Source organism: Carassius carassius, chromosome 20, assembly GCF_963082965.1.
Source record: "Carassius carassius chromosome 20, fCarCar2.1, whole genome shotgun sequence".
Classification (NCBI taxonomy): domain Eukaryota; kingdom Metazoa; phylum Chordata; class Actinopteri; order Cypriniformes; family Cyprinidae; genus Carassius; species Carassius carassius.
The window spans coordinates 11,091,590-11,235,768 of record NC_081774.1 but is presented as its reverse complement, the minus strand read 5'-3'; the positions used below and the strand labels follow the sequence as shown (position 1 = coordinate 11,235,768).

Below are 144,179 nucleotides of genomic sequence, written 5' to 3'. Positions count from 1 at the left end.
AGCAGAGTCTTTGACTTCAGTAGAGGAGATCTCCAGTTCCACTTCTGTGATCGCTTTTTTAGCCTGTGCTTTGAGACGTAAAGAGGGTTCAGAAGAAACGCCAGTCTCTGCATTAAAAATAAGGTACTCAGGTCTGGATCCTGGATATTGGCGGTACCACTGAAAGCTGGGCCCAATGTCACTGTATTTGCAAGAGATAACAGCACTTTGTCCAACTGAAACATGCTGTTCTGGTAAAAGAGATTCTATTGTATCTGCATCAGCACTCTCTGTAAAAGAAGAGAAGAGAAAATCTTTTAAAATAATTATTGTTCACCATTAAATCTTACGCAGAAGTGAGTTACTTTAACATGTTTAGTCGACTGGTACTGATGTTAATGCAACAGTGAGCATTAAAACTATTACTTACCCTTAAGCAGAGAAACTACAATGAAGACAACAGTAAACATGGTCACTGCTCAGTAGTCTGAAAGCTTGAAGTGTCAAACTCAATCTTGAGTCAGTCACATTTAGCTTGATCTGCTGTTTAACATCAGGCTTCAGAGCTCCACCCTGTGGCAACAACAAATATCTTTGTGTTACTGTACTGTATGTTATAGCTTATATTCGTACATAAATTACTTTTCTGTACTGAAAAATGTTGCTTATCAGGAATCTTTATTGTTATTTATTAGAGTAATATAGAAAGAGACAGAATAAACACTGGATTAGTGTTTAATTCTGTTCTCCATTAAAGGAGCTTCTCAGATCAGAAGAGCATCCTCCTGTGAGTCAAACTTGAAAGACTGCTATAAATGTTTAGCTTCATGATACATTGAGATCAGAAAATCAAAAAATAATTATTATGTAATTTAGACCTGGAAATAAATGAATAAATGTATGAACAAATAAATAAAAAAACGTATGTATTGAAAAATGTAAAACTACAGGTATGTTCAAAATGAAAAATAAATACATTTTTATGTCGTCTCCAGGTTTTATGAGTTCGCTGTATGTAATACTGATGTTAAGACATGTTAAGGCATATTTGTATGTCACTCTTTCTTAAATGTGAAGATAATAGTGTGCTTAGTTTAGTTTGTTGAAAGACACTGGACAAATGTTTACACTTAGTATTTTATTTAGTGTATCATCAAGTTTTCATTGTTAAGGCTTTCAAATACATGTAAATTCAGAATTATTATATGTATATAAATGGTTTTTGTACAGTGTTCTTGTGTTTCCTGTCACTGTGGGCACCAGGGCGCAATAGTACAGACCTGAATCTGTTTCTTCAGCGGAGGAGATTGTAAGATTCACTTGTTTTAGGTCTTTGGAAGCTTTTGCTGACAGACGAAGTGAAATATCAGTTTCTGAATATTCTGTGACGAGAATGAGGTGCTCTGGTCGAGATCCAGGATATTGACGATACCACTGCAGATTGTTTACATCGCCACTGTAGTCGCAGGAAAGAATCACATTTTCACCTCTGACAACATGCTTTTCAGAGGATAATGGTTGTATTGTATTTGCAAAGGAATTTCCTGTATACATATATAAAAAAACAGGTATTCGATTATTATAATTAAACAAAAGATTTTATCATTTTATCACCACAATTTTTACCCCATTATTTAATCTTTATGAAGTCTCTAAAAATCAGAACATCTTACCTATTGATGATAAAAATGATATCCAGCAAAGGAGAAACATGGTGGATGTTCTGCAGAGAAGAGGCAAAGGCAGAGTAAAGTGACTTTGAGCAGCCTCTTGCACTGTCACTGTTGTGAGAGCACCTCCCTCATTTCCTAGTCTTCTTTTTTTCTGTGTTTGTCTCTACATGACACATTTTTAAGGTATTCATTTCTTATTCATAAGAATATATTTATTATAATAGATGCAATCCCTTGTGAAAAATAAGTGCACTTAAGTATACTTCTATAAAGTTTACTTATTGCAGAAATAATATACTTTAAAATAACACACATAAGTGCAAATTAAATATGTTAATTTCGCTGCTTAAATAAATTGTTATTATTTTTGAATTTATCACATTTTAAAGTTATATTAAGTGCATTAAGTTGAACTTTTGACAAAAGTCTCCTCTATCTCATGTAAATCATATTGCGCCACCTTCTGGAAAATACAGTAATTTGCATTTGATGCATTTGAGACAGGATAAGCAAGTGTTTGAGGCATTCCTTAATTTTGACATTTGATTTCCTGTCACTGTGGGCAGCAGGACACAGTAGTAAATGGCAGTACAGTAGACACTTCAAGCTTCTACAGTAGAGGAGATCTTCAGCTCCACTTGTTTGTTGTCTTGATCAGTAGTGTAGCCAGAAAAGAGACTCGGGGTGTGCATATGAAAATCTGGTTGTGCCACATTTATTGTCAGATTACTGTGCAAAATTATGGGATAGTATTTTTGTCGCACTGCTTCCGTCCAACCATACTCCTAGTGGTAATTTGCAGGTCGTGTCAAAATGTAGTTAATTGTTAAATATAATAATTTTCTTCCAAATACGATAATTTTGAACTTCTGGTACGATACTTGGACATTTCCAATCTGGCAACACTGTCTGTTGATGTTGGGCCCGGGGAGGGAGAAACATCCTCATCAGGTGTAACGTTAGGCCGTGTGTCCGGCTGTCCATCAAGCCGAGGTTCCCTTATCGAGTCGGTCTCTCGACATTACGTATGGGGGAAATCCATTTCCTCGAAATTATGAAGTCTGATTGAATAACTCTTTTGCTTGCAAATAGCCAATGGCGCCCTCGCCCTCACCTGATTGGCTGACAGCCATCAATATAGGTAACGGTGGGCGCCAAAAACCTCAGAATCTTTTTTCTTCACTTGAGTCTGGTTTCGCCGTGGATTCACGCATACAGAGCAGAAAATTGTGGAAAATTATCCCCTCTCACGTTCCGGTGATTTCACTCTTATAATGTCTCTTTGCCGTATGTGTGGTGGGCCCATTGATTTCCCGGACGCACACGAGCAATGTGTGCTGTGCCTGGGTCGGGCTCACGCAGAGGCGGCATTCGAAGGTTCGGGATGTTGTGCCTGTGAGGAGCTTCCCATCAAGATCCTTCGTGTAAGGCTGGCCGTTACCCGCAACGGTGGCCCTGTATCTCCTGCCTCTCCCCCGTCAAGCCGCGAACCGGGAGACTGCAGAGAGCTCCGTCGACGGATTCTGTCGAGGTACTGGCGTCGCCCCAACACCCACGCCACCCTCACGTGGAAGATCCCGTCTCATACTCTGAGGCCAATTACCGCACTCCACTTGAAGAGTGGGAAATGGTCTCGTTTGGATATGACGAGGACGACGCCATGTCTAGTAATGCCTCAGACCCGGGAGCGTGGTCCGAGGCCCCGTCTGAAGCCGCCCCCACATCGCTGGATGCCGAGCTTATGGCGATCCTCACGGAGGCGGTGGCAGATATGGAATTGGAGTGGACAGCCCCCAAGGAGCTGCCGTCTAAGGGATGGATGGACGGTTCCTACCTCGGCGCGGGCCGCCAGGCTGAAGCTCCGCAGAGACCCGCGCCTTTTTTCTCTGAGGTCCACGAGGAACTCACCCGGTCATGACACTCCCCTTACTCAGCCCGAGCCCATGCACAGGGGACCCAGCTGCTGACGACGGTGGAAGGGGCGGAGAAATTGGGATACGCGCGACCGCCTCCCGTCGAGGATGCTATCGCGGCCCACCTGGCGTCTTCTCCCGGCTTCTCCCATCTGACAGGTTTGGGGCTGTCTGTGAACATTCAGAAGAGCACGCTGCAGCCGCACCAATATATCACATTCCTGGGTATGATACTGGACTCGCGCACTATGATCGCGAAGCTGTCAGAGCCGAAAATCCAGTCGATTCACAATACACTAGCCCTCTTCGTTCAAGGCAGAGCTATCCCCTTAAGAACGTTTCAGAGGCTGCTCGGTCTGATGGCGGCCGCAGCCTCCATCTGCAGACTGGGCTTGTTGCACATGAGACCACTTCAACACTGGTTACAGAGCCGAGTGAAGCTGCGGGCGTGGAGAGCAGGAACGGAACCCCTTATCATAACGCGTTCATGTCTCGAGACTCTGGCGCCTTGGTTCGGCACGACCATATTCGAGCAGGGTGCTGCTATGGGCAGAGTGGTCAGACGTGTAGTGGTCACAACGGATGCTTCACTATCAGGCTGGGGAGCCCTATGCGATGGCAGACCAGCATTCGGTACGTGGACAGGGGACCAGACGCGCTGGCATATAAACTGCTTGGAGATGGAAGCGGTTCATCTAGCGCCGCAGAGTTTCCTTCCGTTTGTGAAACACCGTCATGTTCTCATCAGAACGGACAACACGGCGGTGGTGGCGTACATCAATCGCCAGGGAGGTTTACGTTCGCGATCCCTGCAGGGATTAGCGAGACAGCTGCTGTTATGGACGGACAGAGTACTTCTGTCGATTCGAGCAGTGCACGTACCGGGCAGTTTGAATTGCGACGCCGACATGCTGTCCAGGGACGGCATTGTACACGGAGAATGGAGGCTCCATCCGCAAACGATAAATATGATCTGGAATCTGTTTGGCAAAGCGGAGATCGACCTCTTTGCGTCGCAAGAGAACGCCCACTGCCCTCTGTACTTCTCGCTGACAGCATCCCCCCTGGGGGGAGACGCGCTGTCAAACCGCTGGCCCAAGGAACGGAAGTATGGTTTTCCCCCAGTCAAGCTAATGCCGCTGGTGCTGCAAAAGATCAGGGAGGAGAGATGTGCGTTGATCCTGGTAGCACCCAAATGGCCCAACCAGCCGTGGTTCCCGGAACTGGTGAACATGTCGCGGCTTCCTCCGTGGCGGATCTCGCCGAGAAGGGACCTCTTATCCCTGGCGAGGGGCACCATATGGCACCCCAACCCAGAGCTTTAGGACCTGCATGTGTGGCAGATCAGCGTGGAGTATATCGGCGAGTGCTGCAGACAATAGCAGAGGCTAGAGCCCCTTCCACAAGGCGTTTATACACTCTGAAGTGGAAAGTATTTGCTAACTGGTGTGTTGACAAAAATGAGGACCCCAGCAGTTGCGATATCTCCATTATTCTGACCTTCCTACAGGAACGTCTGGATGCTGGCAGTACCCCATCTACAGTGAAAGTCTACGTGGCCGCTATCGCCGTTTTTCGTGACTTGCTAGACGGCCATTCAGTGGGGAGGCACTCCCTGATAACGAGTTTTCTTCGGGGAGCTAGGCGGCTTAATCCACACCGCCTTCGTCAGATGCCGGTCTGGGACCTGTCGTTAGTGCTTAGTGCGCTGTCTGACCCACCTTTTGAACCAGCCGAGTTTAGCGACCTTAAAGTGCTCTCATTTAAGACGGCACTACTGCTCGCGATAGCTTGCGGGAAACGAGTGGGAGACTTGCATGCCCTGTCAGTGAACAGCGTGTGTATGCAGTTTGGACCGGACGATTGTATGGTCAGACTTTTACCCAAACGCGGCTATTCGCCTAAAGTACTCTCAACGCCGTTCAGAGCTCAGATAGTTACAATTCAAGCATTTTGCCCCGAGGAGGACAGTAATTCAGTGTCTCAGAAGTGCGCTTTGTGCCCCGTGCATGCCCTGCGTGCTTATGTGAACAGAACTAGCCAGTTTCGAACTTCAGAGCAGCTTTTCGTCTGCTACGCGGGTGTCAAGAAGGGCAGCGTACTGTCGAAGCAGAGGTTATCACACTGGATAGTGGAGGCTGTGCGACTAGCTTATGCTTCCCGGGGAACCGCCTGCCCAATCGGAGTGCACGCCCACTCCACAAGGAGTTTGGCGTCGTCATGGGGTTGGGCGAAAGGCATGTCTATTTGTTTCGCAGCGGGCTGGTCGTCTCGGAACACGTTTGCGAGATTCTATAATTTGGACATTCCCTCGTTCGCATCACATGTGCTGTCAGTGCAGGAGGAGGGAGTTGAGCAGTCATTGGACTAGGTAATGGCACGCCTTGCCTGGCACGTGCACTAGCCATGGTTTCGACCAGGTCATATAGACAGCGTCAGTTATTTTAGTAATAGCTGCGGTTAAGGTATTCATTCACTATCTAGTGTGGCCCCTTTATTATGCCCGCATTATAAGCCGGCAGTGTATTCCCAAGCACCAACATATTGCTGCATTTTCCCCATATCACACCAGTGTTGCTTATCTGGGTGCACTGGGTTACGATCAGTGACGGACTGGCCATTGGGCAATGTGGGCAAATGCCACTGCGGCCGCCTGGTCTCATCACTTGTTGTGGCCGCATCACAAACAAATAAATAGGCTTAATAAAGCGAGGAAGCGGCCGCCTATTGGTGCAATGGCTGCAAGCGGCAGCACCACCAGCGGCTCGCTCGCCGGCGCTCATCACAACTTGTGGCGCACATATAAAAAGGCTAAATAAATAAATAAAGCGGAGATGCGGCCGCCCGCAACCGGCAGCACAACCATATAAAAAGGCTAAATAAATAAATAAAGCGGAGTGTTTGCAACAATAGGCCGTCGCAAATCAACAGACTAAGTATATGAACTGATAAAATGTAAAAATGTGTACCTTGAATCAATGCAATAGTCGCTTTGGATAAAAGCGTCTGCATGCATAATGTTAATGTAAATGTAAATATGAATAAAATAATAATAAATTAAGCGGAGCTGCAGGCGGCCACAAAAAAAAAAAACAAGGAAAAATATATGACGCCCTAGGATGAGAACGGGCTGGAATGTCTCGCGATCATTGACCTGATGAGATGATGGATAATGACAAGTGAATGATGGGTAATGACTAATGAGAACATATCAACAACACGGAGTGAAAGAAAATGGATCGAGGAATGAGAAAACGGCGAGTAGAAAAGGGTGGAGCAGAAAAAAAGAGAGAGAAGAAGCGTAAGGCTTCTTAAGTTCTTAAGTGTGAAAAGCGCCAATATTGTGGAGTTATTATTAAGATATAACCTCAAAAGATCAGTGCAGTGTTGTAGTTCGCTATGTAACAGACAGCAGCATTCAGGAGAAGCTCCTTGCAGTTGTTGAATGCAAGTCATCAACAGGGGAGGATTTTCTTAAAGTGCTCAAGGAGACGTTGGCCACTTGCAAAATTGATGTGAAGAACTGCATTGGAAACTCAACTGATGGGGCTGCAAATATGCAGGGGCAATACAGGGGGTTCTCTGCCTGGCTGTCAAAAGAAGTCCCAACCCAAATGCACGTATGGTGTTATGCCCATGTTCTAAACCTGGTTATGTCTGAAACCACAGGCGTTGTGATAACAGCAGCATCATTATTTGGGTTGATTAATGAGATTGCAGTGTTTCTTCGTGACTCATATCAGAGAATGAATGTTTGGGAAGGTGTAAGTCAGGACCCCCAACACAGAAGAATTTCCCTGATTGGGGAAACAAGATGGTCTTCAAAGGATGCTGCATTAAAGAAGATCTTTGGATCCTTTGCCCAGCCAAAGAATGCTTTGTATGTGGACTTGAAACATTGTCCAAAATTCAGGACAATTCACAGTTTAAGCCAGCTGTACGTGTAAAAGCACATGCCTTCATTGAGTCACTCCTCAAATATGAGACAGTTCCCACTGCACAGTTGTTCCTGCGTGTTTTCACACTCACATTGCCTTTGTCAGTATCTCCAAACCAATGCCATGGATCTCTTGACTGCCCATCGCATGGTGACAGAAACACACCACAAGCTTAAAGACTTTATCAGAGACTTTGACACAGTGAAAGACGCAGCAGACAATTTTGTGAAATGGGCTAATGGTGGATTCCAAAATGTGGATTCTGAGATGGAAGTGCAGGCTTCACTGCCATCAAAACGGATGAAAAAAAGAAAAACAATGCCAGGAGAGTCTAACGATGAAGAAAACACAACTGAAGACTCACTGACAGCTTACAGGATCAATGTTCACAACATCATTCTTGATACAGTCTCTGAATGTATCCACCGCCGCTTCCTGCAGCACGGGAAACTTTATGCTGACTTATCACTACTTGATCCGCTTCATTTTCCAGAAATAAATTCAAATGGACTCCCTCATAATGCACTTGAGGACATAAGTAAATGCCTCATTCCATTTGATGAAGATGCAACAGTTGAACATTTACAGTCTGAGTTGTGCAGTCTGGCCCTCCACTGGAACACTTTTAAAAAGTCCCCTTTCAGTGAGTACACAACCAGAGAGTCACAGTCTCTTACCTCTGAGGAAGAAGACAATCAGGAGGACATGGAGGAAATTGATCTAGTTCGCAAAAGATGCACAGCCTGCAGGAACTGTGCTGTGTGTTGCTACTTCCTCCTCCAGCAGCTGAAGTTTTTTTCACATGCATACCACAAAATACAGTTGGCCTACAAATTTTTGTTGACCCTGTCCTGCACACAAGTGGCATGTGAAAGAAGCTTCTCGAAACTGAAGTTCATCAAGAGTCGTCTAAGGAGCAGAATACAAGAGGAAAATTTGGAAGCCTTCATGTTGATGGCAACAGAGAAGGAGATCCTCATGAGACTGGATACAGATGATGTGATTGACAGAGTGGCAGAGAAAAGCAAATTATTCCGCAACCTGCTACTGTAATCACATGAAGGTAAAACATTTATTTTTTATGTCTTTTGTTAAGCTATTATTAGAGTGTGTTGTTTGTGTAATGTTATGTTTCTTTGTTGGTTGCAGATGACTTGAGAAGACAAATGTGGCCTCTCTGCTAAAATTGCCAGGGCCTCTTTTTGATGCCAGTCCGCCACTGGTTACGATGGAGTAAGAGCTGATTTGGCTCTGTGCCAAAAGGGGTTTCAACCAGGTCCGGTACCCGACCTAGAGCTAATGCGCTGTAAGAACTAGTGTATGCTCTTCTGTGGCTCGATGTGAGTTGGGCCGGACAGTATTTCCCACACGGCGGGGGTTTTATTGTTCCCCATACGTAATGTCGAGAGACCGACTCGATAAGGGAACGTCTCCGGTTACTCACGTAACCTTAGTTCCCTGAGAGGAGGGAACGAGACATTACGTAACCTGCCGTGTGGAAAACCTTCCAGCCTCATAACTCTCGTTCAGTCGAAGATTCTGAGGTTTTTGGCGCCCGCCGTCACCTATATTGATGGCTGTCAGCCAATCAGGTGAGGGCGAGGGCGAGGGCGCCATTGGCTATTTGCAAGCAAAAGAGTTATTCAATCAGACTTCATAATTTCGAGGAAATGGATTTCCCCCATACGTAATATCTCGCTCCCTCCTCTCAGGGAACTAAGGTTACGTGAGTAACCGGAGACGTTTTTTTGCTAAAAAAAAAATTAAGAAAGGAGCTCTGCGACATATTGCTAGCTAGCAATGTGCAATCAAAAATTATCTGTTTATATCATTGACTGCTGGGGTCACAGTCAGCTGCTGTTTGCTGATTGGTTGGCAGTCCAAATGTCGGCAGATATATTTTAACAAAAATAATTTAAAATGTAAATTACATTTTAACATTTTTAGCATTATTGCACCATATATTGGATTCTTATTTCTGTGCCCCTGAGAGTATGATTTAGAATGTTCAGTGGCATCACAGAACTGCCAGATTCAAACAGCTTTCGCGCGTTGGCTGGCACTGAGCCAGAGAGGAACGCGCTCAGCGCTTGTCATATATCACAATTAATATGCAGTGTTTTCAACCACATAATGTTTATTTTAGGTTTCATACATTTAAATATACATAATCACTAGTAAAACAATACATTGGTAGTTTGTAAAATACACACTGATGTCTATGGAAGCAGCAAAAACTAGCTAATCAAATCTAATTTGCCGACGTGTTTTATTCATATATCAGACATAGCAGAACAATAAAGTTTACTCTATTCTTCGTCCAGTTCAACAGCCACTTACTTTCATGTATTTCGGGAGAAACTGGGGAATTCAAGTGCTGTACGTTAAATCCGGCTGACACAGGACTCTGAACTGCAGCGCTCATCTCGTTATAGATCAAGATAATTTATAAAGGTTTTTAAACGAAGAATCGCAATATCAGATAGTTGACATGGTAAGCAAGTTTGTGTATATATTTTAATAAAAAATGAAAAACTAAATAAAATGAATACCGATACATCTGTTAGTGGCTGCGGTGTGTCACGTGACAATCATGACGCGTGGGGTCAGTTAAAATATTTGTAACTTACACGTGAAAGGGTTGATTTAAAAATATATATTTTTTCTAAGTAAACAACAATAGTCCAAGTTTAGTAAACATTTTTTTTGAGACTATAAAAAATAATTCTGCATCTATTTTTAGGTGTGCCAGCTGCCACTGTGGGTGGCACAGGCACACCCTGGCACACCCGTGGCTACGTCACTGGTCTTGATTAACTTCAGCCGTAAATCTGGGTGATCTGTCATCACTAATAGCTCCATGTTGGAAAATGTAAAGAAGGAACTCCGTTTTGAATCTTGGATACTGTCTGTATCATTGTAAATTCTGTATATTACCCGTATAGTCTTTGTAACTGCAGGACAGATTAACACTGTCACCAACATGTCTATTTTCATTCAGTGATAAAGGTTTTATTGTGTTTCCCTCTGTGTGCCCTAGTAATGGATAGTAAAAGCCAGTGAGTAGACAGTTAGATAGTATTTGACAGTATGTAACTGGTAAAAAGTGGTATTAAATAATTAAAAAGTAACTGGTCTAGATTGGAGAAAAATGCTACTTTATCTTACCAATACATATCCACCAAAAACTGAGGACAGTGAAAATAATCACGATAGCAGAACTTTAAAGAAGAATCTGAAAGACTTGAGTATCATTCAGACTGAATGCCTTTGAATTCTGACATCCTCCCTCAGATTAAAATGTTCCAGCATCTTGATATTAAGCTCCAACCTATGTGAAAGTTATTTAGTTTAGTTTGCTTTATATGGTGCCTTTATATTCAAAGCTGCTAACATGACATTTACCAGTCACTGCAGTGCATACTCACAGGTAAACAGTCACACACACACACACACACACACACACACATTCTGAAACATCACCCTCATGCTTCATTTTACTTATTTGTTGATTCAAGTGGAGTTAACACACTTTGATTTGTTGAAATGTTTTGAAAAATTGTTTGACATCTGATGTTGGATCTATGTCTGCTGCAAACAATGTCAGGTTTTTGTACAGTGTTGCAGTGTTTCCCGTCACTGTGGGCACCAGGGCACAGTAGTACAGAGCAGAATCTTCCATCTCCTTCTGAAAAATGCTGAGATTCATGCATTTATTACGTTCATCAGCCACAGATGAAAGTCGAAGTGTAGGTTCTGACCGGCCTTTGAGCTCAGTAACAAAGATAAGGAACTCTATTCGAGATCCTGGATATTGTCGATACCACTGCAAGGTGTTAACACGTCCACTGTAATCACAGGTGAGGGTAACGTTGTCTCCTGCTGTGATGTGCTTCTCTGGCACAAGTGGGTTTATTGTATTTGCGTCAGTATTCTCTGTGTTGAAGAAGAAACAAAGATGTTAAATTATTCCTTTGGGTTAGATATAGCCTACTGTACCTGTTGTTCACACTGAATAAATAATTGGATCAAATGTTTAAAAAAAAATGAATAACTGACCTTTGAGCAGAAAAATAACAATTAAAAACAGGAGCAACATCTTACTAATAAAATGACTGTAAGAGCCAATGCTGCACTTTTCCTTCTAAAACTAACTCTAGCAGGAGCTTACTAATGTAAATCATGAATCGAATAGCTCCACCCTCTTGCACTCTAGCTATAAAATAACTGGTTTAGACTGGAAATAAACACATCACATCAACCAAAAACTGAGGAAAGTGAAAATAATCATGACAGCAGAAATCTGAAGAAGAATCTGAAAGACTTGAGTATCATTCAGACTGGATGCCTTTGAATTCCTACATCCTCCCTCAGATTAAAATGCTTCTTCATTTTGATATTAAGCTCCGCCCATTGAAAAAAAAAATATACAATTTTCCACATATTTAATTAAGTCATTATACTTAAACCAGTTTATGTGACCTGTGATTCAAAGTCTGCCAATGTCTATGAAATATATATATATATTTTTAGCAGAAGCAAAATAATGCTACAGAACCAACTGAATATTGGAGATCTAGTTGCTAATGATTACATTTTAGTGCCTTTTTTTATTTAATTTTTGTAATTTTTTTCACTAATTTATTGAACTTTTATATTATACTTATATTTATATTATACAAAGATTCCAGGAAGCATCACAATTGATTTGAGTTATTGATCCTAAAGAGATGCTTGTGTTACTGACGACAGATGCAGTCAGAAATAATTCATACTTTAGGAAACATGTGCTTGTTAAGAATCAGTGAAAAGCTTGATCATAAACAAAAAGATTTTGTGCAGAGGAAAAGGTTTTCCAGTCACTGTGGGCTGCAGAGCACAGTAATACTGTGCAGAGTCTGATACTTTAGCAGGGCTGATTTCCAGTTCCATGAGCTTTCTGTGTTTGTCAACTTGAGCTGATAACCAGTGCGCTGATGGATCGGCTTTAACTGGATCTCCAGATTCACTCATGGAGAGAAGGAGTTCTGGTCTGGATCTTTGATACTGACGATACCACAGTAGATTATACACAGCACCAGTGTAGTTACAGTAGAGAGCAACACTGTTACCATCTGGAGCTCGTTTCTCAGAATCATGAGACGTTATTAGATCACCAAGAGAGACTCCTGAAAAAAAGACATAATAAATTCAATATTGTGATCAGATAAATGTACTTCTAACAGTTTTAAATAAAAAGATTTGGTGATTAAATGAAATAAACAAGTCTCACCTGCAAGTTCTGATAATATTACAAGTGCACAGAGCAGCATGATGGAATGAAATGATCAAATGTGCCTTTTCTTGACTGAAACACTGTGATTTAAGTCTGGAGCTCCAACCTGTGGCGAGATTTGAGTCTTGAGCTCATTGTGTGCATGAGGGTTACAGAAAAGAGATGAACGCCCTCTTCTGGATGAAAACAAACACATTTAGACCTTCATCACTCACAGAGGACTTGGACAGTATTTGTGTTTTTACCCTGTGATGATGACTTTTGCCAAGTTAGAAGGTTCTTACTGTCACAAATCAATGCATCACTCTAAAAGTGCTTCTCAATGTTTATATTTGAGCATTAGTTTATAGACAAATGTGATAAAATTAAACAGTGTAAAACATACCATTTAAGTTGCTGAGGCTTACCAAAGAGACAAATTAAAATATTTTAATATACAGTAATATAAAAAGACAAACTATAATATACTGGAATATGAATATATTCTGCATATTTATTCTAACTGAAATAAAAAATGATATTATAGTTTTTTGTATAACTGAAACAATATTGGATTATTCACTGAAGTGTTAAACAATAGAATAAAATCAGTAACACACACACACAAATGTTTTTACAGTGAAGTACACAATCATCTGACTGAAATCAGGGTTTTTGTACAGTGTTCTTGTGTTTCCTGTCAATGTGGGCCTCAGAGCGCAGTAATATACAGCAGAGTCTGACACTTCAGCAGAAGAGATTGTAAGATTCACTTGTTTCTTCTCTTTTGAGTCTTTTGCTGACAGACGAAGAGAAGGCTCAGATTCTTCTGAATTTTCATTAACAAGTATCAGGAACTCTGGTCTAGATCCCATATATTGCCGATGCCATTGAAGACTGTATGCCCGACCGCTGTAGTTACAGGACAGAGTCACATTTTCACCTCTGAAAATATGCCTTTCAGAAGACAATGGCTTTATTGTGTCAGCAAAAGAATTTCCTGTATGGACAAAATGCAACTGTTAATGAAACTATTAATTAAATGAACACTAAAGGTAAGCAACTTATATACAATCATTCAGATGAAAATATTTTTTAGTAAACAAGAATAAAACCATAAATTAAATTATTTACCCGTGAGTAATGTCAGTGGTATCCAACAAAACAGAAACATGATGGTTTCTGATGAAGAGTGATTGTAAAGCGATCAGAGCAGGATGACTAAATGAATCAGCCTTTCAAACATTCACCTTTGTGAATATGCTCCACCCTCTGGCTGAGACTTTATCTTCTCTAAAGGGTTGTCCTTTTCTTAAAATCAAAAGACCTAACATTGTTTCTTTACATTTGGAAAAGTAAGAACAGTTGCATCATTGATCTGTGGTTGATTTGAAGCTGTTGGGTCACAATGTTTGTGTAATGCAAGATGTGTTCATGTATTAAGTTTTTGTAGAGAGCAGGTGGGTTTCCTGTCACTGTGGGCCTCAGAGCGCAGTGATATACAGCAGAGTCTTTGACTTCAGTAGAGGAGATCTCCAGTTCCACTTCTGTGATCGCTTTTTTAGCCTGTGCTTTGAGACGTAAAGAGGGTTCAGAAGAAACGCCAGTCTCTGCATTAAAAATAAGGTACTCAGGTCTGGATCCTGGATATTGGCGGTACCACTGAAAGCTGGGCCCAATGCCACTGTATTTGCAAGAGATAACAGCACTTTGTCCAACTGAAACATGCTGTTCTGGTAAAAGAGATTCTATTGTATCTGCATCAGCACTCTCTGTAAAAGAAGAGAAGAGAAAATCTTTTAAAATCATTATTGTTCACCATTAAATCTTACGCAGAAGTGAGTTACTTTAACATGTTTAGTCGACTGGTACTGATGTTAATGCAACAGTGAGCATTAAATCTATTACTTACCCTTAAGCAGTGACACTACAATGAAGACAACAGTAAACATGGTCACTGCTCAGTAGTCTGAAAGCTTGAAGTGTCAAACTCAATCTTGAGTCAGTCACATTTAGCTTGATCTGCTGTTTAACATCAGGCTTCAGAGCTCCACCCTGTGGCAACAACAAATATCTTTGTGTTACTGTACTGTATGTTATAGCTTATATTCGTACATAAATTACTTTTCTGTACTGAAAATGTTGCTTATGAGGAATCTTTATTGTTATTTATTAGAGTAATAAAAAGAAAGAGACAGAATAAACACTGGATTAGTGTTTAATTCTGTTCTCCATTAAAGGAGCTTCTCAGATCAGAAGAGCATCCTCCTGTGAGTCAAACTTGAAAGACTGCTATAAATGTTTAGCTTCATGATACATTGAGGTCAGAAAATCAAAAGTCAGAAAACTTTGGAATTATTATGTAGAAAATTTTATTTATAGAATTCATAGAGCAGGAGCTGGTGATGTATTGAAGTTTATTTTTATTAATTGCATTAATGAACATAGTACAGTATATATTATAGACTAAATAATAATACATTTAAAATACATTAACAAATGTAATTTTGTAGAACACACTTAAGTTTAAATTAAAATCAATTATTTTACATGTGCTTTAGTATATTGATAAATATATAAAAATAAGTGTACTTATTTAAAATAAAATAAAATCAGAATTATGTGAAATGTATGTTTAAGTAATACATAATTAGATATTATCATAAAACAAACAAAAAATATATATTGATAAATGAGAAAAACACTCTGAAAATAAAAACAATAATCTAAATAGCAAAAATGTAACATCGTCTTCATTTAAACTGCATTTTTTGTTGATTTCACTTACAGCTTCACGTTTGCTGAATGTGTTACCAGCATTTTCGTTTTTGCTTTCCAAGTTTTTGTTTGCGCTTCACAAATTTACATTCGCCATTCTGACACAAACCTCTCGTGAGGGCGGGCTTAACAGCGGCTCGCTCTTATTGGCTCGTGAGATTTTGATCGGTGGCTCATTGAACCGGAAGTAGTGTTTTAGTGGCGCGGGCGCATGTGGGGAGCTGTAAATCTACACTGATGGTAATTAGAGGATATTAAAGAACATTAATGATAAAACACGGATATTTTCCACATCGGAAGAAGGAGAAGTATAGGTTTATTCGAGATGAGTAATCGGGAGGCTCGCGGAGCGTCGTCAACATCCTCCTCGGCAGGACAGTCGAGGCAGCCTGAGGTAAGTTTGTGTAACTAATATTATATGTAAAAACATCGAGATATACGTGTTATTCCTGTGCAGAATGCAACATTTGGGTCTTTATTTAGATAGTTCATTATGTTAAGTTATAACGTTACTTAGGCATATATTTTGTTTAGGTTTACAATGGATATGTGAAACACAACGTTTCTTAATGATCTTTCTTCAATTGGAAATCGTCTTATTTTGTATTTACGTTAATGATAACGCCATGTCGTTAATCTGGTTGAGAAAACCATTCTATCTTCATGATTGTCCACAAAAACAAATATCTAATCCTTTTTTTTAATATTGCTTATCAGGACCGAGACATGTCACTTCGCCAGGTAGGCACTGAACCAATTAATGTTCTGTGTATATAAAATACCAAAAAATGTACGTATCATTTAAAACTTTTATTTTTTAATTATTATCATAGCCAGGGTAGCTGGCATGGCTCTAAACTATTAATAAACACTTTAATCATTCTTTCTCTCTTTTCCACTTTGCACTATCATCATGAAGCTAATCTTTGTCATAGTAGTATGACATCCCTTTCCTGCTTAAAGTAAAAGTGATCAAGACTCATTTCAATGCTGTGTAAATAGGGCCTATGTTACATGAGATTGGAATGACGTGAAGTAAAGTTTAAGATTTCATTCTTGACCTATTCATGTACTTGAATATAGTTACTTTGGGATTATGTAAGATCCTTTAACAACAAATCAAACTAAATATAGTTATTTTGTGAGTTCAATGCAGTTAGCATTGTAAAACTACCTAATTGTTTCTTTTTCAGATGTTTGAGCAACTTTTTCAAGAGGGAACTGCTCCCAATGACACAGAGGAGGATGGTGTCATTTTCTTTTCTTGTCTTTCATATTCTTAAAAAAAAAAAAAACCTGGCTATGTGTTGTGTACTAGACTAACTGAGACTTGTCATGGCACTTGTATACTGTTGTTGTTCTCTTGTTGATCTGATTGCTTCTATTGTTCTCACTTGTAAGACACTTTGGAAAAAAGCGTCTGCTAAATGATTAAATGTAAATGTGTGGTGGTGCCAGAGATATACTGTACTTTATCAGACCAAAAACTCACTGGCCTGCAAGGCTTGATTAATCCTTTGACATCACCATTGAATGACCGGGCACTATATCTACAGACACTTGATGTCATCCAAAGATTGTGCTCTATTTAACATTTGACTTGTGAACGTCATACGGGTTTGAAAGATGGCAGAAGTTGGTTGACTGCTGAATTCTTTCTTTGAAACAGTCTCCCACCTGAAATCACAATGGAGGCATCTCCGACTGCTGGGCATCCCCTCTCATTGTGTTCAGATGCATCTGCGGGGTTGTTCAGGCCAATGCTTCATAACATTATGCTGCCAATTTATCTTGATATCTTGTGCCTTCTCACGGTGTCTGTCAGCCTGTGCTTCACCTATCTGAAGAGTCATGCAATGCAAGAAGTTACGAATGTTATTTATTGGCGCATGGATGATATGATTAGAAACCGCTATCTGTTGGGGTGTTTAAACATCTTTTGCCAAGGAGCCTTTTATTTTCTGTTGTATAATAATTTGCTAGAAAATCACTTTAAATTGCCATTCATTTATTTTTAACTTTTTTTTTATATATATATATATATTTAAGACATTGTAAACCATTCAAAAGCATGTAAAATCATTAACAAGTTTTGTTGAACAGTATATGAATTTACAAAAAGAAATTAAAACTATTGTGTAAAACTATTATGTTACACTGCTGTTCTCTTACGAGAGCTCTCTCGTACTGCGTCTTAGCTAAGACGCTACGGGAAAAGTCTCTTTTCACGAAATACTGAAGCAAAAAATTATCCTTAATTTTGAATTTTTGTAAAGCGCATTTGCAGCAGTACACCGCCATAGGCGAGACGGCTCGCTCGCTCATTGGTTGCTCTGCAGCAAGTGCACAGCCTATCGAGCGCAGGCTGATGCAATATCAGACCAATAAGGGCGCTTCGCGCCCTTCACGCCACTTCCCGCCGAAACGGGTGTGGCCCAACCCTATAAAAGGAGCTCGAAAAGGCTGACTCACCTGATTTTTCATCTCTTCAGCGAAGCTCACGTATCGCTGGATCACGAAGGAAGCAAGCGCCGTCTGATAGGCATCTCAGCGGGACGAGTCACTTCTGAAGCTGCTGGCCTTCGCCGCCTTCCACTGCCGTTCCTGCTGCGCGTTCCGGCGCACATATCCTTTCAATTCTGTTATATCCAACTGTTCTTTATGCGTGTGTGTGTGTTCGCCCTGCGACACACACTCGTAAAAGAGCTTGCGTCTTTTTTAAGATGCCTTCCTGCGGCTCGTCAGAGCCCCACTCAGCGAGGGAGACCGGTACGTCATCTGTGTCTCCTGCCTGGGTGAAGATCATGCTTGCCTGGGCTGCTTCATCGAAGCGCAGGTGTATGAGTTCCGCTGTGGCCGAGCTCTCACCCAAGCGCGCCGCTGTTCCAGTTCCAGGAATTGTGACTGTCTCAGCGTTTTCTGCAACGCTCAAGCCTGCACAGTTGCCCGCTTGCCTGCACACAAAAGCCGTTATCACAACAGCTTCAGCAACGCAGCTCGAGACCCCCGTTCTTGCTCTACCGGCCGTCGCCCCGCCCCGCGGGGACCGCGGGGACCGCGGCAGAGGATTACGGTGAGGCCGGGAGCCCCGAAGCCATCCTAGGAAAGCGCCGGTGTGCGAGTCGCCGCGGCCGAACTCTCACCTAAGCGCGCCGCTGTTTCAGTTCCAGGGATTGTGACTGTTTCAGCGTCTTTTGCAATGCGCAAGCCTGTACGGTTGCCCTCTTGCCTGCACACAAAAACCGTTATCACGTCTACCCAGATATTTCCCGAAAGAGGTGTAATTTCTGGTGTCCTGGCCACGGCCGATGGTGCTATAAATGTAGTGACGATGCCCGCTGCTCAGTGCCCATCTCCACATATAAGCACAGCCCTTCACACAGGGCTCGCGCCTATAAGATCGACTCAGATCGGTCACGCGCTCCACATAGTAAACGTGCCCACTCCTCAGTGCCCACAAACACTATGTCACACACGGCGCGTGGTTTCTGTAAAAACGAAACCCGTGCACCAACGCTCTGCCCAGGCAGACAGCGAGTCGAAAGCAGTAAATGTGCACGCTTGCAGCCCACAGTTACTCGCAGACATCACGAGTCCCACGGGACCCGCTCAGCCCTTCCTCAATCGGTTAAGCGCCGGGACGGGGTCGTGGAGGAGCGATCTGCCCGCTGTGATCAGTGCGCTCCCCGCCTCAAATGCCACAGGCGTAACGCCCATGTTACAGCACACCGAAAGCGCCGCCGTTGCCCAGTCAACAGAGCGGGCTTCGCATCCAGCCCTTAGCCATTCATGCAGATGCATAGTCAGCGCTTTCAGGGGTTTCGGATTGGGTGCTAGGCATTATAAAGAGAGGCTACTCGCTACAGTTTTTTTGACGCCCTCCGCACTTTTTAGCGCGTGTTGAAACCACGGTCAAAACAGAAGTAGCACACATACCGAAATATAAAAACTGTTGAGCAAAGGGGCTGTAGAGCCTGTGTCTCAAGCTCAAAGCGAGGGGGGGCTGTACAGCAGATACTTTCTAGTGCCCAAGAGAGACGGGGGTCTCAGGCCCATACTGGATCTAAGACAGCTGAACAAGGCATTGGTGAAACGCAGTTTCAGAATGCTTACGACCAGGAAGCTCCTCGCGCATATTCGCAGAGGAGACTGGTTCATGTCAATAGATCTGAAGGACGCGTATTTTCAAATACAGATAGCGTCAAGTCACAGGCGATATTTGAGATTCGCCTTCGAGGGCCGGGCATACCAGTTTACAGTCCTGCCGTTCGGCTTGTCCGTAGCTCCTCGTACGTTTACGAGGTGCATGGACGCAGCGCTCGCTCCTCTCAGACTCAGAGGCATGCGAGTGCTGAACTATTTGGACGACTGGCTGATTCTGGCTCAATCACGAGCAGAGCTCGTGGAGCACAGGGCCGTTTTACTCGATCACCTCGAGAAACTTGGTCTCAGTGTCAACTGGACGAAGAGTTCGCTGAACCCCAGTCAGACGATACTGTTTTTGGGTTTAGCTCTGGACTCACGTTCCATGACGGCGCGCCTGTCACCACAGCGTGCGTTGGGCATTCAGCGCGTGGCGAGTTCTCTCCGCTGCGGCGCGACCGTTTCGCTCAGAGAATGTCAGAGGATGCTGGGTCTCATGGCCTCAGCATCTCCGGTTCTGCAGTTGGGCCTGCTCCGCATGCGCCCCCTGCAGTTCTGGCTGAAAACGCGGATACCGCGCGGAGCGTGGGTATCTGGTCGACTGCATCTCAAGGTCAATCAGGGCGGCGTTACAGCCCTGAAACCCTGGCCAGCAAACGACTGGTACCAATCAGGTGTAAACCTGGGGACTTCCTCGAAAGTGAAGATGGTGTCGACGGACGCCTCCACTTCGGGATGGGGAGCGCTGCTCGAGGGCAGACCGTCCTTTGGCCTGTGGTCAGAACGGGAAAAGCTCCAACATATCAACTGTCTGGAAATGCTGGCAGTGGAGAACGCGCTGACGCACTTTTGTCCCCGAATCAAGGGCCGCCACGTCTTAGTCCATTCGGACAACATGTCTGTGGTGTCCTACATAAATCGCCAGGGCGGTCTCGGGTCCCGAAACCTGTACAGGCTGACGGAACGCCTCCTGGTTTGGGCTCAGCGCAACTTGCGCTCGCTGAGGGCAGTTCATGTGCCTGGGCTACAGAATCTGGGTCCAGACAGGCTGTCCAGAAACAACATTCCCACGGGCGAATGGTCTCTACACCCGCAAACAGTCCGGCTGTTGTGGGAGAGATTTGGCAGGGCGGAGGTGGACCTCTTCGCGTCCCACGAAAACGCTCACTGCCCCGCGTTCTTTTCCAAGAACGAAAGCGCGCTGTCACGGAGATGGTCGTGCTGCCCGCTTTATGCTTTCCCTCCCGTCTCCCTTCTTCCGCAGGTGATAGAACGGGTGAGAGAAACGAGATGTTCAATACTGCTTGTAGCACCTTTTTGGAAGAACCAACCATGGTTCCCAGATTTGATGCGGTTAGCAGACATCGCCCCGTGGCCAGTGCCGTTGAGGAAGGACCTCCTCTCGCAGGCCAGGGGCTCGATTTGGCACCCTCAACCGGAGTTGTGGTCCCTCCATGTGTGGGCGCTCAACGGTTACCCGCTGATCTCTCAGTGGGAGTGCTAAATACCATCACTCAGACTAGAGCTCCGTCGACACGACGGCTGTATGCCTCGAAGTGGTCGGTGTTCTCCTGCTGGTGTACAGCTCGGGGATGTTCACCCCTTAGTTGTGAGGTGACGGAGGTTCTCTCCTTCCTACAAGAGCTGTTGGATAAGGTCAGAGCCCCATCCACGCTCAAAGTTTATGTGGCGGCCATCGCAGCGTTTTCTGAAACAGCGCTCGGTCAGTCAATAGGAAGGAACGATTTGGTCATCCGCTTCCTTAGAGGAGCTAGGAGGCTGAATCCTCCCAGACCTCCGTCAGTCCCTATATGGGACCTCGCGGCGGTTTTGGAGGCCATGAAGGGTTCCCCTTTTGAGCCTATCCAATCGATTAGCCTCCAGCATCTGTCGTTCAAGACTATTAGAGACAAGACTAAGAATACTAAGGTATTCTTGTTGGCTCTCGCTTCAGTGAAGCGTGTGGGTGACCTGCACGTGCTCTCGGTGAGCCAGTCGTGCTTGGAGTTTGGGCCTAATGACTCAAGGGTCATACTCAAACCTAGGCACGGTTATGTGCCAAAGTCCCTCAACGCGCCGTTTCGGGCTCAGGTTATTGCCCTGTCCGCCCTGGTGGTGTCAGGAGAGGATGGAGACTCGAGTCTTCTTTGCCCTGTTAGGGTTTTAAGAGCTTATGTGTCTCGCTCCGCTGTCTTTCGACAGACTGAGCAGCTGTTTCAGTGGACGTTCCAGGGGAATGGCTGTTTCGAGACAGACTCTATCCAGATGGATAGTTGACGCCATAGCGTTAGCTTACGCTTCCAGGGGCCTTCAGTGCCCACTGGGCGTCAGAGCACACCCCTCGTGGGCGTGGTCTACTGGGATCTCCTTGCAGGATATATGTATGGCGGCAGGTTGGGCCTCGCCGTCTACATTTATCAGGTTCTATAACCTGGAGGTTCCCGCCTTGCAAGCAAGGCTGCTGTCGGTATAGCCGAATCAGGGCCCTGATGGGAATTCTGAGTTCGTGAGCGTTATGCGCTGCCGACTGTTATATGGGCAGTATTGCGTAAGACCCGCATTGCCACATTGGTCAGGCCTTGCCTCGACTGTGTGATGTTGTATTGCCGCATCTATGGGTGCTGCTAGATATGGGACGGAGGGCTCCTCCCCTCTCCTGTCCTGGACTCTCTGTGAGTCCCTCGGGTGACTGTGCACTGTAAATCCTGGGCGTTGTTTCAGGTTTATTGGTGTGTGATCCCTGCGCGCACGGCGTTTTACATGGGGTTCCCGTAGCCTCTTAGCTAAGGCGCAGTACGAGAGAACTCTCGTAAGAGAACGTACTCGGTTACTAACGTAACCTCGGTTCTCTCTAGAAGAGGGAACGGGTACTGCGTTCTCTGCCGTGCGTACGATTCACTCTGGTTCGCTTCGGCGATGAAATAAATCAGGTGAGTCAGCCTTTTCGAGCTCCTTTTATAGGGTTGGGCCACACCCGTTTCGGCGGGAAGTGGCGTGAAGGGCACGAAGCGAGTACATTTTCATGATTTCTTTAAATTCATGACAATCTGACATATGTGCAGCGGGAAATATAATGGTTTGGGTGCATGCGCTGACAATAGGATGGCAAAGTGGCTTGTGTGCATGCATTCACTGCATGCATGTGTGATCAAACTCGACAGTTATTTTAAAGCAGGGATAGGCAACTCCGGTCCTGGAGGGCCACTATCCTGCAGAGTTTAGCTTCAGCCCTCATAAAAACTCACCTGCCTGTATGTATCTAGTAATCCCGAAAACACTGATTGCCTTATTCGGGTGTGTTTAATTAGGGTTGGAGCTAAACTCTGCAGGACAGTGGCCCTCCAGGACCGAAGTTGCCTATACCTGTTTTAAAGGCTTGTCTCTCTGACAGAAGCAGGTGCCTATGTGCTTGACGAGTCAGCCACTGCATCACCCGTGGGACAGAGAGTGCCTCCTCATCCCGAGTATCGTCATCTAGGGCAGTAAAATATACATTTAAGACATTAAATGACATCATATAGTACAATAATCATTCAAGACATTTTGAAAAACGAAATCAGTTTATAAATAACTGCTGCTTTAGAAAACTGGAAGTTTACAGATAAGATTAACATTAGAACAAACGGTAGGCTTAATAAAGTAATTTATTTCCCTTTTTCCTCTCTCCATTTCTTGTACATTAAAGTACCTGTCAAAAGTTGGAAACATTTAATGTTTTTGAAATAAGTCACTTAAACTCACCGAGGGTGCATTTATTTAAAAGAAAAGTAAAAACTAATGTTGTGGCACATTTCAATTTCAAATACATTTTCTATTTTAATCATGTAAAAAAAAAAAAAATTGTTCCACAGTTGGGACACTGTCCCAAGCGCTGCCCCTGACTCGTGCTGGTTTTGCCCAGCTAATGGTTAAGCAGCACTATGATGTTATGTGTAGCTGATGCTAGTTTCTACATATAATATTAGTTACACAAACTTACCTCAGGCTGCCTCGACTGTTCTGCCTCGGATGTTGACGACGCTCCGCGAGCCTTCCGATTACTCATCTCGAATAAACCTATACTTCTCCTTCTTCCGCTATACTTCTCCTTCTTCCGATGTAGAAAATATGCGTGTTTTATCATTAATGTTCTTTAATATCCTCTAATTACCATCAGTGTGGATTTACAGCTGTCCACGTGCGCCCTCGACACTAAAACACTACTTCCGGTTCAATGAGCCGCCGATCAAAATCTCATGAGCCAATAAGAGCGAGCCGCTGCTAAGCCCGCCCTCACGAGAGGTTTGTGTCAGAATGGCGAACGTAAATTTGTGAAGCGCAAACAAAAACTTGGAAAGCAAAAACGAAAATGCTGGCAATGGATTCAAAACTGCTTTCAGCAAACGTGAAGCTGTAAGTGAAATCAACAAAAAATGCAGTTTATATGAAGACGATGTTACTTTTTTGCTATTTAGATTTGTGTTTTTATTTTCAGAGTGTTTTTCTCATTTATCAATATATTTCTTTTGTTCGTTTTCGCAAAAGTTGCGTTCGTTTTATTTGGCACAAATCTGATTGAAATGGCTAAGACCCATTGTCATTAGCACACTTCTTTTTCACAAGGGAAGACATGTTAAGACATATTTGTATGTCACTCTTTCTTTAATGCGAAGATAGTGTGCTTAGTTTACTTTGTTGCAGATGATGAATGGGTTGAAAGACATTGGACAAATGTTTACACTTGTGAAATTTAATTTAGTATTTTATTTAGTGTATCATCAAGTTGTCGTTGTTAAAGCTTTCAAATACATGTAAATTCAGAATTATTATATGTATATAAATGGTTTTTGTACAGTGTTCTGTCACTGTGGGCCTCAGGGCACAGTAGTAAATGGCAGAATCTGTCTCTACAACAGAGGAGATCTTCAGATCCACTTGTTTGTTGTCTTGATTAACTGCAGCAGTAAATCTGGGTGGTCTGTCTTCACTCATATGTCCTTGTGACAAGATGTAACGAAGGAACTCCAGTTTTGATTTGGGATACTGTCTGTACCAGAATAAACTATTTACAGTACCGATATACTCTTTGTAACTGCAGGACAATGTAACACTGTCACCAACATGTCTATTTTCATTCGGTGACAAGGGTTTTATTGTGTTTGCCTCTGTGCGCCCTGGCAATGAAGAGTAAAAGCCTAATTAGATAAAAGCAACAGTAACTGAATGATAAAAAGTAATGGTTAATGAGTAAAAAATAACTGGTTTAGATTGGAAAGAAAAATACAATTATATCTTACCAATACACATCCACCAAAAACTGAGAGTGAAAATAATCATGACAGCAGAAATCTGAAGAAGAATCTGAAAGACTTGAGTATCATTCAGACTGGATGCCTTTGAATTCTGACATCCTCCCTCAGATTAAAATGCTTCTTCATTATGATATTAAGCTCCGCCCATTAAAAAAAAAATGTTGCTCATATTTAATAAAGTCATTATACTTAAACCATTTCATGTGACCTGTGATTCTGCCACGGTCTATTAAAGAAAAGCATAAGAATATTGTAAAGCCTTATTAAACATTTTCTGAAAACATTCATTGGTGCAATTATTTCTCTCTGACATATCTTTTTTTTTTTAAGCAAAATAATGATACAGAACCATCGGAATATTAGAGATCTAGTTGCTAATGATTACATTTTTTGTGCCTTTTTTCTTATTTCATTTTTGTCATCATCTCTTTATTTTATTTTTTATTTTTTTTTACCAATTTATTGATCTTTTATATTATACTTATATTTATATTATACAAATATTCCAGGAAGCATCACAATTGATTTGAGTTATTGATCCTAAAGAGATGCTTGTGTTACTGATTAATTATGCAGTCAGAAATAAATTATACTGTAGAAAACATGTGCTTGTTAAGAATCAGTGAAAAGCTTGATCATATACAAAAAGATTTTGTGCAGAGGAAAAGGTTTTCCAGTCACTGTGGGCTGCAGAGCACAGTAATACTGTGCAGAGTCTGATACTTTAGCAGGGCTGATTTCCAGTTCCATGAGCTTTCTGTGTTTGTCAACTTGAGCTGATAACCAGTGCGCTGATGGATCGGCTTTAACTGGATCTCCAGATTCACTCATGGAGAGAAGGAGTTCTGGTCTGGATCTTTGATACTGACGATACCACAGTAGATTATACACAGCACCAGTGTAGTTACAGTAGAGAGCAACACTGTTACCATCTGGAGCTCGTTTCTCAGAATCATGAGACGTTATTAGATCACCAAGAGAGACTCCTGAAAAAAAGACATAATAAATTCAATATTGTGATCAGATAAATGTACTTCTAACAGTTTTAAATAAAAAGATTTGGTGATTAAATGAAATAAACAAGTCTCACCTGCAAGTTCTGATAATATTACAAGTGCACAGAGCAGCATGATGGAATGAAATGATCAAATGTGCCTTTTCTTGACTGAAACACTGTGATTTAAGTCTGGAGCTCCACCCTGTGGAGAGATTTGACCTTCCAGGACGAGTCTTGAGCTCATTGTGTTTATGAGGGATACAGAAAAGAGATGAACGCCCTCTTCTGGATGAAAACAAACACATTTAGACCTTCATCACTCACAGAGGACTTGGACAGTATTTGTGTTTTTACCCTGTGATGATGACTTTTGCCAAGTTAGAAGGTTCTTACTGTCACAAATCAATGCATCACTCTAAAAGTGCTTCTCAATGTTTATATTTGAGCATTAGTTTATAGACAAATGCGATCAAATTCAAAGTTACTGAAGCTTCCTTAACAAAGAGAGAAACTAAAATATTATAATATACAGTAATATAAAAAGTAAAACTATAATATACTGGAAAATTATTAACATATTTTGCATATTTATTCTAACTGAAATCAAACATGATATTATAGTTTTTTGTATAACTTAAACAATATGGTTGTATTATTAATTGAAGTGTTAAACAATAGAATAAAATCAGTAACACACACAAAAATGTTTTTACACAATCATCTGACTGAAATCAGGGTTTTTGTACAGTGTTCTTGTGTTTCCTGTCACTGTGGGCCTCAGAGCGCAGTAATATACAGCAGAGTCTGACACTTCAGCAGAAGAGATTGTAAGATTCACTTGTTTCTTCTCTTTTGAGTCTTTTGCTGACAGACGAAGAGAAGGCTCAGATTCCTCTGAATTTTCATTAACAAGTATCAGGAACTCTGGTCTAGATCCCATATATTGCCGATACCATTGAAGATTGTATACCAGACCGCTGTAGTTACAGGACAGAGTCACATTTTCACCTCTGAAAATATGCCTTTCAGAAGACAATGGCTTTATTGTGTCAGCAAAAGAATTTCCTGTATGGACAAAATGCAACTGTTAATGAAACTATTAATTAAATGAACACTAAAGGTAAGCAACTTATATACAATCATTCAGATGAAAATATTTTTTAGTAAACAAAAATAAAACCATAAATGAAATTATTTACCCGTGAGTAATGTCAGTGGTATCCAACAAAACAGAAACATGATGGTTTCTGATAAAGAGTGATAGTAAAGTGATCACAGCAGGATGACTAAATGAATCAGCCTTTCAAACATTCACCTTTGTGAATATGCTCCACCCTCTGGCTGAGACTTTATCTTCTCTAAAGGGTTGTCCTTTTCTTAAAATCAAAAGACCTAACATTGTTTCTTTACATTTGGAAAAGTAAGAACAGTTGCATCATTGATCTGTGGTTGATTTGAAGCTGTTGGGTCACAATGTTTGTGTAATGCAAGATGTGTTCATGTATTAAGTTTTTGTAGAGAAGCAGGTGGGTTTCCTGTCACTGTGGGCCTCAGAGCGCAGTGATATACAGCAGAGTCTTTGACTTCAGTAGAGGAGATCTCCAGTTCCACTTCTGTGATCGCTTTTTTAGCCTGTGCTTTGAGACGTAAAGAGGGTTCAGAAGAAACGCCAGTCTCTGCATTAAAAATAAGGTACTCAGGTCTGGATCCTGGATATTGGCGGTACCACTGAAAGCTGGGCCCAATGTCACTGTATTTGCAAGAGATAACAGCACTTTGTCCAACTGAAACATGCTGTTCTGGTAAAAGAGATTCTATTGTATCTGCATCAGCACTCTCTGTAAAAGAAGAGAAGAGAAAATCCTTTAAAATCATTATTGTTCACCATGACTGTGAAATCTTACGCAGAAGTGAGTTACTTTAACATGTTTAGTCGACTGGTACTGATGTTAATGCAACAGTGAGCATTAAAACTATTACTTACCCTTAAGCAGAGAAACTACAATGAAGACAACAGTAAACATGGTCACTGCTCAGTAGTCTGAAAGCTTGAAGTGTCAAACTCAATCTTGAGTCAGTCACATTTAGCTTGATCTGCTGTTTAACATCAGGCTTCAGAGCTCCACCCTGTGGCAACAACAAATATCTTTGTGTTACTGTACTGTATGTTATAGCTTATATTCGTACATAAATTACTTTTCTGTACTGAAAAAAAGTTTCTTATCAGGAATCTTTATTGTTATTTATTAGAGTAATATAGAAAGAGTCAGAATAAACACTGGATTAGTGTTTAATTCTGTTCTGCATTAAAGGAGCTTCTCAGATCAGAAGAGCATCCTCCTGTGGGTCAAACTGAAAGGCTGCTATAAATGTTTAGCTTCATGATACACTGAGATCAGAAAATCAAAAGTCAGAAAATCTAGGAATTATTATGCAATTTAGACCTGGAAATAAATGAATGAACAAATAAATAGATAAACGTATGTATTGAAAACTGTAAAACAACAGGTATGTTGAAAATGAAAAATAAATACATTTTTATGTTGTCTCCAGGTTTTTTGAGTTCACTGTATGTAATACTGATGTTAAGACATGTTAAGGCATATTTGTATGTCACTCTTTCTTTAGTGTGAAGATAATAGTGTGCATAGTTTACTTTGTTGCAGATTGTTGAAAGACATTGGACAAATGTTTACACTTGTGAAATTTAATTTAGTATTTTATTTAGTGTATCATCAAGTTTTCACTGTTAAGGCTTTCAAATACATGTACATTCAGAATTATTATATGTATATAAATGGTTTTTGTACAGTGTTCTTGTGTTTCCTGTCACTGTGGGCACCATGGCGCAGTAGTACAGAGCAGAATCTGTTTCTTCAGCAGAGGAGATTGTAAGATTCACTTGTTTTAGGTCTTTTGAAGCTTTTGCTGACAGACGAAGTGAAATATCAGTTTCTGAATATTCTGTGACGAGAATGAGGTGCTCTGGTCGAGATCCAGGATATTGACGATACCACTGCAGATTGTTTACATCACCAATGTAGTCGCAGGAAAGAATCACATTTTCACCTCTGACAACATGCTTTTCAGAGGATAATGGTTCTATTGTATTTTCAAAGGAATTTCCTGTAAAAAAAACCCAAAAAAACATATTATTATAATTAAAAAAACATTTTAGCATCATAAAAACATAACAACTGCTCAGCCACAATTTTTACCCCATTATTTAATAATTTATGAAGTCTCTAAAAGTCAGAACATCTTACTTATCGATAATAAAAATGATATCCAGCAAAGGAGAAACATGGTGGATGTTCTGCAGAGAAGAGGCAAAGGCAGAGTAAAGTGACTTTGAGCAGCCTCTTGCACTGTCACTGTTGTGAGAGCACCTCCCTCATTTCCTAGTCTTCTTTTTTTCTGATAATGACTGTGTTTGTCTCTACATGACAAATATCTAAGGGGATTAAATTCTTATAAGATTTATTCATATTTTATTATAAGTTTATTAGAATACCTTTATTATAATAGATGCAATAGATGTTTAAATTTTATATGGTGTACTTCTATTATGAACACTTTTTCTTAAAAGATTAAAAGATGGACACTACCATTTTTCTCTAAATAGAAATGAATACTGCAAAACTAAGCACTGATGGTGCAATTCACTGCTGCTTTTGAGCTGCTGCAGTACAAATTGTGACTCACCTCTGTATATAAACCTTTTGTATTGTTGCAGGAGGTGTATTGTTCAGAGGTATGTTAAGGGAACATCATGTATCAGGATTTTGTACAGTGTTGAGGGGTTTTCTGTTACTGTGGGCACCAGGGCACAGTAGTATGTTGCAGAATCTGCCATCTCAGTTTTGGAGATCTCCAGGTCCACTTGTTTTTTGTCCTTTTGGGCTTCAGCAACATGACGGTCCTTCTCTTCTGGACCAAAATTTTCAAAAGCTTCTAAGATAAATTCTGAAGCAGTGTTGGGATATTGTTTGTACCATTGCCAACTTCTTATATTATCTCTTACGTAGTTGCAGGAAAGAGTCACCTTTCCCCCTTCTAAAACATGCTTTTCTGTATACCGAGTTATTATATCATATGCAGAAATATTTCCTGGGAAAGAAAAAAAAATTAAGAACTAAAGAATATGTCAACAATGCATATTTAGTAGTTGTATCTTTTTATTTAAGTATAGCCTATAGATTTAATGCATATGTTGCAAAGGTGAATTAATTTATATTTACATTTTTAAAAGTACCTGAAAGAAGTGCTAAAACTGTGAGGCAAAAAATCAACATCATGAAAGGTGAAGATCATGTACAAGACGAGTAACACAAGAGCGGAGTTCTCTTTCAGTCGAAATGTTTTAACTCCTGCCCACCATCATAAAGCTCCTCCCTGAGGATTGAGAAATTATGTCAAGATTAGTGGCAACATAATAAAATATTCTTTATACGTTGCTTATGGAATGTTTTCTAAAGCATTTTAGTTGAGCGTTCATCTAAGATGCTTAAGAGAACACTGAAAAGTAACATGCCCATAATGTTTACAAAATAATAAAACTAAAGGTTTTGAAAGAGCATTCAGAAATAATGTTTTCAGAACTTAATGGGACTGTTAGCAGTAAGACATTTTTGTTACCTGAAATCTGAAAAATAATTAAGCTCTTTTTATATGGTTTTTGTTAAGTGTTTTATATATACAAATATGCATTTTTTCTCTGTTTGATTGAGAATGTAACAGAGACATATTGCTGTTAACAAACACTTCATAAGAAAAAATATATGTAACAGATTATTCAGTTTTAGATGGGCTTGTAAATAGGAGGTTTCATCCTCAAAAGTGAAAAAAGAAACATTGCAACAATGACATTGAAAGTTTTAAATCTAAATGAATAATATTATGTTTTAGTATGGGATAAGTTGCACAGGTGAATCTCTTAAAACAGCATCTGTAATCCCAGATCTTCTTGTCTAAAGTCTTGATTAACTTTGACGGACAATTCACCTGACAAACAAGAGAAAATAGTCAGAATGAACTATTTTCCCTCTAAATATCAAACGTTTGAAAGCCCCACTCTGGCTGCCTGCATGTTTATTTGCTTATGATTTTAGCTAGCATGTTTTCTTAGACGTTCAGCAGCAGATGAACAACTGCACCATAAATCAATATGCATGTTTATTGATTTGCATACAGTAGACAGAGATATCACACTGTTTTAACAGCTATGACTGTGCAACAGTATTTTTTTTCAGAATCGCAGTGTGAAAGGGGCTCAATATTATTAATAATAATAATAACATCAGTAGATGTACTGATAAATGAATACTTGCTCATTTGTTAATCTTGCTCTTATTTTTTGCTTAGATTTGTTTTATATCACTTTTTTATTAGGGTTAATGACCATGAATGTAAATGAATCACCATTAATATCCATCATTCTGTCCAGTAGAGTAAAAAGAATTCAGATGAAGCACCAGGATCAGAAACACTAAAGTCAAATGTGAAAGTCATAGGTTTTTGTACAGTGTTGAAGGGTTTCCTGTTACTGTGGGCACCAGGGCACAGTAGTATACTGCAGCATCTGCCATCTCAGTTTTGGAGATCTCCAGATCTAGTTGTTCATTCTTTTGAACTTTTGCAACATAGCGGTCCTTCTGCTGTGGTCCCAAACCTATAAAAGCTTGCAAAATAAATTCAGGTGCAGTATTGGAAAACTGTCTGAACCACTGTAGACTGTTAATATTGCTTCCACTGTAGTTGCAAGAAATAGTAACTTTTCCTCCTTCAAAAACATGCTGTTTAGTAGAGCGAGATGTTATTGCATTTGCAAGAACATTATCTAGAAAGACAAAAAGAGAATATAGCATTAATTCAGTGTCATTTAAAATGTATTTATATATGCTCAACAAACAACATATAGCTTTGATATACAGTAAATATAATCAATCACCTGTAAGAAGTGCCATGACTGTGTAAAAGAACAACATTGTCAAACTGAGATACAGAAATTCAAGAGCAATAGCTGTCTTAACATAAGTCCCACCCTGAGAATGACTCCTAGCTCTGTGGAGGAGACTTCCTTGTTCTCATGTCTTTTTTAAATAGCTAGAAAATAAACAGCACCACATTGAAATACAAGATTTGTCTGACTGAAGTGGTAGAATAAATAAGGCAAAGTTTCTACCTTTCTAACTTTGCTGAATACACAGAGAGATCAACAAATTTATAAGTTTGGGAGTTGGTTGGGTAGACATTATGTGAAATGGAATGTACCTGTATTGTTTTTATTAGAAATACAAACATTTTCAGCGGAGTAATCATGTTCACTAGTGAAAACTGTCAAAAACAAACAAGAAATGTTCCAGAAACACTTTCTAAGGGATGTGTAAATTGAGTAATTTAACAATTGATTTATATGTTTATTGTTAATTTTTTTAATCACCTTTTTTTTTCTTCCCCCTTCTTCTCCTTATATTTGTCACATTAAATGTAAAAAAACATTAGTCCTATGAATACTGATTTCTAATGGACGAGGACAACATTTTAAATGCCAACTTCTAAAATTTCAAGCACATGAATCATTTGGACTTGATGAAACTTTTGGAGATTGACAGTTACGATCGCCATCCTTTCTTATATCAAAGGTTTTTTTTTTTTTTTTTTTACAGATGAACATCATATGGGTTTTGTGCAACATTAGTGTGAGTAAATTATAGAATTGGATTTTAAGTGAATGATTTCTTTTGTATTAGTCACACAAAGTGGTATCACTATATTTAGTTATTTTCACTGGCATAAATCTCATATGCAAGCACCAAAAATATCTGTGCACAAAACAGCATGGCTGAAAGAAATGACTATTCTTTCTCGAGCACTATGATCTCAGCCTAGAGCTCCACCCTGTGGCAAATGAAACATTTTTGATCTTAGTTTTATTTTTTTAATTTTTTTAACGTAAATGAAGTTAACTTGTAACACTGTAACATTGTAACATAGTGCTGCTGCTGCATACCGGCTGTTTACAAGAAAACAGTGATGAATAGATCAACTGTGGATGAATAGCTATCTGTGTTAATTAACCATCATGCTATGCACTGTGGCTGGCTTCTACTGTAGACTAAAAAACTACTGTACTCTGAATATTATTCAGAAAGTTGTGTGGTGATTTTTGAGATCATTATATGCATGAGGAGCATTATAATTCTTAGTGCACAGCACACCTGTCTGGGCTAAGTGAGTAAATTGTGAAACAAAAAACTAATTACTTTTTTGTTCTGTGATGACCATAACTATTTCTGCTTAGGTTTACAAATCAAGGTTAACATAAGAGTGGTTATGGCAGGTTTTGTAGTGTTCATGTGTTTCCTGTCACTGTGGGCTCCAGGGCGCAGTAGTACAGAGCAGAATCTGTTTCTTCAGCAGAGGAGATTGTAAGATTCACTTGTTTTAGGTCTTTTGAAGCTTTTGCTGACAGACGAAGTGAAAGATCAGGTTGTGAATATTCTGTGACGAGAATGAGGTGCTCTGGTCGAGATCCAGGATATTGACGATACCACTGCAGATTGTTAACATTGCCACTGTAGTTACAAGAAAGAGTCACTTTTTCACCTCTGAAAACATGTTTTTCAGAGGATAATGGTTGTATTGTGTTTGCAAAAGAAATGCCTGTAAAAGAAACAGAGAAATGCATCTTTAATAATAATAATAAAAAAATTTAGATTTAGCATCATAAACTCATACTTAGGTTCTCTAAAATGTTTTTTATTCTTTATCGTAATGGGGATGATACCCTGAAAATTAGAATGTCCCTTACCGACAAATAATGAAAATGTCCAACTAAAGAGAAACATGTTGGATGATCTTCTGAAAAGGACTGATGGCAAAGTCAGTAAAAGAAGACTTTGAATCACCAACTTAGCAAAAGAGCTCCACCCTCTGAGTCTTCATATTCTCTGATAAATAATGTCTGTGACAAGGCTTTAAAGACATAAACACTTTTTTAGAAATCAGAAGATATAAAAAAATATAATTCTGATATCATAATTTTTTTAGAATGTTTGCTAAAGATGTAAATAATGTAATATTCATTCTCTCAGGTTTTGTACAGTGTTGAAGGGTTTTCTGTTACTGTGCACCAGGGCACAGTAGTATACTGCAGCATCTTCTACTTCAGTTTTGGAGATCTCCAGGGTCAGATGTTTTTTGTCCTTTTGTGCTTTAGCAACATGACGATCCTCCTGCTCTGGACCCAGAATTTCCAAAGTTTGTAAGAGAAATTCAGGGGCAGAGTTGGGATACTGTCTGTACCACTGGCAACTTCTTGAAATATTCACTTTTTCTCCTTCAAATGCATGATTTTCAGATGAGATGCGTGTTATTGCATTCGCAAAAACACTTGCTGGAAAAAGAAATGGAACAAAAGTGATATTTAGTGATATTTTTGCACCTTCAGTAATTGTATACTCATTAATATACTTTCATAGATGTACATAGATATATTAACAAACATAAATATCAAATGGAAATACCTAAAACAATTATGACTGCTGGAGATCATATACAAAATAAGATTTGGGGAAACGGGGCCTCCAGCTTATGTTCCCATTCTCGTCAAGCTCCACCCAAAGAATTGTGGGACTCTATGTTGACTCTTAAAAATTAATAGTAGATTCAGATACATTTCCCACAACAGATATATACATAGCACCAGTGCAATTTTAAAATAAATATTTGATTAGAAATCATTCTTATACTTACTGGACCACTTAATAAAATGAACAAGTAAAGCCATCTGCATAATATGCATCTTAAATGTGTAATAAGGGCATCTGTGAATTAATGAAAAGTATTCTGTTACATGTTCATCATTTATCAACAATTGCAGTTTTTATGGTATAGGGACAATCTCTTGCCATTTAAGATGCTGAAATCAAGAGAATCTCCAAACGAGAAGTGCGAAATGTTTTAACTCTGCCTTACATCTGAAGTATATTGTGTTTTTGTATAGGAACACTCAGTTTCCTGTTATTGTGGGCTTCCTGTTATTGTGGGCTAAAATTTGAGATCATTAAATGCACTTGTTGGAGGTCTTGATCAAATTTCACAGATCCTTGTGTTAGGGGTAAGTATGTACCTCCCTGGGGATAGCTGTAGATGAGGAACTTTGGATTTGATCCAGCGTACTGTCTGTACCACTGCGCATTCAGCACTCTTCCTTTGAACCCTTTGTAACTACAGGATATGGTTACATTTTCACCTACAACAGTGCTCATAATAGGTGAAAGTGGGAATATTGCATTTGCCTCTGTGTCCCCTAACAAAAAAAAAAAAAAAACCTTTGTTATGCAATTAGACAGAAGTAACTGAATAAAATTACACTTAAAAAGTCTCAATTCAACTGTGATTGTATTAATTTAGACAAAAGTAAAAATGTATGTGCATGAGTTAATCTCACCCAAATGAATCCATAAACTAATAAGTATGAAGATAAACATAATGGTTGATGTGTTGAATGTCATTCTCATATGTGCACCTTCACTTTTGTGAGGTCTATTCTGAGACACAGACTCCACCCTCTTGAGTAACTGTCTCTAGTCTAGTGCAGCATTTTCATGTCCCTATCTATAGTATAGTTTAGACCAGGGTCTTTCCCTGTAGAACAGGAGGTCTTTATTAACATTTTTCTTTTGTAGCTTTTAAAACATGCCTTTCAGTTGCTAAAGCATAATCTTCAGGTGAGAGTAGTGTTATTGGAAGCACTTTCAGGGAAAACATCAACAGATGAATAGTAATTTTAGGCCACCTTCAGTAATTGTATATCTGTTTATTAATGTGCATCTTTTAAATGACTGTAGACATAGTAGATTGTTACCATGTGTGAATATTAAATTTGCATAGCTTTATGAATGACCAAAACAATTAAGCAAAACTAAATAAGCTTTTTATACATATTATTTGAAATGATACATTACACTGAAAAACAAAACAAAACCTCATTCAAAAAAAGGTATCCATGAAATATCCTTTAAGGGCTTCTGGCTGGGAAACCTAGGTTGCTTTAGGAAGAGGTGTTAGTGAGGCCAGCAGTGGGTGCTCACCTTGTGGTCTGTGTCGTTCTTAATGCCCCAGTATAATGACAGGGACACTATACTGTCAAAAAGCACTGTGTTTCGGACGAGATGTTAAACCGAGGTCCTGACTCTCTGTGGTCATTAAAAATTTATGGCACTTCTCATAAAAAGTATGGGTGTAACCCCAGTGTACTGGCCACATTGTCGCCACTGGCCCTTGTTAATCATGGCCTCCTAATATTCCCTATCCACTGGATTGGCTCTATGACTCTCTCTCCTCTCAGCCTGTAGCTGGTGTGTGGGGAGTGCACTGGCCCAGTTGTATTGTAGCAGCTTTGCCTGAAAGGTGTGAGATAACAGATGGTTTTGCTGCTGCCAAGCTCCATGTGGATAGATTGTGATAAAGAACTCAGGTTTTGATCCAGTGTACTGTCCGTATAACTGCGCATTCACCACTCTTCCAATAACAATTTTGTAACCACAGGATATGGTTACATTTTTACCTACAACAGTGCTCATAAATGGTGAAAGTGGGAAGATTGCATTTGCCTCTGTTTAACCTAACAAATAAATAACTTGGTTAGGGACGAGTAATGAAATAAAATGACATTTAATAACATTCCAGTTCAGTTCAAAATGTTTTATATACATTTAAATGAATAAAAATATGTTTGCATTAGTTAATTTCACCCAGATGAATCCATGAACTAATAAGTGTGAAGATAAACATAATGCTTGATGTACCGGATGCCAAAATCAAGATGACTGCATCTCTGAGACTAGGGCCTGTCTCTTTAGTTGATATTTATCAACATGTTCTTCTTTCAGAGCTTTTGCCACTAGATTTACAAGTAACAGTCTAATCTCAAGAAATACTTGATAAAGAAAACGTCTCGGTTACGTCTGTAACCTCGGTTCCCCGAGAAGGGAACGAGACGATGCGTCGATAACGTCTTGGGAACGCATTCTGCGTGAGTGCGTCTGAAGCATCCATGTCAACTAAGGAAGTATGGCAGGGAGACGCATCGTCTCGTTCCCTTTTCGGGGAACCGAGGTTACAGACATAACCGAGACGTAACACGTACGTCGATAACGCCTTGGGAACGAGAATACCCAAACCGCCATATTACAAGTGCCTGAGTGTCAGCCAGAAAAAACCAACACCTCAAGAATTAAAAAACCTGAGACCCGGGAGTAGCGTCCAGGTCTAGGCTATAAAGCCTGACGAATGTGAGCGGCGAGGACCAGCCTGCCGCATCACAGACATCCTGAAGAGAGGCCCCAGATAATAAGGCTCTAGAGGCCGCCATACTCCTAGTAGAATGAGCTCTGACCCCCAAAGGGCACGGTAGGTCAGAAGACTCATAGGAAAGATGGATAGCCTCAACTATCCACTTACTAAGTGTCTGTTTAGTGGCAGGAAGACCTAACTTAGGTGACCCGAAACAAACAAACAGCTGATCGGATTTTCGAAAAGAAGAATTCCGATGAACATAAGTGTCCAATGCTCGCACCGGGCACATGAGGTTAGACTTTCCTGGTCTGATGATGCAAATGGGGGAGGACAGAAAGCCTGCAGAACAATAGGTCTCGGAACAAAGGTCGGTACCTTAGGGACGTATCCCTGCTTAGGGTAGAGAAATGCTTTGAACATCCCAGGTGCAAATTCAAGGCAGGTGGGAGAAACCGAGAGAGCCTGAAGGTCTCCGACTCTTTTAAGGGACAAGATAGCAAGAAGAAAAATAGTCTTAAACAAGAGAAACTTCTCAGAGATTGACTCTAGGGGTTCAAAGGGAGCCCTATAAAGGCCTTCTAAAACTATAGCAGGGTCCCAGGCCGGCACCCTAGTACGAGTTGCAGGAGATGCACCAGAGATGCACCACCCACTGGGGCGTGGAAACCTGATATGGCCGCCACGTTAACCTTTAGGGTGGATGGACATAGACCAGAAGTGAAGCAGTCTTGTAAAAACTTAAGAACTGAGCCAGCAGAGCAGTGGATGGGGTCACACTGATGTTGGTTACACCAAGAAGAAAAAACATTCCATTTGAGTCTGAAAAGTTTCCTCGTAGCTGGAGCTCTGGAGCTAAGAATGGTCTCCACAACTCAGTTGAGAGACCACTCTCTATGAGTTGCGCCCCCTCAGAGACACACTCAAAGCTTCCAAATCTCTGTCCGGGGGTTAAATATAGTGCCCCCGGCCTGAGATAGAAGGTCTTTTCTGACCAGGATCTCCAAGGGAGGACCGTCGAGGAGATGAATCAGGTCCGCAAACCAGATTCGTCTCGGCCAGTGTGGAGCTACGAGATGTAGACTTACTCCGTCCTGGCGGACTCTCTCCAGAACTCCTGGGAGCAGAGCAACAGGGGGAAAGGCATACAGACGTAGCCTCGGCCACGTCTGTACCATAGCGTCCAACCCCAGGGGGGCTGGATGAGTAAGGGAGAACCATAGTGAACAGTGCGTCGTGTGCTGAGACGCAAACAGATCCACTTCTGCTTGGCCATAAGATTCCCATATGAGCTCCACCACCTCGGGGTGAAGTCTCCATTCCCCTGGCCTCAGCCCCTGCCTCGACAGGGTGTGTGCTCCAATATTCTGAGTCCCTGGTATATACACTGCCCTCAGAGAGCGTAATTTCCCCAGGGACCACAGGAGGATCTGGTGCGCTAATTTGCAGAGTGGGCGCGAGCGCAGACCCCCCTGATGGTTGATGTAAGAGACCACCGATGTATTGTCTGTGCAGACTAGCACATGATGGTCCCTCAGGTCTGGCAGGAAGTGCCTCAAAGCCTTGAAGACAGCCATCATCTCCAGGACGTTGATGTGCCAGGAGTGATGATGACTCTCCCACAGACCCTGAGCTGAGCGGCCTTACCGCTCCCCAGCCAGTAAGGGAAGCATCTGTCGAGATAGAAACACGATGACAAAGAGCTCCCAATACCGGACCCTGGGACAGGAACCAGTGTTCTCTCCATATGACCAAGGCGCAGAGACACCGCCGCGTGATCTTGATCGTACGAAGTGGGTTTCCCCTCGGGGAGAACCCTCTGGTCCTGAGCCACCACTGTAAAGGTCGCATGCCCAGCAGGCCAAAGGGGATCACATTGGACGCTGCTGCCATGAGATCCAACAATCTTACGAACTGTTTTACAGTGCGTGACTGGCCTAGCTTTAGCTCTGATGTGGCTGTGAGGATATTGGCTATACGAGCGGGCGAAAGAGTGGCTCGCATCGTGACCGAATCCCATACCACCCCAAGAAAAGTGGTCCTCTGTAATGGAGATAGCACACTCTTCTTGGTATTGAGCCTCAAAACCAACTTCTGCATATGAGCGAGGACGACATCTCGATGCCGAACCTCCAACTGTTCTGATTCTGCTAAAATCAACCAGTCGTCAAGGTAATTCAGAATACGTATGCCCTGCAGCCTGAGCGGGGCCAGAGCTGCATCTACGCACTTCGTGAATGTGCGGGGTGAAAGAGCTAGACCGAAGGGAAGTGGTATTCTTTGCCCGAAAGAAAACCTTAGGAACTTCCTGTGCTGAGGGAGGATGGAGATATGGAAGTACACATCTTTTAGGTCTATCGTGACGAACCAGTCCTCAGATCTGATTTGAGTCATGATCTGTTTGAGTGTCAGCATCTTGAATTCTAATTTCTGAACTGTACGATTCAACAGACGAAGATCTAAAATGGGAACGCAGCACTCCATCCTTTTTTGGAACAATGAAATAACGGCTGTAAAAACCCGATGCCCTGTCAGGAGGATACACCTGCTCTATAGCATTTTTCGCTAAAAGAGATTTTACTTCTTGCTCCATGACCAGAGCCTGCTCGGGATGCACTACTGTGAGCAACACCCCGTTGTAGCGTGGGGGACAAGAACCGAACTGGATTCTGTAACCCTTCTCTACTATCTGCAGGACCCATTGAGATATATTCGGCAGACATTTCCATTCTGTCAGACATTCTACTAAGGGTACCAGCCTCTCGAGGCTGGCCTCTGGTGTAATTTGAACAGCTAGTTCGGGGACCTGAAGCCGAAGCGCAGGAACCACCCGAGCTAACTGCTCTTGAACCCCCCTCAGAGGGAGCGAGCCTGACGCAGCGTCTGGGAGACACAGCGCCACAGACCCGCTGGAAACCGCTGCGCCCTGAGGTAAATGCGCCCATTTGGCGTCAGGACCTTTTCTTCTGAGCCGAAGCTTTCTTAGCGAGAAGAACGGTCCTCAGATCCGGCTTCTGCTTAGATTGCTTTGGCTGTGAGTGCTGGCTCGGTCCCCGTGATTTTTGAGGAGGAGCGCGAGACGCAACACTCTCTTTTTGAAAAACACGATATGAGGAGCATGACGGCTGGGGCTGCCTTGCATGCCCAGCAGCCTCAGGAGGATTAGATCGGCGAGGGAGAAAACTTTTAAAAGCTTCAGATTGCTTTTTATTTTCTTGAAATCTTTCAACCACTTCATTCACAGCATCACCAAACAGACCTTCATGAGAAATGGGAGCGTCTAAAAGAAAAGATCTATCTTTATCTTTAATATCTGAAAGATTAAGCCAAAGGTGTCTTTCTGTAGAAACCCAAACAGCCATAGATCTACCAATAGCACGTGCTGTTTCTTTAGTCGCCCTGAGAAATAAATCCTTAGCCCGACGAAGTTCACGAATTTCGTCACGGCTGACTCCCTCACTGTTACCTAACTCCCCCAGCAGCTCAGCCTGATAAGCCTGAGTGAAGCCATCGAGTGAAGGCAAGCTCCCACCTGACCTGCTGCTGTGAAAGCTTTACCCACTAAATTTGATGTGATCTTTAAAGGCTTCGTGGGCAAAGTCGGGTTCTTAATAGACGATGCTGAACCAGGGGAAAGATAGCTCGCGAGCGTCTGTTCCGCCCGGGGCATCGCTTCATAACCATTTTCTTTCAGCCCTCTTATATCAGAATAAATGCGCACTTGAGGGCTGAAAAGACGTGACGAATAAGGCTTATTCCACGATCTAGACAGCTCACTGTAAAGATCAGGAAAAAATGGAAGACCCCGTGATGTAGGAGATGTTTTAGAAGACAGAAAACGCTCGTCTAATTTGCTTTTAGGACGAGCGCTCTGTTTATCAGATGGCCAAGATATATGTAACTTATCTACAGCTCGTGTTAATACATCAACCAAGTCCTCATATGCTGGGGAAAGAGATGGCGAATCCTCTTCCCCCCTGATTGTGTCACCTTCACTGCCCATTACATCATCCTCGGAGCTAGAGCAACGAAGCAATGAGCTCTCCCCCCGGGCGGAAGAAGCCACGGGGCGGGCTTCCGACACCGGAGTTTGAGCTATGGATCTCCTAGGTAAGGGAAGAGAAAGAGCCCTCGGACCCGTCTCCAACCCCGCTGAGAGATCCATTTGCGAACCCCAGGAATGCATTCTCCGTTCTGCCTCGGCAGAAGTGGTTCCTGCACCCTGAGGAGTGCGAGGCTCGCCGCTCTTCTCATCAAAGAGTGACAAGCGGGAGCGGAGCATGCGAAGCGAAAGCTTCTCACAATGCGGGCAATCAGTCTCCTCGAAGGCTGATACCGCATGCTCCACTCCCAAACAAACTACACAAAGCTCATGTGTATCCCCACCCGTTAAATAAGGCGGGCAGGGAGAAGCACACTGTTTGAATAGTTGCTTCGCCATGTATATAAACTTTTGAACAAGACAACAGTAAATATGACAGACAGGTTTGACACAGATCGCTTGCTGAGGCACAGAAAGCTAACACCGGTTGCTCCGGTTGGGGTTTTTATCAATTCCTGGTCGTGACGTCACTCCTGACGCTCACTCTCGCCATTGGACTAGTTGACATGGATGCTTCAGACGCACTCACGCAGAATACGTTCCCAAGGCGTTATCGACGCATCGTCTCTCCCTCGATGGGGAACCTTGTATTATAGACATGCTCATTTGTTTTTACCTGATACCACTTCAACAAAATGTAAGATTGATTGACCTTCTGCTAAACTTTCTGTTCATGTCCATTTTGTGGCTGCAGCATTGTGCAAATATATTTTTAGAGCATCATACAATGAAGACATATAAAGTTTTCTTTTGTTGTTTAGTGTAGATCATCAGGTTGTTCATTTAGTTGTTTTCCCCTTCATTTTGTACAGTGTTGATGTGCTTCCTGTCACTGTGGGCTTCAGGGCACAGTAGTACATTGCAGAGTCTGATACTGAAGAAGAGGAGATCTTCAGATCCACACTGTTTTTCTGCTCATTCACTTTGGCAGACACTCCAGGAATTGGAGGGTCAGCTGGCTGCTCAATGTTGGATTCACTAACCAGAAACAAAAACTGAGGTTTGGAGCTGCTGTATTGACGATACCACAGGAGATAATCACTGTTGTAAGACCCATTGTAATTACAGGTCAAAGTAATGGAGTCACCATTGTTAGCAAGTTCAGATGAGGAGAGAGGAGCTATTCCTTCTCCACCCGCATCACCTGAAAAAAGCAGAGCATTACACTTTAATCCTCATTCATCACACATTATTAATGTCTGATGATTTCTATTTGAAAGGTTTACTCAAAGGATTCCAAATAAATGTCAAATAACTTACCTGAAAAGAGAAGAATGAGCCAGACACTGCATAGAAACATCATGGATCATCACGAGCAGCTCAAACTCTAACTCACAGACTCTGACTGATTTTGTGCACATTTCCTTTTTTGAACTGTTACACCAACTGAAGATTCAAATCTTCTGTAATCTGAGTGAACGCTGCCATCTTCTGTACATTTTTTGTTATTGCTTTAATAATTCGTTACTTATTGCAGTAGCTATTAGGGACAAGTAGACAGTATATTTGATTTTATTTGATTTTAGATTCTGTTGATTTTATACCAGTCATTTGAGTTTACAGGATGAAACTTAAGCATCATCACAGTTAAGGCTACAATGTCTTTTAATGAGACATACAATGAAATGTAATGTTTGTACATTTGTACAAACTGGAAATAATGCCACCATGTGGTTGTAGTAATGGATTTAAATCAATCAGCGGTGAAAGAGCAAGGTTATCATTCATAACAGCACATTTTGTCTGCGTTTTTTGGGTTTTATAAAGTCAGTTTATAAAGTAAAAAGTTATAGGGTTATTTTACTGAACCACCAAATCCACAATTTTGTCCTCTGTTACTGCAGCAGAACCTTTAGAAATTAAATGGACATTTTTATGATGAAAAGGATCGCTGATGTAAAATACACAAATCTAGTGATGAGACATGCTATACTCTGTTATTATAAACTATTTAATATATCATTATAATGCATGCCATGTTTATGATCATATTAACTGGGAGACATTGAATATTTGTAATTTTAAATTAAATTTGCTACACCTCAGTGCCATTTAAAATAAACCAGTGATGTCAACAAGGGTGAATTAAATTGGCAAAAGAAAATAGTGATCTGTCACAGTACATAAGATTTTATCTTTCCCTTAAACATTCAATGAATTGTATCCCGAAATCTTGACCAGAAACTCTTGCATATTCATTTTCAAATTTTATTTGATCATAATTGTGTTGAAATGTCTAATATATATATATATATATATATATATATATATATATATATATATATATATATATATATATATATATATATATATGTGTATACAGTACAGACCAAAAGTTTGGAAACATTACTATTTTTAATGTTTTTGAAAGAAGTTTATTCTGCTCATCAAGTCTGCATTTATTTGATCAGAAATACAGAAAAAGTGTAATATTATGATATATTATTAAAATTTAAAATAATTGTTTTTAAATTTATTATACTTTAAATTATCATTTATTTATGTGATGCAAAGCTGAATTTTTAGGATTATTATCACATGATCCTTTAGAAATCATTCTAATGTGATGATTCATTATCAAAGTTGGAAACAGTTCTGCTGCTTAATATTTTTTCAGTACACGTGATACTTTTTTAGGATACTTTGATGAATAAAAAGTAAAAAAAATAAAATAAAAAAAAGAAGCCATGTTTTAAAATTTAAAATATTTTGTAATAACAATATACACTACTGGTCAGTAATCTGGGGTCAGTAATTTTTTTCTTTTCTTTTTTTTAAAAATAAAATCAGTACTTTTATTCAGCAAGGATGTGTTAAATTGATAAAAAGTGATAGTAAAGAACATATATTATTAGAATATATATTATTAGAATTTTTTTTTTTTGAATAAGTGCAGTTCTTTTTAACCTTTTATTCATCAAATATATTAGACAACAGAACTGTTTCCAACACTCATAATAAATCAGAATATTACAATGATTTCTAAATGGTCATGTGATAGACTGGATGTTACATGTGACACTCAAGGCTGGAGTAATGATGCTGAAAATTCAGCTTTGCATTACAGGAATAAATTATTTTTTTAAAGTATATTCAAATAGAAAACTATTATTTTAAGTTGTAATAATATTTCACAATATTACAGTTTTTTCTGTATTTTTGATCAAATAAATGCAGGCTTGATGAGCAGAAGAAACTTTCAAAAACATTAAAAATAGTAATGTTTCCAAACTTTTGGTCTGTACTATATATATATATATATATATATATATATATATATATATATATATATATATATATATATATATATATACAGATATATATAGCTATTTAAAGAAAGAAAAATACATAAATACATTTGAAATATATTATGCATTTTCTTTGAATTTTGATTACTTAATTTGTAAATAGAAAACATGAGCTATGACTAAAGAATGGATATTCAGTTGTTTTTTTCACTTCATAGTGGTTTTTGTACAGTGTTGATGTGTTTCCTGTCACTGTGGGCTCCAGGGCACAGTAATACAGAGCAGAGTCTGATACTTCAGCAGAGGAGATCTCCAGATCCACTTGCTTATCTTTCATGCTCATTTTTCCATCCATTCCAGGGATACGGGGAACTGCATGTGTTACATGTTTAGTTGATGCCTCCCTGATAAGGAGCACAAATTCGGGTTTGGATCCAGGATACTGGCGATACCAATGCAGACTGTTTGCACTTCCCTCATATTTGCATGACAACATTACCGGCTGCTTTTCAGTGACATGACTGTCATTCTGCAGTGGTCTAATTGACTGTGAAAATGTATCTGTAGAGAATGGACAACTTTCAGTTAGAATGACAAAATGAAAACTTATTACAAAATATATATTGTTTGGGAAAGCAAATGATGAAATAATGTTTAATTATTTACTATGAACTGGCATAAAAGCTTGTTAATACAATTAATTACAATTCTATCTTTAAACAAAGCTATATACAGTACTGTTTATTACTTACATTCTGTTATTGAAAACACAAGCAGACAGCACAGAAGCATCATCTTTGCACCACAAACAGCGAATGAAAACTGCACACAGATGTGAAGTTTTGTGAGGTCCACCCAAAAGCTCCACCCATAGCTTGCAATGTATAAATGAAAACGTTCAGAGATATCACATTATCAATGTACCAGATTTAGTGTGAAATATTGTTTATTTAACTGAAGAATGATATGATAAGAATGGGGGGAAAAAAACTAGTCAATTCTATAATTCAATTCAATTCTTCTGAAAAAGCCAAGCTTTGGGAATTTATAATTTATAAATTTATAAAAAAAAATATATGTTTTTAAAGAATCTTTTCCTTTTTTTCATAAAAAACAGAAATATAAGGTGACAATACAATACATAAATACATAAAAATACAATATATAAAAATGTATATAATGTAATATATTATAATACATTGTATTTAAATATTATACAATTTGAGTAAAATTTACCAAAATATGTATTTATTATTTTTTTATGCATATGATCACAGTGAAGGTAAACCAATGCTTGACAATAATGATAATGTCAATGACAATTGACATTATTATTTCAATTATATTATTGTCAGAGGATATTTAACATAATACATAATAAAGACTTCCCATAGAGGTTTTTGTACAGTGTTCTTGTGTTTCCTGTCACTGTGGGCTTCAGAGCGCAGTAGTACAGAGCTGAATCTGTTTCTTCAGCAGAGGAGATTGTAAGATTCACTTGTTTTAGGTCTTTTGAAGCTTTTGCTGACAGACGAAGTGAAAGATCAGGTTCTGAATATTCTGTGATGAGAATGAGGTGCTCTGGTCGAGATCCAGGATATTGACGATACCACTGCAGATTATCTACATTGCCAGTGTAGTCACAAGAAAGAGTCACTTTTTCACCTCTGAAAACATGTTTTTCAGAGGATAATGGTTGTATTGTGTTTGCAAAAGAAATGCCTGTAAAAGAAACAGAAAAATGCATCTTTAATAATAAAAAAGAAATTAGATTTAGCATCATAAACTCATACTTAGGTTCTCTAAAATGTTTTTTATTCTTTATCGTAATGGGGATGATACCCTGAAAATTAGAATGTCCCTTACCGACAAATAATGAAAATGTCCAACTAAAGAGAAACATGTTGGATGATCTTCTGAAAAGGACTGATGGCAAAGTCAGTAAAAGAAGACTTTGAATCATCAACTTAGCAAAAGAGCTCCACCCTCTGAGTCTTCATATTCTCTGATAAATAATGTCTGTGACAAGGCTTTAAAGACATAAACACTTTTTTAGAAATCAGAAGATATAAAAAAATATAATTCTGATATCATAATTTTTTTAGAATGTTTGCTAAAGATGTAAATAATGTAATATTCATTCTCTCAGGTTTTGTACAGTGTTGAAGGGTTTTCTGTTACTGTGTACCAGGGCACAGTAGTATACTGCAGCATCTTCTACTTCAGTTTTGGAGATCTCCAGGGTCAGATGTTTTTTGTCCTTTTGTGCTTTAGCAACATGACGGTCCTCCTGCTCTGGACCCAGAGTTTCCAAAGTTTGTAAGAGAAATTCAGGGGCAGAGTTGGGATACTGTCTGTACCACTGGCAACTTCTTATCTATCATTCTATCTTATTCTATCATTTCCACTGTAGTTGCATGAAATGGTCACTTTTCCTCCTTCAAATGCATGATTTTCAGAAGAGATGTGTGTTATTGCATTCGCAAAAACACTTGCTGGGTGAAATAAAATTCACAATGGAACAAGTAATATTTAGTGATATTTGTGTACCTTCAGTAACTGTATATTCATTAATATACTTTCCTAGACGTATATAGATATATTAACAAATATAAATATTAAATGAAGATACCTGTAAGAAGAGCCAAAACGGTGAGGTAAAACAAGACCATTATGACTGTTGGAGATCATGAACAAAATAAGATTTGGGGAAACAGGGCTTCCAGCTGATTTTCCCATTCTCGTCAAGCTCCACCCAAAGAATTGTGGGACTCTATGTTGACTCTTAAAAATGAATAGTATAGTAATAGTAATAGTAATAGTATATTAATAGTTGCAGGAAAGAGTCACCTTTCCTCCTTCGAAAGCATGATTTTTAGTAGAGAGGGCTGTTATTGCATTTGCAAAAACTCTCTGGAAAAATATAAGCATTCAATTGGTGAATTGAGAAGAAGTGGGTTGTTACCTGAGTTAAAAAAAAAAAAAGTTATAATTTATACAATTTAAATTGTTACAGTATTGGGACAAAGTACAAATCATGTCATGTATGCTTTTGAAATCAACAGAATCTCCAAATATATATATATATATATATATATATATATATACATTTTTAACTGTGACATGAAAAGCCTTGAATATGAAATATAGTATGTTTTTGTATAGGAACTCTTAGTTTCCTGTGATTGTGGGCTGCAGTGCACAGTAGTACACAGCTGAATCTGTCAAAAAAACCTTTGAGATCCGTAGATCCACTTGTTGGAGGTCTTGATCAAGTTTGCCAGAAAATCTTGATATGGTTATTGGTAAGTCTGGACCTTTGTGTGAATAGCTGTAGACACGGAAGACTGGTTTTGATCTTGGATATTGTCTGTACCACTGCGCATTCAGCACTCTTCCTGTGAACCCTTTGTAACTACAGGATATGGTTACATTTTCACCTACAACAGTGCTCATAATAGGTGATAGTGGGAAGATTGCATTTGCCTCTGTGTCGCCTAACAAAATAATAATAACAATAATAATTTAAAAAAACCTGGTTATGAAACAACATAAGTAATTAAAATACATTTAAAAGTTATATTCCATTCGGCATAAATTATATAAAATTAAAGGAAAGTAAACATGTATGTGCATAATTTATTCTCACCCAGGTGAATCCATAAACTAATAAGTGTGAAGATAAACATGATTGATATATTGGATGCCAAAATCAAGAAGTTTGCTTCATCATACAGATGTACCTCCACTTTTGTGAGATCCCAGAGACACACAACTCCACCCTCAGAGTCAAATGAATGTCACTGCAGCGTTTTTTGTCTCCTTGTAGTATTTTAGTCCAGGGTCTTTCACTGCAGTACAGCACATCTTTATCAACATGATTTGCTTTTGTAGCTTTTAAGTTGCTAAATCATGCTTTTCAGAGGGACTTTATTGCATTTGCAAACAACTAGGAAAATATCAACAACACCATTTTATATGTTCATTAATATACATCTTTTATGGGATTATAGATATGCTATATAACAAATGGGAATATCAAATTTATATACCTGTAAGAATTGCAAAATCAGGGAGGCAAAGCTGAATCATTACTAAATATGTTGCTGCACTATTGATCTTTATCAACACATTTTTGCTTTTGTAGAATTGAAAGAGTCTGTACTGCTAGAGTTTTTCGTTTAGTTGTTTTCCCCTTCATTTTGTACAGTGTTGATGTGCTTCCTGTCACTGTGGGCTTCAGGGCACAGTAGTACATTGCAGAGTCTGATACTGAAGAAGAGGAGATCTTCAGATCCACACTGTTTTTCTGCTCATTTACTTTGGCAGACACTCCAGGAATTGGAGGGTCAGCTGGCTGCGCAAGGTTGGATTCACTAACCAGAAACAAAAACTGAGGTTTGGAGCTGCTGTATTGACGATACCACAGGAGAGAATCACTGCTGTAAGACCCGTTGTAATTACAGGTCAAAGTAATGGATCCACCATTGTTAGCAAGTTCAGATGAGGAGAGAGGAGCTATTCCTTCTCCACCTGCATCACCTGAAAAAAGCAGAGCATTACACTTTAATCCTCATTCATCACACATTATTAATGTCTGATGATTTCTATTTGAAAGGTTTACTCAAAGGATTCCAAATAAATGTCAAATAACTTACCTGAAAAGAGAAGAATGAGCCAGACACTGCATAGAAACATCATGGATCATCACGAGCAGCTCAAACTCTAACTCACAGATTCTGATTTTGTGCACATTTCCTTTTTTGAACTGTTACACCAACTGAAATCTTCTGTAATCTGAGTGAACGCTGCCATCTTCTGTACATTTTTTGTTATTGCTTTAATAATTCGTTACTTATTGCAGTAGCTATTAGGGACAAGTAGACAGTATATTTGATTTTATTTGATTTTAGATTCTGTTGATTTTATACCAGTCATTTGAGTTTACAGGATGAAACTTAAGCATCATCACAGTTAAGGCTACAATGTCTTTTAATGAGACATAAAATGAAATGTAATGTTTGTGCATTTGTACAAAATGGAAATAATGCCACCATGTGGTTGTAGTAATGGATTTAAATCAATCAGCGGTGAAAGAGCAAGGTTATCATTCATAACAGCACATTTTGTCTGCCTTTTTTGTTTTTTAAAATATGGGCAGCCAGTTTACAAAGTATAAAGTTATAGGGTTATTTTACTGAACCACCAAATCCACAATTTTGTCCTCTGTTACTGCAGCAGAACCTTTAGAAATTAAATGGTCATCTTTTTATGATGAAAAGCATCCCTGATGTAAAATACACAAAAGGGTAGTTGACATACTTGGGAATATGACAAATCTAGTAATGAGACATGCTATACTCTGTTATTATAAACTATTTAATATATCCATATAATGCATGCCATGTTTATGACCATATTTACTGGAAGACATTGAATAATTGTAATTTTAAATTCAATTTGCTGCACCATTTAAAATAAACCAGTGAGGTCAACAAGGGTGAATTAAATTTGGCAAAAGAAAATAGTGATCTGTCACAGTACATTTTATCTTTCCCTTAAACATTTATATGAATTGTATCCTGAAATCTTGACCAGAAACTCTTGCCTCTTCATTTTCAATGTATTTGTGTTGAAATGTCCAATATTTTAATTTTTTATAGCTATTTAAAATAATAATAATAATAATTAATGTGAAATATCTTAGGCATTTTCTTTGAATTTCGATTACTTAATTAATCTGCAAATAGAAAACATGAGCTATGACAAAAGAACGGAGATTCAGTTGTTTTTTTTTACTTCATAGTGGTTTTTGTACAGTGTTGATGTGTTTCCTGTCACTGTGGGCTCCAGGGCACAGTAATACAGAGCAGAGTCTGATACTTCAGCAGAGGAGATCTCCAGATCCACTTGCTTATCTTTCATGCTCATTTTTCCATCCATTCCAGGGATACGGGGAACTGCATGTGTTACATGTTTAGTTGATGCCTCCATGACAAGGAGCACAAATTCGGGTTTGGATCCAGGATACTGGCGATACCAATGCAGACTGTTTGCACTTCCCTCATATTTGCATGACAACATGACCGGCTGCTTTTCAGTGACATGACTGTCATTCTGCAGTGGTCTAATTGACTGTGAAAATGTATCTGTAGAGAATGGACAACTTTCAGTTAGAATGACAAGATGAAAACTTTCACAAAATATACATTGCTTGATAAAGCAAATGATGAAATAATGTTTAATTATTTGCTATGAACTGGCATAAAAATTACAATTCTATCTTTAAACAAAGCTATATACAGTACTGTTTATCACTTACATTCTGTTATTGAAAACACGAGCAGACAGCACAGAAGCATCATCTTTGCACCACAAACAGCGAATGAAAACTGCACACAGATGTGAAGTTTTGTGAGGTCCACTCAAAAGCTCCACCCATAGCTTGCAATGTATAAATGAAAACGTTCAGAGATATCACATTATCAATGTACCAGATTTAGTGTGAAATATTGTTTATTTAACTGAAGAATGATATGATAAGAATGGGGGGAAAAAAACTTGTCAATTCTATAATTCAATTCAATTCTGAAAAAGCCAAGCTTTGCGAATATTAAAAAAAATATATATTTTTAAGAATCTTTTCCTTTTGTTCATAAAAAAAAAGAAAAAATAATATGACAATATAATACATATATACATAAAATATATTAAAATTGCATATATAATATAATGTAATATATTATAACACACTGCATTATAATAGTATACAATTTGAGTAAAATTAACCAAAATATGTATTTATTATTGTTTTATGCATATGATCACAGTGAAGGTAAACCAATCCTTTTAGAAATTTTTAAGGACATTGACATGATTGTCAATTGACATTATTAATTAAATTATATTATTGTCAGAGGATATTTAACATAATACATAATAAAGACTTCCCACAGAAGTTTTTGTACAGTGTTCTTGTGTCTCCTGTCACTGTGGGCTCCAGAGCACAGTAGTATAGAGCAGAATCTGTGACTGCAGCAGAGGAGATTGTAAGATTGACCTGCTTCTCCATCTTATTCACACTGCCATTCAGTCTTGGGAAAGGGGGTTCTGCAGGAAGTACACTATTTGATTCATAAACAAGAAGCAGAAATTCAGGTCTGGATCCAGGATATTGTCGATACCAATGTAAACTACGTGCTTGGCTATCATATTTGCATGACAGAATGACTGTCCCTCTCTCAGTAGCATGTTCTGTGGTTTGCAATGGTGCTATTGACTGGGCAAAAGATTTACCTGCAAATAAAGCATGAAAAACATCAGGTAAAAATACACACAGAATGTTCAGTATGAAGTTATGAAAATTTTATTTTTTTATCATCTATTAACATAAATAAATAGTATTTTTGGTAAATATATCTTATAGATCTAAAGTAAAACAATGAATTAAACCTACTCACCCTGTATGGCTAAAATTACAAGTAGGTATAAAAGAGAAGCCATTTTTGCACTGCTAAAGAACAGACTGAAGTCAATTAAGAGATGAATCCCAACACAATATCTTGAAGCTCCACCCACTTTATCGCTATGTGATTATGATTTCATAAAATGATACACTTTGGGAAAAAAAGGTGCATAGTATCTTGAAGGGTTTATAATGCAGAACCTGATTTTACCAAGTGCAACATGTTCCTGGATCAGCATGTTTGTTGGCACTGAAAAATCGTGATAAACCAATCAGATTCGAGAACTTTTAAAAGGATACTGCCCCAGTAAGGACTTTTGCACCTTATTTTCTTCATGAGAGTGTACATTTGAAAATCCATTTTGACTACTAATATGTAGTATTTTCTATGTGAAAATGTAGTCTTATATATTCATAATCATCACATTTGGCATCATATCAAAATGGCAACTTTTTGACAACAAATTTGAGTGGTAAAAGGGATTAGATCACAGGTTAGTAAATGCTGTAATAATGAATTTAATGAGAAATGTCAGAACACATTCATCATTGTGCAGCACAACATAATAATAATGCTCTCGATGCACTGACAAAATTAAGACTAAGATGTGTCAAAATGTAGACTGCATACTGGTAAGAATCAAATCTAAACATGCATAATCATCCACTGAGCACACACACTGAATTCTATTTTAATGTGTCTGATTTTTGTACAGTGTATGTGTGTTTCCTGTCACGGTGGGCTGCAGGGCACAGTAGTACAGAGCAGAATCAGTTAATGCAGTACCATTAATCTCCAGATCCACACGATTTTTCTCCTCATTTAATCTAACAGATATTCCAGGAATTGGAGGATCAGCTGGTTGCTTAAATGCAGCTTCATTAACTAGAAACAGGAAGTCTGGTCTGGATCTCGGGTACTGACGATACCAGTGGAGAGCATCTGTAGCGGTTGATCCATTGTAATTGCAGGACAGGGTGATGGTGTTCCCTTCTAAAACAAATGCATTCGGAGAGACTGGTGCTATTCCCTCACTAGAGGCATCACCTAGGAGAAACAGAGAAAGATAGATGGGAATAACAAATGGAGATGAACAGTACTACATAAGTACTTTATATCATTGTGTGTTCTAGTCATGTTTATTTGATTTATTACATGCATCTTACCTGTTAAGAGGCAGATAAGCCACAGACGAAACAAGAACAGCATTACTGACATGGAGCAAATGAGCAACTATGTTTAACTATGTCTGAAACCTCTGCATGCCTGAAATAATTGCCTTGGATCTCCTCCCCTTATGTGCCCTTGAAGAAATGGGTCAGTTTCTTTTAATTATTGGTTGAATACTGCCCTCTTGTGGATAATTTTAGCCATCACATCACAAGGCTCTATAGCCATACATTGGCCTGGAGAAACACATCTCAGCAAAACAGTCATCAAATAAAATAAAACTCCAGATGATAATTGTAAATATTTGAAGTTTTGCCTCTTAAAGAACAAGAAAAACATCTGGCTCTAGTTAGTATTACATATCACATCACATTATGCTGCATACAACTTAGAGTATATTAACACTCAAAACTAGAACAGATGCCGCCTTGTGGTTGTCATGAGTTTATTTTAAGCAAGTTTATGAAATTATTTAATGTTTTTTCATCTTATATTTTAGTCATAGTCTGTGAGTGATAGTGATAATACTTTCACATGCAATTGGTTGTTGTGGATATTTCAGCAGTTTGCTTTGTACATTCAGTTTAACAGCATTAAATTGATTCAGCTGAACTTTTGTATACAGTGTATGCATTAAACACTTACATTATGTTCTTACTTAAATTATGTTAATTTTTTAAAGCTAACTAATGGTTTTATGATTACATCTGTGCATTTCTGCACTAAGGGGGATCTGCATATACTACAGACTTAGTGGATGACTCAATGACAAGGAGCAGAAATTCCAGTCCAGATCCAGGATATTGTCGATACCAAAGTAATCTCTGTAAGCTGCCATCATATGTGCACAACAAATTGACTGACTTCCCCTCAGTAACTTGTGTTCTGTCCTGCAGTGGTGTTATTGTCTGTGCAAAGCATTTATCTGTAAAATGTGTGTATAGAACTTGTTAAGAAAAAGAATGAAAATGGTAAAGTATGACAAAGTAGGAATAAATGCTGTTGAATTGTCATAAAAACAGACAGACAATTATAAACATATATGAGAAATGAAAGTCTCTCTCAAAGCTCCACCCACAATCTAAAAATCTGTAAAAAGAAGGCACAACGTACTGTATTGAAATTAAGGAATTTTCCGTATCGATTTTTTAAAACAGGTTTTTTTACCTGTATTTTGCATTTTGCACATGCATTGCACTGTGTTTTTACATTAATGGAAATGACCATTAATATGGATAGTGTCCATAATTACCTTTTTTAAAACAGTGCACACATATTGTTATCTGTAATCTATAAATAATTCTGTGAATTTGGCCAAAATTAATGAATAGCAGAGAAAGAATGAGAAAAAAATGCATGATTTTACCTGGGTGTGATTACATATTCTAAAATCATTGTATTTTTTATTTTTTATATATCAGTCATATCAGTTGGACACACTTTTTAAAATATTCTGTATAGATTTGCTTTGAGAAAGTAGTGGTATTTTTTTTCTGGTTGATTTTATTAAGGTTTAATATTTTAAGTGCATGTGAAGCCATTTCTCAAGTGTGTTTTCCCTTTTGCAAAAAAAAAAAAAAAAAATTCTATTTCAGTGTCAGACAGCTGCAGGTGTTACCACAAACTCATTATATACTAATTTGACTGTTACCTATATCAGGTTTGGTGATTCATCTGCACTTCAAAGGCAACACCAATACAGACAGAGATGAATATCAGTTTAAACTAGAACTGTGCTAGAAATTAGTTATTCTTGAACATCAAAGCACAGTGACAACCTAAGCTTAGTGAGATGAGGAGATGCATCTTAACAACTTTTTACTTTTATTTGTACAATGAAATTAGCACAGCAACAACAACAACAAAAATGAAAATAAAATACAAATAATCTTAACTGATTCAGCACAGTGGTTAATGTGTATATAAATAAAGTTGTGATGTATAATACATTTCTCTCTGCTTCATGTTTTTGTACAGTGTTCTTGTGTTTCCTCAGAGCGCAGTAGTACACAGCTTCAGGAGAAGAGATCTCCAGATCTACTCACTTTGTGTTTTGATTAATTCTTGGTGTTAAGCGCTGTGGTATGTTGTCACTCATCAGCCCGCTTTCATAGATGTAGAGGAGGAACTTTGGTGTAGATCTGGGATATTTTGATGGTACCTGTGGAGATCATCAGGTGCTCCAATGTAGTTACACGTCAGAGTTAAGTTTTTACCTACTAAAACTTGTTTTTGTGAGTCATGCAATGTTATCATGTTTGTCAGGATGTTACCTATTTGAATCAAAAATAAATAAATAAAATAAACAAGAAAAATACATAAAACCAGACTGTAAAATAAAAGGTATCACAATCTCTTCATTATTTGAAGACATTAATTTTGAGAAATGAATCAAAACTCACCTGTATGAAGAACCAAAATGAGAAAGACAGGAAGGCACATGTTGGTTGATGCTCTGACAGAGTGACAGTGTGATTCCATATTAGAAATTAGAAAATAAGCCAAGTCAAACTACTGTAAGTCAAACTAATCTTAGCGCACCACCTCTTGACACATTCCTGTACCCACTGTGTGAGAAGAAAAAAACATTGACACCCATGATTTTACTGTTGTGGTTCTTATATATGACATGAGTTGATGCACAGACACTATGGTCAACATGGCTTTGAGATGACGTGGCATGAGAGTAAACCTTTTAGTGACTAAGCACTGAAAATATTCGAACTGTAGCCAATGTAATCCAAAGAAGTGCAATATATTGCAATATATTTTCTGTAAACATACAAGAATTAGGGAAGAACAATGTGAAAAAAATAAATAAATAAATGCACTTGCAAAAATGTCATTTATTTAGGCTAGTTCCAAAGAGCTATGCCCTGAAAATTAAGTCATTGATGGCTTAATTCTGCAGTGAGGATATATATATATATATATATATACTTGCATGTATCAATCATTTTAAAATGTTTGCTGGTCTGTCTGAAATTGATGGATTTTGAATAAAATCTCCAACCTGATCTCACAGGAAAACCTAGAAATTTTACAAGGTGGTGATTTCTTATGCATTCATATGATTTGAATTATATTAAAATGTGACATTTTTAGAAACATGTAAGCATGAAAGGTCTTCCCTTGTCCCAACGCTACATTTAAAAGTCACTGATGCAAATGAGACTGAGAAATAAGATTCATAAGAATTTATCATAAATGCATACACATTTTTAAATAGTTAAAAAAGCCACTGGGTTGTTGAAATCTCTGCTTATTTATATGAATTTCATTGTCAAATTTATTTACCCTTTAACATTAACAGTACTTACCCTTTTCACATAGAGAGAAATAAACTGAAACATTAGTTTTAAGAATATAGTTTAGCTCTTCTGTAATGATTCTTCACTTTTCAATTCATTTACTTTGATTGGTGATAATAATTAAATAATAAATAGATTTTAAAATAATAATAATAATATTTTCCTGAACAATATAATTACTGTGATTCTGAATAGATGTGAATCATATGCAGTGCAGTCATGCAGTGTTTCTATGGTATTAGTATATTTTTCAGTACTTAAATGTGCTTTGTTAAGACAGATTTAGGTTTTTGTACGGCGCTGCCGTGTTTCCTCACCCTGTGGGCTTCATTGCACAGAAGTAAACTGCCGAGTCTGTTACTTTCACAGAGGAGATATTCAGATCCACAGAGGTTTTCTTTTCATTTAATTTCACGGACATTCCAGTCTGAATGGTTTCAGACTCCCTGTTGTTTTGTAGTATCAGAAGAATGAACTCTGGCCTTGATCTTGGATATTGACGATACCAATACAAAGAAAGGGCTGGGGAATAGTTGCAAGACAGTGTTATTTGATCCCCACTCTTCCCATGCACCTCAGTTTGGACAGGAGTGATGACATCTCCACAGCAGCCAGCTGACCAAGAAAAATGAGTATTTGTTAGTGTAGGTTTATTACGATGTTGTATTTTGGTTGACCTTGGTGAACCTGACCTCAGTAGCATTGTTTTGTAATGTTCTAATGAAGAAAAATCTGAAATGTTTGTGTTTAAAGTTAAAAGTAATAAAATCAAACAGAAATTGAGATACTCACCAAATGTAGATAGAAAGCTAAGTAAACAGAGCAACATTGTTCAGGCCGATGCTTTGACTGACAGCTCTGCTTGTAGTTAATCTATTTCAAAACCACATCCTCAGGATGGCCTAGATGGTGTCAAAACACTAAAGCCCCTCCTACTGACCCCAAACTCACATGTGTTAGGTCTAGAGGTGTGGGTCCAGTAAAAAAAAAAAGCCTCTAAATGATTTGGAGAACAAACAAGTTAACAAAATTAATTCAAGCTGGATATTTTATTTTATTATACAGCAGAATCAGACCCAAATTCATCACCAAAACAGAATACATCTAGACACATAGTGATTCAACTCGGTCACAGACTATACATTTTCGAATTTGTTTAATTGTGGTTTTAACAATTTGTCTAAAGGTTTGGATTTGTTGTATCTTTCTGAGAAATTACATGGATTTTACATGGATATTTAAGATTTATGTATATACGCAATAATGCAATATATGTACATGTTCTGCATTTCAACACTTATGTATTCACAGTACAACTGCTTTATTAAATTCTATTAATCTCTTGGTTTTGCCTACTGTATCAGTTGCAGGTGTTCCCACATACAGTAATGGTTATGGCAGATAATACATTTTGGTTTGGCTAAACTTTGATGTTTCTGAGTTCAAAGTAGGTGTGTTTTTGTAAAGCTTCTCAGAAACTTTGTATCACTGGGTCTTTCCAAAGAGCGCAGTAATAGAGAGCTGAATCTTTCAGAGTGGCTGATTTAATAATCAGTTCTGTGGATGTTCTTGTTGTTGAAGATTCAAAATGAGCATCTGGTATATCACTCTCATCATCTCTTGATCGTGCACCTTTCCACAGTATATACTGTGGCTCACTGTTAGGATACTGTCTGTACCAGTAAAGATCAATGTCTTCACTGCTTGTTTCATATGAGCAACTCAGTGTCACCCGGCTGGTTTCATCTTGAATAATAACAACTTGATTTGGTTCCATTCGATCACCAAGAGAAACTGAAAAGGAAGTAAAAAGTGATATGTAAAAAAAGAGATAAATATAAATTTAAGTTTTGAAATTATACATTGATATTTCTAGAAATTCATATAAATTTGACATTAAATACCTGATGCAGCTATTAGTAATATAATTAGTACTACTGATCTCTTCATCCTGAATTTACTGATCGGCTGTGTATACTGCACACAATCTTTTAGTCACATTCTATTACTTGTCACATGTCAACTTTGTACACATGCTCCTGATGTTAAGCATCATAAAAAGTGCTGCCCCCTTGTGGCATCTGTGCACACTCTCTGGTCTGACAGGTTGATCTAAACCATTTTGTTCTCTGTTTAGCTCTGAGTAGGTTTTTGTATGGTGTTCATGTGTTTCCTGCCACTGTGGGCTGCAGTGCGCAGTAATACGCTGCAGAGTCCTTCACATCTGCAGGAAAGATTTCTAGATTCACCATCTTGTTATCTTTATTAACTGAAGCTTTCAGCCGAGGATGAGGAGGTGTAGCCGTCTGATTTTGTCCTGACTCCATGATTAGAACAAGAAATTCCGGGCTAGAGTCGAGGTAATGTCGATACCACTGTAGATTATTCATTGACACAGTGTACTTGTATGTACAAGAGATTGTCACTTTTTCATTGACCTTTGCATAGACTACAGGAGATGTTGGGGTAATGCTGTCTTGTATACTTGCACCTGAGAAGAATGTTTAATTAGCTTTTTAATGAGAGTCAAATCAAACCACATTCATTTGTATAGCTCTGATCCAATACATATTGTTTTAAAGCAGCTTATCAGAAATAAACAGGAAAATAACAGTTTCTAAAATTAATCAATTATCAAATTACTTCAGTTTCAACTGTAAGCAACTCTAAAGAAAAAGATTGTCATTATTCAGCTTGAGTCAGTTAAGTGTTGATTCAGTTGAGCACAGTAACTTTTCAAAGCAACTAAAGTTTCATCAAATATGCACTGCTAATCTGCAAAGAAGGAAATGTATCTGTAGAACTGAAATCTTACCAATGAATGCAATTAAAACTAGTAGCAAACAGAAAGCCATTGTTTAGAATGATGAATTCCTCGTGAGCTTTGCAGAGCTACCACTACTGCCTACATGCAGACAACTGAAGCTAGTGTTTTTAACACCCAATCACAGTGCAGTGATGTCTCTGGCAGGTGTCACCAGATGCTGTAGACTTCGAGGGGCTGACACAAATGCATAAACTGATGTTCTTGTGATCTCCAATAGTATAAACTAAATATAAGTAAATAAATATTGCTTACTGACTTAAAAAGCCACTGTATGTACTGTATGTTTATCAGTTTGAGAACATTTTATAGTTTAAAGTGCTGTGTATACAGTAAAACATAATTTTTAACAGAATATATTTTTTATCATTCTAAATGTATAAATGCAAATCAGAATATATTATTTTAAGTCTGAATATTTGGAAATTAAATCAGAATACATATTTATAAATCAGAATATAAAAATAAAAGTCTTAATATATATAATGTAAATCATGAATATATAGAAGTAAATCTTTAAAATTGTAAATTTTTAAAATGAATAAATCTATAATTTTCATTTATATATTGTGATATGTACTTCTATATATTTAGACTACAAATTACATTCAGATTTATAAAAATATATTCAAATTATCTTTTACAAATTTACAATTTACATTTATATATTCTGATTTTATGTAATACTTTCCTATTTGGCGCTTCATAATATGTAAGTAGCGATTGACACATTTTTTAATTCATGTAGTTGTTGTTGCTTTATTTATCGGCATTAAACTGTGTTACTTTTACCACATACAAACAATGAGAATGGCATCAAACTATTAACTATTACGTGGGCTGTGAAGTTCAGGTTTTTGTTTAAACACTCAGTATCCTGTTTTCACAGTGGGCCTCAAAGCACAGAAGTACAATGAAGAGTCAGACAGATGAAGGTTCTGGATAGTCAGTGAAATTCTTCTTGAAACAGAATCCAGCTGGGACTGAAATCTTTTGTTGGGGAAGTCTTTGGAATTACTTCCATTTCCAAAATTATGTCTTACTAACATATATTCTGGATATAAATTCTTTGTTTGCCTGTACCACAGCAGAGCAGGCATTGTGTCTGTCGTATTATATTCACAGTTCAGTGTCACGGTCTCTCCTGTGTAAGCTGAAGAAGAGCTTGATGACTGACGTATAGTGTGTTGTCCTCTGCATTCTGTGGAGAGCACAAAACATTATTAACTCACACTGCCTCTCACATCACATTCTCAAACAACAGAAATAAATAACTAGAAAGTGCCGTACCTAGAAAGAATACAACAAAAAGCACATCCCTCAGCCAAGTTCTCATGATGGACCAAAAGCAGTTTGCTACAAAGAACTGAAAGATTGTCTGTATAACCTCTGAACTGTCAGGGTTGTGTATCCTTTCATTGTAGGTCAAAACTCTGGGTGCGCCCTGCTGGTATAATGTAAAAATGCAGGATCATTCTCATGTTTATGATCATCTCCTGAACTTGAACCTGAAAATATATCAGTATCAGGGCCAAAAAGAAAGCTTGGAAAGAAGATTAAAACATAGACATGACAGAAATCATGGGAAAATATATGGTCACTCATGTATTTCTTCACTACTGTAAATCCATTTACAGTAAACTAGTAGTGAACTTGCCCGCGAAAAACTGATCAATGGCAAGGGTGACTCGGCAAAAGGACACACAACCTATGCTTTTAATTGTTTTAATTTATGTTTTATTAATGTTTAAATGAAATTTAAATGTTTTATTTGTTTAATAAAAAATATATTTTTATAATTTGGTTTCTGTTTCACTGTAATGATTTTTTGGTCTAGAAGTAATGTTCTTGCTTTTTGTGTGAGAATACAAGATAATTCTACTGATACTCTACTGGTTCCATATTAGTTAGGCTTGGTACAGATGTAACTGAGTTACATGATCGCTCAGGATCAGCCGAATCTGAGTTAACTGTCAGACAACAGATGGACATGGATCAATTTATAACATCCATTCAATGCCAGATAGAGCTGGCTGGATATCTGCTGGATTGCGGCATAGATCTGAGGTCCATGGTTTTGAGTCATGGTTTTGGTTCTGAATTCCCCGGATCACAGTCAGGTTTCAGCTCGACAGAGGTTAGACCTGGGACTTATGTTAAGCCAGCATCGAGATGGGATGGAAGAGGATCAGTCATTAACTTACAACCAAGGCTGGATGGACCTGCTTGGGAATCCACTTGATCTCGTTGTGTCATTGGCTCAAAAACAAATAGATCTGGGGTTACTTTGTTGCCCCTGCCACAGGAAAGTGCAACATGCTTTACAGCTCTCTATGATCACAGGAACAATGATCAAATGATCAAAGTACAGCATTTTAATATGATTTCTTAATATTTGTTGTGGTGATCTTGTACTTTTGGCAAGTAATGTTTTCTGAAGTAAGGTTTAGATATTATTAATATTTTATTACTATTTCCATTAGATTCTAATGTTATTCCTAGCCTGCTGTGCCGTTCTCCATAGCGGCTGCGGCAGGAGAAGCTTCTTGTTCTTGAGTGTTTTTTTCCTCCAGCTGTCTGTGGAGAGTCACTCAACATCAGCTGAGCATCTGCTGACACAGAACCGCTGGAGTTTAGCTCCACGCACTCAAACCCAGGAGAAATGCATGTTGACATGCTGTATCGCTGTCAAACTTTCTGAATTTTTGTCGACTGTCAGTCAGACTGCCATGTGACGTCATAATCTACTGGCATTTTATTAAGTTATTAAGTTCTTTGATCAAATTTGATATATTCATAGTGTTCATCTTTAATGAACTGGTTTACATTTAACATTAATTTGACAGGAATGTATTCATTTGCTCTTGTCTTTTGTGCATATCACAACTATATTATTACTATTATTGTATAAATAATATGTGGTTGGCTTCAACCAAAGTGATAAATGGAAATAAATGTACAGTACATGCAAAAATAATAGAAAGAAAGGACCTCATATACTTATGTTCCCTGTCTATATAAAAAAAAATCACTACATTTGAGTTGATAACTTGAGTAGATAATTTTCACTGCTTGATATGATATCATAAAGCCACAAAAGACATGTATTTCACAAATAATTCAGCCAATGTACTGAGCCTAAAGGACCACTAGATGGCAGATTACTCAAAAGATAGACCACGATATTTTACTTTCTTCATAAGGACATATTTTTCTTATGTACAGTATTAGGGCTGTTACACTGTTTAGGTGTTATAATATCTTAACTTTTTGAATGAGGACTATATCAGTATTTTTTTTAAATAACCAAAAACTTAAAAAAATTCAATAAAATAACATAAGTTTGTAATTGGTCTATGTATTATCTACTGTGTATATGTATGTTTTTGTACAGTGTGTATGGGTTTCCTGTCACTGTGGTCTCCAGAGCACAGTAGTACAGAGCAGAATCTGTCACTTTGACAGAGGAGACGATCAGCTCCACACGGTTTTTCTTTTCATTCAGTCTCGCTGAAAACTGAGAATCCAGTTTCTCTGCTTTCTGGACCCGTCCAGAGGTTTGCAGAATTAATAAAATATATTCAGGAGCTGATTTGGGATATTTACGGTACCAATGCAAACTAATTGCAGCTGAGTAGCTACAGGATAAAGTTAAATTGGCACCCTCGTCGTCAACAACCTCAGTTTGGTCTGATGTAATAGGACTCTCAAACCTTCCACCTAAACAATTATGATAAACATAATTAGATATAGAATCTGAACTATAACAACTTTTGTTTTGTGTAAAGTTTACAGTGTAATTATATATAAATTATATATAAATATTAAATATACAGTATACAGACAAACCCAATAATAAAAATGAAAAATATCCTTGACTTTTATTTAACATTAAATTATACTCACTCCCAACAGCACAGAGCAGGATAACTGTGGTGAGCAGCATCATGATGAAATGGCACATCTATGAAGGCACTTGAGATCTTTACAGCTGCTTGAAGCTCCTCCCCTTAACTCAGAGTGAATACTGAGCATGATAAACCCATGTGATCTCAAGCTGTAAGGTTTTCGTACAGTAACGTTTGATTTCCTGTCACCGTGGTCTGCAGTGCACAGAAATACACTGCAGATTCTTTAACTGTGGAAAAGGGGATTTCCAAATCCACACGATTTTTGTCCACATTCAGTTTTCCAGATAGGCGGTCGTCTGAGGTCTGTATTACTTTTCCAGAATTTTGTAGGATGAGCATAAGGAACTGAGGAGCTGATGTATGATGCTGTCGATACCAAAGGAGACTGTATGCCGAGGAATAACTACAGGAGAGTGTTATGTTCTCAGTCTCATTTGCACGCACTTCTGAGTGTTCAGGGATAATAGTTTCTGCGCAAGTTACATCTTAAAAATAAAAAAAACAAGAGAAATATATTTAAATGTATAATGAGATAAAAATTAGTAACAGATTTAAAGTAATATGGAAAAAATAGCCACCTGCAAGAGTTGAGATCCAAATAACTATGTACAGCAACATATTGAGACTTTAGGCAGAGCACAATAACATAACATGACAACTGACAAACTGAAGTCTCCTCTGGAAGCTCCACCTGTTTCCTCAGAATGGATTTTCATATTCAAATCACATATTGGTTTGTATTCTTCATTTGCAAGGTGTAACCACATCTCCTGCTGCTCAGAATATTATTTACTGTAGCGAAGGAAGTATTTTGTGGTTTGAAAGACAACAGATTTGAACATTTTTTGTACAGCCTAATAAATACATTTTGTCACATTGTTCTTCTAGCACACATTAGCAGGAAGCTGTTTTAGATCGCTAATGATCAGAAAAGTGGATGTTTTTGAAGTTGCGTAATCACAGCGAGGACTTATGCTTTGAAAGCGTGTCTCTGATCATGCACCCTTGAGCAATATAACTTTGGCGCCTGTCTTAGCATCAATCTACCCCAGAAGAGCAAAACATGAGAGCTGTTTGATTCATACAAGCATATAAGAGTCGCAGATTCCCCCTCTTTACCGATGACGGTTTTTGTCTGTGGTGTGGTATGTGCACAGAAAGTGACTTCTGCAATGTGAAATGTGAGAAATGTGAGACAGATGAGAAGTGATGTGGTCATCTTCAATTTGTAATTATACCCAGAACTTTTTGCACAGTGAATCCTTTGATTGTTCTATCAGCTCCTAAATGAAAAGAGAATTACTGTTAGTGTCTGATTGTCTCATCTATCATGAAGTACCACATCAGAATGCAGTTTTACTGCAGTGCTATTATGCAAACACAGAACCAATAGTGACTAGAATTTCTTTGAATGAGTCATTAAATGATTTATTCAACTGATTAGTTAAAAATGCTGATTCATTCAGATATGAAATGTGCCTTTATTAAATCATTCATACTTTAGATTCATTCATTCAAAAGCTCATATTTATTCATGAATGAAACAAGCAAATGTTTTTTATGAGTGAGTCTGTTTTTTTTTTTTACTTAATCATTCGTTCAAAAACAGAAAACCCCCTAACTGTGTGTTTCTGGGAGATACCGTGATTCTTTTGTGGCTTTGTTTTGGAAATATTTGAGTTGTGTCTGAAATGTGAGTTACTAAATATTAATGTTCTGTTGATAATTCATGCTGAATAGCTGTGTTGATAATATATAAAACTTATTAATTATTTAATCACTAAAATTACCCTATTTACATCAGCTCTCATTTACTGCAGCTACATGCACCTGTATAATTATTTGCTGCAGGTGTTACCATATCCTGCAATTTGACTATGGGGTTTATAAAGACACAAATGTGGTTTGTTATTCATTTGATAACTCACTATTCAAAGACAGTTTTCTGAGTAAGTTTTTGTAAAGCCTGTCAGGGACTTTGTATCACTGGGCTGCTACTCTTAGAGCACAGTAATAGAGAGCCGAATCTGACAGCGTTACACTCTTAATGGTCAGTGAGGTGGATTTCTGTAATGTAGTTGATGTAAATCGTTGGGGTTCTGGTATGTTCTCATATGTCTCTGATCGTCCACCTTTAAGCAGTATATATTGAGGCTGTGTGTTAGAAAACTCTCTGTACCAATAAAGGTAAACATAGCTGCTGCTTGTGTCATATGAACACTCCAGTGTTACAGAATCTCCTTCTATACTGGTAACACTGGTCCGCTGGTCACTTGGTCGAATCCAGTCTTGACAGATTACACCTGAAAGGAAATGTTGTTAAAAAGATACAATTTCACTATTAAGATGTGTATATATTTAAAGATCTGAATAATCATACAAATGTATTATAATTGTGGATTGTACCTGATGCTGTAAGAAAGAACAGCAGTAGATATTTTTCCATTTGTTGACTGAGAATGTGGAGTATTTCCATGATTACATCAGAAAAGTCTCAATGTGTGGAGTTTCTTGAGAGGTTGATCTTTAAACATCACGAGGTGGATTCAGAAAACAGGAAGTACAAATTCTTGACTGTTTGTCACACGACATCTGCATTACGACTGCACTGAGACTTGTAGGTCCTAAAAAGATCAACTATTTCAATAAGTTTTCTGTTCCTAATACATCCAGCAGGTGGCGATGAAATATCATGAAAGTTTTGTACTTCAGCTGAGCATAATTTTGTATATCTTTACTTCTGTACATGAAAGCCATACATACATCTTTCAGGGTAACTATTTCTAAAATCTTCAGTACTTGATTAATTATGCCTTTGAATAGTGTTCTTATGATTCAGTCTTGTCAATGATTCAGATAAAATTTTATTAATAACTGATTGAAAAATATTTATTTCAAACATGTAGAATATTTTTTTTTCTCTAATATTTTATGAAGATGTGCAATGTTTGCTACATTCAACTACAGTATGAGGTTTTTGTGCAGTGTTGTTGTGTTTCCTGTCACTGTGGGCACCATGGCACAGTAGTAAATTGCAGAGTCTGTCACTGTAGCGGCGGAGATCTCCAGAGCCACATGGGTTTTTTCCTCATTCACTTTCCCAAAGAATCGAGGATCTCGCTCCACAATTTCTGACTTTTGTGTAACTCTTCCTGTAGAATGTAATATTATCAAAAGAAATTCTGGAGTTGATCCAGGATACTGGCGATACCACTGCAGTGTGGATGCTGAGGAGTAGTTACAGGACAGAGTAACATTTTCTCTCTCTTTCTTATAAACCTCAGTCTGGACTGGTGTGATGACATTCGCAAAACAGCCACCTTCAAAATCAAGAGTCAGAATTAATGGAAATATAACCTACATAAAAATGAACTAACATAAATGTAATAATCTCAACTAGACAACATAATAAAAAGACAAATAAATGGAATACTTACATATTAGAGAACAAATCAAAGCAGTTAAACAGAGCAACATGTTGATGATGGTGTTTTTGTTGAGCATAAAGTGTTGTTCAACTAAACTTTCTGTTCTTCCCTTGTCACACAAAAGATGTTTCACACAAACTCCTCCCCTGAAAACTGTAAATAAAGTAGTACTGAAAAACATTGAATGAGCAGCAGTATAGAGTGGAGTCAACATGAACTCACAAGTCAAGAATTGTTATGTCACTCCATAAGAGACTCTGATACTGACACAAAACATCTCATTTTGGACTGTAGTAATGACATTTGCAAAAGTGCCACCTGCAAGAATCAAATTCATGCAAAGTAATGTAAAATGCATTATAACATCCTAACACTTTAGTTGTTAGTTAAAAAAATAATAATAACAATAATGTATTATATTCAATCTGAAATACACACAGGACAAAAAAGAAAAACGTGCAAGCAGAGCATCATTTTGAACCATGTTGTATTCAGCAAAAACTGTTGTTCAACTATTCATTCATTCCTTGTCAAGTACAGAAGTTACTTTTAGTCAGTATAAAATATTACTGACTGAAAGTTGTTCCATGCAAGAATATATTATCAAAGGTTCTTTTGACAGAAAGTTTATTAAGGCATGACAAAACCAATGAATTATCATCTTACTGTATCATTTCCCCCCTAAACACACATTTTCTTTTCCTCAAGCAGGTGTTACAATATTGTGTTTGTGAAATAACTATTGTGGTTCACACAAGATATGATTGTGGTTTATTTTTTTTTAATTCATTTATTTTAAAAGTAAAAACTACATCTGAGTTTTTGTAAAGCCTCTCAGGCATTTTGTATCACTGGGCTCCAACTCTTAGAGCACAGTAATAGAGAGCTGAATCTGACAGAGTTACACTATTAATAGTGAGTTCTGTGGATGAGTATGATGTTGTCGTCTGAAACCGACGGTCTGGTATATATTCATAACTGCTCCCTGATCGAGCACCTTTCCACAGTAAAAATTCTGGTTCTCTATTAGGAAACTGTCTAAACCAGTAGAGATAGACATAACTGCCTCCTGTATCATACGAGCAGCTCAGCGTTACACGCTCTTCTTCTTTTCTGTAAATTTGAGTTTCCTTGTCTGTTGGTTGAATGCTGTCAGACAAAACACCTGCAAGTGAAGAGAACAGGTCAGCTGGCTTTTTACATTTCTAAATTAAAATTCCAATAATAAAAACTGTTTCTTCTACAAATGTGTTGTTACTGTAATAAAGTAACATAAAAAAAATGTTTGCATGGACAAAACATTTCAATGTACTATGTATTTTGAGTCTGCTCAGATTAAACATGTTATACCTGGTGTTGTTATGAGAATAAGTAAAAAGCATCTCTCCATGTTTAGAAGGTTTACTAACTTGATTTATGGAATGAATGTATGATTGTAGTATATCATTGTGCAAGTTGCAGTGTGGGTGTGGTCTATTTAGATAACCTTTTCTGCCTTTCCTTATTAAAGGCTAAGATGATTGAAATGTTTTAATGTACACAGCACCCTCCAGTGGTGGTATAATATTCTCCCTTGACAAGATCCACAGTCTAACCAGAATAAAACATTTGTTAATCTGCAAAATATGATTCATTATAATTTTTTACTTTATTTATTGCTATATTTTTAAACATGATGGCACATCTGGGAATATAGTTTGATAAACCATAAATGTTCATATAAATAGTCTTATTTAATAATTACAATTCACAACCAGTGCATATACATACTGTAAAGGCACAGAAATACTAGCCAGCCAGAAAATGTGTTGTTAAATATGAATTTGAATGTAACATCAGAATCTATAACTAATATACGGTAATCAAATACTGTTGTTTTTGGCAACATCTCATTTCAAGTTAGTCAGGTTTTTGTATGTGTAGTGTTTTCCTGTCACTGTGGGCTCCAGAGCACAGTAGTACACAGCAGAGTCTGTCACTTTAACAGAGGAGATCTCCAGATGCACATGGGTTTTCTTTTCATTTAGTTTTTTAGTAAATCGAGGATCTTGATCTACAAGTTTAGACTTATGAGAAACTCGGCCTGCAGCATGCATTATGACTAAAAGGTATTCAGGAGCTGAGTTTGGAAATTGGCAATACCACTGCAGACTAATTGCTGAGGAGTAGTTACAGGACAAAGTTATATTGTTCCCCTCTGTCCCAAACACCTCTGTTTGGACTGGTGTGATAACATTCCCAAAACTGACACTTGCAGATGAGATTATTAACAGTTAAAAGCATTTAGACAACAAAGACACACAAATGAGCAGTAAAAAATAGGGTTGAAATGAGATTCTTACATGCAAAACAACAGAACAAAGCCAAAAAGGAAAAGCATAATTTTCAGGGTGTTGTTTTAGTTCATCTCCAGGACAAACTGTTACTGAAGAAAGATTTATTCATTGTCTAGCAGAGCATGTATTCAGCAAGCACCTCCTCTTAAAGCTACAGTCTTATATTCAAGTATCTGCTTTAATAGTGATATTTATTTTTTAAACAAAACTTTAGTTAGTTAACTGATAGGAAAAATCTGTCAAATAAATGGTTAAATAATAGGTGAACAAGATTTTCTGTACCTGGCAGAACTTGTTCTTGCCTTTACATACTTCAGCTGACGTGTGACACAATGTAAGTTGTGTTTTTGTAAAAAAGAAAGTACTGTATGCTCTTTCTAGGTACTGTGTGAAAGTAAGCAGACAAATTGATTGAAGTCTTGTTCCAGGGTGAGCTGATTTCATAAAATTTCATACATTTCTTTTACATAATATAATGTGATGATTTAAATTACTTGATTCCTTTCAAGTGTATTTGAGTGGAGGAAGTAAATATTCAAAACTTTTACGAAGACTTTTGCTTTCTATTCATTATAACAGCATGCTTTATAATGTAATGACTAAATGTTTTTCAGATCATTATGAGCACAGTGACATCCAGCTTGAATAAATGGCAGAAGAAGAAGCTCTGCTCATTATTCAACCATGCCAACCTCAGCCTGTTGTTCAAAGCCAGTGTGCATGGATACAATGCCACTACATTTCACCAAAAGTGTAATACTCAGGGGCCAACGGTTATAGTAGCTTACAATAGGTCTGGATATGTTTTTGGAGCTTTCACTAGCAAAAGTTATGCACAGACCACACAAAAAAAAGCTTTTCTCTTTAGCTTTAATGACAAAGAAATGAAGGAAGAACCTCTGCGTGTGGTCAGTGGAAATCCTCAGTTTTCTTTCACTGACAATGGTCCAAACTTTAACTCTTTAGTGTTTCATTACAATAACAAGTAATGGGGGAAGTCGTGGCCTAATGGTTAGAGAGTCGGACTCCCAATCGAAAGGTTGTGAGTTCGAGTCCCGGGCCGGCAGGAATTGCGGGTGGGGGGAGTGCATGTACAGTTCTCTCTCCACCTTCAATACCACGACTTAGGTGCCCTTGAGCAAGGCATTGAACCCCCAACTGCTCCCCGGGCGCCGCAGCATAAATGGCTGCCCACTGCTCCGGGTGTGTGCTCACAGTGTGTGTGTGTGTTCACTGCTCTGTGTGTGTGCATTTCGGATGGGTTAAACGCAGAGCACAAATTCTGAGTATGGGTCACCATACTTGGCTGAATGTCACGTCACACAGCCACCGTCTACAGTAATCCAGGAACATACCAATTCGATCCACAGAAGATGCATGGAAATGACTTACAGATGACAGAACGTGAGGTGTACAGAGTGGAAGGTTTGTATTATTTTGTGCTATTTTTCACATATTTGCTGAGAGAGTAATGCACTTTCAGTGATGGTTGTGTGAATAACTTGTTTGGATTCTTACCAGACTGTGGAGGACTCATGGTGAAACCATGGAGAAATGTACAGTGGAACTCTGAGTAAAGCAAACCATATACAATGTCTTCAATAAAATATTTTAGTTATTTATTTAAGCTGTTAACTAATGTTAGATAACTGTGTCCCTCTGAGTGCTTAAGCAATCTGAAAATGACAATAATGTTTTAGGAGGAGACAGGCTGTATTGAGCTACATTTCTGGCTGGAAGCCTTCTGTTAGCTCAGTCAAACAGGCTCGGATTCTACTGGTGGGTCCTGTTGGTGCTGGGAAATCAAGCTTCTTCAACTCCATCAACTCTGTGTTCAAGGGTTACGTGAGCATGCAGGCCAACACTGGTACTGCTGGGACCAGTTTGACTACTCAGGTACACATGATTAATAAAACTTCTCTTCTCAAAATATTGTGTGACAAATGCTAGTTACGGTATTGTAGACTAGTTATAAAAAAGTTTATAATTATGTAAGCGTGTATTGAAAATAATTGGTAAATATTTGTGCCATGTAGTTTCATACCTACACTGAAAACCATAATAAGTTGACTGAACTAAATTGATTGAGTAAACTTGTTGCCTCAATTTAATTGAGTAATGGAGTCTCCCAAAACTTACATATTTAAGTTTATTTAACTTGATGGTTTTGTAGACTGTACCTAAATCACTCAGAGGTTTAAATGTTGATACTTGATTCATTTGAAGTCACCATTGTGGTGGAAAGTGTTTGGTTTAGTTGGGATCTTGGTCCAGTTGTTGCTGGGTTGGTGTATTTTAAAACGCTGTTTTTGTGGTGAAAAAGACCAATTTAAATGAGCTCAGGTGTTATCAGATGTTTTTTGTTGATGAGAAAGTCATCACATAATACGTATTTGAGATCATAAAATAAGTTTTGTTTGAGGTTTTGTTTAATATTTATAACAGGCACCAAGAGCAAAACACTTATTTTGAAGATGGACAAAATGAATGCATTTGAAATATTTTGAGTAAAAGAATCAAGTACTCACACACACATACTTCTAGATTTAGCATATGCATCACAACAACGGTGACAGACAAAAGAGCTTTATAGCACAAACTCATCCTTATTTTACAACCTTTTTTTGTTCTGATTTTCACCATTGATGTGATGCATATCCAAAATCTTGATGTCTGTTTGTGACGACGTTATTGGTTTTCAAAAGTAAGTACATTATTTTATCTACTAGGTTTCTATCCATAAAAGTGAATCCACAGTTGCAGCAATACATTTTATTTTATCTTGTCACCATTACAAGCAAGATGTGCATGTTTGATCTCAACTCTCATTGCCATAATAACAGTGCTTTACAACACACAAGTTACAGCAGCAGCAAGAGACAAGCTAACACCAACAAAGAGCTAGTAACACCTGAGCTCTTTTAAGTTTGTCTTTCTTCGCCACAAAAACAGCATTTTAAAATACACCCGTTACAGCAGCAAAAGACAAGCTTACACAAGAAGTAACTGGACCAAGATCCCAACTAAACCAAACACTTTCCACCACAATGGTGACTTCAAGTGAATCAAGTATCAACATTTAAACCTCTATTAATTCTCAATAAGAGCTTCTCTAGATGTCTGACAGAAATAAAGTCACAGAACCTTGTAAGGAGTCAAACTGTAAACGTCTATATCGGACGTACACAAGACATAAAAAACATTAAAAAAAAAGACGTCATAAAAACATTCTGTCTCCTCAGTGGACGTCTTTTCAACGTCTGCAAAGTCATAAAAAGATGTCCACTGGACGTAACTTTGCCCAATGGATTAGGTTGATGTTAAAATACGCATAGTAATTTTTTGTTAAGTTTACTCAAAAAAGTGCTTGCGATAAGTTGCCTTTTTTTTTAAGTTGACACAACTTTTTTTTTTTACAGTGCAGTATAGGGTTTACTGTATTTTCATAAATATTGTGACATTTTGTCAAAAGGTCAAAGTTTAAATATGCTGTTATTTGTTTTACTTCAGTGTGCAAATAGTGTGCGGTCAAAAATAAAAACATAATTTTGAGTTAAATTTACATGTTGAGTTAACTTAAATATATAAGTACACTTTAAATTAATACCAAGTTAAGTGAACATAATCGTTTAAGTACATTAAATAAGCACGTTTGGTTTGGTGAACTGAGTGATTTAAGTACAATCTACAAAACCGTCAAGTTAAATAAACTTAAATATGTAAGTTTTGGGAAACTCCATTACTCAATTAAATTGAGGCAACGAGTTTACTCAATCAATTTAGTTCAGTCAACTTATTAGGGTTTTTCTACAAAAGCGTCAAGTTAAATAAACTTAAATATGTAAGTTTTGGGAGACTCCATTACTCAATTAAATTGAGGCAACGAGTTTACTCAATCAATTTAGTTCAGTCAACTTATTAGGGTTTCCAGTGTATTGGTCTAACGAGTTAAGCAGTAACGTTAGCTGCCATGTTCTTTCTCTCAAAGGAAAACGATTGGGCCACTTCATCAAATACTATAAGTTGTCGTTTCAATAATCATACCATATCAAAATCACGTACCACAAGGATAACATATTTCACTAGTAGAAATCATGTAAAACAACTTTATATCTACATAACTTTACTCACCTAACATAATACACTAAAAAAAACGTCCTCTTGAAATGTAGTTCAGCAAACCAAACAGACCAAAAGGACGAATTTTGTAATCCCCCAATCAGTGCTTTTGTTCTCTTGTTGCTAGGCAGAATTCCTCCCATGGCCAATCACATTAACAGAAGAACAGAGTGACGTTGAGTTTTTCCAAAGGATTACTCATGATTTTGAGCTCACAACACTTGAAATCTTAAGTTTATGCATTTGAAGGTAAATTAGTTAAATTAACTCATATTTTTAAGTGACAGGGCCAAAACGCAAAATTTTAAGTAATGTTTAGTCAACATTACTTGATTTTTTAAGTCAAGACAACATTAGGGTTTACAGTGTACTACATCAAGCCAGGCAGCAGTGTCAGCCATGTTCCCTTCTCTCTGTGTGACACAATGGGTCTGGAGGATGGTGTGAACACTGGTCTGGATGTAGATGATTTTGCCACAATTTTGAAGGGTCACATCAAAGACAAGTATCAGGTGAGAACTTTAGTTACAGTGTTAACTTAAATGGGTCATATGATGCGATTTCAAGTTTTCTTTTCTCTTTTGAGTGTTACAAGCTGTTCATGAATAGATAAGAGACTCTAAAGTTGCAAAGACTAAAGTCTCAATCCAAAGAGATATTCTTAATAAAAGTTTAGACTCGTCCATGCCCTTCTTAAACTCCTCATTTAAACATGTCTCCACATGTGTACACCACGATGTGGAAAGATTTACATAACGCTGTCCAAATGTTCACGCAAAGAAAGGACTTAACTTTGATTCTCTCTGTTGCCGCCGCGGCCATGTTGTGGAGAAGCTGTGTGTTTCATTGTGAAAGCGAAAATGCTTTCTCTGGCCTTCCAAAAGAGGACACAACTAGAAATCAGTGGTTAAAATGTATTTACAACACTTTTCCAGAACAGATGTGTGCAGCACCTTTATAGAGGACTGTCTCCAGATCCTGGGAGAGAAGACTACAATGCTGGCTGTTCTGATTCACAGTCTGTACATTTATCAACTTGAGAGGATTTGCCTCTGATGATTCAAATGCGAGTTTTGAGGAGTGTACTGTAGCACCTGTTGTTTATTGTTTCTTCTTTCACAAATGCAAACATGGTTTTTAGGTTTGCGTCGCACAATGCAACACAATGCGTAAAAAGACAGTATAAGTTATTATAATTTGTAATTATGTCCCTACTTGATGCAACAAATGGCTCATTTGCAATGGGTTTTATTGTTTTTGTCTTGTCGCGCCTGTGTTCTGACAGTATGTGGAAAAGAATGTGTTTTTTTAACCTTAAACACGCATAAACACATTTCATTACACCAGATACACAAAATGTTTTTTTTTTAGCGACATCATATGACCGCTTTAATAGTTAGGTCTAGAAGATCAGTGTTTTTATTAATTTTTTTCTGTTGCATTAAATGTTTTAAAGATATTCTATATGATCATTTTTCTCAGTTTAACCCACTGACGCCTATACAGCCTGACTCTCCTCATTTCAATAAATCTCCTGGCTTGAAGGACAGGATTCACTGTGTGGTGTATGTGATTGACATCAGCAAAGTCAAGCTCCTCTCTGACAAAACGATTGAAAAGTTTGTGGCTTTTCGAAAGAAAGCCAACCAGCAAGGTGTGTAACAATTTTGAACAGATTTTAATTAATTTCAAGTGACATGAGGGAATACTATCATGTAAATTATGGAAATTCAATCTACAGCACAGTACTGTATACAGGGGCAAACTCTACACCAACCTGAGTTTAAAGAAATAGTTCACCCAAAAATGTAAATTCTGTCCTCATTCACTCATCCTCATGTTGTTCCAAATCTGTATGACTTTCTTGTTTTCTCTGGAACAAACACACTAAAATTTATACTGTATTTTGAAAAATGCTGGTTACTAAACCATTTTGGTTTTAATTTACTTTCATTATATGGACAAAAATACAATGGAAGTCATTGAGTCAAGATATTTTTCTAAAGATCTTATTTTGTGTTCAGCATTTGAAAGAAATACAGGTTTGGAACGACATAAGAGTAAGAAAAAAATTACAGGATTTTGTTGTGGACTGTGTACAACTAGCATGTTTTGTACTTCAGGTATTCCTCAGCTGGTTCTGCTGACTAAGGTGGATGAGGCCTGCCCCTTAGTGGCAGAAGACCTGAAAAATGTCTACCAGAGCCACTATATTAATAATATGGTATGAATTAATGTATTTTAGTTTGTAATAAGTATTTTGTAATGTACTGTTTGTTTTACGCATTGTCTTGGTAAATTATTTTGTGACAGATGGAAGAGATTAGCACTCAGCTTGGAGTGTCTCTGTCTGCTGTGGTCCCAGTGAAAAACTACTACCGAGAACTGGAAATAGACCCTCAAACTGACATTCTGCTTCTAAATGCTGTGGTTCAGATGCTCAGAGCTGCTGAGGGCTATTTTGATCATTTTTACAATCCAGAAGAGAATTCAGTCAGTGTATAATATATATAAAAAATCACTATGCTTATGTTAATTAAGTTTCTTCCTAAACTAATTATTTTTATCAGCAAGTGTGATTAATGTAAGAATCCTTCAAAGCTAATAAAAATAGAGGCTTTTTAGAGGAAGTAGAATATTTAAGATTTGAAGGTCTGACACAAGGTTTTTTTTATTGTTAAAAATAAAAAAAATTGTTAAAAACTGTTTTTGCTAATTAACTCTTCATATACATTATGGATCAAGTGGATTTTGTGAGGGGAAAAATATGAATTTTCATGACATTTAAAAACAGTTTTACTAAATTAAAAAGGCAAAAGGACGGTCTTCTGTTGTTCCTGGCACACATGTGATGTGAATTAATTTCTGATATAGTTGGGCATCTTCTCTGAAATATTTTAATATACACAGCACCCCCCAGTGGTGGTGTGACAATCCTTTATTCTCCCATTGACAACATCCAAAAGTCTAACAAGGATAAAACTGAAAAAAATCAGAAAAATGTAAAGGATGCTAAATGTTGAATATATTTATTCATATTTTTCATATATGAGGAAAGATCTACGAATGTAGTTATGGTGATAATCAATCAAAGATCTCAATCAATAATGAGCAATTTACTCGTATACTGTCAATACACGTACTGTATACTGAAAAACTAAACAGTAGAAATGCTAACCAGCTGGAAAATGTATAGTTAAATGTGAATTTGACTGTAACATTCCTCTGTGTGGATACTATTTGCTGTTCTGACGTCTCATTTTAATACTATAGAGTCAGTCAGATTCTTGTACGGTGTGGTGAGTGTTTCCTGTCACTGTGGGCTGCAGAGCACAGTAATACAGAGCAGAGTCTGATACAGCAACAGAAGAGATGATCAGATCCACACTTTTATCTTCTTTTCTGGGACTGATGGATATTCCAGAAACTGGAGGATTAGCTTCAACAACATATCCTGAATAATCCAGGATGAGGAACTGTGGTGTTAAACCTGCATATTGTCGATACCAGTAAAGACTATCAACAGAACCAGTGTAGTTACAAGAGAGTTTCACTCTCTCAGTCTCAGTGGCAAATGCTGCATCACTGTATGGGGTGATGACATCTTTAGCTCTGTTACCTGCAACAAAAGATTATTTAAGCATGTTTAAGATGAGATACTGTTATGCAATGATGATTATACATGTAAGAATTTACCTTGAGTTAGAGTCAGCAGTATAAGCACACAAGTGAACATGATGGTAGTTGCTGCTTGCCTCAGTGATCTGTGATGCTGATTATCACTGAACTAATCTGTTTCACCTCCCTGTGTTAAGCTCCGCCTTTAGACATAACCATCATATAAAGCACAGAAATTAGATATATTATGATGGATAGATACATAAATCTGATTGCACTTGTCATTTTTCAAAGTAATGTCATTTTGCACTGTATTTTTCAGATTTTCTGTAGCAGAGCATGTCTCCATAGCACATCCCCTTAAAGATAGTCTTCTTCAGACAATCTGCTGTAAGAGTGATATTTGTGTTTTTATATTATTTCTAAACAAACGTCCATAAAACAACACTTTAGTTTGAATGCAAAAATAGCTCTCGAAAATGCTAATGCTAATGATAATGCTAATGCTAGAGAAATACCTTTGACACGCAAAGTCAGCCAAATGAACAAAGAGTTAATACACTAGGAATCATTAGCATGTGCAGAGCAGTCACTTTTTCATAGTATTAACTGCTGAATGAAATTTTATGCTTGATTTCATTTATCTCAGTTAAATTTTAGCAGGTGTTAATGTTATTTACAGAGGTTTTGTGGTTAACATTAAGTGCAGCTGTGGTTTGATTTCTAGCTGTTTAAACACCATTCAAAGCAATTATTTTGTGTGTGAGTTTTTGTAAAGCTTCTCAGGTATTTTGTATCACTGGGCTCCAACTCTCAGAGCACAGTAATAGAGAGCTGAATCAGACAGAGTTACACTGTTAATAGTGAGTTCAGTGGATGATTGGGCTGTAATCGTCTGAAACCGACGGTCTGGTATATCCCCATAGCTGCTCAATGATCGAGCACCTTTACGCAATATAAACTGGGGTTCTTTGTTTGAATACTGTCTGTACCAGTAAAGCATAACATTATTGCTGCTTGCATTATATGAGCAGGTCAGTTTCACAGACTCTCCTTCTTTACTGATTATATCATCCTTGACTTTTGGTTCAATGCTGTCAGCAAATACACCTGCAAGAGAATAAATGATATTTCATGAAAGTTGTATTACTCCTTTGTAGCAATATACAGTATGTCAGTTTTCTGATTTAAAATCAAGTGCACTTTACCTGGTACTGTTATAAGAATCAGTAGAACACATCTCTCCATGGTGAGAAATTAACTTATAAATAAGGCCTATCAACATATGCTTGATGATTTTAAGTTAAAGGTAAATGTATGAATGTAATGGAAAGTCATTTGTGCAGCTATAATGTCTGTAAATGTGGGTGTGGTTTCTGATGTTTAGACCACCTTCTGTCTTTCCACATTAAACCTGAGATAACTGAGTTAACAGGATTTGCTCTGATCTGTTATATAAAGCTCAGTGTTAATGTCTCTTTGTGTGTTTTACATATTTGATTATCCTGCACTCTGTGTGTAGGGAAAATACCAGGAGTGCTTTAAAAGTTAAACATCATTGACTCGGTTCAGACTGAATGTATTGTTTCTGTTGAAGTTCTTGTTCAGCACAAGATGTTCTTCAACTAAACTTTCTTTTTCTTTCACAGATGATGTCTCAAGCAAACTCCTCCCCTTAAAACTATCATTGAAATAGCAGAAGTTTAAGAGCTGATTAAAATGACTTTCTGTTTCAATGAGTTAAAGCTTATAACACACCTCAAAAGAGTCTTTAATAATGACAATGTACCTCCTCTTTACGTCTGATAAAACACTTTCAACACAAATCTGTATTTTGCATGACTAATGTTAATTGGCAATTCAAGTATAAACACATAATTGTATCATGTTTACAGTCATATTTGAAGATGATATGAAAGACGCCTCTGAATGTTAGTAGGTGCTTGACAGTGATGCAATGTGTGATCTATCTTAGTTTCTGTGCAGTGTTGTTAATTTTCTGGTCACTGTTCCTTATTTGGCTACATATCATGTCAATTTCACTAGCGTTTATAGTCTGTGGTTTGTTGCAATCAAACAGAAGGTTTTAAGGATGCATGGAAACGTTTGTTGTTCTGTCTTTGGTTACTTAATTGTAGTCAGCGTAGACCTATTACGGATATAATTAAAGTTACTCAAAAAATTTTATTTACTGCCAATTTACTCCTCCTCAGCCAAAGTTTATTCCTTCATTGGAACAGATTTGAAATTTTAAAGCCTAAACAGGTGATAAATACATCACAATAATCCACATGCCTCCAGTCCATCAGTTAATGTCTTGTGAAGTGAAAAGCTGGCTGTTTGTATGAAGTTCATCATTAAGGCAATTTAACTTGGAAATCATCAATTCTGAATAAAGAATTACTCCATAATACATTATATTCACTCTTTCTAACTGTTTTTGCTTGTAAACAGTGTCAAAGTTTGTGCATATTTCTCTCCTGCTTCAGACAAGATTACCTTTTTACTGGAGAAAACAATATTATGCATAGAGGACTCATAGTTTAGATTGAAGCAATGGCTTGAAGCTAAAGCCTCTTAATAATAAATCTGCCTATTTCAAATGCACAGCTCTTGACCTCACATGATGTTCATTTATGGACTGGAGTCAAATGGATTACTTGTGGATTATTGTGATGTTTTTATCATCTGTTTGGATCTTATTCTGATGGTGCCCATTCACTGCAAAGGATCTATTAGTGAGCAAGTGATGTAATGTTTAATTTTATCACATCCATTCCAAATTTACCATGGATAGCATGAGAATGAGTACATTTTTAGAAAATGTTGGGTAAACTGTTCCTTTAAAAAATGAAACACCATTTAATTGTTAGATACCCTTACTCTCGCAAGTGGTGATTTTTCCATGGAAAATTGTATTTTAAGAGGCATTTGTTGGAAGATTTACTGTGAAGAATGAATTATTGTGTACAACATTTATCTTATTTTGCCGTTCTCTCCTAAACAGTTTTTTTTCTTCCAGCAGGTGTTACAATATTGTGTTTATGAAAAAAAGTTGTTGTGGTTTTACACAAGAAATTATTGTGGTTTAATTTTCATCTTTTTCTTTTTTGTTTAGTTTTTTTGAGCCAAAAACTACATGTGAGTTTTTTTAAAGCCTCTCAGGCATTTTGTATCACTGGGCTGCTACTCTTCGAGCACAGTAATAGAGAGCTGAATCTGACAGAGTTACACTCTTCATAATGAGTTCAGTGGATGTTTCTGATGTAGTCGACTGAAACCGAGTATCTGGTATATATTCATATCTGCTCCAAGACCGGGCACCTTTACGCAGTAAAAAATCTGGTTCTCTATTAAGATACTGTCTGTACCAGTAGAGCTCAACATTAACCCTGCTTGTATCATACAAGCAACTCAGTGTTACACGCTCTTCTTCTTTTCTGTAAATATTAGTTTGATAATTAGTTGGTTGAATGCTGTCAGATAATACACCTGCAAGACAATTGGACAGATTTCAGAACAGGTCAGGTTGCTTTTCCACTTATTCAAAAATACACAACATTTGTAAATGAAAATCACAGTAACGAAACACTTTCTTAAACAAATGTAATGTTGTTGTAATGGAGAAAAAATATGAGCAGGACTAAATCATTTTAATATACATTATGTTTGAGTCTGCTCAGAACAAATGTTTTATACCTGGTGCTGTTATTAGAATCAGTAGAAAGCATCTTTCCATGTTTGAAAGGTTTACTAACTGTCTTTGTAAAATTAAATTATGGTTTATGTATGTAGTGGGCTATTATGCAACTGCAATGTGGGTGTGGTTTATTTAGACAACCTTCTCTGTTTTGTCTTATTAAAAGCAGAGATGATAAGATTGTGCCTTCAGTCAGGGTACATTAATTCAATTATGTTTATGTAACTGTAATGATTGTACAAAGCTGAACAAAATAGAGGCAATTTAGTGGAGTTAGAATATTCAGTATTGTAAAGTGCAGTTTGTGTCTATTGCATTATATTTGCAGTCTACTTACATATTTTGTTATGGTCTGTTGTTTGACATGTATATACATTATTGATCAAGAACATTTTGTGCAGAAAAAAGGCTCTTTAAAATCTGTCACAAAATGCTCGATTTTGTAAATTTCACAATCCTCTGAGTCAGGTTTTACCCAAGGATTTATTTTGTATTTTTTACTTTAAGGATATTAAGCGTATTTTTCATTTTTTACGATTTTTATCAGTGTGTCATTATTCATTTTCATGACATTTAAGAACAATTTCACCAAATTATACAAATTTAGAGGGCAATATGAACTGTCTTCCATTTTTCCTTGCACAGGTGAATTAATTTCTGATACAGTTACAGTAGGTGACCTCTCTGAAATGTTTCAATGTACACAGCACCCCCCAGTGGTGGTGTGACACATTTATTATCACATTTACATAATACACGAGTCTACCAATAATAAAACATTTGGGAATCTGAAAAATATAAAGGATAATTAATGTTGACTTTATTTTTTGACATGTTTTCAAATAGATTTAAAATAGTCCTATAGTGATTTTCCATCAATAATCTCGTTCAATAATGAGAATGTACTAAATAAATAATTAATATTATGCAGTAGAAATACTAACCAGCTGGAAGATGTATTGTTAAATATGAATTTGAATGTAACGTTAATCTATGTGGATGCTGTTTGTTGTTTTTGACATCTCATTTTAATACTATAGAGTCAGTCAGATTCTTGTACGGTGTGTTGAGTGTTTCCTGTCACTGTGGGCTGCAGAGCACAGTAATACAGAGCAGAGTCTGATACAGCAGCAGAGGAGATAATCAGATCCACACTCTTATCTTCTTTTCTGGAACTGATGGATATTCCAGAAACTGGAGGATTAGCTTCAACAACATATCCTGAATAATCCAGGATGAGGAACTGTGGTGTTAAACCTGCAATTTGTCGATACCAGTGAAGACTCTCAACAGAACCAGTGTAGTTACAAGAGAGTTTCACTCTCTCAGTCTCAGTGGCAAATGCTGCATCACTGTATGGGGTGATGACATCTTTAGCTCTGTTACCTGCAACAAAAGATTATTTAAGAATGTTTCAAATGAGATGTTGTTATGCAATAATAATGATACAAGACTTTACCTTGAGTTAAAGTCAGCAATATAAGCACACAAGTGAACATGATGGTAGTTGCTGCTTGCCTCAGTGATCTGTGATGCTGATTATGACTGAACTAATCTGTTTCAAAGCCCTGTGTTAAGCTCCGCCTTTTGACAACCATTTTATAATTTAGATCTACAATTTGGACTTTTGTGAAACTTTCCCTGTACTATGAAATATTACTAAAATGTATCAGGATCCAAGCGATACCACTGCAGAGTGCAGACTAATCGCTGAGGACTAGCTACAGGAAAGAGTTATTGTGTCCCACTCTGTCCCAAAACTTCAGTTTGGACTGGTTAGATAATATTCCCAAAACTCAGGGCATGTCCAAATCTACTTTTGCTATTTTAACGACTGAAAAACAGTCCTTGCGCCCGGGCTCATGGTCTAAACGGGTTGTCCCAATTCTCTTGAGTAATGGGTGTTTTTTGGGCGTAACGTGCAATAAACCAATCAGAGTCTCATCTTCCATTCCCTTTAAGAGCCAGTTGCGCTCGTGCCATGACGGATCTGCTATTTACAAGGCAGAATTTGGCAAGCGCAAAGACAGATAGCGTCTCCGAGATGAAACAGAGCTGCTCATGTGCGAGTGAATCGATAACCTAATTCTGATACATGCGATGACTATCCATTATGACATGTAGGTATTTTTATATTTAATTAGCCTACAAAAAATTCTTATGCATTTCAATCCTTTAATTTTTAATATTTGGCATGTTTGTGTGCTGCTGTGCGTCCCTGTGTTTAATAAGCAGCATGTACGCTCTTTAAATAACAAAGAAAAAACGAGCCAGACTTTAGACCAGGTTTGAGTTGGTCTATGGCGCAGTCAATTTTCAGCTCCTTAAAATAGCAATGCTCCAGCACTGCGCCTGGACAGACCTCCTTTTAAGACCAGCACACCCATGGGCGCAAAAATGAGCGCAAAAGAATTTGATAATTAAACAACGTGGAGCTGGACGGGAAAATGCGAATGGTGCCGGACTGAAACTAGCAAATACACTTGCACTGCGCCTTGCGTCCCATTGCGCCAGGTGTATAGGGCCCTACATGTTCAAATCATAATCTGCTGTAAGAGTGATATTGTTTTTATAATATTTACTATGTAAGCAAACATTCTTCAAACAATACAGTATTGTAACAATACTGTGGCTCTAGAAAAATCTGACTCACATTGACAGGCAAATCCAGTCAAATGAATGAGGAGTTATGAATCATATTAACACAAGAGTCACTTTTTCATAGAAACAATTGCTGAATGAAAACTATGCTTATTTTTATTTATCTCAGTTACGTTTTAGCAGGTGTTGCATATCATGTTATTCACAGGGACTTTGTGGCTCACATAAAGTGCAGCTGTGGTTTGATTTTTAGTTTATCAAATACGGTTCAAAGCAGTTATTTTGTGTGTGAGTTTTTGTAAAGCTTCTCGTGCATTTTGTATCACTGGGCTCCAACTCTCAGAGCACAGTAATAGAGAGCTGAATCAGACAGAGTTACACTGTTAATAGTGAGTTCAGTGGATGATTGGGCTGTAGTCGTCTGAAACCGATGGTCTGGTATATCCTCACTGCTCCATGATCGAGCACCTTTACGCAATATAAACTGGGGTTCTTTGTTTGGATACTGTCTGTACCAGTAAAGCATAACATCATTGCTGCTTGCATCATATGAGCAGCTCAGTTTCACAGACTCTCCTTCTTTACTGATTATATCATCCTTGACTTTTGGTTCAATGCTGTCAGCAAATACACCTGCAAGAGAATAAATGATATTTCATGAAAGTTGAATTATACTCCTTTGTAACAATATATTATATTAGTTTTCTAATTTATATCTACATAATTAAGTTTTTGAATCCGCAGTCTGTTTTAGTGCAGTGCCAATTTACTTTACCTGGTACTGTTATAAGAATCAGTAGAACACATCCCCCCATGGTGAGATATTAACTTATAAATAAGGCCTATCAACATATGCTTGATGATTTTGAGTTAAAGGTAAATGTATGAATGTAATGGAAAGTCATTTGTGCAGCTATAATGTCTGTAAATATGGGTGTGGTTTCTGATGTTTAGACCACCTTCTGTCTTTCCACATTAAAACTGAGATAACTGTCAGTTAACAGGATTTCCTAATGATCTGCTAAGTCTCTTTGTGTGTTTTATATCTTTCTGCACTCTTTGTGTATGGAAAATACCATGATGCTTTGAAAGTTAAACATAATTTAATCACTTCAGACTGAATGTATTGTTTCTGTTATAAATTCACCCTCTTGTGGCTGACGACAAACATATACATGTATTACAAAACTGGTGTATTCATAATAGAGACCAAAAAGTTGCAAAAATGCTCCAACAAAACAATATATGATAATTGTTAACTTTTCTTGTCACAACAGAGCAGTACGGATGCTGAGGAGCAGTTACAGGACAGAGTAACATTTTCTTCCTCTTTCTTATAAACTTCAGTCTGAACTGGTGTGATGACAGTCATGAAACTGCCACCTTCAAAATCAAGAGTCAAAGAATCAATTTATAGAAATTCAATGTATATAAAAATGGAATAGCACAAACACCACACTTACTAATCTCAACTAGACAAAATTATAGAAAAAAAAATAAATTGAATACTTATATATAAGAGAACCAATCAAAACCAGTTAAGCTGAGTAACATTTTGATCATAATCAAGATCAACTAAACTTTCTGTTTGGTATTTGTCACAGATGATGTGTCAGGCAAACTCCTCCCCTTAAAACTATAATCGAAACAGCAGAAGTATTATTTAAGAGCTGATCTGTTTCAAGTAATAAATGAGTTAAAGCTTATGACACACCACAAGAGTGACTTTAATAATGACAATTTACCTCCAGTTTATGTCTGATAAAACACTTTCAACATAAATCTGTGTGACAACTATTTGGTTTGCATTACTAATGTTAATTGGCAACTTAGGTCTAAACACATAATCATCTTAGTTTCTGTGCAGTGTTGTTAATGTTCTGGTCACTGTACCATACTTGGCTTCACATCATGTTAATTTCACTAGCCTTTAGCTTGTGGCTTGTTGCAATCAAACAGAAGGTATTAAAGATGCATGGAAACGTTTGTTATTTTGTACTTTGGTCACTTAATTTTAGTCAGCATAGATCAACTGCTGATATAATTAAATTCACCCAAAAATGTACATTTACAAAAAAAAAAAAAATTGGTACTCACCCTCACCCAAAGTTTATTTCCTCTTTGGGAACTCACACAGCGTTGAGGAACGCTTTGGGAATGCCCCTGTCTGCTTATGCTTTGAATCACATAGGAAATCAGTCCAGCGTAATGGTGAAACTCCACAGGTGGGGTGACATAGAGACCAGAGCACTAAAAAGCTCATCAGAAACAAGCAACGTTAGCTTCTGTTTTCAGCAAGCACTCTTTGTGAAATGTGTCAGTCTTACTTTCTGTTGTTTGTAAAACAGTGCACAGTCGCCTTTATATGGGGATTCTCCCTGAGGGACCTCATGATCAAGGTCAAACGGCGATGTTTACGTGCCTTAGACATGTGAAAGAAACCTTGGTTCCTGTCACAAGGCCCTGTGGTGGGGGATCCATGTCGTCCCGTAACGCTAATGATGGATGCTTCCCTCATGGGCTGGGGAGCGGTCATGAGTGAGACTGTGGGAAGGTCCCCAATGCATGTGGCACGTCAACTGCTTGGAGATGCTGGCCATGTTTTGAGCATTGGAGAAATTTCTTCCATACCTGAGAGGTCATCTTGTGCTTGTTAGCAAAAGACAACACATCGGTTGTCTCTTACATCATCCGCAAGGGGTTCACATTAATGATTGCAGACCGATGTATTGCCTTATACAGACTGGGCGCCAGATCCTTCTGTGGATCCAGGGGAAACTGAGGGCAGTGTACATCCCTGGACACCTCAATCAGGGAGCAGACATCCTGTTGAGGGTGTACCTGCTGGTACATGTTCATTTGTTCTGTGAAGCCAGGAGAAATATGGTACCGCTCCAGACTCTCAGGTGCATCTGTCTTAGCTGTGCTCACCATGATTTCACACTAGACAGACATTTTTCAGTATGGGAGCGTGTGCATTCTCGTTCCCAAAGTGTTCTCCAGGTTATGTATAGTTCCCAGAGGGAAAGCTGCATTTTGTTGCCATATTTCCTGCATCCTTGTGAGCGACTTGCTTCAACTTATCAGAAGTTAATGTTGGATGACATTTCACCATTCCAATGGATTGATTTTAAATATGATTCAGAGCGTGGGCAGACAGGGGCATTCCCAAAGTGTTCTCCAACGCAGCGTCTCATTCCCTCTGGGAACTATGGTTACAAAAGTTACCTGGGATGTTCTTCATTGGTCCAAACAGCTGATAAAAACATCAAGTAATCCACATGACTCCATCAATTAATGTCATGGTAGGCCAAAAGCAATGCGTTTATAAGAAACTATGGAGAAAGTAATATTATGTAGAGAAGACTCGTTTGAAGTTAAAACCTCTTAATGATAAATCTGGCTATTAAATGTGCAGCTTTTGGCTTCATGTGCTGTTAACTGATAGACTGAAGTTGTGTGAATTATTTGTGGATTATTGTGATGTTTTTTATCATCTGTTTTGGACTCTCATTCTGATGGCACCCATTTGCTGCAGATCCCTTAGTGAGCAAGTGATGTAATGCAGCATTTCTCCACATCCGTTCCAATGGAGAGTAAATACATTTTCAACAAATTTTCAGTTTTGGGTAAACTATTCTTAAAAAAAACAAACAAACAATGAAATACAGTTTAATTGTAAGATACCTTTATTCACATACTGGCAAATAGTGATCTTAGCATGAACATTTTTTTTTTCAGAGGCTTTTATTAGAGCATGCCAAAAAGAGTATTAAAATTGTAATCTTTTATACATTCGTCCTTTTTTTCTTCAAGCAGGTGTTACAATATTGTGTTTGCGAAAAAAGTGTTGTGGTTTGCAGATGATATAACTGTGGTCTAATTCTTATTTGATCTATTATTTAAAGGCAAAAAAACTACATGTGAGTTTTTGTAAAGCCTCTCAGGCATTTTGTATCACTGGGCTCCTACTCTTAGAGCACAGTAATAGAGAGCCGAATCTGACAGAGTTACACTCTTAATAGTAAGTTCAGTGGATGTTTCTGATGTAGTCGACTGAAACCGATCTGGTATATTCCCATAGCTGCTCCGTGATCGGGCACCTTTATACAGTAAATATTCTGGTTCTTTGTTAGGATACTGTCTGTACCAGTAAAGAAAGACATAATTGCTGCTGGTATCATATGAACAGCTCATCGTTACACGCTCTTCTTCTGTTCTGTAAATAGTAGTTTCTTTGTCTTTTGGTTGAATGCTGTCAGATAAAACACCTGCAAAACAATTGGACAGATTGAACAGGTGATCTGGATTATCCACGTATCCAAAAACTAGCAAACACTAGCAAACAGTTTCTTCAACCAATGTGATGCCATTATTGTAAAGTACCATTAAAAATGTTAGCATGGACAAACATTTTAATTTAAATCATAACCGAGTCTGCTCAGATTATATGTTTTATACCTGTTGCTGTAATGAGAATCAGTAGAAAGCATCTCTCCATGTTGGGAAGGCTTGCTAGCTTGCTACTGCTATATGATCTGAAGTTTCAAGGTAAATGTAAGATTGTAGCCTATGAAGCCATAGTGTGGGTGTGGTTTATTTAGACCTCTGTCTTTCATTTCCTTATAACCAAGATGTTAATATTGTGCCTTTAGTCAGTATATTAATATCTTAAAAATAACTATAATTCTTGTTGAATAACTCTCTTCCTATGCTTCCTATTTCGATTTTATCAGCAAGTGTAACTTGTTCATTATGTTACTATAAGGATCATTTAAAGCTAAACAGAATAGAACCTAAGTGAGGTAGAATATTCATTTTCTTATATTGAGGTTTGTGTTTTTGCACTATATTTGGTGGTGATATATTATATATGGTGTGTTTATTTATATCTATATACATTATTGATCAAGTGCATTTTATGAGGAAAAACAAACCATTTAGGCCTTTTGAAATCTGTTACAAAATGACTGATTCAGTTAATGTAACAATCTTATAGGGAAACATGTCTGAACCTGCTTTTTAGCATTATTCATTTTCACAACATTTAAGCACAGTTTCACCAAATTACACAAATTCATAGGGTAATATGTACCATCTTCTGTACTGTTCCTTGCACGTGAATTCCTTTCTGATATAGTTTGACATTCCCTCTGAAATGTTTTAATGTACATAGCACCCTCCAGTGGTGGTGTGACAAACCTTTATTCACCCATTGACAACACATTTCTGAATCTGAAAGCTAGATTATAAATGCTGATTTTCTTTAATTAATATATTTTCAAATAGTTAAATAACAGTTATATAACGATATTCCATCATTGGTCTCATTCAATAATGCTAATTTACTAAACCAGTACACGTAAGAAATACTAACCAGTTTGAAAATGTATAGTTAAATGTGAATTTGAATGTAACATTTCTCTGTGTGGATAGTATTTGTTGTTCTGACATCTCATTTTAATACTATAGAGTCAGTCAGATTCTTGTACGGTGTGTTGAGTGTTTCCTGTCACTGTGGGCTGCAGAGCACAGTAATACAGAGCAGAGTCTGATACAGCAACAGAAGAGATAATCAGATCCACACTCTTATCTTCTTTTCTGGGACTGATGGATATTCCAGAAACTGGAGGATTAGCTTCAACAACATATCCTGAATAATCCAGGATGAGGAACTGTGGTGTTAAACCTGCAATTTGTCGATTGTGAAGACTCTCAACAGAACCAGTGAAGACTCTCAACAGAACCAGTGTAGTTACAAGAGAGTTTCACTCTCTCAGTCTAAGTGGCAAATGCTGCATCACTGTATGGGGTGATGACATCTTTAGCTCTGTTACCTGCAACAAAAGATTATTTAAGCATGTTTAAGATGAGATACTGTTATGCAATGATGATTATACATGTAATAATTTACCTTGAGTTAGAGTCAGCAGTATAAGCACACAAGTGAACATGATGGTAGTTGCTGCTTGCCTCAGTGATCTGTGATGCTGATTATCACTGAACTAATCTGTTTCACAGTCCTGTGTTAAGCTCCGCCTTTAGACATAACCATCTTATAAAGCACAGAAATTACATATATTACAATGGATAGATACCTAAATCAGCTTGCATTTGGCATTTTTAAAAGTAATGTAATTTCTCAAATGTTCATTGTACTCATGTGGATGTGTTTTTGCACAATATATTGTTCCCGAGTCATATTGTCCCCCTCTGTCCCAAACAGTTTGGACTGGTTTGATGACATTCACAAAACTGACACCTGCAAATAAGAATAGAAAAAAATACGTAAATTAATATTTAAATAAATAAATATATTAATATTAAATAACAGGACAGCAAACAAAAATGATAAAATAGTAAAGTAAAAGCAAAACAAAAAGCATCATTTTCAGGATGTTATTTAGTTCATAGGCAGGAAAGTTATGGAATAGCAAACAAAAATGTTATAAACTTGAGCCTTTGAGATATACTTACTTGTTAGAGAACAAAGTAAAACAAAAACAAAAAGCATAATTTTTCAAGAGGTTATTTTAGTTCATCTTCACAACAACGTGTTACTGAAGTGTCTGAAGTCTTCCAGATGATGCACAAGTCTGTTTGCTAGTTTCAGTCCGGCACCATTCGCATTTTCCCATCTAGCGCCACGTCGTTTATTTAGCAAATGCATTTGCACTCATTTTTGCGCCCATGGGCGTGCTGGTCAAAAAAGAGGTGTGTTCAGGTGCATTGCTATTTTAAGGAGCTGAAAATAGACTGCGCCATAGACCTTCTTCAAACAACACTTTACTTTGGACCGTTAAGATGACGTTTGCAAAAGTGTCACCAGTGTTGGGTATAGTTACTTTGGAAAGTAGTTAGTTAGGTTACAACGTTACCATCAATTAAAAGTAATCAGTTATGATACAGCATTACCTATTCATAAAAGTAATGCGTTAGAGTACTCATGCGTTACCAAAAATTAAAAGCCGTTTGCATCGGCTCACACATGACAGACACAGCCCCCGGCCCCTTTAAATGCACCTAGAAGTCGTGACTCCCGACAATGAATAACGTCAGTCATCCGACTAAATTAACACTGCAGGATAACAATAACAGGAAAGACAGTCAGCAATAGGCTATTCCACATGGCGTTTTATTTATTTATTATCACAGAACATATTATTAATCAAAATTCGCACCTACCCAGCCCGGGTAGCCTAGGCTACTGTATATTATGAGCACCACAAGATAACTCCTGATTTTTCTTTAACTTTAAATAATGCAGTTATCAAAGTACAAGTATGCTTACTTGTAAACACAACCTTAAACAGGCTTGCAGATTTAAATCCATTTAGAAATGATGAACAACCAGCCAGCCAACGATCTAACAGAAATTAACAGCTGCCTGTCAAACAAAAATGATAACAAACCGAATTAAATCCTTCACTGCCACACAGGCAAATGACAAATCGCTTAATAGCCGAACTAATTATTATTTAAGTGTCACTCACAGTCACAAGCCTAAATTTGCTTTAACACAGTCCATAAACCAAACGCTGTCCTCTCTGCCATCTTGCCGGGAGTTCGAGAAAAAAAAACCCACACACACACAGGGTCAGGCGCAGGGCACAGACGTATCACAGCCATTGACTTTACTTTGGTAACTACACTGATACATCAGTGTATGTATCATACACTGATACATCCGCAGGTGGCACAGTAGACCTATACTGTCTGACAAAAAGCAGGCTGCAGTCGGGATTTTCCTTTCCTTAAAATAACGGATTACTTTTTTTTTTAAATAACGAAGTTACTGATTACTTACGCACGAAACTAACGCGTTAAGTTACACATTTCAGGAAAAAAGTAATTAAAGTACTCTAACGCGTTACAAAGTACAACACTGAGTGTCACTAAAAACATCAGTGTGGCTTGTAAAGTCAGTAAGAGGAATGATAATAACCACCAGCATAAACACTGAAAAACAGTAACAGTCATACTAATAATTTGCAACTTAAAATTTTATTCTGAATTTCATTTATCTCAGTTAAGTTTTAGCAGGTGTTACCACATCCTGTTATTCACAGAGACTTAGTGGCTCACATAAAGTAGGCTACAGCTGTGATTTAATTTTTAGCTGATAAAATAAGGTTTAAAGCAATGATTTTGTGTGGGAGTTTTTGTAAAGCCTCTCAGGCATTTTGTATCACTGGGCTCCTAATCTTAAAGCACAATAATAGAGAGCTGAATCTGACAGAGTTACACTCTTAATAGTTCAGTGGATGATTGGGATATAGCTGACTGAAACTGATTGTCTGGTATATCCTCACTCAGGGCCATCCTTGGCTGACCCGGGGCCAGGTGTGAGCCAGGTCCCCCCTGGGTATCAATCAATGACCGAGCATTGGGCACCCTCAAACGCGGAGCCCGGCGAGCCCGGAGCCATGACCTTGGCATCCAGCCCTTGATACATTCTCCTAGAGCAGTGTAGTAGTCACAGTCTTCTTCCCATCCAAAGAAGGGATCAGGGTCCAGTGTGGTCAATTTGTGAAAAGTGGAGTAGAGAGAGGTTGAACCACTCCTCAAGCGTGGGGCCCTCGGTCCGTTCGTTCTGGGTGGGGCAGGGGTACTGCACTGATTGCACCTGATAGCCCTGTCCTCACTAGCACTCCGTGATCGAGCACCTTTCAATAATATAAACTGGAGTACTCTGTTTGGAGACTGTCTGTACCAGTACAGCGAAATATTGTTGCTGCTTGTATCATAAATGCAGCTCAGTTTCACAGACTCTCCTTCTTTACTGATTATAACATCCTTGACTTTTGGTTCAATGCTGTCAGCAAATACTCCTGCAAGAGAATACATTGTTCTTCATGAAATTAACTCCTGTTCTGTCTGTTTTTACAGTAATAGTGCTATGAATTATAGAATGTATTATGCTATAAATTATAGAATATCAGCCATCTAATTCAATTGATGATATCAATTAATTAAATATGTACACAATCAACACTTTGAATCCTTAGTCTATTGTAGTATAATAAAATGCTCTTTACCTGGTACTGTTATAAGAAGCAGTAGAACACATCTCTCAATGATGAGAAATGAATGAATAAACTGTGCCTATTATAAAGTTTGCTTAATGATTTTAAGTTGAAAGTACATGCATGAGTTTATGGAGAGTCATTTGTGCAACTAATATGTCTATAAATGTGGGTGTGGTTTCTGATATTTTAGACCCCCTTCTTCTTTAGTTGCAATGATATTTGATGTGCAAAATTCACCAAATCAATCTGACTACTTTTTAAATCAGAAACCAGCTTCCCATGATTAAACAGAAAAAGCATAGGTTAATCATTAACGGCTCCTATTTTACAGCCCACCAGATGGCAATCTAATCTCATTGAATCAATACTATTGCTACTGTTTGTCACTTATTTTTTCTTAAATTAAATCAGGGTTTTGGAGTTAGGTATAAGCCATTACAGCTTATAAATCTTATTTACAAACATCACCTAACCCCAGTATGTTCTTGTGGAACGATTGCTTTTCAACACAAGCAGTCTTAGCTTTCAAACCCATCTGCACATACAAAATGTAAGCAACCAAACAACACTGAGTCTATACATCAGAAACATTAGTTGACAGTTTATTTTGGGGATTTCTTTTCTCCCATATTTCTGCCACATTAACTGTGATGCAGTTTGCTGTGGTATGCTTTACCCTCTATGTAAGGAAGGTTTTTGAACAGTGTTGTCTATTTTCCTGTCACTGTGGGCTCCAGGGCACAGTAGTATGTTGCTGAGTCTGTCACTTTAGCAGAGGAGATTTCAAGATATGTGTGGGTTTTCTCTTCATTCAGTTTTCCTGAGAATCGGGGATCTAGTTCCACAACTTCAGACTTCTGTAAAACTTTCCCATTTGCATGTAGAATGACTAAAAGAAATTCAGGAACTGATCCAGGATATTGACGATACCAAAATAGACTCGCTGCTGAGGAATAGTTGCAGGACAGGGATATAATGTCCTTTTCTGTTTTGTATACTTCATTGTGGACCGATGTGATGACATTCCCAAACATTTTACCTGCAGGAAGAAATGTAGTTTTTTAAAGATGTGGATAAACAGATAAGCAAGCAATAATCAAAAATCCTGCCAGTCTGGAATAGAATACATACCTGAAATAGAAAACAGAATAAAAACAAAGAGTATCATTGTTCAGGACGATAAGCAAGTTAATGTGCAACACCTGTTACTGCCACTGAAGTAAGCATTTAATTTTTTCCCCCTCCAGTTAGAATGTCTCAGTAGCCCCTCCCCTTAAAACTGTAATGTACAGTATGGAAACCCATTTAAAAATGGAAACTTTTAGTTTGCAATTGAAATATTTTTTTATGTCATTACTATCAATTCTGCTTAATTGAATGTGCCTTTGCTTAATATAACTATTAATGTAAAAAGGAAAAAAAAAAACACACTTTAAACAGTGTAAACAATATATAAATACCACACAATTTTGCTAAATGTGTACAATTAAGTTCAGAACAAGTTTGAGGAAGCCTAAAGAGGTGGACCTAACCAACAAAAGGTGGGGGTGCACTTTTTTTGTTTCTTCAGCAGGTGTGACCGCATCCTGTTGTCTTGTGGTTTAAGACACAGAGTTGTGGTGGATCACTGGCACACCAATTATGTGTGTGTTTTTGTAAAGCGTCTGTGGACTTTGTATCACTGGGCTCCTACTTTTAGAGCACAGTAATAGAGAGCCGAATCTGACAGATTCACATTGTTAATGGTGAGTGAAGTGGATGTCGGAGATGTAGTTGTCTTATAACGCTTGGATGATACATTCTCTTGACCAGACATGCGAGAACTTTTAAATAACAAATACTGAGGTTCTCTATTAGGATACTGTCTGTACCAGTAAAGCAAAACATTATTTTTGCTTTTATATGTGCAGCTCAGAGTGACAGATTCTCCTTCTCTCCTGGTTTTATGTGAACCCTCTTCTTTTGGCGCAATGCTGTCAGCAAATACCCCTACAAAAATGTATTTTGCTTTAGAATGATAATGTAAAAAATGGTGACATGCTATAATAAGAACAAAATAAAATAATAATTGAAGCATTTTAATTAAATCTTTAATGTTACAACAATGACCCTGTCGATTTTTATATGATTTCTTTCTCTCTCTTTGTTTTCAAATCATTTGAATGGTAGTTTGTGTATATTAATGACACTTTTTAAAAAAAGAGTACCTGTCATAAGAATCAGCAGTCGACATCTGTCCATGTTAATATTCTGGGTGATTTATTTTGCTTGAATCCAAATCATGTTTGCAGAGATGCAAGAGACTGAAATGACAAACTTTAGGGATTCCCTGTATTTAATGTGAATGAAGAAAAAGATACAATTCACTGACACAGCAGTTTGAATGAATGTAGACATTCAAATGTGTATTTGCAAAGTGGGTGTGGTTAGTGACATCACCCATCCACTAATCACACAGGTTTGTTTTTCTGTCAAGCTGCTTTGACTTCTGTTGTTTAATACTGAGCTAATGACACTTTCTATCCTCTTACCCTTTCTGCATTGCTACATTTTTATGAAGACATTCAGTGTGTTAATTCATGTTTCAAGTCCCACCAAAAAATTAGGTTACGGTTAGTTACAGGAGAGTGTCACACTGTCACCCTCAAGAGCAAATTCTCTGTCACTTTTTGGAGTGATGACTTCTGAGGCTCTGGAACCTGCAAATATGAAAGTGGCTTTAATTGTAACACAACCATAGATCTTGTAAAAACATGTATTAATCTTTCATATAGAACTGAAACAGTAGTATGTTCTATGGCATTATATTATGCATTACAGTATAAACAGTATAGCATTTTAGTAATATATTATATTAAAATATTACAACATTATACCTTCTATTAATGACATCACTATGATAATATAGATGAACATGTTCGCTCAACAAATGCCAGAAGCAAACTAAACAAGGACCAGCTGCTTCACACTGCTATTGTCTGTGTTAAACTCCTCCTTTTGCCATTATATATATATATATATATATATATATATATATATATATATATATATATATATATATATATATATATTTATTTATTTATTTATTTATTTATGAGAGCTATATATATATATATATATATATATATATATATATATATTTGCTTGTTTTTATTTATTTTTAATTGTTGTATACTATTTTGTAAACTGAACAAATTCTAAATTTTAAATTATATTTAAAAATACAACTGAAATGCCACCTATGTATACCCTTTCATATTCTCCTAAATTCACAGGTGTTGCCACATTCTAATTTTCAGAGTTGTGGTTTTCAAAAATAAAAATAAAAATAAATTGTGGTTTGATGCTATTTGATTAGACACTATTCAAAGCACATTTTTTTATCTTAGTTTTTGTAAAGCTTCTCTGGTATTTTGTATCACTGTGCCACTCGAAGAGCACAATAATAGAGAGCAGAATCTGACAGAGCTGCTTTCTCAATAATGAGTTCAGTGGATGACTGGGATGTAGTCGACCGAAACCGCTTGTCTGCTATATTCTCATAGGTCTCTGATCGAGCACCTTTGAGCAGTAAAAACCGAGGTTCTCCATTTGGATACTGTCTGTACCAGTAAAGCCAAACATTATTGCTGCCCACATCATATGTACAGCTCAGTTTCACAAATTCCCCTTCTTCCTTGATTAAATTACTATCTCCTTCTTTTGGTCCAATTTTGTCTGAAAATCCACCTGAAATGAAATGCGTTTTTATTCATTATGATCTAGATCATTAAAACAATAAAACATGTTACAAATCTCTTTTCAGTATGTATAACATCAGGGCAAGATTTGCTTTGCATTCAAATGGAATATTGTCTGTTCAGACATTTACCTGTAACCACAATGAGAATCAAGATTAGCATCTGTCTTTCCATGATGGCAGTTCAGATGTAGTTTGTTTTTCTGTTACTGTTAGATTTAGAAAACTGTACCTGAATATTGTTTTATAGTGTGAATGGACCTGTGTTGGTATCTAGAATGCACATGAGTGAAGTTCCATTGTGAACTAATATTGTGGGTGTGGTAACATGAAATGTGCAACAGTTTAAAAGCTGCACAGCTTCTGTAATTCATAAGAGAACATACTGTTCTAGTGTCTAGTGTTACAGCTGTTGGTGAAGTATTAAGATAGATAAATGAATATAGTGGTGGAGCCTATTGAAGAGTATGTTTGCTGAATCAGAAGTCTCCAAAAAAGAAAACTATTTCAGACAAGAATTAAGGGGCCAAGAACAAAGACAGCATTTATTGTGTAGCATTTAAGTCAAAAATTTAAGTCAAAAATTGAAAATATACTCGGTATGCACTCATCAATATAGTGTAATTTTTCTCACAATGTACAGCAATAATTACTGTTTTTGACATTATTGTAAGGGGTAGGTTTAAGTCTGGGATAGGTGTAGATTTTAATAAAACACACTCTAATAGGTAGAACATTTTATTTACTGTTAGCTTCCGGGTTTTTACTGCATCCCTTCTAGCCACAACTGTCTTTTACCATGCTTCTAGACCCACTGTCCTGCAAAGTTTGCAATCTTCAAGACCTTGATTAGCTGGTTCAGGTGTGTTTGATTGGGGTAGGACTACACTATGAAACTCTAAAAGGACTGGGGGAAGTTCCGAACAAATACTTGTGAGACTAAGCAGGAGCAATGTCAGGGAAATGCTTGACAGAGAGGAAGAATCTTGATTTGTGATGTTACACTGCCCCCTTATGCTAAAACTCAGAACAAAAAACTCTCTCGCCTTGGGCACCAAATAACCTAGAGCCGGCCCTGCTTACGACTGTTCCAGATTCTCTGAATCTTTGGATGATATTATGCACTGATGATGATAGATGATGATAACTTCAAAAAACTCCTTTATACCCCAACCCCTTGTCCCAAACACCCCAGGCTGGACCGGTGTGATGACATTCCCAAAACTCACACCTGTGAAACTCCTTTCTTATATTGCTCCACTATTTTTCGCCGCAGCATTGGGGGAATTGGTGATCCTCTGCCCATCTTGACTTTTGAGAGACACTGTCGTCTTCTTCTTCTTCAGTGAATTTTATTGGCAGTTTGCAATCTTTGTGCATTACCGCCATCTACTGGATTGAGGTGTGATTACATTGGGAAGTCATAAAGAATATATACCAAAAAAAAAAAAAAAAAAAAAAAAAAGAGATCAGAGCCCAAGCTTCAGCTAGCGCTGCGTGTTCAGCTCCTCCAGCTTCAACTTCAGCTCAAACCTCCAGAGAAGAAAAAAATAATAATAATAATAAAAAAATAAATAAATAAATAAAAATAAAAATATTGGGCTAAAGTCTCCTTGCTAATTGTGTTTCTTTTATAAACTCTATCACTGCTTTGGTTGTAGACTGTGTTCCAGGTAGACTCAACAGGTTGCTCAAAGTAACAGAGTTCTTTGTTATCCTCTTAAATATTTCTCTTTTGTTCAGAGTACTGCCTACATGTCAGAAGTACATGCTTCACGGATTCTGTTTCTGTACAATATGGACACATTCCTGTCTCATGTTTCCCTATTGTGTGTAAGCCGCTGTTCAGTCCTGTATGTCCTAACCTTAACCTGGTGAACCAGGTTTCCTCCTGTCATGAAAGTGAGCTGATCATTTTAACTGTTACATTCTGTTGAATACTATATAAATGCCATCCCTTTTCCCCCCTTATCCCATTTATCTTGCCAGAGTTTATGAATTCCATCTTTAATTATTGTTTTCAATTCTGATTGGCTAAGTGGAACCTGTACTTCTACTTGTTCTGATTTAAGTGCTTCTTCTGCCAATTTGTCTGCCCTCAATACCTGTGTGCGCTGGAACCCAAGTGAACTGTAATATTAGCTTCGGTTGAGTTATCCTGAAAATTATCTGATGAACTTCATCTAAAAGATCCTGTCTGCCTGCAGATTTCCCAGTCTGAATGCTAGTTAGCGAGGACATAGAGTCTGAGCAAATAACAGATTTATATGGCTTCACTTCTTCTACCCACTGTAGTGCTATTATGATGGCCATCATCTCTGCAGAGAAGATTGAGAGGTGGTTTGAGGTTCTTTTTTGTATTATAACTTTATATTTAGGAATGTATATCGCCACACCTGTTTTACCTGCTGGTTCTTTGGATGCATCTGTAAATATTTGTACCGTGTCATCATACATTACTTCTATGTATTGCTGTACACTTTGATACAATCCCATCTTGATTATATTTTTAGCTTCTAAATTAACTACAGGATAGCAGAAAAACCAAGGTGGAATTGTGCTCAATTTAAAATTTTTGCTGCAAGGTATAGTACTGATTCCCATGTCAGCTGCCTCTTTATTGCGGTTCCATCCAAAACTACTGTTCACAATGCGACCATATTCCCAGCATTCTTCTAACACCGGTTTTGTAGAATGTGTATTTTCATGCCCTTGTAAGTTTACCCAATATGCAAGAGAAAGTTTTAACCTCCTAAGATTTAAAGGCATCTCCCCTACTTCTACTTGCAGTGCTGAGATAGGTTATGTTCGGAAGGCTCCACTACACAGCCGGAGAGCTTTGGCCTGCACCCTGTCCAGTTCAGCTAATGTAGTTTTTGCTGCTGTTTTGTATACTGTACTTCCATAGTCAAACACTGATCGGATTAATGCAATATAAATTCTTTTCAAAGAAGTGCCTGACGCCCCCCAGTTATACCCTGAAAGACACTTTAAAATATTGATTGCTTTCTTACATTTGTCTACCATTTCTGAACTTGATTTTTAAAAGTTTACTATCAAACCACACACCAAGATATCTTAAGTCATTAACCTGTTTGAGAGCTTGTCCATATATCTTAAGATCTATTGTGGGTTTTACCCTTTTCTTAGAAAAACAGATGAATTGCGTTTTTTCCACTGACAGGTGGAACCCCCAGTCAAATGACCATTTTCCAACCTGACTAATTGCCGTTTGCATCCTTTGCTGTAAATTGTCAATATTACGGCCCCTTACCCACAATGCTCCATCATCTGCATATAATGCCCTGTTTATTCTTTGGTTCACTCCATCAAACACATCATTAATCATTATATTAAACAGAATTGGACTGCATACACTACCTTGTGGGGTGCCGAGAGACACTGTCACTCTGAAAGGCTCTTTTTATACCCAATCATGTTGCCAATTGACCTAAGTTGCAAATTGGTCCTCCAGCTGTTCCTTATATGGACATTTAACTTTTCTGGCCTTTTATTGCTACGTGTCCCGACTTTTTTTATAATATGTAGCTGTCATGAAATCCAAAATGAGCCAATATTTGGCATGACATTTCAAAATGTCTCACTTTTAACATTTGATATGTTATCTATATTCTATTGTGAATAAAATATAAGTTTATGAGATTTGTAAATTTTTCCATTCCTTTTTTACTCACAATTTGTACAGTGTCCCAACTTTTTTGAAATCGGGTTTTTTTAATTAGACTTGATTAGACTTGAACTGATAATAAATCATTTTAAGAACATCCTTAGAAATTTATACGAACCATGTGATGCATTCTATATTATATTCACATGCCATTATTCAACATTTTTAACCTTCTAAATTCACATTTTCTCTGTTTGTGGTTTATAAAAACATTATGTTTTGATACTGATTAAATAAAGACTCTACAAAGCATTAATTTTGTGTGAGTTTTTGTTTTGCTTCTCAGACATTTTGTATCACTGGGCTGCTACTTCAAGAGCACTTTATCCAATCCTGTCAGCAAATCCACCTGAATTGCAGTGAATCATAGTTTAAAATAACATGATGTAATATAGGGTTTCATTCAGTAACATTTATGTTAGATTAAATTATAAGATGTATGAAATATAATTAATTGTGATTAAAAGTACCTGAAACTGTGATGAGCATTATGAGTAGCATCTGCCTCTCCTCCATCTTAACTGAAATCCACTTTGAACATCAGATTTTTAGTTTCAAGTATTTATCAAATTGATTTATTAGTTCATTATGGTTGAGCATTATGGCAGCTAAATGTGCTTTATAAAATGAATTACAATAAATATAGTGGCTGATGTTTGAATGCAAGCACTGAGACTGACTCAAGTTCTGTTATGATTGAATAATGTGGCTGTGGGTTAATGAAATATGAAACATGTTCTGTGCTTTCAAATGTTTAGTGTGAATAAAACAGCTTGTGTAACATTACCCCCTTCTGTTGGAGCTCAGAACAGCATGTTTTGTCCAGTTGGTTTACTGCCAATGCTTTAACACGGTAAACATGTTTGAGTTACTTTTTATTGACATTTGTTTATATTTACAATAATTTGATTGTCGTGCTTACTCATGTTATGCATAAATGCTTCATGTCCTCATAAAAGTGGTATTCTGTCTTCCACTTTTAGCCACATCATATTTTAACAGTATGACAGATTCTTAAGGATCTACTAATATAAGAATTTTATAAGAATTTCTGAAGGATGGGTCATTTTTCACTGTACATTAAAACCTCAGCCCGACCTCTCGCTTTCTTTCTGCCTTAGTTTTGTTTAAAGAGCTTTTTGTACAGCATGCAGTGGATTTCCTTTCACTGTGGGCTCCAAAGCACAGTAGTAGAGAGCAGAGTCAGTGACAGCAGCAGAGGAGATATTCAGATCCACACTACTGTTGTCTTTTCTGTGATGGATTGAGACTCCAGCAACTGGAGGAACAGCTTCAGTAACTTTCCCATAATAATCCAGTAAGAGGAACTTTGGTGGTGAACCTTCGTATTGACGATACCAGTGAAGACCTCGAACAGAACCAGTGTAGCTACAAGAGAGTGTCACACTGTCACCCTCAACAGCAAACTGATAAGAACTGTATGGTGTTATGACCTCTGCTGCTCCAGAACCTGCATTTAAAGTGTACATTTACAATTATTTTTTAGCTCAAAATCCTTTCAAATCTATTAAAATTTAAATTTGCTTTAGTTTTTTTGAATTTCTGAGTTCTAGATTTCTTTACTTTTCACTTAGGAATTGCTTGTAAATTTCACAATTAATTAAGAAGAAACTGCAAGTAACACATTGAATTAAAACTAAGAAAACAATAGTAAAGTATTGCATTCGTAAAATAAAATAAAATCTCCAATTATATTTGTTTTATTAAAAAGTTCAAATCATTTTTACAGTGTACATATAAAATATCCAGCATATGCAATAACAACCTACCTTCAACTGATGATAGTAATATTAAATAGATCAACATGTTAGCACGATAATCAGGTTTGAACAGGAGACACACAGAAACATCAGATGATCCCAAGAGTCTTTTGAAATGTTGACAGTCTTATTGTATCTCACAAGGCATGCGCTAAACTCCTCCTACTCAGACTGACAACATTCAGTCCTCATCTCATACTATATATGACAGTCAAGTGTAATTCATAACACAATCCCACATTTTGAATGCAATTAATAAAAAAATATTATTAAATAAATACAGATAGATATATAACATGCTACAACACATTACATTGACATTTAGGGGAATAATAATAAACTTATTTGGTATGCTAGACGGAAATGAGAATTCTAGAACAAAAGTTTTTGCAGATTAGCATTTTTATGTTGTTTACAATTAAGCTTATATTTGATTAAATTGTGGCATAAAAACATGAAGAAAGAGTTTTTATTTCTGTATTGGTTTTTTATGTATTAGCTAGATTTTTTATGTGTATATATAGAATAGTAAAATGTCAGTAGAGATATCCTGTATGCTTTAATGCTTTGCCAAAATACAGTGAGGTTTTTGTACAGTGTGGTTTGTTTTCCTGTCACTGTGGGCTCCAGAGCACAGTAATACAGAGCAGAGTCTGTGACTTTAGCAGAGGAGATGATCAGATCCACATGAGTTTTCTTTTCATTCAGTTTTGCTGAGAATCGAGGATCTTGGTCCACAGTTTTGGATTTTTGTAAAACTTCCCCAGTAGCATGAAGAATGAGGAAAAGAAATTCAGGAGCTGACCCAGGATATTGATGATACCAAAATAAACTTCTTGCTGAGGAGTAGCTACAGGAGAGACGTATAATGTCCCCTTCTGTCCCAGACACACGAGGTTCAACTGGTGTGATGGCATTTCCAAAACTGACACCTGCAGATGAGATTATAAACATTTTACAACATTTTAACAATAAAACATTCAAATAAACAGAAAAAAGAAATGTAGGGTTTGAGAGATGAAATTAGATACTGACATGCAAGAGAACAAAACAAAGCCAAAACAAACAGCATCATTTTCAGGATGGTGTTTAAGTTGATCTACAGGACAAACTGTTACTGAAGTAACATTCATTTATTGTACAGCAGAGGTTGTCTGTAGCACCTCCCCTTAAAACTACAGCTCTGAATTCATGAAGAAGATCATCTCTTTCTGAACCACGGTGGATGTTTTTGTGGTGATCATTTACCAAATATTTCTAATTTGTAGACATTTTAGTAAAGACCAATATTTTTAAATCAGTAATTTTTGTTAGAAATTGTATTGGTTTTTATTATTTTATCAATTCATCCATATAACAAAGTACACGGTTTCCATATTTGATAGCTTTTGCAGGTACAGTATATGTAGCAGTTTAGTTTAAAAATATCTGTGAGACATTGCATTTAGGCCTACAACATTAAAGATTTTCTGAGTTGTATGAGATATATTTTAATGGTTGATGTACTGTTACTAACAGAAGCCGACTGTTCAGTTAGTAGTTGCATTATTTAGGATATCTGTGGAAGAATTTCAGAGGGTTCCTTCAGAGTTACTTACTGTCTATGCAAGTAAAGTCAGCTTACTTAACAATAAGTTAATTTAATTAGCAGTTGTACACTGTCTCTTTCTCTCTCTTTTTTGACCTTTGTGCTGGTGAGTCCAGCTGTGGTTTGTACATTTATATCAAGTCTTGATAAACATAAGAAAATTGTTTTTGTACAGTGTTGAGTGTTTCCTGTCACTGTGGGCCGTAGAGCACAGAAGTACAGAGCAGAGTCTGTCACTTTAACAGAGGAGATGCTCAGATCCACATGGAGTTCTGTTTTTCTGTGATTGATGGTTATTCCTGGAACGGGTGGATTAGCTGGAGTTGTAAACCCTGAACCTTCCAGTATGAGGAACTGTGGTGGTGAACCTACATATTGCCGATACCAGTGAACACCACGAGCAGAACCGCTGTAGTTACAGGAGAGCGTCACACTGTCACCCTCAAGAGCAAATTCTCTGTCACTTTTTGGAGTGATGACTTCTGAGGCTCTGGAACCTGCAAATGAAAGTGGTGTTAAATGCAGTTTTTAAACACTTCTTATGGAATAAAATACTTTTACAATATTATACCTTCAGTTGATGACAGCAGTATAATAATATAGATTAACATGTTCACTCACTGCACTGGTAAAAACAAACTAAAAACAGAGCAGCTGCTCCACACAGTGTTGAGTGATGTTCATCTTTACCAGCTGCATGCTGAATAGTGTCTATGCTAAACTCCTCCTCCTGTCCTGACAATGAGTCTGAATTGCAATGCACAAAATAAAAGATTTAATGGCTGTCAAATATATGTGTATTTTTATTTATTTTTTTTAATAAATTTTCACCTTTTATGTTCTTAAATTTTGTACTCCAACCAATATTGTATTACCATTTTGTAATCATCATTGGTGAACATCAGGGAATTGCTGAGGAAGCATAATTTGTGAGATTGTGTTGCCCCCTTCTGTTGGAGCTCAAAACAATATGAGATAATGTGCTTTTATTGAATGGGAAATATGTTTGAGTTACTTTATATAAATGTATTTACATATATTCAGGGGCAGAGTGTGACCAAAAAATATACCGGGAAATTTAATAGGCCACTGGCCCTCGTGGTCAAAAAAAGAAAAGAAAAAAAGAATAGTGCTCTTATGAATGTTTATAGCATGATTTGTGAAAGTTTAACTGCTATACTGAATGACTTAGCATAGAATTCTTAATGGCCAGTGTTTGAGTATTTCCTTTCATTATGTACCCTAAGTTTCTTGTTCTACAGATCTCTGCATTAGCGTTGATAACGTTTCTGACAGGTAGCCTAATATCATTTTTTACCAAATGTTACCAAATGTTATATCTTATCAGCAATACTCTGTCCATGGACTTTTTTTTTATTGGAGTGTCTATTTACACTAACTTCGAAAATCCATATTCATCAGTTCTAGAGTCACAGAAGGTAAAACGTGTGTCATACATATTTTGACGTGATCGACCAGGGTTCGAATTTCGCCTTTTGGTGAACTTTTTTCTCCCTTTTCAAATTAAATTTAAATTTAAATCACACCAGAAAAGCATTTAATTTCAATGAAAATTAAGTAAATAATCAAAAATTTGAGAATAAAGTATTCGGTAGAGTAAGGGTGTAGGGAGGGTTTTGTCCCACACTGTAAAACCCGACAAGTTAACTTAACTCAAACCATTTGAGTAAACAGATTGCCTTGATTTAAACCATGTAAGTTTTGAAACTTTGCATTCAAGTAATTAAGTGATTAACTAAGTGCTGATTGAGCATTAGTGATGAACAGCTGCTGTTAACAAACAGAATCACAGAAGAAAAGAGAAACATAAGAACTACTACAACTGACTTCAGACACAGCCTTAGATGAAATCAACTGAAATAAAATACATGAAATCTCTCAAGATCTGATTAAACAACCCCACAAACAGCATCACCAGCTCCACTTATTAATAACCAGACTGACTTTATTTCTGTCAGACGTCTACAGAAGATCTTATTGAGAATGAACTAAGGTTTAGATGTTGATTTATTGTTTCATTTGAAGTAACCATGTTAGAGATCAGTGTTTGCTTTAGTTGGGCTCTTAAACCTGTAATTCTGACTTAGTCTTTTCTCTGGCTGTTATAACCGTGTGTTTCTAAAACACATTTGTTGTAATCCAAAAGCCCAGAAGAAATTAGAGTTGTGACGTTCGCGAACGAACCGATTCTTTTGAACGGCTCATAAACATGAACGATGGGAGCCGAGTCGCGGCTGGAGGGGAGCCGTTCTTTCTGTCGTTCTTTTTTCATATGCGTATTTCACACAGATGCACACAAATGAGCTCCTCCGCGAGACAGAACAGTTATAGGGGGAGGGGCGCACCCAGCGCAGGCCAACCCTTTATAGCGTGATGATATTAGTTATTAGTTGTGCATGTTCATTGCAGCCCACTTTGTTATTGTTCATTGACTTGAAGGGGCTGATGTCCTATTTGCAAAGTTTACAGTAGTAATAGTATGTAGTATGTAGACATTTCCATTTTATTTATTATAATTTTATCTACTTTAAATATTTTTTGTTTTCTATCAAAATGTTCTTGTGTGATAACAATGTTCTTGTGTGAAAGTGTTTGTAGTAAAAGCTGTTTTGCACAGAAATTCATTGCAGCCGGCTTTGTTTTTGATGTTTATTTGAGTAGGTATTGTATGAATAACATAAGTCAACGTAGCTTTACACACACACACTTTGTACTAAAGGTAAATCCAAAATAGTGATGTCACTGTCTAAGCAGAGGGATTTGTGCAACCCTATGGAATATAGTCCACACATGACAAATGAGGTAATAATCAATATTTCAGAATAATTCAAACTTAGATATTGGTGTGTGATATCTGAGTTTTAATTATTTGACTTTCAAAATATTTTGAAAGGAACGGATCGCGAAGATCCGGATCCCCTAGAGTTGTGACGTTCGCGAACGAACCGATTCTTTTGAACGGCTCATAAACATGAACGATGGGAGCCGAGTCGCGGCTGGAGGGGAGCCGTTCTTTCTGTCGTTCTTTTTTCCTATGCGTGTTTCACACAGATGCACACAAATGAGCTCCTCCGCGAGACAGAACAGTTGTAGGGGGAGGGGCGCACCCAGCGCAGGCCAACCCTTTATAGCGTGATGATATTAGTTATTAGTTGTGCACGCATCCTTCACGTCCTTCACATCCTGCGTGCCTCTGTCATTGGGTAGGAGCGTTGAAAAAAAAGCTGTTTTGCACAGACATTTATTGCAGCCCACTTTGTTATTGTTCATTGACTTGAAGGGGCTGATGTTTGCAAAGTTTACAGTAGTAATTATATGTAGTATGTAGACATTTCCATTTTATTTATTCTAACTTTAAATATTTTTTGTTTTCTATCAAAATGTTCTTGTGTGATAACAATGTTCTTGTGTGGAAGTGTTTGTAGTAAAAGCTGTTTTGCACAGAAATTCATTGCAGCCGGCTTTCTTTTTGATGTTTATTCGTGAGTAGGTATTGTATGAATAACATAAGTCAACGTAGCTTTACACACACACACTTTGTACTAAAGGTAAATCCAAAATAGTGATGTCACTGTCTAAGCAGAGGGATTTGTGCAACCCTGTGGAATATAGTCCACACATGACAAATGAGGTAATAATCAATATTTCAGAATAATTCAAACTCAGATATTGGTGTGTGATATCTGAGTTTTAATTATTTGACTACAAATCTCACCTCATCATTCTTCCCAGTGATTATTTCCAGGATAAACTGAGATGGCTCCAAGCTGGCTTCCTAAAACTGACTAAATATTTAAAAGAGCCAAAAGATCCGTTCTTTTGAACGGCTCTTTGAAAGGAACGGATCGCGAAGATCCGGATCCCCTCAAAGAGCCATAAATCCCATCACTAAATTCCCCTCAAAGAGCCATAAATCCCATCACTAGAAGAAATGCCATCAGGTGTTAACCTGTACCTAGGTGTAGAATGTTATACTTTATATTAGAGTTGTGACGTTCGCGAACGAACCGATTCTTTTGAACGGCTCATAAACATGAACGATGGGAGCCGAGTCGCGGCTGGAGGGGAGCCGTTCTTTCTGTCGTTCTTTTATCCTATGCGTGTTTCACACAGATGCACACAAATGAGCTCCTCCGCGAGACAGAACAGTTATAGGGGAGGGGCGCACCCAGCGCAGGCCAACCCTTTATAGCGTGATGATATTAGTTATTAGTTGTGCACGCATCCTTCACGTCCTTCACATCCTGCGTGCCTCTGTCATTGGGTAGGAGCGTTGAAAAAAAAAGCTGTTTTGCACAGACATTTATTGCAGCCCACTTTGTTATTGTTCATTGACTTGAAGGGGCTGATGTTTGCAAAGTTTACAGTAGTAATTGTATGTAGACATACTTTAAATATTTTTTGTTTTCTATCAAAATGTTCTTGTGTGATAACAATGTTCTTGTGTGGAAGTGTTTGTAGTAAAAGCTGTTTTGCACATAAATTCATTGCAGCCGGCTTTGTTTTTGATGTTTATTCGTGAGTAGGTATTGTATGAATAACATAAGTCAACGTAGCTTTACACACACACACTTTGTACTAAAGGTAAATCCAAAATAGTGATGTCACTGTCTAAGCAGAGGGATTTGTGCAACCCTATGGAATATAGTCCACACATGACAAACGAGGTAATAATCAATATTTCAGAATAATTCAAACTCAGATATTGGTGTGTGATATGTGAGTTTTAATTATTTGACTACAAATCTCACCTCATCATTCTTCCCAGTGATTATTTCCAGGATAAACTGAGATGGCTCCAAGCTGGCTTCTTAAAACTGACTAAATATTTAAAAGAGCCAAAAGAGCCGTTCAACGGCTCTTTGAAAGGAACGGATCACGAAGATCCGGATCCCCTCAAAGAGCCATAAATCCCATCACTACTTTATATTGGTGATGATAATCATCAATTATTGTACTGTACTGAGTCTAATCTCTGATGAAATAGGTGTTGTGTAATTTGATTGATTATAGTAAATGGATGCTAAGAGCCAGTGATTCTGTGATAATCAGATAATACAAAGACTTTCCAAACAGTTTGGACTTCTATGGTGTCAATTAGTCACACAAAGACATCAATAATCAGCATATGAACCTCAACAATGGTGACCATAAAAAAAAATGCTGCAGAGCATGCTGGGAGCCATGGATGAGTTTTGTAATACAATAGTACCCAGCATGCATTGCAGCATGTTTTTTTTCGTCACCATTGTAGAGGTTCATATTCTGATTATTAATGTCTGTGTTTGACCAACTACTAGTAATGGGAAGTTCGGATCATTTATCCGACTCGGACTTTTGAGTCTTGTTCAGCAAAATGAACAAATCTTTTTTCGAGTCATTTCGTTTATTTGCGCAAAATGTAATTAAAATGGTATGTGCTACTTCCCCAACACATCTAGTACTTATGCAAACGTTGATCACACTACAAACAATACAAAACTAAAATGCTATAAGATACAGAAAAAAATATTAATTCTTAACCTGGATCTTCAGTCTGTGATTACCTCACACACACCTCTTATCTGACAAGAAGTCTTATAGGTTGACGGGTTTGAGAGTCATGCCTTAATCACGTGACAGCCCCATACGCAAAACCAACGACGTCTTCTTGAGCCGGAAAGAGAATTGATTAGTTCATCTCATGAATCTTTCGGGTCTCGGGTCGAGTTTGACTCGTTCCTTAATCACGTGACAGACCCATACGCTATTTCTGACATTTCTGTCACTGTGTTTTTGTTACTGTTTGTTGAGGATCTGTGGTTTGTTATTATTTTATAAATAAATAAAACCCTGTTATAAATAAAATATTGATTAATTTGTCTTTTTTACTATCTATCGGTGAATAAACACTAGGCTATATAATAATATAATAATCCAAGCTTAAGTATTTATAGACTAGTTTTTTAATTTTTACTCCAGTTTTGAGTTTGCTGGTATAATAGCAGACTTGACATATTGGTGTAATATTAGAAGATTGCGCAAAAAAGGACAATGACAAATTAAAAGCAAATAACATTTTGAATTTGAATTATTAATGTTAGTTTAAAACATTAAGGTTATGATAACTTCAGCTTTAACAGTTTTAACCCAAACTGAAATAAAACTGGAGAGTTAAAGTAATTTACTTAAAAATATAGTGTGCTTGGGTCACACAAAGGTTTAACCAATGGTTCAACTGAAGGACAACTGTCACTCAAGACTGTCACTATTCCACACCCATCCCCCTTTGCTTTGCACTAGGTGAGGGGCAGAGAAGAGCCTCAGACAGATTTTAACACCTCAGGACAATGAGCACTAGAAAAAGGAGTGATGTTTGGACTCATTTTGTGGCAACTTCAGCCACTGAAGCAAAATGCAACATATGCAAAAAAGGTTTTTCAACTAAAGGAGGAAGCACTTCTAATTTGAGAAGGCACCTTAAATCTGCACATCCTACGGTGCTGTTATCACAAGTTAGAACAGAGACTGAAGATGATAGCCCTGATGCAGCTGGAGCTGTTTCTACCACCAGCACTTTTTCTGCTGGACCTTTGACGGCTTTAGCTGGCACGCTGACCACATCTACAGCAGCAGCAGCCACCATCATCCAAGGAGCAGTTAGGCTAAGGAGGCCACAGCAACAAACTTCAATGAGCAGTTTTGTAACAAGACCAATGGATCCATTAAGACAAAGCAAACTTGATGAGGCTCTGGTGAGAATGATTGCTTGTGACTTTCAGCCATTTTCTATAGTGGAGGACAAGGGCTTTAAGGAGTATTCACATCTTCTGGACCCGTCAAACAGTCTACCTAGCAGAAAAACATTATCAAAAACTGTAATGCCTAGGCTGTATGACAAATTAAGAAGTGATATAATGGACAAAATCAAGACTGCCTCTGCTGTTTGTCTCACAACAGACTGCTGGACCTCTTTGACTACAACAAGTTAAATGACTGTGACATGTCATTTCATAGAGGATTTTCAGATGACCTCCTATCTCCTGGACTGCTTTGTTTTGACAGACAGACACACTGCTGCTTACCTGGCAAATGAGCTGACAAGGGTTACAAATGAATGGGGTGTGGGTGACAAAATTGTAGCTTGTGTCTCAGACAATGCCAGCAACATTGTTTCAGCCCTGAAAGACCATCTCCACTGGGACCACATACCTTGTTTCGCCCATATGCTGAACCTCATTGTCAGAGCTGCATTGAAGGAGGTCCAAGCAATATTGCAAAAGGTCAAAACAATAGTTGAATACTTCCACTTCAGACAAGCTCAAGGCCACACAAAAACAGATGGGTCAAGAGCCGTTGAGGTTAAAACAGGATGTGGCCACAAGGTGGAATTCAACATATTACATGTTGAAAAGATTTACTGAAATCAAAGATCCGATCATCTCCACCCTGGCACTAACTAATGCATCTCTGCCAACCTTGTCACCAGAGGAATGGAAAATTTCCAGAGAAATCTTGGACATTATTAAGCCATTTGAGGAGGTCACCACAGAAGTGAGTGCAGAAAAGTAAGTAGTTTTAGGACATTTTTTAATTATTATTCATCTTAAAACCTATATCTTTAATGTCTCTTGATGCAGCCTTTTTTCTGTAGCCTTATTTTTTTTTTTACAAAGAAGTATATGCAGTACGGATTTTTATTTTGTTATAATTAATTTATAAACAATTTGTACCTATTCTTCATAGGTTTGTGACTGCATCCAAAGTCATTTTGATGACAAGAGGTCTTCAGAGGATTGTTGCCCGATATCAAAGAAATCCCTCCAGCTTTGACCCTGTTAAAAAACTAGTGGATGCCCTGATGTCAGAAATGACTAAGAGGTTTGGCAGAGTGGAACACATTGAAAAGCTTGCTGATGCTACTTGCCTGGACCCAAGGTTCAAAAAGCAAGCTTTTGTCAATCACCAGGCAGCAGAAGAGACAGTAAAGAGGATTATTGCAGCTGCAGCAGCTATTAACCCAGCTCAGAGTTTGGACGATACTTCAGATCCTGGTGCAACTGCCAGTGCAGGGGACAAAATGAACGAATCGTTCAAGAACGACACATCACTACCAACTACTGGCATAGAAGAAAAATGTATGTGTACAAAATGTTTAGAAAGTCATTTTTATATTAACTGATCATCACAGAGCCACTGGCTCTTAGTGTCATTTTTTACTAGAACCACTTCTACAAATTACACTACACCTACTTCATCAAAGAATAGACTCCGTACGGCTCAATAATTGTGAATAATAATGAATAATTATCATCACCAATATAAAGTATAACAACCTACACCTAGGTACAGGTTAACACCTGATGGCATTTCTTCTGGGCTTTTGAACACAACAAATGTGTTTTAGAAACACATGGTTATAACAGCCAGAGAAAACACAAAGAAAGAAGTCAAGGGTCAAGAGCCCAACTAAAGCAAACACTGATCTCTAACATGGTTACTTCAAATGAAACAATAAATCAACAGCTAAACCTTAGTTCATTCTCAATAAGATCTTCTGTAGACGTCTGACAGAAATAAAGTCAGTCTGGTTATTAATAAGTGCAGCTGGTGATGCTGTTTGTGGGGTTGTTTAATCAGATCTTGAGAGATTTCATGTATTTTATTTCAGTTGATTTCATCTAAGGCTGTGTCTGAAGTCAGTTGTAGTAGTTCTTATGTTTCTCTTTTCTTCAGTGATTCTTTGTTAACAGCAGCGGTTCATCACTAATTAACAATTATCACTCAATTAATCACTTAATTACTTAATTGCAATGTATATCTTCTTTCAGTGAACTCAACTGAATTAATTTCAGAGTACTCATAACTGTTAGTTTTAAAACTTAAACGGTTTAAGGCAATCGGTTTCCTCAAACGGTTTGAGTTATCATAACTTGTCAGGTTTGAGTGAGGCTGTGTCTGAAGTCAGCTGTATTTCCTTTCTCTCTTTTCTTCAGTGATTCTGTTTGTTAACAGCAGGTGTTCATCACTAAAGCTCAATTATCACTCAATTAATCACTTAATCACTTAATTGCAATGTATATCTTCTTTCAGTGAACTCAACTGAATTAAGTTCAGAGTACTTATAACTGTTAGTTTTTTCAACTTAAGCGGTTTAAGGCAATCAGTTGCCTCAAATGGTTTGAGTTAACATAACTTAAGGATATCTGTTTACTCAAACCGTTTGAGTTAAGTTTACTTGTCGGGTATTACAGTCAAGGCAATCGGTTTACTCAAACGATTTGAGTTAAGTTAACTTGTCGGGTTTTACAGTGATAAGGTGGCATCCATTTAATAATTTGAATTAAAATTAAAATTTACACTCAATAAGTTATTACTGCATACTGTTTTATAATGTACTACAATACTGAGTTGCAGATAATTGCCACTTCTTGCAATAAGTAGTATTAATAGCAGAAAATCCTGCTATTTTAACACAGTATAAATAGAATCTATAGCTTTTACTGCCTTTACTGTTACTGCCAGACTACTGCGGCGATGCAATGTTGCCAGATATTACTATTAAAATAAACAAAAAACCTATAAATAAATAAAATAAACCGAAATTATTTCAAATATTTTGGAAATTATATAAGATAAAGTTATCGTACTTTATTAACTTTCTAAAGTGTAAAATTAAGGAGGGACACTGCAGGCAAAAACAGTTTTTTCATGCACCTGTCAATTTTGGCCTTTTTGGCTTTTCATAATTACAAGAGAGTTTCACTCTCTCAGTCTCAGTGGCTAATGCTGCATCACTGTATGGGTTGATGACATCTTTAGCTCTGTTACCTGCAGCAAAAGTTTATTTAAGCATGTTTAAAATTAGATTCTATGCAATGATGATGATACATTTAAGAATTTACCTTGAGTTAAAGTCAGCAGTATTGTCTCCAGCAAGCACCTCGCCTTAAAGATACTGTCTTCATAGTCAAATAATATAATGTAAGGGTGATATTTAAGTTTATTTATTTTTTTTAATAAATAATAAAATGTATAAGTTTGATTTATCTCCTTCTTCAAACAACACTTTTGTTTGGACCATTGAGGTGACGTTTGCAAAAGTGTCACTAAAATCATCAATGTGGCTGGTAAAGTCAGTAAGATGTATGACTGAATACTAAATAACAGCCACAGTCATAGTAATAATTAGCAAATTAAACTTTTATTCTTAATTTCATTTATATCAGTTAAGTTTTAGCAGGTGTTACCATATCCTGTTATTCACAGAGATTTTGTGGCTCGCATAAAGCACAGCTGTGCTTTGATTTTTAGCTGATAAAATAAAGCAATGAAGTTTAAAGCAATGATTGTGTGTTTGAGTTTTTGTGAAGCCTCTCAGGCATTTTGTATCACTGGGCTGCTACTCTCAGAGCACAGTAATAGAGAGCTGAATCTGACAGAGTTACACTGTTAATAGTAAATTCAGTGGATGTTTGGGATGTAGCTGACTGAAACCGACAGTCTGGTATATCCTCACTCGGAGCCATCCTTAGCTGACGCCGGGCCCGGTGCGAGCCAAGTTTCGACTCGGTCAATTCGTTTTTGTATTGTATGTAGAGGTTTACACAATCTTCAAAGTCAGGGTGATCAAAAAGGCTGATGGGGTTATTGTTCTTAATTATTTTTTCGCACCGCGAGGGGAGGCGATAGCTGATCATCCACTCAAGCTCTAGGTCCTCGATCGGATCACGATCGTGTTCAGGGAGAGATCCCCTCAGTCCGTTCGTGGTCGTGCCCCGGTGGCGGGGGTAGGGAGAGGTTGAACCACTCCTCAAGCGTGGGGCCCTCGGTCCATTTGTGATCATGTTCCGGGTAGGGGAGGAGGTACTGCACCAATTGCACCAGATGGCCCTGTCCTCACTAGCACTCCGTGATCGAGCACCTTTCAATAATATAAACCGGGGTATTCTGTTTGGATACTGTCTGTACCAGTACAGCGAAATATTGTTGTTGCTTGTATCATAAATGCAGCTCAGTTTCACCGACTCTCCTTCTTTACTGATTATATCATCCTTGACTTTTGGTTCAATGCTGTCAGAAAATATACCTGCAAGAGAATAAATTTTTCTTCATGAAATTAACTCCTGTTCTGTCTGTTTTTAAAGTAATAGTGCTATGAATTATAGAATCTATTCTATAAATTATAGAATATCAGCCATCTAATTCAATTGATGATATCAATTAATTAAATATGTACACAATTAAAACTTTGAATCCTTAGTCTATTGTAGTATAGTAAAATGCTCTTTACCTGGTTCTGTTATAAGAAGCAGTAGAACACATCTCTCCATGGTGAGAAATGTATTAATAAACTGTGCCTATTATAAAGTTTGCTTAATGATTTTATGTTGAAAGTAAATGCATGAGTTTATGGAGGGTCATTTGTGCAGCTATAATGTCTGTAAATGTGGGTGTGGTTTCTGATATTTTAGACCACCTTCTTTCTTTCCACACTAATCACTGAGATGACTGTCAAATAATAGGATTTTATTTTGCTCCGCTGGACTTTAGCTATTATATAAACTGTTTGTGTTTTTCAGAGCACAGTAATACAGAGCAGAGTCTGATACAGCAGAAGAGATGATCAGATCCACACTTTTATCTTCTTTTCTGGGACTGATGGATATTCCAGAAACTGGTGGACCAGCATGAGTAACATATCCTGAATAATCCAGGATGAGGAACTGTGGTGGTGAACCTGCATATTGTCGATACCAGTGAAGACTAGTTACAGAACTGGTGTAGTTTCACTCTCTCAGTCTCAGTATGGGGTGAAGACATCTTTATCTCTGTTACCTGCAAAAAAAAATGTGGATCTGAACATTGCTGAGCATATTTAAAATGAGAATATTGTAATGTTATGAGTACATGTAAGATTTTTACCTTGAATAAAAGTCAGCAGTATAAGCACACAAGTAAACATGATGAACAGGCTGCAACTTGCTTCAGTGATCTTTGATGCTGTTTACAGAACAAGTCTGTGTTCTACAGGCCTGTGTTAAGTTCTGCCTCCTAACATAATAATTTTATAAATAACAGAATTTATTAAACACAAATCCAAAAACCAAACACTTGTGGAATGGAAACAAAATCGGAATATTTGACATTATTGTTGATTTTGTGTTCAATATGTACCTTGTTTTTTCATGCACGTTGTTGATTCTGTGAAAACTCTTATTTGTAATGTTTGGTTTAGGTAGATGGCCAAAGGTTTTTAACTGATCAATACTCTATACCAGTGTTTCCCAACCTTTTTCAACTTGCGGCCCACACAACCAAACACATATGTTTGCGTGGCCCACTACAACAAAATTAACTGACCCCGCTATTGTTGTGTTAATAACTTAGTACTCAGAAGCTAGATTGTTAACTGTATTTATTGAATGAACTGGCAATGACCAGAAAATAACTCGGGCTGCATGGCACCGCTTGGCTCAACTGCTGTTGTTCTGTGGCATATGCAGCAAAAATATCTGAGATAAGTTTATTCTTAAACCAATCAGTGAGCTCGAATAGGGGAAGCATAGTTACAGTTTAATATTTTGTTTTTGTTATTTAATTATATGAAATGATGTTATTATGATATGACTTAGACATTTTTACATATATGAACAATATTATTATTTCTTTTAATAGTAATTGGCGGCCTACCTGCAATACCATTATAATACGTGTATAAGGAACATTGTTTAGCCTTATAGTTGCAATGATATTTGATGCGAAAAATTCACCATCTAGAAATCAATCTGACTACTTTTTAAATCAGAAACCAGTTTTCCATGATTAAACAGAAAAAGCATAGGTTATTAATTAACGGCTCCTATTTTACAGCTCTAATCTCATTGAATCAATACTATTGCTACTGTTTGTCACTTATTTTTTCTTAAATTAAATCAGGGTTTTGGAGTTAGGTATAAGCCATTACAGCTTATTACAGCCATTACAAATATCACCTAACCCCAGTATGTTCTTGTGGAACGATTGCTTTGCAACACAAGCATTCTTAGCTTTCAAACCCATCTGCACATACAAAATGTAAGCAACCAAACAACAGTGAGTCTTAGGGTGACCATATGCGCCGTTCATATGGGACAAGTCCCAGCCAGGATTTTAATAATGCCTAAAATATCCAGGTTTTTGCTATTTGCACTGTGCAGCTTGATCGTTGTGTAACATTCATGAGAGCTATAAAGAACAGAGCAGACGGCTCCTCGTTTTACTTGAAGCATTGTGAAGCGTTGTGATTTGGGGGCGGGGGGGGGGGGGGATTTGTGTGCAGCGACGCTTCAAGTCAATCGAACGAACAAACACGTGAGCATACTTGCATCGCTTTGATCGTTCCCTCTAGATCACACCTTCTCACACGCAGCCCCACGATTGGTCGATTATGTACAATACCTGCATGTTATTGGTCAAACTGCTCTGGATGTTTTAGGCAATATTAAAATCCTGGCCGAGACGTGTCCCATATGAACGGCGCATATGGTCACCCTACTGAGAAACATTAGTTTACAGTTTATTTTGGGGATTTTTTTTCTACCATATTTCTGCCACATTAACTGGATGCAGTTCACTGTGGTATGCTTTACCCTCTATGTAAGGAAGGTTTTTGAACAGTGTTTTCTATTTTCCTGTCAAAGATAAACAGATAAGCAAGCAATAATCAAAAATCCTGCCAGTCTGGAACAGAATACATACCTGAAATAGAAAACAGAATAAAAACAAAGAGTATCATTCTTCAGGACGATAAGCAAGTTAATGTGCAACACCTGTTACTGCCACTGAAGTAAGCATTTAATTTTTTCTCCCTCCAGTTAGAATGTCTCAGTAGCCCCTCCCCTTAAAACTGTAATGTACAGTATGGAAACCCATTTAAAAATGGAAACTTTTAGTTTGCAATTGAAATATTTTTTTATGTCATTACTGTCAATTCTGCTTAATTGAACGTACCTTTGCTTAATATAACTATTAATGTAAAAAAAAAAAAAAAAAAAAAAAAAAAAAACACACTTTAACCTGTTTTAACTGTGTAAACAATATATAAATACCACACAATTTTGCTAAATGTGTACTATTAAGTTCAGAACAAGTTTGAGGAAGCCTAAAGAGGTGGACCTAACCAACAAAAGGTGGGGGTGCACTTTTTTGTTTCTTCAGCAGGTGTGACCGCATCCTGTTGTCTTGTGGTTTAAGACACAGAGTTGTGGTGGATCACTGGCACACCAATTATGTGTGTGTTTTTGTAAAGCGTCTGTGGACTTTGTATCACTGGGCTCCTACTTTTAGAGCACAGTAATAGAGAGCCGAATCTGACAGATTCACGTTGTTAATGGTGAGTGAAGTGGATGTCGGAGATGTAGTTGTCTTATAACGCTTGGATGATACATTCTCTTGACCAGACATGCGAGAACTTTTAAATAACAAATACTGAGGTTCTCTATTAGGATACTGTCTGTACCAGTAAAGCAAAACATTATTTTTGCTTTTATATGTGCAGCTCAGAGTGACAGATTCTCCTTCTCTCCTGGTTTTATGTGAACCCTCTTCTTTTGGCGCAATGCTGTCAGCAAATACCCCTACAAAAATGTATTTTGCTTTAGAATGATAATGTGAAAAATGGTGACATGCTATAATAAAAACAAAATAAAATACTAATTGAAGCATTTTAATTAAATCTTTAATGTTACAATAATGACCCTATTGATTTTTATATTATTTCTTTCTCTCTCTTTGTTTTTAAATCATTTGAATGGTAGTTTGTGTATATTAATGACACTTTAAAAAAAAGAGTACATGTCATAAGAATCAGAAGTCGACATCTGTCCATGTTACAACCCGAATTCCGGAAATTCCGTTTTTTAAATTTTAATAAAATGAAAACTAAAAGACTTTCAAATCACATGAGCCAATATTTTATTCACAATAGAACATAGATAACATAGCAAATGTTTAAACTGAGAAAGTTTACAATTTTATGCACAAAATGAGCTCATTTCAATTTTGATTTCTGCTACAGGTCTCAAAATAGTTGGGACGGGGCATGTTTACCATGGTGTAGCATCTCCTTTTCTTTTCAAAACAGTTTGAAGACGTCTGGGCATTGAGGCTATGAGTGGCTGGAGTTTTGCTGTTGGAATTTGGTCCCATTCTTGCCTTATATAGATTTCCAGCCGCTGAAGAGTTCTTGGTAGTCTTTGACGTATTTTTCGTTTAATGATGCGCCAAATGTTCTCTATAGGTGAAAGATCTGGACTGCAGGCAGGCCAGGTTAGCACCCGGACTCTTCTACGACGAAGCCATGCTGTTGTTATAGCTGCAGTATGTGGTTTTGCATTGTCCTGCTGAAATAAACAAGGCCTTCCCTGAAATAGACGTTGTTTGGAGGGAAGCATATGTTGCTCTAAAACCTTTATATACCTTTCAGCATTCACAGAGCCTTCCAAAACATGCAAGCTGCCCATACCGTATGCACTTATGCACCCCCATACCATCAGAGATGCTGGCTTTTGAACTGAACGCTGATAACATGCTGGAAGGTCTCCCTCCTCTTTAGCCTGGAGGACACGGCGTCCGTGATTTCCAACAAGAATGTCAAATTTGGACTCGTCTGACCATAAAACACTATTCCACTTTGAAATAGTCCATTTTAAATGAGCCTTGGCCCACAGAACACGACGGCGCTTCTGGACCATGTTCACATATGGCTTCCTTTTTGCATGATAGAGCTTTAGTTGGCATCTGCTGATGGCACGGCGGATTGTGTTTACCGACAGTGGTCTGAAAGTATTCCTGAAAGTATTCCTGGGCCCATTTAGTAATGTCATTGACACAATCATGCCGATGAGTGATGCAGTGTCGTCTGAGAGCCCGAAGACCACGGGCATCCAATAAAGGTCTCCGGCCTTGTCCCTTACGCACAGAGATTTCTCCAGTTTCTCTGAATCTTTTGATGATGTTATGCACTGTAGATGATGAGATTTGCAAAGCCTTTGCAATTTGACGTTGAGGAACATTGTTTTTAAAGTTTTCCACAATTTTTTTACGCAGTCTTTCACAGATTGGAGAGCCTCTGCCCATCTTTACTTCTGAGAGACTCTGCTTCTCTAAGACAAAGCTTTTATAGCTAATCATGTTACAGACCTGATATCAATTAACTTAATTAATCGCTAGATGTTCTCCCAGCTGAATCTTTTCAAAACTGCTTGCTTTTTTAGCCATTTGTTGCCCCCGTGCCAACTTTTTTGAGACCTGTAGCAGGCATTAAATTTTAAATGAGCTAATTAAGTGGATAAAAGTGTAAAATTTCTCAGTTTAAACATTTGCTACGTTATCTATGTTCTATTGTGAATAAAATAGTGGCTCATGTGATTTGAAATTCCTTTAGTTTTCATTTTATTAAAATTTAAAAAACGTCCCAACTTTTCCGGAATTCGGGTTGTAATATTCTGGGTGATTTATTTTGCTTGAATCCAAATCATGTTTGCAGAGATGCAAGAGACTGAAATGACAAACTTTAGGGATTCCCTGTATTTAATGTGAATGAAGAAGAAGAAGATACAATTCACTGACACAGCAGTTTGAATGAATGTAGACATGCAAATGTGTATTTGCAAAGTGGGTGTGGTTAGTGACATCACCCATCCACTAATCACACAGGTTTGTTTTTCTGTCAAGCTGCTTTGACTTCTTTTGTTTAATACTGAGCTAATGACACTTTCTATCCTCTTACCCTTTCTGCATTGCTACATTTTTATGAAGACATTCAGTGTGTTAATTTATGTTTCAAGTCCCACCAAAAAATTAGGTTACAGTTAGTTACAGGAGAGTGTCACACTGTCACCCTCAAGAGCAAATTCTCTGTCACTTTTTGGAGTGATGACTTCTGAGGCTCTGGAACCTGCAAATATGAAAGTGGCTTTAATTGTAACACAACCATAGATCTTGTAAAAACATGTATTAATCTTTCATATAGAACTGAAACAGTAGTATGTTCTATGGCATTATATTATGCATTACAGTATAAACAGTATAGCATTTTAGTAATATATTATATTAAAATATTACAACATTATACCTTCTATTAATGACATCACTATGATAATATAGATGAACATGTTCGCTCAACAAATGCCAGCAGCAAACTAAACAAGGACCAGCTGCTTCACACAGAGACTGATACTCTGTGTGCTATTGTCTGTGTTAAACTCCTCCTTTTGCCATTATATATATATATATATATATATATATTTATTTATTTATTTATTTATTTATTTATTTATTTATGAGAGCTATATATATATATTTGCTTGTTTTTATTTATTTTTATTTTTTGTTGTTGTATACTATTTTGTAAACTGAACAAATTCTACATTTTAAATTACATTTAAAAATACAACTGAAATGCCACCTATGTATACCCTTTCATATTCTCCTAAATTCACAGGTGTTGCCACATTCTAATTTTCAGAGTTGTGGTTTTCAAAAATAAAAATAAAAATAAATTGTGGTTTGATGCTATTTGATTAGACACTATTCAAAGCACATTTTTTATCTTAGTTTTTGTAAAGCTTCTCTGGTATTTTGTATCACTGTGCCACTCGAAGGGCACAATAATAGAGAGCAGAATCTGACAGAGCTGCTTTCTCAATAATGAGTTCAGTGGATGACTGGGATGTAGTCGACCGAAACCGCTTGTCTGCTATATTCTCATAGGTCTGTGATCGAGCACCTTTGAGCAGTAAAAACCGAGGTTCTCCATTTGGATACTGTCTGTACCAGTAAAGCCAAACATTATTGCTGCCCACATCATATGTACAGCTCAGTTTCACAAATTCCCATTCTTCCTTGATTAAATTACTATCTCCTTCTCTTGGTCCAATTTTGTCTGAAAATCCACCTGAAATGAAATGCGTTTTTATTCATTATGATCTAGATCATTAAAACAATAAAACATGTTACAAATCTCTTTTCAGTATGTATAACATCAGGGCAAGATTTGCTTTGCATTCAAATGGAATATTGTCTGTTCAGACATTTACCTGTAACCACAATGAGAATCAAGAGTAGCATCTGTCTTTCCATGATGGCAGTTCAGATGTAGTTTGTTTTTCTGTTACTGTTAGATTTAGAAAACTGTACCTGAATATTGTTTTATAGTGTGAATGGACCTGTGTTGGTATCTAGAATGCACATGAGTGAAGTTCCATTGTGAACTAATATTGTGGGTGTGGTAACGTGAAATGTGCAACAGTTTAAAAGCTGCACAGCTTCTGTAACTCATAAGAGAACATACTGTTCTAGTGTCTAGTGTTACAGCTGTTGGTGAAGTATTAAGATAGATAAATGAATATAGTGGTGGAGCCTATTGAAGAGTATGTTTGCTGAATCAGAAGTCTCCAAAAAAGAAAACTATTTCAGACAAGAATTAAGGGGCTAAGAACAAAGACAGCATTTATTGTGTAGCATTTATTTAAGTCAAAAATTGCTTGAAATTATACAAGTAATTTGTGTAATAAATAAATAGTTCTCCAATAATCTGTTTTATTTACCTTGAAAATCTACTCGGTATGCACTCATCAATATAGTGTAATTTTTCTCACAATGCACAGCAATAATTACTGTTTTTGACATTATTGTAAGGGGTAGGTTTAAGTCTGGGATAGGTGTAGATTTTAATAAAACACACTCTAATAGGTAGAACATTTTATTTACTGTTAGCTTCCAGGTTTTTACTGCATCCCTTCTAGCCACAACTGTCTTTTACCATGCTTCTAGACCCACTGTCCTGCAAAGTTTGCAATCTTCAAGACCTTGATTAGCTGGTTCAGGTGTGTTTGATTGGGGTAGGACTACACTATGAAACTCTAAAAGGACTGGGGGAAGTTCCGAACAAATACTTGTGAGACTAAGCAGGAGCAATGTCAGGGAAATGCTTGACAGAGAGGAAGAATCTTGATTTGTGATGTTACACTGCCCCCTTATGCTAAAACTCAGAACAGAATGTATTATATTATATTATATTGTATTATCAAAGTATTCCCACAGTACAGTAAGTGAGGTATTTGCAAAGTGTAGTTTCAGGCTCCAGAGCACAGAGTTTTAGCCGGCAACTGCAAAAGGCACGGTGGATTGTATTCACCAACAATGTTTTCTGGAAGAATTCCTGAGCCCATGTTGTGATTTCCACAGTACCGTCTAAGGACCCGAAGATCACGGGCATCCACACTGTAAAACCCGACAAGTTAACTTAACTCAAACCGTTTGAGTAAACCGATTGCCTTGACTGTAATACCCGACAAGTAAACTTAACTCAAACGGTTTGAGTAAACAGATATCCTTAAGTTATGTTAACTCAAACCATTTGAGGAAACCGATTGCCTTAAACCGTTTAAGTTGAAAAAAACTCACAGTTATGAGTACTCTGAACTTAATTCAGTTGAGTTCACTGAAAGAAGATATACATTGCAATTAAGTAATTAAGTGATTAATTGAGTGATAATAGAGTTTAGTGATGAACACCTGCTGTTAACAAACAGAATCAATGAAGAAAAGAGAGAAAGGAACTGCAGCTGACTTCAGACACAGCCTCACGCAAACCTTACAAGTTATGTTAACTCAAACCGTTTGAGGAAACCGATTGCCTTAAACCATTTAAGTTGAAAAAACTAACAGTTATGAGTACTCTGAACTTAATTCAGTTGAGTTCACTGAAAGAAGATGTACATTGCAATTAGGATTAACTAAATGCTGATTGTTAATTAGTGATGAACAGCTGCTGTTAACAAAACGAATCACTGAAGAAAAGAGAAACACAAGAACTACTACAACTGACTTCAGACACAGCCTTAGATGAAATCAACTGAAATAAAATACATGAAATCTCTCAAGATCTGATTAAACAACCCCACAAACAGCATCACCAGCTCCACTTATTAATAACCAGACTGACTTTATTTCTGTCAGACGTCTACAGAAGATCTTATTGAGAATGAACTAAGGTTTAGATGTTGATTTATTGTTTCATTTGAAGTAACCATGTTAGAGATCAGTGTTTGCTTTAGTTGGGCTCTTGACCCTTGACTTCTGTCTTTGCGTTTTCTCTGGCTGTTATAACAGTGTGTTTCTAAAACACATTTGTTGTAACTCAAAAGCCCAGAAAAAATGCCATCAGGTGTTAACCTGTATCTAGGTTTAGGTTGTTATACTTTATATTGTTGATGATGATTATTCATTATTAGTCACATTTATTGAGCCTTACGGAGTCTAATCTCTGATGAAATAGGTGTTGTGTAATTTGTAGAAGTGGTTCTAGGAAAAATGACACTAAGAGCCAGTGGTTCTGTGATGATCAGTTAATATAAAAATGACTTTCCAAACATTTTGTACACATACATTTTTCTTCTATGCCAGTAGTTGGTCAAACACTGACATTAATAATCAGAATATGAACCTCTACAATGGTGACGAAAAAAAACATGCTGCAATGCATGCTGGGTACTATTGTATTACAAAACTCATCCATGGCTCCCAGCATGCTCTGCAGCATTTTTGTTTTTATGGTCACCATTGTTGAGGTTCATATGCTGATTATTGATGTCTGTGTGTGACTAATTGACACCATAGAAGTCCCAACTGTCTGGAAAATCTTTGTATTATCTGATTATCACAGAATCACTGGCTCTTAACATCCATTTACTATAATCAATCAAATTACACAACACCTATTTAATCCGTACAGTTCAATAACTGATGATTATTATCACCAATATAAAGTATAACAACCTACACCTAGGTACAGGTTAACACCTGATGATATTTCTTCTGGGATTTTGGATTACAACAAATGTGTTTTAGAATCACACGGTTATAACAACCAGAGAAAACGCTAAGACATAAGTAAAGGGTTCAAAGCCCAACTAAAGCAAACACTGATCTCTAACATGGTTACTTCAAATGAAACAATAAATCAACAATAAATCAACATCTAAACCTTAGTTCATTCTCAGTAAGATCTTCTGTAGACGTCTGACAGAAATAAAGTCAGTCTGGTTATTAATAAGTGGAGCTGGTGATGCTGTTTGTGGGGTTGTTTAATCAGATCTTGAGTGATTTAATGTATTTTATTTCAGTTGATTTCATCTAAGGCTGTGTCTGAAGTCAGTTGTAGTAGTTCTTGTGTTTCTCTTTTCTTCTGTGATTCTGTTTGTTAACAGCAGCTGTTCATCACTAATTCTCAATCAGCACTTAGTTAATCACTTAATTACTTGAATGCAAAGTTTCAAAACTTACATGGTTTAAATCAAGGCAATCTGTTTACTCAAACGGTTTGAGTTAAGTTAACTTGTCGGGTTTTACAGTGCAGTATGGTTTTCTGGCATGGACCCTTACGACTGTTCCAGATTCTCTGAATCTTTGGATGATATTATGCACTGATGATGATAGATGATGATAACTTCAAAAAACATTATGTTTTGATACTGATTAAATAAAGACTCTACAAAGCATTAATTTTGTGTGAGTTTTTGTTTTGCTTCTCAGACATCTTGTATCACTGGGCTGCTACTCTCAGAGCACAGTTATAGAGAGCTGAATCTGACAGTTACACTGTTAATACCAGAAACCCATCTGGTATATCTTTCTGCCTGCTCTTTGATCAAGCACCTTTGTATATTAAATATTCTGGTTCTCTGTTTGGATAGTGTAACAGACTCTCTCAGTGTCACAGACTCTCCTTCTTTTCTGAATATTTAACTTTCTTCACTTTATCCAATCCTGTCAGCAAATCCACCTGAATTGCAGTGAATCATAGTTTAAAATAACATGATGTAATATAGGGTTTCATTCAATAACATTTATGTTAGATTAAATTATAAGATGTATGAAATATAATTAATTGTGATTAAAAGTACCTGAAACTGTGATGAGCATTATGAGTAGCATCTGCCATCTTAACTGAAATCCACTTTGAACATCAGATTTTTAGTTTCAAGTATTTATCAAATTGATTTATTAGTTCATTATGGTTGAGCATTATGGCAGCTAAATGTGCTTTATAAAATGAATTACAATAAATATAGTGGCTGATGTTTGAATGCAAGCACTGAGACTGACTCAAGTTCTGTTATGATTGAATAATGTGGCTGTGGGTTAATGAAATATGAAACATGTTCTGTGCATTTTTCACTGTACATTAAAACCTCAGCCCGACCTCTCGCTTTCTTTCTGCCTTAGTTTTGTTTAAAGAGCTTTTTGTACATCATGCAGTGGATTTCCTTTCACTGTGGGCTCCAAAGCACAGTAGTAGAGAGCGGAGTCAGTGACAGCAGCAGAGGAGATATTCAGATCCACACTACTGTTGTCTTTTCTGTGATGGATTGAGACTCCAGCAACTGGAGGAACAGCTTCAGTAACTTTCCCATAATAATCCAGTAAGAGGAACTTTGGTGGTGAACCTTCGTATTGACGATACCAGTGAAGACCTCGAACAGAACCAGTGTAGCTACAAGAGAGTGTCACACTGTCACCCTCAACAGCAAACTGATAAGAACTGTATGGTGTTATGACCTCTGCTGCTCCAGAACCTGCATTTAAAGTGTACATTTACAATTATTTTTTAGCTCAAAATCCTTTCAAATCTATTAAAATTTAAATTTGCTTTAGTTTTTTTGAATTTCTGAGTTCTAGGTTTCTTTACTTTTCACTTAGGAATTGCTTGTAAATTTCACAATTAATTAAGAATAAACTGCAAGTAACACATTTAATTAAAACTAAGAAAACAATAGTAAAGCATTGCATTCGTAAAATAAAATAATATTTGATAATATTAAAATTATATTTGTTTTATTAAAAAGTTCAAATCATTTTTACAGTGTACATATAAAATATCCAGCATATGCAATAACAACCTACCTTCAACTGATGATAGTAATATTAAATAGATCAACATGTTAGCACGATAATCAGGTTTGAACAGGAGACACACAGAAACATCAGATGATCCCAAGAGTCTTTTGAAATGTTGACAGTCTTATTGTATCTCACAAGGCATGCGCTAAACTCCTCCTACTCAGACTGACAACATTCAGTCCTCATCTCATACTATATATGACAGTCAAGTGTAATTCATAACACAATCCCACATTTTGAATGCAATTAATAAAAAAATATTATTAAATAGATACAGATAGATATTTAACATGCTACAACACATTACATTGACATTTAGGGGAATAATAATAAACTTATTTGGTATGCTAGACGGAAATGAGAATTCTAGAACAACAATTTTTGCAGATTAGCATTTTTATGTTGTTTACAATTAAGCTTATATTTGATTAAATTGTGGCATAAAAACATGAAGAAAGAGTTTTTATTTCTGTATTGTTTTTATGTATTAGCTGGATTTTTTATATGTGTATATATTGAATAGTAAAATGTCAGTAGAAATATCCTGTATGCTTTAATGCTTTGCCAAAATACAGTGAGGTTTTTGTACAGTGTGGTTTGTTTTCCTGTCACTGTGGGCTCCAGAGCACAGTAATACAGAGCAGAGTCTGTGACTTTAGCAGAGGAGATGATCAGATCCACATGAGTTTTCTTTTCATTCAGTTTTGCTGAAAATCGAGGATCTTGGTCCACAGTTTTGGATTTTTGTAAAACTTCCCCAGTAGCATGAAGAATGAGGAAAAGAAATTCAGGAGTTGACCCAGGATATTGATGATACCAAAATAAACTTCTTGCTGAGGAGTAGCTACAGGAGAGACTTAAAATGTCCCCTTCTGTCCCAGACACACGAGGTTCAACTGGTGTGATGGCATTTCCAAAACTGACACCTGCAGATGAGATTATAAACATTTTACAACATTTTAACAATAAAACATTCAAATAAACAGAAAAAAGAAATGTAGGGTTTGAGAGATGAAATTAGATACTGACATGCAAGAGAACAAAACAAAGCCAAAACAAACAGCATCATTTTCAGGATGGTGTTTAAGTTGATCTACAGGACAAACTGTTACTGAAGTAACATTCATTTATTGTACAGCAGAGGTTGTCTGTAGCACCTCCCCTTAAAACTACAGCTCTGAATTCATGAAGAAGATCATCTCTCTCTGAATCTATGGTGGATGTTTTTGTGGTGATCATTTACCAAATATTTCAGATTTGTAGACATTTTAGTAAAGACCAATATACAATACTTTTTAAATCAGTAATTTTTGTTAGAACTTTTATTGGTTTTTATTATTTGATCATTTCATTCATTTAACAAAGTACACTGTTGTTATATTTAATAGCTTTTGCAGGTACAGTATATGTAGCAGTTTAGTTTAAAAATATCTGTGAGACATTGCATTTAGGCCTACAACCTTAAAGATGGTCTGAGTTTTATGAGATATATTTTAATGGTTGATGTACTGTAACTAACAGAAGCCGACTGTTCAGTTAGTAGTTGCATTATTTAGGATATCTGTGGAATAATTTCAGAGGGTTCCTTCAGAGTTACTTACTGTCTATGCAAGTAAAGTCAGCTTACTTAACAATAAGTTAATTATTATTAATTATATTTAATTAGCAGTTGTACACGGTCTCTTTCTCTCTCTTTTTTGACCTTTGTGCTGGTGAGTCCAGCTGTGGTTTGTACATTTATATCAAGTCTTGATAAACATAAGAAAATTGTTTTTGTACAGTGTTGTTGTGTTTCCTGTCACTGTGGGCCGTAGAGCACAGAAGTACAGAGCAGAGTCTGTCACTTTAACAGAGGAGATGCTCAGATCCACATGGAGTTCTGTTTTTCTGTGATTGATGGTTATTCCTGGAACGGGTGGATTAGCTTGAATAGTTGCCCCTGAACCTTCCAGTATGAGGAACTGTGATGGTGATCCTGCATATTGCCGATACCAGTGAACAGCACGAGCAGAACCGCTGTAGTTACAGGAGAGCGTCACACTGTCACCCTCAAGAGCAAATTCTCTGTCCCTTTTTGGAGTGATGACTTCTGAGGCTCTGGAACCTGCAAATGTAAGTGGCGTTAAATGCAGTTTTTAAACACTTCTGTTGAAATGAAATGCTTTTATTTTAACAATATTATACCTTGAGTTGTTGACAGCAGTATAATAATATAGATTAACATGTTCTCTCACTGCACTGGTAAAAACAAACTAAAAACAGAGCAGCTGCTCCACACAGTGTTGAGTGATGTTCATCTTTACCAGCTGCATGCTGAATAGTGTCTATGCTAAACTCCTCCTCCTGTCCTGACAATGAGTCTGAATTACAATGCACAAAAGAAAAGATTAAATGGCTTTTTAAATATATGCTCATTTCTTTTAATTATTTTTTAAATAAACCTTTTATGTTCTTAATTTTTTCTGCTCAAACCAATATTGTAATACCATTTTATTCATAAATGTGAGTTTTTGTAGTTTTAATGAGACTTCTTATACTACATAATATGAGAAAAGAGATAACCTAACAAACAAGGTAATATGACAAAAATATCCTACATTTTCCAGAGAATCGAGGATCTTGTTCTACAATTTTAGACTTCTGTGAAACTTTCCCTGAGCTATGCATTATTATCAAAAGAAATTCAGGAGCTGAGTTTGAATATTGGCGATACCACTGCAGAGTAATTGCTGAAGAGTAGCTACAGGACAGAGTTATACTGTCCCCCTCTGTCCCAGACACCTCAGGCTGGACCGGTGTGATGACATTCCCAAAACTCACACCTGTGAATCAGATTTAATCATTAACTCCACTGTCATAAAATACAAAAGCACTATAAACCAAAAAGAAAAAAGAAGAAAAAAAAATCTATGCAGTATAATTATATAAGACTGTATATATAAAATTCTTACATGCAAAAGTGCAGAACAACAGTGAAAAGCTGAGCACCATTTTGCAGTGGATTAGTTCATCTGCTTCACAGACTGTTAGAGAGCAAACCCTCACTGTGTAGCAGAGGATGTCTCCAGAGAGCACCTCCCCTAAAGCTGCACTCCCATATATATATGGGCTGTCTTGATTAAACCTGGATGTGATGACATTTGCAAAAATTGACTGCTGTAGATGAAATACTCAATATTTTTTATCTCATGGAGAAAAGACTTACAAATTACCAGATTAAGAAAATCATGACAGTAGAAATGAAGGAGAACAGTGCAAAGGCAAACAACAACAACAACAAAGCTAAATTTTTCAGGATGATGTTTCAGTTCATCTGCATCACAAAGAGTTGCTGAAGTAAACATTCATTAACTGTTTACCAGAGGATGTCTCCATCTAGCACCTCTTATCAAAGGCAAAGCCACAGTCCACAGATCATCTCTCTCTGATCCTAGATCTGTAATATTTTTAATCAAAGCCTTAAAAGTATTTACACCTGCTTTTTAGTAAAGTAAAATATACTGATTCATCTAAGAAGACTCTGTAAGAAGGTGTTGTTCATTTTTTTTGTAATGTTTTTATTGTATAACTTTTATTTATTTGCTCCTTTTTATTGTTCAGACAAGGGATTACATTCATAAAAGTGACACCTAAAGAGCAAAATTCATAATCATGAATATAAATAAGTGTGTGTGCACTGTTTTGTTGTTGTTTTACAAGGATTTAACTGATTTCAGATCAGTTTAAACTATATCCTTAATAATTTAGAATTTTTTTTTAATTTAAATGTGAAACCATGATATGCATGCTATATTGTATTCACATGCTCTTATTCAAACTTTCTTTTTTATCAAATTCACAGCTGTTACCACATTCCCTGTTTGTGGTTTATAAAAACATGATGTGTTTTGATACTGATTTTATTAAATACTCTTCAAAGCATTAATTTCATGTGAGTTTTTGTAAAGCTTCTTAGGCATTTTGTATCACTGGGCTGCTACTCTCAGAGCACAGTAATAGAGAGCTGAATCTGACAGAGTTACACTGTTAATAGTGAATTCAGTGGATGTTTGGGATGTAGCTGATTGAAACCCATCTGGAATATTCTCATAACTGCTCCAAGATCGAGCACCTTTATACAGAATATATTCTGGTCCTCTGTTGGGATATTGTCTGTACCAGTAAAGATAAATTGTATTGCTGTCTGTTTCATATGTGCAGCTCAGTGTCACAGACTTTCCTTCTTCTCTGATTATATTAGTATCTCCTTCACTTGGTCCAATTCTATCAGCAAATCCACCTGAAATGCAGAGAATCATATTTTCATGCTCTGATGTAATGGAGTTTTTGTTTGTTTTTGTTTTCAATTAAAATATATATCAGATTAAATTGGCTGATTCACAAATTGTAATTAATTAATAATTATGATTAAATGTATATTTACCTGAAACTGTGATGAGCATTATAAGTATCATCTGCCTCTCCATCTTAACCAATGTCCACTTTAAAGATCAGAATTTTTGCTTGCAGTACTTATTAAATTGATTCATTAGAGTATAATTATTCATTTATGGATTCCACTTCATGCTGAAAGTGGCTTTCTAAAAATATTAAAGTAGCTGATGGTTGAAAGAGCACTGAGAACTGAGATCTGCTGTGTTTGAATAATGTGGCTGCGGGTTAGTGAAATATGAGACATGTTCTGTGCTTTTGTTTCTCATATAGACATCAGGTGCTTGTTTAGTGTGAATAAAACAGTTTGAGAAATAATATTGCCCCCCTCTGTTAGGGGGCAGAACAGCATGTTACACATCCTATAGTGGATGTGTTTATGTCAGGACCACTATAGTCAAAGATGATTGACAATTATCACATGGTTTGGATTGGTATGGTTCTGTTCTGGGCCAGAACTCCATGGATGAGAGCATAGAAAGCAGCGATAACCAGAACAGAACCAACGTAAATTTATTGCAGAGATTATTAATGGTATTATATTAATAATGATTACTAAACATTATGTTCAGTGTTTGCAATGAAATGATGATGATAGCACTTCTCAATCATCATTGGTGAACATCAGGGAAATGCTTGTGGAACATAATGTGTGAGATTATGTTGCCCCCTTGTGTTGGAGATAAGAACTATATGAAATAATGTGCTTTCTTGAATGATAAATATGCTTAAGCAACTATTTATTTATTTATTGTATTTTTATTTATTTATTTGAAGTGAGGACAAAATGTATTCTCAGATATAATTCTATTCTACAGAAAACAACCTTAAATGACATATCAAAACATGAAAATGTTTTTCTTTAACAAGTTACTGATTTTTATTTTTATTTTTATTGGTTAATTTATTTTAAGCTAACCAGAACAAATGTGTGCAGAAATTTGCTGAATGATTAACAATGAACCCACTGGATGATTAACATAAGTCAGGTTTTTGTACAGTGTTGTTGTGTTTCCTGTCACTGTGGGCGTCAGAGCACAGTAATACAGAGCAGAGTCTGTCACTTTAACAGAGGAGATCTCCAGATCCACATGGGTTTTCTTTTCATTCAGTTTTCCAGAGAATCGAGGATCTTGTTCTACAATTTTAGACTTCTGTGAAACTTTCCCTGAGTTATGCAGTATTATGAAAAGAAATTCGGGAGCTGAGTTTGGATATTGGCGATACCACTGCAGACTAACCGCTGAAGAGTAGTTACAGGACAGAGTTATACTGTCCCCCTCTGTCCCAGACACCTCAGGCTGGACCGGTGTGATGACATTCCCAAAACTCACACCTGTGAATCAGATGTAATCATATTAGCTCCATTGTCACTAAATACAAAAGCACAAGAAACAAAAATAAATAAAAAAATAAAATAAAAAATACAATTGAATAATGGAAAATCTGAAAATATCCAATAATTAAAGAATATAAATATAAAATCCTTACATGCAAGAGTACAGAACCAAAGTAAAGCGATGAGCACCATCTTGCAGTGGATTAGTTCATCTGCTTCACAGACTGTAAGAGAGCAAACCCTCACTGTGTAGTAGAGGATGTCTCCAGAGAGTACCTCCCCTAAAACCTGCACTCCCATTAAAACTCAGACATCCTTTTGAATCTTTTACAGCAAACTTCAACACCAAACTGTGACAATTCCTGCATTTGCATTAAAACATCTCAACCATCACTTAAAAACAGCAAAAACTGCAAGGATTCCTCCACAAGGTGTATAACATGTACTGCAACAGTCAACTGTGTATTTAAAGTGCATTTTACATGTTGTACTCTACTGATAAAACTCAGAAACACTGATATTTGTCTGGTGTATTTGTATAAATACACAGTAAAATATACTTTATTATTCTAAATCACCCATTTGTATTTGCACTAAACTGGCTAATGAAATGTTTGCATGCTTTATAGACTCATATAAAATATGCATAAATCTAAATAAGTTATAATTATTTCTAAAATAATTTATAAGTTATAATTAACACATTATAATCCTGATGCTCTGTTCTTGGGTTCTGTTGATCACCGTCAAGGTTTGCAGTGATGACTGGCTGACTGTACATTTTCCCTTACATAATAAAAGTAGGCAGAGTTTTGTACTGTATATATAGTACAGTATAGAGTATATATATATAGCTTAATAAATATTAAGTTTAAAATTGAGCAGAGGTGTCTTGATTAACGCTGGGTGTGATCTGGCATGTAGGTTATTTTCTGTATTTTATATGAACTAAACTATTTCTTTGTTGTCTAAATTTCTCAGTCGAATATTGCCCCTCTAGTCTTTGAACAAATCACACGTTGTTTTAGCCAGTCAAAGACTTTTGAGGTCTGTTGTGCCTTTCATGATTTTGAAAGAAAAGAAAAAAACACTTTTTTTATGAAGATTTTCTGACCCTAGATCTGTGATTTCTGATTCTGAATGTGTTTATGATGATAATTTAGCAACTAATTCATATTTTTCATTAGACCTACATTTTAGTAAAGTCAAATATTAAATCTGATTAATCTAAGAAGCCTTTTGTAAGAAAGTGTTGTGGATTTGTGTGTTGTTGTTTTGTTGTTGTTGTTTTATATCCATAAGAAGTTATGCAACATAAAATGAGAAAAAAGAAAAGAAAAGATATATTAGTGATCACTGAAACTATGTGATGCATATTATATTCACATGCCCTTACACAACCATTTCAATCTTCCAAATTCACAGCTGTTACCACATTCCCTGTTTGTGTTTAATAAAAACATGATGTGTTTTGATACTGATTGTATTAAATACTCTACAAAGCATTCATTTCATGTGAGTTTTTGTAAAGCTTCTCAGGCATTTTGTATCACTGGGCTGCTGATCGAAGAGAACGGACTACTACTCTCAGAGCACAGTAGGCTAATAGAGAGCTGAATCTGACAGAGTTACACTGTTAATAGTGAGTTCAGTGGATGTTTGGGATGTAGTTGATTGAAACCCATCTGGTATATTCTTATAACTGCTCCAAGATCGAGCACCTTTATACAGTATATATTTTGGTCTTCTGTTGGGATATTGTCTGTACCAGTAAAGATAAATTTGTATTGCTGTCTGTTTCATATGTGCAGCTCAGTGTCACAGACTTTCCTTCTTCTCTGATTATATAAGTATCTCCTTTACTTGGTCCAATTCTATCAGCAAATCCACCTGAAATGCAATGAATCATATTTTAAAATACCCTAATGTATAATTAAGTTTTTTTCCCCCAATAAAAATGATATTAGTTTAAATTAATTGATTCAAGAAATATAATTAATTGAGATAAAAGCACAATTACCTGAAACTGTGATGAGCATTACGAGTAAGATCTGCCTCTCCTCCATCTTTACTGTGTTCCACTTTAAAGAATTTGTTAATTTCAAACTATGCTGAATGTGGCTTTATAAAATGAATAGAAAATATGGGACTAGCTGATTGTTGACTGAATGCACTGAGACTGAGTGAAGTTCTGTTGTGAAACAATAATGTGGCTGTGGGTTAATGAAATATGAAACAAGTTCAAATGTGTTTTTTATAGACATCAGGTGCTTGTTTAGGGTGATTAAATATCTTGTGAAATTATGTTGCCCCCTTCTGTTGGAGCTAAGAACAGCATGTTCCCTTTCGAAAGCTACAATCGATGCTGCGCTGCTCAGCGCATTGGGCAACATCTTAATCGTGACCACCTGTGAATATTGTGTGTAACACATTGATAGAATTGAACCGGAGGCACAGTAGTATAGCCCCGGTCGATGACGTCAAATGAGCCAACGAAGCGGTAAGTGTTGTGTTCCTCCATGCTCCCGTCCCATGTCTGAGCTGGATACACACGATTACTGTTTTGTTTGTTTGGGGGAAGAGCACGCGGTTCTGGCTTTAGAGAACGACAAGTGCGAGCATTGTGAACTGTTCACAGTGAAGGTGCTTTGCTCTCATCTGAACTATTTCCAGAACGCACCTACATTATCGTGGGGCTCTTGTATGGATCTGCGTGACGAGCAAGAGACAGGTCCGTCCCTTTCGCTTGCTGTGTTATCTGATCCACGCATCCCTTCTCGTGATCTCGAAGCACGCTCCGGTGCTTCTTCGGTTCACAAGGGGGATGATATATCTCTTGGGTCTTCGGACCACGAGCAGACCGACTCTGAGCATTCCTCTCGCGAGAAAAGATCTGTCGAGGAGTTGCTCGAGGTGGTTACTCGCGCGGTGGACACGTTACAGCTTGACTGGCCACGCGAACAAGAGACTTATAATGGGTATGACTTAAAATGTCCCCTTCTGTCCCAGACACACGAGGTTCAACTGGTGTGATGACATTTCCAAAACTGACACCTGCAGATGAGATTATCAACATTTTACAACATTTTAACAATAAAACATTCAAATAAACAGAAAAAAGAAATGTAGGGTTTGAGAGATGAAATTAGATACTGACATGCAAGAGAACAAAACAAAGCCAAAACAAACAGCATCATTTTCAGGATGGTGTTTAAGTTGATCTACAGGACAAACTGTTACTGAAGTAACATTCATTTATTGTACAGCAGAGGTTGTCTGTAGCACCTCCCCTTAAAACTACAGCTCTGAATTCATGAAGAAGATCATCTCTCTCTGAACCACGGTGGATGTTTTTGTGGTGATCATTTACCAAATATTTCAAATTTGTAGACATTTTAGTAAAGACCAATATACAATACTTTTTTAATTAGTAGTTTTAGTTTGAACTTTTGTTTGTATTATTTTATCAGTTCATCCATTTAACAAAGTACACTGTTGTTATATTTAATAGCTTTTGCAGGTACAGTATATGTAGCAGTTTAGTTTAAAAATATCTGTGAGACATTGCATTTAGGCCTACAACCTTAAAGATGGTCTGAGTTTTATGATATATATTTTAATGGTTGATGTACTGTAACTAACAGAAGCCGACTGTTCAGTTAGTAGTTGCATTATTTAGGATATCTGTGGAAGATTTTCAGAGGGTTCCTTCAGAGTTACTTACTGTCTATGCAAGTAAAGTCAGCTTACTGTAGCAGTTATACACTGTCTATTTCTCTCTCTTTTTTGACCTTTGTGCTGGTGAGTCCAGCTGTGGTTTGTACATCCATATCAAGTCTTGATAAGCATATGAAAACTGTTTTTGTACAGTGTTGTTGTGTTTCCTGTCACTGTGGGCAGCAGAGCACAGTAGTACAGAGCTTTATTTATGGATTAGCTGGAGTTGTAACCCCTGAATCTTCCAGTATGAGGAACTGTGGTGGTTATCCTGCATATTGCCGATACCAGTAAAAACCACGAGCAGAACCGCTGTAGTTACAGGAGAGCGTCACACTGTCACCCTCAAGAGCAAATTCTCTGTCACTTTTTGGAGTGATGACTTCTGAGGCTCTGGAACCTGCAAATGAAAGTGGCTTTAAATGCAGTTTTAAAACACTTGCTAAATGCTTTTATTTTAACAATATTATACCTTCAGTTGATGACAGCAGTATAATAATATAAAGCAACATGTTCTCTCACTGCACTAGTAAGAACAAACCAATATTGTAATACCATTTTATTCATACATGTGAGTTTCTGTAACAAACAAGGTAATATGACAAAAATATCCTACATTTTATTCACATGTCATTATGTAACCCTTTTTACCTCCCAAATTCATAGCTGTCTTTGCAAAGAAATGTTGATAGCACTTCTCAATCATCATTGGTGAACAATGGAAAATGCTTGTGAATTATAATTTATGAGATTGTGTTGCCCCCTTCTGTTGGAACTCAAAACTATATGAAGTTATGTGCTTTCTTGAATGGGAAATATGTTTGAGTTACTTTACGTTTTCTTTCTTTTGATTTTTAATATAGATATATTAATATATTATATATACTTATGTATTTTCAGATATAATTCTATAGGTTCAACAGAAAACTACCTTAATTGATATATCAAAACATTAAAAAAAAATCTTCAGTAAATTACTGATTTTTAATTTTTCAAATAAATGTCTTAAGGAATTTGCTGAATGATTAACAATGAACCCACTGGATGATTAAGATAAGTCAGGTTTTTGTACAGTGTTCTTGTGTTTCCTGTCACTGTGGGCTCCAGAGCACAGTAATACAGAGCAGAGTCTGACACTTTAACAGAGGAGATCTCCAGATCCACATGGGTTTTCTTTTCATTCAGTTTTCCAGAGAATCGAGGATCTAGATCTACAATTGTAGATGTCTGTGAAACTTTCCCTGTCCCTTGAAGTATTATCAAAAGAAATTCGGGAGCTGAGTTTGGATATTGGCGATACCACTGCAGACTAACCGCTGAAGAGTAGTTACAGGACAGAGTTATATTGTCCCCCTCTGTCCCAGACACCTCAGGCTGGACCGGTGTGATGACATTCCCAAAACTCACACCTGTGAATCAGATGTAATCATATTAGCTCCATTGTCACTAAATACAAAAGCACAAGAAACAAAAATAAATAAAGAAATAAAATTAAAAATACAATTGAATAATGGAAAATCTGAAAATATCCAATAATTAAAGAATATAAATATAAAATCCTTACATGCAAGAGTACAGAACCAAAGTAAAGCGATGAGCACCATCTTGCAGTGGATTAGTTCATCTGCTTCACAGACTGTAAGAGAGCAAACCCTCACTGTGTAGCAGAGGGTGTCTCCAGAGAGAACCTCCCCTAAAACCTGCACTCCCATTAAAACTCAGACATCCTTTTGAATCTTTTACAGCAAACTTCAACACCAAACTGTGACAATTCCTGCATTTGCATTAAAACATCTCAACCATCACTTAAAAACAACTGCAAGGATTCTACCACAAGGTGTCAAACAAGTACTGCAACAGTCAACTGTGTATTTAAAATGCATTTTAAAGATGGTCTGAGTTTTATGATATATATTTTAATGGTTGATGTACTGTTACTAACAGAAGCCAACTGTTCAGTTAGTAGTTGCATTATTTAGGATATCTGTGGATATCCTGAAGGAACAGTAAGTTCCTTCAGAGTTACTTACTGTCTATGCAATTAAAGTCAGCTTACTTAACAATAAATCAATTTAATTAGCAGTTGTACACGGTCTCTTTCTCTCTCTTTTTTGAACTTTGTGCTGGTGAGTCCAGCTGTGGTTTGTACATTTATATCAAGTCTTGATAAACATATGAAAACTGTTTTTGTACAGTGTTGAGTGTTTCCTGTCACTGTGGGCCGTAGAGCACAGAAGTACAGAGCAGAGTCTGTCACTTTAACAGAGGAGATGCTCAGATCCACATGGAGTTCTTTTTTTCTGTGATTGATGGTTATTCCTGGAACGGGTGGATTAGCTTGAATAGTTGCCCCTGAATCTTCCAGTATGAGGAACTGTGATGGTGATCCTGCATATTGCCGATACCAGTGAACAGCACGAGCAGAACCGCTGTAGTTACAGGAGAGCGTCACACTGTCACCCTCAAGAGCAAATTCTCTGTGACTTTTTGGAGTTATGACTTCTGAGGCTCTGGAACCTGCAAATGAAAGTGGCTTTAAATGTAGTTTTTAAACACTTCTGACGGAATAAAACTACTTTTACAATAATATACCTTCAGTTGTTGACAGCAGTATAATAATATAGATCAACATGTTCTCTCACTGCACTGGTAAGAATAAACTAAAAACAGAGCAGCTGCTCCACACAGTGTTGAGTGATGTTCATCTTTACCAGCTTCATGCTGAAAAGTGTCTAAACTCCTCCTCCTGTCCTGAAATTAAATCTGAAGCACATAAGGAAAGATAAACTGAATATTCATGTCAATTTAAATTTATACTTATTTCTTTCAATTCTTAGTTTTTTGATAATAGTTTTTGTTCTTCATTTTGCAGCACATTGCCAATATTGTATTACCAATTTTTTCATACATGTGAGTTTCTGTAGTTTTAATGAGACTTCTTATACAACATAATATGAGAAAAAGAGACAAACAAGTTGACAGGAGAATAACATGTAATATATGCTAAATTATATTCACATGTTCTTATGTAAACCTTTTACCTCCCAAATTCACAGATTTTACCACATTCCCTGTTTGTGGTTTATAAAAACATGATGTGTTTTGTTACTGATTGATGAAAGATTCTTCAAAGCATTCATTTCATTTGAGTTTTTGTAAAGCTTCTTAGGCATTTTGTATCACTGGGCTACTACTCTCAGAGCACAGTAATAGAGAGCTGAATCTGACAGAGTTACACTGTTAATAGTGAGTTCAGTGGATGTTTGGGATGTAGCTGATTGAAACCCATCTAGTATATCATTATCACTGCTCCATGATCGAGCACCTTTATACAGAATATATTCTGGTCCTCTGTTTGGATATTGTCTGTACCAGTAAAGATAAATTTGTATTGCTGTCTGTTTCAAATGTGCAGCTCAGTGTCACAGACTTTCCTTCTTCTCTGATTATATTAGTATCTCCTTCACTTGGTCCAATTCTATCAGCAAATCCACCTGAAATGCAGTGAATCATATTTTAAATAACCCCGATGTATAATGAAGTTTTTTTTTCCACAACAAAAATGATATTAGTTTAAATTAATTGATTCAAGAAATATAATTAATTGAGATAAAAGCATATTTACCTGAAACTGTGATGAGCATTATGAGTAAAATCTGCCTCTCCTCCATCTTTACTGAGGTCCACTTTAAAGATCAGATTTGAATTGTTGTGCTTTATTGATTTACATAAATATAATTTATTTATTAGATTATCGTTATACAATTTAAATTTTTCTAATTATGCTGAATGTGGCTTTATAAAATGAATAAAAATATGGGACTAGCTGATGGTTGAAAGAGGACTGAGACTGAGTCAAGTTCTGTTGTGTTTGAATAATGTGGGTGTTGGTTAATGAAATATGAAACGCAGTTCTGTGCTTTCAAATATGTTTCTTTTAGACATCAGGTGCTTGTTTAGTGTGAATAAAACATCTTGTGAAAACATGTTGCCCCCTTCTGTTGGAGCTCAGAACAGCATGTTTTGTCCAGTTGCTTTACCCTTGGTAAAAAACAAAAAAATTGGTAAATGTTTTTGAATTAACTTTACTGACATTTACTTTTTATTTACAATCATTGTTTGGCTCACACATGTTATGTATATAACAACAAGTTTTATGTCCTCATAAAAGTAATAATCTGTCTTCCACTTTCAGCCATAGAATATTTTCACAGTATGACAGTTTCTTAAGGATCTACTAATATAAGAATTTTATAATACATTTATGTGATTAAAAGAAAAAAAAAAATATATATATATAATATATATAAATAAATTTTAAATAAACTTTCAGTTTTATTTAAAGAGCTTTTTGTACAGCATGCAGTGGATTTCCTTTCACTGTGGGCTCCAAAGCACAGTAGTAGAGAGCGGAGTCAGTGACAGCAGCAGAGGAGATATTCAGATCCACACTACTGTTGTCTTTTCTGTGATGGATTGAGACTCCAGCAACTGGAGGAACAGCTTCAGTAACTTTCCCATAATAATCCAGTAAGAGGAACTTTGGTGGTGAACCTTCGTATTGACGATACCAGTGAAGACCTCGAACAGAACCAGTGTAGCTACAAGAGAGTGTCACACTGTCACCCTCAACAGCAAACTGATAAGAACTGTATGGTGTTATGACCTCTGCCGCGCCAGAAACCTGGATTTAAAGTGTATTTATTAAAGTATATACTTAATAATGCTATGTTGTTATTAGCTTGGTTAACTTAAAGAAAAAAACAATTCTGAGAAGCCAGGTTTTTTTTTTAGTAAGAGAATCATTATTAATATAAAAAATAAATAATATTTTTATCCGAAAATGTTTTCATCCCCTTTTTAAGAATGTTACAGTATACCCTAATTTCAGTAATCCCCTAGCTGGAGCTGATGATAGTAATATAATTACACAGATAAACATTTTGGCACAATAATCAGGTGTGAACATCCGACACAGAAACATCAGATGATCTAAAGAGACTTGTGAACTGCTGACAGTCCTAATGTACAATATCTGTGCTAAACTCCTCCTCCTCATATTGATAACATTCAGCCCTCATCTCACACAATATACATTATGAAACATTATTTAATACAATCCCACATATTGAAAAAAACAAACACAAAATTAAATCGATACAGATAGCTAGATAAATGACAAGCTAAATCATATTTCAGTGACACATTTTTTGGGGGATAATCTTTAATATAAACATGATGTAGATTTTTAATGTTAGGCATAAATGAGGGTTCTGTAACTACAATAATCCAGATTTGCAGAAATCATGTTTATGTTGCTTACAAGTAAGTTTAAAATGAAGACTATTTAATACATTTTATTTTATAACGTTATATAAAATAAACATGAATATATATAATAAAATGTTTGTAGAAACATCCTGTATGGTTTACACTTTCCTGAAATACAGGTTTTTGTACAGTGTTGTTGTGTTTCCTGTCACTGTGGGCCTCAGAGCACAGAAGTACAGAGCAGAGTCTGACACTTTAACAGACGAGATGCTCAGATCCACATGGAGTTCTTTTTTTCTGTGATTGATGGTTATTCCTGGAACGGGTGGATTAGCTTGAATAGTTGCCCCTGAATCTTCCAGTATGAGGAACTGTGATGGTGATCCTGCATATTGGCGATACCAGTGAACACCACGAGCAGAACCGCTGTAGTTACAGGAGAGTGTCACACTGTCACCCTCAAGAGCAAATTCTCTGTCACTTTTTGGAGTGATGACTTCTGAGGCTCTGGAACCTGCAAATGAAAGTGGCGTTAAATGCAGTTTTCAACACTTCTGACGGAATAAAAATACTTTTACAATATTATACCTTCAGTTGTTGACAGCAGTATAATAATATAGATCAACATGTTCTCTCACTGCACTGGTAAGAATAAACTAAAAACAGAGCAGCTGCTCCACACAGTGTTGAGTGATGTTCATCTTTACCAAGCTGCATGCTGAATAGTGTCTGTGCTAAACTCCTCCTCCTGTCCTGTCTGTGTCCTAGATTACAATGCACCAAAGATTAAAATAGCATTCATAGCTGTTTGAAATAAATGCTTATTTATTTGCATTTTTATATCAATATTTTATTGCCATTTTGCTCAAATTATTTGAGCTCCTACACTGTAAAACCCGACAAGTTAACTTGACTCAAATCGTTTGAGTAAACTGATTGCCTTGACTGTAAAACGCGACAAGTAAACTTAACTCAAACGGTTTGAGTTAAGTTAACTTGTCGGGTTTTACAGTGTATAATCTTTAATGAGACTTCTTATACAACATAATATGAGGAAAGAGATAACCTAACAAACAAGCATTATAAAAAAAATATGCAATACATGCTAAATTTTGTTCACATTCCCTTACTGTATGTAACCCTTTTTACCCTTTTTACCCTTTTTACAAACTCACAGCTGTTACCACATTCCCTCTTTGTGGTTTACAAAAAAATTATGTGTTTTGATAATCATTGTTTAAAGACACTTCAAAGCATTAATTTCATGTGTGTTTTTGTAAAGCTTCTCTGGTATTTTGCATCATTGAAACCCATCTGGTATATTTTCATAGCTGCTCCATGATCGAGCTCCTTTATACAATATATATTCTGGTTCTCTGTTTGGATATTGTCTGTACCAGTAAAGCCAAATATCATTGCTGTTAGTTTCATATGTGCAGCTCAGTGTCACAGACTCTTCTTCTTCTCTGATTATATTAGTATCTCCTTCACTTGGATAAATTATATTAGCACATGAACCTGAAATGAAATACATAATATTAAATATATCTCTATCTAATACAGAATAATTGTAAGTTGAGAGTAACTGTAATTCTGGAAAAAAAATACAGTATTTACCTGAAACTGTGAGAAGTATCACGAGTAGCATTTGTTTGTCCTCCATTTCTTCCAAGTTAGCTTTAAATCTTTAAAATAATAATAAAATATTTTTTTTATTTATGTTTATTTATTATTATACTGCTTTATTGGAGAGTTGTAACTAATATGCTGAATGTGGCTTCATAAAATGAATACAAATGTGAGAGTAGCGAATGGGTGACTGAATACACTGGTACTATTGTATATTAATAATGTGGGTGTGGTCAGTGAAACATTAACATGGCCTGGGCACTTCTGTATATCACTAGTTATTTCCCCTTTTCTACTAACGGATCAATCTATATATCTAATGAATTTGCTATATCATAATTACATAGAGCAAGTAAAAAATATATACTTTCATCAGGGTATTACTTTAATAATCATTACTCAACACTCCATTCAGTGTTTAAAATTAAATGTTGATAGCACTTCTAAATCATCCAGGGTGAGCATCAGGAAAAACACTTATGAAACATGAAATGAGATTATGTTGCAACCCTTCTGTTGGAGCTCAGAAGAGCATGTTCATTTTGAAATATTATTGTAAATATGTTTGAGCCACTTTTACATTGTTATCTTTCAAACAAATGTATGCACACATTCCCTGGATGATTAACAATGAACCCACTGGATGATTAACATAAGTCAGGTTTTTGTACAGTGTTCTTGTGTTTCCTGTCACTGTGGGCTCCAGAGCACAGTAGTACAGAGCAGAGTCTGACACTTTAACAGAGGAGATCTCCAGATCCACATGGGTTTTCTTTTCATTCACTTTCCCAGAGAATCGAGGATCTAGATCTACAATTGTAGATGTCTGTGATACTTTCCCTGACCTATGTAGTATTGTCAAAAGGAATTCGGGAGCTGAGTTTGGATATTGGCGATACCACTGCAGACTAACTGCTGAAGAGTAGTTACAGGACAGAGTTATTTTGTCCCCCTCTGTCCCAGACACCTCAGGCTGGACCGGTGTGATGACATTCCCAAAGCTGACACCTTTAAATAAGATTCCATAATAACTTCATGAAATGTCATGAAATACAAAAGCACAAGAAACAAACAAATAGAAAAAAAAATAAAAATAAAAAATACAATTGAATAATGGGAAAATATCCAGTAATTAAAGAATATAAATATAAAATTCTTACATGCAAATGTGCAGAACAAAAGTGAAAAGCTGAGCACCATCTTGCAGTGGATTAGTTCATCTGCTTCACAGACTGTAATAAGAGAGCAAACCCTCACTGTGTAGCACAGGATGTCTCCAGAGAGCACCTCCCCTAATAGCTGCGCTCCTATTAAAACACTGTCATGTTTTTGAATAGATATAGAATGTTTTAGAGCAAACTTCAACACTAAACTGTGACAATTCCTGAACTGGAATTTACATACTACTGACTACACACTAGATTAAAAAAATAAAATGTGAAATAAAATCGTTAATCTCTCTAAAGAAAAAAAACAACAACAACTCAAAACTGTATATTTTTAAATGTAAGCACATTACGAAAATTCATTAGGAGCCCACCTTTTTGAAATCACTTATAAAGACTATTATAAAAATGTGTATACAGTGGGTAAAATAAGTATTGTATTTCCTTTTTACCAGATTAAATGACACGGGAAAAGTATTGAACTACTGAAATTTATTTAATACTTTATTCAAAAACCTCATGTATAATGAGTATCCAGTGGCATGCATTGCTCAGGTGTGATTTTTCATATCTTGAAGGTTCTATGGAACTCTTCTATAAACTCTGATTTTTAATTCTTATTTTCTATTATTTAAGTCAGATGATTGGCTGGGCCATACGAGTAGCTTCTTTCTCTTTTCTTTTCATCTGCTGCACTGGATTTTCAGGATTGTTTAATTACTTTTTAAGCTCATATGTGCTTGTATGATTTGA

At 37.0% G+C, this 144,179-nt stretch overlaps 2 protein-coding genes and 17 gene segments (V, D, J or C); 1 reads left to right on the top strand and 18 right to left on the bottom strand.

Annotated features, from left to right (window-relative positions):
* LOC132095776 (T cell receptor alpha variable 9-1-like) overlaps positions 1–663 on the bottom strand; it is a 947-nt gene extending 284 nt beyond the window's left edge. Inside the window, 2 exon segments of the V gene segment in view lie at positions 1–269; positions 410–663. The exon segment at positions 1–269 is cut by the window's left edge and continues 284 nt beyond it. Of these exon segments, the coding sequence occupies positions 1–269; positions 410–449 (309 nt within the window).
* Positions 664–11,026: 10,363 nt separating this feature from the next.
* LOC132097002 (T cell receptor alpha variable 17-like) lies at positions 11,027–11,637 on the bottom strand. The segment is given in 2 exon segments: positions 11,027–11,439; positions 11,563–11,637. Coding segments are annotated over 2 exon segments (453 nt in total).
* A 15,826-nt stretch (positions 11,638–27,463) lies between these two features.
* Positions 27,464–28,160, bottom strand: LOC132097001 (Ig kappa chain V region 12F2-like). The segment is given in 2 exon segments: positions 27,464–27,804; positions 27,951–28,160. Coding segments are annotated over 2 exon segments (381 nt in total).
* Positions 28,161–42,148: 13,988 nt separating this feature from the next.
* LOC132097000 (T-cell receptor alpha chain V region RL-5-like) lies at positions 42,149–42,985 on the bottom strand. The segment is given in 2 exon segments: positions 42,149–42,513; positions 42,630–42,985. Coding segments are annotated over 2 exon segments (408 nt in total).
* A 4,803-nt stretch (positions 42,986–47,788) lies between these two features.
* Positions 47,789–49,338, bottom strand: LOC132096999 (T-cell receptor alpha chain V region RL-5-like). The segment is given in 3 exon segments: positions 47,789–48,032; positions 48,826–49,159; positions 49,276–49,338. Coding segments are annotated over 3 exon segments (621 nt in total).
* Positions 49,339–50,354: 1,016 nt separating this feature from the next.
* On the bottom strand, positions 50,355–51,055 carry LOC132096332 (T cell receptor alpha variable 18-like). The segment is given in 2 exon segments: positions 50,355–50,766; positions 50,940–51,055. Coding segments are annotated over 2 exon segments (411 nt in total).
* Positions 51,056–52,743: 1,688 nt separating this feature from the next.
* Positions 52,744–53,353, bottom strand: LOC132096333 (T cell receptor alpha variable 14/delta variable 4-like). The segment is given in 2 exon segments: positions 52,744–53,130; positions 53,250–53,353. Coding segments are annotated over 2 exon segments (408 nt in total).
* Positions 53,354–58,626: 5,273 nt separating this feature from the next.
* Positions 58,627–59,484, bottom strand: LOC132096328 (T cell receptor alpha variable 14/delta variable 4-like). The segment is given in 2 exon segments: positions 58,627–59,055; positions 59,380–59,484. Coding segments are annotated over 2 exon segments (369 nt in total).
* Positions 59,485–69,673: 10,189 nt separating this feature from the next.
* On the top strand, positions 69,674–75,687 carry LOC132096998 (interferon-induced protein 44-like). Its single transcript, XM_059502667.1, has 8 exons — positions 69,674–70,048; positions 70,388–70,488; positions 70,585–70,636; positions 70,764–70,959; positions 73,530–73,694; positions 74,665–74,836; positions 75,306–75,406; positions 75,496–75,687. The coding sequence occupies exons 1-8, from the start codon at positions 69,684–69,686 to the stop codon at positions 75,685–75,687; spliced, it is 1,344 nt and encodes a 447-aa protein (XP_059358650.1). The 5' UTR covers positions 69,674–69,683.
* A 770-nt stretch (positions 75,688–76,457) lies between these two features.
* Positions 76,458–77,073, bottom strand: LOC132096997 (T cell receptor alpha variable 9-2-like). The segment is given in 2 exon segments: positions 76,458–76,801; positions 76,879–77,073. Coding segments are annotated over 2 exon segments (384 nt in total).
* Positions 77,074–77,567: 494 nt separating this feature from the next.
* On the bottom strand, positions 77,568–78,134 carry LOC132096329 (T cell receptor alpha variable 18-like). The segment is given in 2 exon segments: positions 77,568–77,910; positions 78,009–78,134. Coding segments are annotated over 2 exon segments (354 nt in total).
* A 3,337-nt stretch (positions 78,135–81,471) lies between these two features.
* Positions 81,472–82,012, bottom strand: LOC132096327 (Ig kappa chain V-VI region J539-like). The segment is given in 2 exon segments: positions 81,472–81,886; positions 81,960–82,012. Coding segments are annotated over 2 exon segments (384 nt in total).
* Positions 82,013–83,210: 1,198 nt separating this feature from the next.
* Positions 83,211–84,106, bottom strand: LOC132096330 (T cell receptor alpha variable 18-like). The segment is given in 2 exon segments: positions 83,211–83,734; positions 83,877–84,106. Coding segments are annotated over 2 exon segments (351 nt in total).
* Positions 84,107–95,548: 11,442 nt separating this feature from the next.
* On the bottom strand, positions 95,549–96,138 carry LOC132096996 (T cell receptor alpha variable 14/delta variable 4-like). The segment is given in 2 exon segments: positions 95,549–95,859; positions 96,002–96,138. Coding segments are annotated over 2 exon segments (354 nt in total).
* Positions 96,139–113,317: 17,179 nt separating this feature from the next.
* LOC132096995 (T cell receptor alpha variable 38-1-like) lies at positions 113,318–114,259 on the bottom strand. The segment is given in 3 exon segments: positions 113,318–113,444; positions 113,811–114,015; positions 114,220–114,259. Coding segments are annotated over 3 exon segments (372 nt in total).
* Positions 114,260–127,587: 13,328 nt separating this feature from the next.
* LOC132096994 (uncharacterized) lies at positions 127,588–128,952 on the bottom strand. Its single transcript, XM_059502665.1, has 4 exons — positions 128,825–128,952; positions 128,471–128,695; positions 128,177–128,233; positions 127,588–127,998 (listed from the first exon to the last, which is right to left on the bottom strand). The coding sequence occupies exons 1-4, from the start codon at positions 128,862–128,864 to the stop codon at positions 127,616–127,618; spliced, it is 705 nt and encodes a 234-aa protein (XP_059358648.1). The 5' UTR covers positions 128,865–128,952; the 3' UTR covers positions 127,588–127,615.
* A 7,413-nt stretch (positions 128,953–136,365) lies between these two features.
* Positions 136,366–137,132, bottom strand: LOC132096993 (T cell receptor alpha variable 36/delta variable 7-like). The segment is given in 2 exon segments: positions 136,366–136,769; positions 136,925–137,132. Coding segments are annotated over 2 exon segments (552 nt in total).
* Positions 137,133–140,755: 3,623 nt separating this feature from the next.
* On the bottom strand, positions 140,756–141,307 carry LOC132096326 (T cell receptor alpha variable 3-like). The segment is given in 2 exon segments: positions 140,756–141,145; positions 141,220–141,307. Coding segments are annotated over 2 exon segments (396 nt in total).
* A 1,430-nt stretch (positions 141,308–142,737) lies between these two features.
* LOC132096325 (T cell receptor alpha variable 8-6-like) lies at positions 142,738–143,543 on the bottom strand. The segment is given in 2 exon segments: positions 142,738–143,268; positions 143,421–143,543. Coding segments are annotated over 2 exon segments (498 nt in total).
* Between the last annotated feature and the right edge of the window lie 636 nt (positions 143,544–144,179).

Coding starts and splice junctions, on each gene's coding strand:
- LOC132096994 (XM_059502665.1), bottom strand. CDS start 128,864: ATGGTGCTCAGCTTTTCACTGTTGTTCTGCACTTTTGCAT. Junction 128,234..128,470: donor TCCTCGATTCTCTGGAAAAT/GTAGGATATTTT, acceptor ATTGTAATTCAG/ACTCATTGTCAGGACAGGAG. Junction 127,999..128,176: donor CACTATTCAGCATGCAGCTG/GTAAAGATGAAC, acceptor AAAAACTGCATT/TAACGCCACTTACATTTGCA.
- LOC132096998 (XM_059502667.1), top strand. CDS start 69,684: ATGAGCACAGTGACATCCAGCTTGAATAAATGGCAGAAGAAGAAGCTC. Junction 70,637..70,763: donor AATGTACAGTGGAACTCTGA/GTAAAGCAAACC, acceptor ATAATGTTTTAG/GAGGAGACAGGCTGTATTGA. Junction 75,407..75,495: donor GCCACTATATTAATAATATG/GTATGAATTAAT, acceptor ATTTTGTGACAG/ATGGAAGAGATTAGCACTCA.